This window comes from Rutidosis leptorrhynchoides, chromosome 10 (assembly GCF_046630445.1).
Source record: "Rutidosis leptorrhynchoides isolate AG116_Rl617_1_P2 chromosome 10, CSIRO_AGI_Rlap_v1, whole genome shotgun sequence".
NCBI lineage: Eukaryota > Viridiplantae > Streptophyta > Magnoliopsida > Asterales > Asteraceae > Rutidosis > Rutidosis leptorrhynchoides.
This window is the reverse complement of record NC_092342.1, coordinates 29,977,278-30,121,456: the sequence shown is the minus strand read 5'-3', so window position 1 is coordinate 30,121,456 and position 144,179 is coordinate 29,977,278. Positions and strand designations below refer to the sequence as shown.

The 144,179-nt window shown below is 33.2% G+C and overlaps 1 pseudogene; it reads right to left on the bottom strand.

The window, feature by feature from the left end:
• Window positions 1-58,687: 58,687 nt before the first annotated feature.
• LOC139870162 (ARS-binding protein 1-like) lies at window positions 58,688-135,807 on the bottom strand (annotated as a pseudogene).
• Window positions 135,808-144,179: the final 8,372 nt, after the last annotated feature.

The following is a 144,179-nucleotide window of genomic DNA, read 5'->3' as shown; positions in this document are numbered from 1 at the left end:
TAAAAGAAATAATGACATACCACCAAGTGAAATAGTATCAGTAATCAGAGAAAGAATGGACGGAGTTAGAAAAGAATCCAGATGCGAAGATAATAAGTTACAATTTGGTAAAGGAAAATCAAAATCCGCAGCGAAAAGAAGAGCACGACACCTAGAAAGATGTCACAAATGCGGAAAATGGTCACATGGAGGTAAATGTTCAAATAATCAAACCTATTCAAATACCGAATTTGTTACTTTATGCAGAGATGGACCGTTCATATGTTTAGAAGAAAAGACACTGAATGCTCGAGGTTACGCCTATGTAGCCATGGAAAACCAATTAAACCGACTATCTTATGAATGAGATAGATCATATAACTAAGAAATCTATCTCACAGGTATGTCTGTACAGTTTTTATTTTTATTTTTATTTTTAACCTTTTGATAATAAACGCTAATTTGTTCGCTAAAAAGTATTAAATTGGTATTGAATAAAATTAGGTTTGGCGACCGAAATTATTGATATCATTCAAAAATTTATTACATCACTGCGAAATTTAACGTTTATTCTTAAGGTATAAATATCTTTAATCAATCAACCCAAAATATTTCAAAAATTCGTCATGAGTTAAATTAGGTCTTGGAACCGAAATTACTTTACCGAAAAGAGGGGCGCATATTTTTGATAATATTTGATTGATTAAAGTGGGATAAAAAGACAAAAAGATTTTTAATTTTATTTTTACCATGTTTTTAAAATTAATATTTAAATCTTAAATTAATATTGTAAACTTTGTAAAAACAATATATTTAAAATTGTAAATATTTGAAAAATTAATATAAGTTTGGTGTGAATTTTTAAAGTATGAATTTTTAATTTTATGCATTTTAAGTTTGGTGTGAATTTTTAATATTAATTTTGAATTTTATATTTAAGTTGTGTGAATTTAAAAACAAAAATTTACTTTATCTCATTAAGTTAAAAATATGTTTTTTAAAATTCGTCGTAAGTTGAAGACTAGGTCTTTGAACCGAAATTGCTTTACCCGAGGGAGGGACGAGAACTTTTATTATCATTATTTTTAATCTTATTGAATTAAAGTATGCCAAAAACATTAAAAAACCCAAAAATCTTAGCTTTTAAAACAATCGCTACAAAAAGACAAATTTTAAAATTTTGTCGAGGGACGGACTAGGACATCGATCTGAAACGACCTCGTCTTAAATAACAAAGGAAACAAAATTTTAAAATTAAGTAATTAATTGTTTTATAAATTAATGATTATAAAAAAAAATATATATATATATATATATATCAAACTCCGCGACTCGCGGAGTTTGAAGTGTCCAAACACCGCGAATCGCGGAGGGATCAAAATACAGAAAAAAATATAAACGCATAACAGATCAGTCCCAACCCAAAACAAAAACATACTGCGAATTCTGCACGAAAATACCCGAGAAAAAACCCCCAAAATCACAATTTTTAACCGTTAATCACCAAATCTTTTACTAAAATCATGTTGAGAAGGATGCTATCTAAGAATTACTCAAGAAAAACGGTAAATTTCTACACCTAAACACCATTTAATCCGAAATTTGGTGTTCTTGAGTCATTTTTTTTCCAATTTGATTTTGATGCTTTTTAGTGTAATTAGGCTTAAATTGTTTATGTATTATGCTTGTATAACCTAGATTGATGCTATTTAACATGATTAGAAGCCTTAAACTTCAAATTTTGAATAATCTAGGGTTTGTGTTCTTGAGCAATTTGAGGCTTTTTGATATAAACAGGTTATGGCCAATTTTTGTCATGAATTGTTGCTAAATTGAGTAGTGTAACATGTCTAGGTAGTTAAATGATCCAAACTTTGAGCCTAAACATGATTTTGAGAATTAAAGTGGACTTTTTCAAGTCTAAAATTCATGAACTTGATTTTTGAAAGATAATGCCATTTGAGACTTGTTTAATTGCTAGTAATGATTATTTTGACATGTTATTTGAGTTGAATGCTTATGAACTTGGCGAACATTTTCGTATATGCTTATTTGAAAAAGTGTAGATTTGATAAAAATGTGAAAATAAGCTTAAGTTTAATATAAATTGATAATGTCATTATAATTATTTTGATTGATGATTTTGCTGACACTAATGCATATTTGGATGCACAAAAATTGTGTTTGATGTGTTTTGCAGACTGAAAGGGGTGAATCTTCATCCCAAGCCCGCAATGCTCCTGCTGAGAATATGGAACAACAGGAGGTGGATAACTACTACAAGCAGGATATACCTCATCCAGTCATGACCTTTTCTGATATGCACTTGGAAGAGTTGCACCCGAACCTGAGATTTGACAGACTTTGGATAGATTATCCAAAATATCAAAGGGGTTTGCATACTCTTCATTCTAAGGTTGTTGAGGTACCGAGGGTCATAGAATGGGGACCCTTAGAAGCTGTAGAATTGGCCGGGCCAATTAGGGAATTACTTGTACAGAGGTATGGTAATTCTTCTTTTAATGACTGAGTACGTTTATTCACCATGCATAGACCTGTATATAAAGTATGGTGTGAAGAATTGTTATGTAGTATAGAGTTGAATGATCGGGTAGCTAGTTTAACCGATCGTTCTTTTATTAGATTTTTGTTAGGCGGTTCGATGCGCCACATGTCTTTACTGGACATGGCTCAGGCTTTACGTATATATACGCCTGAGGAGTTAGCGTCTGCCGATTGTAGAGGATTGATACTAAACGGTAGAAAGATAGATGAAAATTTTGATACACACGGTGTGTGGAGTCAAATGACAAGCCATCACTGTTTCAAAGGGGGAAATTACTCTTATTTGGATATAGATAGAGCCGAATTAAGAGTGATACATAGGTTTTTAGCTAATTCGATTACACAAAGGGGTAAGAACAAGGAAAAAGTAAATGAACAGGATTTGTTTTACCATATGTGTATTCGAGACCCACAAAGCGCTGTAAGTATACCATATTGTGTGGGTTATTATTTATCAGCTATGGTTCGAGGGATGCGACCGCATAGCATAATAGGAGGTGGTATTTTTATTACTTTGATTGGTGAATATCTCGGTGTGGATATAAGTCGGGGGGGATTATTAGTAGAAGAACCAGAACCCCGCGATACTATAGGTTTAAATGTATACCATGGTGCGAAAGTTTTGAAGCGGCGAAATAACGCCGCAGTACGATACCATGGTAGACATCCACAGGTGGAGAGAAACCAACAGCAAGGTAATGTAGGAGGGGGGAATGAGATGCAAGAAATGCAAAGGTTTATAGCTTCTCAGGAATACAAAAATACTAGACAGAGAGCATTTGAAGATTGGCAAGTTCATCAGAACCAAATCATAGCTCATTGCCAACATATAGGTAGAAACTATATTCCTACACCGAAACCCATATTCCCTCCCTGGTCTATAGAGATGCAGCCACCATATCCTACGTATAACCCTGCCGAAGCATTCTATAGCACCTATGGTTATGCCTGGAACCCCTATTGGTACCAGTATCATCCCTAGTATACTTAGTTTTATTTATTTTGTAATTTGTAATTATTGATACGTTTAATACTTTTGTTAATATTGTAATCATTTTTATAATTATCTAACTTTTATTCTTAGATTATAATAATTTTTGAATGTGGGGTAATATACCAAACTTCAAAAATATATATATATGTTTGCAGTTTATCTTATGTACACAACAGGGTAAAACAGCGCATTTTCAAAGACTGGCATTAAGTTCAGCAAAAGCAACTAATTTTGACGACAAGATGCAAAATATATGTGAAATAACAACAAGACGGAATGAACAAATGATGTGCACCATTTATCATTCAGCAAACAAACGCCAATATATTTGGAAACTTTGGTAAAAATTTAATCATTTTCACACAAATCACCCTCAATAATTTAAATTGTTACTGATTTCTTGCAAATGAGGGCATTGCAAGATCTTAAGTGTGGGAAGGGGTTAAATTCTTTCGGATTTTAAATTTTTTTTTACTTTATACACTTGGTTACCATTAAAAATACTAGTAAAGTAGTAGTTGTATTAGAATCTAGTGCTCTCTGATAAAAAAGAACAGCCCTAGTCTTATATACTAACTACCCAATTCTAGTAAAATTTTTCAAAATTTTCAATTAAATGAACTAAAAATCATGTTTATACATATTTATGAACGATAAAACTAGGTTTTAACACCGAAATTATTGTTACCTCAAAAAGGACATAAATTGAGAAACAAACCAAAATGTTAAAATTCATTTAAAATGGAATAGAGGACAATAAAAAGGAAAATAAAAGCCAAGTGTGGGAAAATTTACCAAGTTATCTTAAACATATGTCACATATATCTGTAACAAATAACCGAAAATACTTTTGCTTTGGACTAAACTAAACTGTTTTACCCGATGAAAGAAAAGAAGAGATGGATCTACACGATGAATCAATTCCATCATTAAAAGGAAGTAAAGTCTTCCGAAAAAGAAACGCGCTTCTTGATTTAGGTCATGAAGTTGTCGTCCAGACCAGCTGTAGGTTGACAAAAAAAATCTAGAAAAGTCATCACTAAAATCAGCAGGAAATCCACGGACCTCAGCATCAAACAGGGTCGCCAAGTGGTCAGATTTATCCTAACCATGAGAAGGATTTATCTCGTACAATGGGGGGGGCACCGTGCAAATTAGCTTGATAAGACTAATGAATCAGATCCCCGGAAAGGATAATCTCCTTAAAGATTAAAAATCAGCTTTTAAGTCTGATATTACTCAATCCTTGAGATTGACCTTAAAGATTGAGAATTCAAACTCATGGAATTCGATGATATCTAAACTCGAGCTTGAACGAGAAAATATTTTGATCAAAAATACAAACCGATTTGTTTTCTGAAACCCATTTTCAATGCGTTCATTACCATTGAACGTAAAATCCTAGGAATTCACCTGGAATTCATTAGGTCACCTGAACCAAATCGGGTGTCAACCGTAAGAACGGTGGTTGCATAGTGGTCAAAGACAGGACCTTGTGCCATACCGAAAAATCATAAGGGTGAGCTTTACTATTGCTCCTACCAAGGATAGTAATTGCGTCCGACACGTTATAGACCATAATTAAAAGCATGTCAGGGGACATTGCCTTAACAGTTGCTTGTTCAAACGCTTTCCTTTACAACCGGACGGTAGTTTACCGAAAGGTAATATACGGGACAAGTAAACTGGACGTGTTGCTTTCCAAATACAAGGTTAGCAAGTGGGTGACACAAAACCATAAGTTTTGAGCTAAAATTTTCAAATCTGAAACCCACCAAATCCACAAAAATATTTTGCAAACACCGGTAAAGGGTTATTCCGGAAAACTTATCTAGGGTAAAAACTAGATTTAATTTTTAAAAGATCAAATGTTTTCATAAAGATCCAATTTTCTTAATGGATCTAAATTTTTATAGTCATGTGGGACTGTAAACCATATCGTTACTACCATTGTTTATACCGCCGTATAAAAAAATCACTGATGTACAAAGTGTGAAGAATAAAGAAGTGATTCTAGTATTTCAAGACGATATTGCTTGAGGACAAGCAACGCTCAAGTGTGGGAATATTTGATAATGCTAAAAACGAACATATATTTCATAGCATTATTCCTCAAGAAAGACAAGCTTTTAGTTGCAATTGTTCTATTTACAAGTGATATTCGTTTAAATAATAAAAGGTGAAGACAAAAGACAGATTCGACGAATTGAAGATGCAAACGACCAAAAAGCTCAAAAGAACAAAAGACAATCAAAGAGGTTCCAATTATTGATAAGAAACGTCTCGAAATTACAAGAGTACAAGATTCAAAACGCAAAGTACAAAATATAAAATTGTACGCAAGGACGTTCGAAAATCCGGAACCGGGACCAGAGTCAACTCTTAACGCTCGACGCAACGGACTAAAAATTACAAGTTAACTATGTATATAAATATAATATAATATATAATTAATTATATTAATTATATATATATTATATTTATAAATAAAAACCGTCGGCAGAGAAAGACTCCAAGGGACTGAGCTGTAATTTCATTCTCCGCGACTCGCGGAGTTTGAAGGCAAAAATGCCGCGAGTCGCGGAGCCCCAAAAGTCGACTTTTCCTATAAAAGCAACCGAATTCTGATCGCAAATGATAATCTTTTTCTTCTTCTTCTCATACGTAAATTATATATATATATTTATAATTTATATTTTAATTTTAATTATAATTCTAATAATAAGGGTATGTTAGCGAATATTGTAAGGGTGTAAGTCGAAATTCTGTCCGTGTAACGCTACGCTATTTTTAATCATTGTAAGTTATGTTCAACCTTTTTACATTAATGTCTCGTAGCTAAGTTATTATTATGCTTATTTAAAACGAAGTAATCATGATGTTGGGCTAATTACTAAAATTGGGTAATTGGACTTTGTACCATAATTGGGGTTTGGACAAAAGAACGACACTTGTGGAAATTAGACTATGAGCTATTAATGGGATTTATATTTGTTTAACTAAATGATAGTTTGTTAATATTAATATAAAGATTTACAATTGGGCGTCCCTATAAATTACCATATACACTCGATCGGACACGATGGGCGGGGTATTTATATGTACGAATAATCGTTCATTTAACCGGACACGGGAATGGATTAATAGCCACTAGAATAATTAAAACAGGGGTGAAATTATGTACAAAGGACACTTGGTATAATTGATTACAAAATATTAAAACCTTAGGTTACACTCAGTCGACATCCTGGTGTAATTATTAAACAAAGTATTAAAATCTTGTTACAGTTTAAATCCCCAATTAGTTGGAATATTTAACTTCGGGTATAAGGATAATTTGACGAGGGCACTCGCATTTTATATTTATGACTGATGGACTGTTATGGACAAAAACCAGACGGACATATTAAATAATCCAGGACAAAGGACAATTAACCCATGGGCATAAAACTAAAATCAACACGTCAAACATCATGATTACGGAAGTTTAAATAAGCATAATTCTTTTATTTCATATTTAATTTCTTTTATTTTATATTTAATTGCACTTCTAATTATCGCATTTTTATTTATTGTTATTTAATCGCACTTTTAATTATCGTACTTTTTAATTATCGCAATTTTATTTTATCGCACTTTTATTGCAATTTCATTATCGTTATTTATTTTACGCTTTAAATTAAGTCTTTTATTTATTTAATATTTTACATTAGGTTTTAACTGCGACTAAAGTTTTAAAATCGACAAACCGGTCATTAAACGGTAAAAACCCCCCTTTATAATAATAATATTACTTATATATATATATATTTGTATTTTTATAAAAGTAAACTAATATAGCGTTAAGCTTTGTTTAAAGATTTCCCTGTGGAACGAACCGGACTTACTAAAAACTACACTACTGTACGATTAGGTACACTGCCTATAAGTGTTGTAGCAAGGTTTAAGTATATCCATTCTCTAAATAAATAAATATCTTGTGTAAAAATGTATCGTATTTAATAGTATTTCCTGCAAAAATTTAATACTATTTTGTATACACCCCCTACGACATCACTCCCACTCAAATCAGAATTATTCTCATTCGCAATAGTTTGAGGAATCTTGCATAGATAAACAAATTCTCTAACATTATTCCTCAAATTTCTCCCACTCGAATGTGATAATTTTGTGGCATCAAATAAAGACGAATCTTTATTTGTATCTAGAGATTTTGGAAGCTCAATTCTCAAGTTTTAAATTGAGTTAGACTCGCACTGATGTGTTCATGTATGAACATATAACCTCTGATTGTTAACGTACTTGGTGAAAACAAATTTCCACCTCTTGGACCTATTTTCCAAACTTTATTTGATAAATTTAATATATACGTTTTACAACCTTAATGTCATATGACATTGTAATTGTGGTCATAATCTTTCCATAACTTATATGGTGTGGAAGTTACTAATTTTCAAGGACATTCAATTAGGTACGATTGCAGGATTTCACATTACCCCATCATCGCCCTAACCAATTCGAGGAGCGTTTATTCCAACTTTCTAAAACATCGTTTTGCTGTGGAGTTATTGGAATAAAGAAAATGACGTTTGAATACTTTTAGCATCACACAGTGCTATGAACTAATCACAAGATATTCACATCCTCGATTGCACCTATATACGGAGTATATGTTTTAATAATTTGTTCCCTTAAGTTAATTCTCAACAAAATTCACATAATTTTGAAATTTAATCCAACGCTTTGGATTTTCGAAAAATCAATTAACACGAGGAAATTATTAACAATATGTCCTTTGTCTTTCTCTAACGTTCATAAGATCACATAATTCAAACGAGTCAAGTGCAGTGGAATAAACAATTTAGTTTACTTTCTACATGATAGGCGATGCTTAAAAGTGCACATTTTCACTTTATCACTATCTAGCCAATAAAATATGGTAGACTAAGCTAGAAGTATTGTTAGTCAATATGACTAAACCAGCATGCCACACTTACTTCATTCTAACATATTAAAGTTGTAAGTGAGGAAATTTTATTTAGCTATCACTTAGATAACGATAAAATCATTTAGAACAAAACTAATATTAAATGAGCTTGTACTTAAAGAGAATTCAACCGCATTTCGTGAAACCAATAATGAAAAACAATATCACGTAGATATTTGTTTTGATGAACAATCATGTATGGATAAAAATTCAATCATCATTCAAGACTAACTTGTATGGACCGTTCTTAACAACTCCATCTAAAGAGTTATTTTCCCACATATATCCACTTTACTTTTAAAAAAAATGAAATTCATCAAAACTCTACAAATATATCGTTATCCTTTGATAAATGGTTTCCCATGTTCAAACCTACTATCCACATAGGACAAGATGCAAACACGAAGTTTACCAACCATGGTAACCATATGCAATCCAAAGCAAAACTTGATGTTTTCATTATAAGTAAGGTACAACGTCATATGCTCCAAACTTTGAGGTAAGAAAATAATTAAATCTTGAATCAATGTTCATGCGTAAGACTTTAATCATCATATATCAACTGATATTGATAATATATATTTAATCGTTAAAGTCAAAACATTACTCAACGACATGATGTGAGTGAAAATTTAATTTGTGTAAAGTGTCGCACACTTCACACTCCCACTTAATTAGGGATTTATTTTCTTTCTCATATACATTTCTTAAATACGGTAAGAGCCTCTTGAGCCTCTTGCTCTTCCAAACGCATTGAGTATTCATGCTTCTCAAATTTCAAAAATTGTTTATATATAACTTAGAATCCTCGTTAAGTTATACAACGTTGTTGGATGTAAAAACCATGATAGAACACAAAGTTCAAATGAGACAGTTTTAAATTTGAATCAACGTTCAATACATAGAAAATTATGCAAGACTAATTAATATCCATCAATATATACAAAACACTTTGTCAATAATAAAATTATGCCAAATAATAGTCCACGGTAGGTCGTGAAGAAAAAGTTCACTATGTTCCCAATTATCGTCCACAAAGCCTACCATGAAACTACAATTAACATAATCAATCATGCAAAGTTATCTAATTATAGCACATATGATAATTTCATAAAGATTCTAATTTCACTATGAAATTAGTCTCTAACGCAAAAGATTTTTAATTTTAATCATTACACTTAGTAATAATGCACATGATCAATATTTCACAAAGAAATATAATTTGGTCTCCTATAAACTTTTCTTTCTTTTCCTCAATAATTTCTATAACAAATATAGAATAAAAGGATAATATTAAATTGAATACATAACTTACTTCATGTTAAAACAAAAATAACATGAATCGATTTAACAAATCAAATTGTGAAAATGTTATTTATACCAAAAAATGGTTAATATATTCAATATTTCACATAGAAATATTTCTTCCAAACAGTAGAATGTATAATATTAACTTTCAAACGAAAAGAAAGTTTACCATAGTTATTACTAAAATAATTAATTGTTATGATCACAATTTCATTACGAAAGAACAAATTTAAAAAGATATAAATCTATAGTCATTACAAAATTAATCATGTTTTGTCCTCGATACAAAACTTTCTTTAATATAATATCTATAACGTGAGTTGTAATCACTTGAATCCATAAATTTGCTTGAAAACAAAGGGACCAATGAAAACGCGACATGTGGCGCGAAAAATCACATGTGATTGGAAAAAAAAATTCGAAATTTTTTTTTTTTTGAAATTTTTTTTTTAAAATTTTTTTTTCGAATTTTTTTTCCGAAATTTTTTTTCGAAATTTTTTAAAAAAATCATATGTGATTATGCATGTCAATCACATGTGATTATGCATGGCAAATTCAATCACATGTGATTGTACAATTCAATCACATGTGATTGTGCAGGTAAATCACATGTGATTGTAAAAAAAAAAAATTTAAAATTTTTTTTTTAAATTTTAAAAAAAAATTAATTTTTTTTTTTCAATCACATGTGACTGTAAAAAAAAATTAAAAAAATTTTTTTTTTAAAAAATTTTGAAACAAAATTAATTTTTTTTTTTTCAATCACATGTGATTTTCGCGACACATGTCACGCTCTCATTGGTCCCTTGAATCTCAACTTAATTTATGGACTCAAATGAATATTCCTCTCTATAACGTATATAAAAAAAACGTTTATAACAATTATCACAAAGATAATATGACCAAACATAAATCTTTGAACTACTCCAAGTTCATTTAATGATTCATCGATAATACAAATTAGTTATTACAAAAATAACTGTATAACTCTGTCGTCCAAAACATAAGAGTCACGAAACTACACTAATTGTGTATTTATTTAGATTCATCATACATAATGAATTAATTTTAATGTAACTAATATATTGGTGAATTTGATTATATTAATAGAATATAAATGAGAGTTACAAAACTCTAATTGTAACACATACATCATTATGATATTTTGTATGACTTATATATACAACTACTTGTAACATAATTTATCATTATAGCTAATCTGGAACGTATTATCAATTCATATCATGTCACACCAAATATATTAGTCAATTTCCAGTTAAAATCTTCATATCAGATATATATATATATATATATGAATATTTACTCTAAGGAAAAATTAACTATTCAATAATTACAAAATGCATTCGTAACTTTTCTAAAGGATCTTAAAGAGACAAATTTCTTATTAATGAATCATGTTCATTTTGATGAGCATGTATGTACAAAATAAAAAGTTCCAAGTATATAAATATATATACGTACACATATATATTATATCATATCGAGGTGCATGTAAGAATATTTTAACTTCGGTAAAATGATAAGCATAAGTTATAAATTTTAAATGCATTAGTGGAGTACAATAAACAAGGAAACATGACCAACTAACACTAAAAATCGATGGAACGGCAAATCTTTTACTATCTTTCGAATTTCTTTTAATTCGACATGATCGTTAGCGTTATGTGTACAGAATAACACATAAATAAAAGAAATCCATTCATGTTCCGTGATTTTTTTTTAAAGGCAACAAGCAAGAATAATTGTTATAAATGAAGATTTTATTCCTATCATTGAATTTACTCTTATTCACAGATGAATAATAAACAGAAAAAAAAAATCATTTCTTGTTTGTTTCCTTTACTTATTATACAAACGCATAGATGACAAGGTGGTTATGAATATTTAGAGTATACACTCATTAATCTTTTAACACCTTTAAAATATTAAAAACATAATTCACGATCATCATATAAAATATATATTGCAACAAAACTAGTTTTGATCATCAAATGAAGGAAATTCATATGACCAGGAAATAAACATCACGGCTCTTGTACCAATGTTGAAGAAATCTATAGTTTCTAGACATACCCGAAACTGTAGCGGAAACGAATAGGATCGAGGTTTAGATCACCGGTCGGGAAAGCGATCACCAAAGGGAAAGCTTTCATGGTTCACGGCCTAAGTTCCTTCGACGATTTGCAATGTTCCACTTGAACAAGAAAACACTCACGATTTCTCTCAATACTTGTTGTATTCTTTTTTCTATCAATTGTGTTTTTATAAATAATGAGTTGGAGACATTTATTGTATAGGTTACAACCACTCCCATCAACTTTTAGAATATGTTACAACCACTCAACTTGAATGGATAATTCAACCACTCCCACTCAAAAGGTTTGTGGGTGAAAGTGGCAATTAATTTCCAACATCTCCCACTCGCACACAAACAATTTTGATATACTCATATCTCTTGAAAAACATACCGTGTAGTACGCAAACCATTCATAATAGGAACTAGGCTGTGCGACCGGCATACTTTGAGAGCACAAGTGCTATACATCTGTTAGGAATATATAGTGTCTCAAAATAAAATGACAAGAGTAGATTTAGTATGCAATATCCTAGATGATTAATCACATTAATAACTCACATGATCTCAGTTTTGCTAATAAAACTATATTGCATTCCCAATTATCATTTATCACTAAGATTTGTCACTGAGACAAGATAATTGGTCGGCCGGTGCATACAAATCAATGCGAACTTCAAATGATCTTCCTTTCTCTTAGAATCCTTCGACCTTAACTCGACTTGATTTTCTAAGAACGTCCCTGAAATGTCCCGTTCATATTGATTATAAACGTTCCATATTAATTGATTTCGTCGCGAGGTTTTGACCTCTATATGAGACGTTTTTCAAAGACTTCATTCATTTTTAAAACAACCATAACCTTTATTTTATCGATAAAGGTTTAAAAAGCATTACGTAGATTATCAAATAATGATAATCTAAAATATACCGTTTACACACGACCATTACATAATGGTTTATAATAAGAATATATTACATCAAAAATAAGTTTCTTGAATGCAGTTTTTACATAATATCATACAAGCATGGACTCCAAATCTTGTCCTTATTTTAGTATGCAACAGCGGAAGCTCTTAATAATCACCTGAGAATAAACATGCTTAAAACGTCAACAAAAATGTTGGTGAGTTATAGGTTTAACCTATATATTATCAAATCATAATAATAGACCACAAGATTTCATATTTCAATATACATCCCATACATAGAGATAAAATTCATTCATATGGTGAACACCTGGTAACCGACATTAACAAGATGCATATAAGAATATCCCCTATCATTCCGGGAAATCCTTCGGACATGATATAAACGAATTCGAAGTACTAAAGCATCCGGTACTTTGGATGGGGTTCGTTAGGCCCAATAGATCTATCTTTAGGATTCGCGTCAATTAGTAGATCGGTTTACTAATTCTTAGGCTACCAAGCAAAAGGGGCATATTCGGCTTCGATCATTCACCCATATAATGTAGTTTCATTTACTTGTGTCTATTTCGTAAAACATTTATAAAACTGCATGTATTCTCATCCCAAAATATTAGATTTTAAAAGTGGGACTATAACTCACTTTCACAGATTTTTACTTCGTCGGAAAGTAAGACTTGGCCACTGGTCGATTCACGAACCTATAACAAATATGTACATATATATCAAAGTATGTTCAAAATATATTTACAACATTTTTAATACGTTTTACTGTTTTAAGTTTATTAAGTCAGCTGTCCTCGTTAGTAACCTACAACTAGTTGTCCACAGTTAGATGTACAGAAATAAACCGATATATATATATTATCTTGAATCAATCCACGACCCAGTGTATACACGTCTCAGGCTAGATCACAACTCAAAGTATATATATATTTTTGGAATCAACCTCAACCCTGTATAGCTAACTCCAATATTACTGCATATAGAGTATCTATGGTTGTTTCAAATAACATATATACATGGGTCGATATGATATGTCGAAACATTTGCATACGTGTCTATGGTATCCCAAGATTACATAATATATTAGAATACATGTATAATACAATATGAGTTAGCTAGGATAAGATTAATATAGATTTGTTACCAATTTTCACGTAGCTACAACAAGCAAAAATAACCAATCTTGTTTTACCCATAACTTCTTGGTTTTAAATCCGTTTTGAGTGAATCCAATTGCTATGGTTTCATATTGAACTTAAGTTTATGAATCTATATAGAAAAAGTATAATTTTATAGTCGAAAATATAAGTTACAAGTCATTTTTGTAAAGGTAGTCATTTCAGTCGAAAGAACGACGTCTAGATGACCAATTTGGAAAACATACTTCCACTTTGAGTTTAACCATGATTTTTGGATATAGTTTCATGTTCATAAGAAAAATCATTTTCCGAGAAGAACAACTTTTAAATCAATGTTTATCATAGTTTTTAATTAACTAACCCAAAACAGCCCGCTGTGTTACTACGACGGCGTATATCCGGTTTTACGGTGTTTTTTGTGTTTTCCGGTTTTAAATCATTAAGTTAGCATATCATATAGATATAGAACATGTGTTTAGTTGATTTTAAAAGTCAAGTTAGAAGGATTAACTTTTGTTTGCGAACAAGTTTAGAATTAACTAAACTATGTTCTAGTGATTACCTGTTCAAATCTTCGAATAAGATAGTTTTATATGTATGAATCGAATGATGTTATGAACATCATTACTACCTCAAGTTTAGTAGGTAAACCTACTGGAAGTGACAAGAAATGATCTAGCTTCAAAGGATCTTGGATGGCTTGAAAGTTCTTGAAGTAGAATCATGACACGAAAACAAGTTCAAGTAAGATTATCACTCGAATTAAGATAGTTATAGTTATAGGAATTGAATCAAAGTTTGTATATGAGTATTACCTTGATTTAGAATGATATCTTACTGTAAACAAAAAGGATTTCTTGAGGTTGGATGATCACTTTACAAGATCGGAAGTGAGCTAGTAAACTTGGAAGTATTCTTGATTTTATGAAACTAGAACTTGTAGAATTTATGAAGAACACTCGGAACTTGAAGATGGAACTTGAGATAGATCAATTAGATGAAGAAAATTGAAGAATGAAAGTGTTTGTAGGTGTTTTTGGTCGTTGGTTTATGGATTAGATATAAAGGATATGTAATTTTGTTTTCATGTAAATAAGTCATGAATGATTACTAATATTTTTGTAATTTTATGAGATATTTCATGCTAGTTGCCAAATGATGGTTCCCACATGTGTTAGGTGACTCACATGGGCTGCTAAGATCTGATCATTGGAGTGTATATACTAATAGTACATACATCTAAAAGCTGTGTATTGTACGAGTACGAATACGGGTGCATACGAGTAGAATTGTTGATGAAACTGAACGAGGATGTAATTGTAAGCATTTTTGTTAAGTAGAAGTATTTTGATAAGTGTCTTGAAGTCTTTTAAAAGTGTATGAATACATATTAAAACACTACATGTATATACATTTTAACTGAGTCGTTAAGTCATCGTTAGTCGTTACATGTAAATGTTGATTTGAAACCTTTAAGTTAACGATCTTGTTAAATGTTGTTAACCCAATGTTTATTATATCTAATGAGATGTTAAATTATTATATTATCATGATATTATGATATATTAATATATTAATATATCTTAATATGATATATATACATTTAAATGTCGTTACAACGATAATCGTTACATATATGTCTCGTTTCGAAATCCTTAAGTTAGTAGTCTTGTTTTTACATATGTGGTTTATTGTTAATATACATAATGATATGTTTACTTATCATTTATCTTGATTAAACATAGTGTAACAATATCTTAATGTGATTCATATATAATTAGTAAGATGTTGTTATAACGATAATCGTTATATATATCGTTTCAAGTTTCTTAATTCAATAAATTCAATTTTATGTATATAACTCATTGTTATAATACCTAATGAGATACTTACTTATCATAATATCATGTTAACTATATATATAATCATATATATGTCATCATATAGTTTTTACAAGTTTTAACGTTCGTGAATCACCGGTCAACTTGGGTGGTCAATTGTCTATATGAAACTTATTTAAATTAATCAAGTATTAACAAGTTTGATTGCTTAACATGTTGGAAACACTTAATCATGTAAATATCAATTTCATTTAATATATATAAACATGGAAAAGTTCGGGTCACTACAGTACCTACCCGTTAAATAAATTTCGTCCCGAAATTTTAAGCAGTTGGAGGTGTTGACGTATCTTCTGGAAATAAGTGCGGGTATTTCTTCTTCATCTGGTCTTCTCGTTTCCAGGTGAACTCGGGTCCTCTACGAGCATTCCATCGAACCTTAACAATTGGTATCTTGTTTTGTTTAAGTCTTTTAACCTCACGATCCATTATTTCGACGGGTTCTTCGATGAATTGAAGTTTTTTGTTAATTTGGATTTCGTCTAACGGAATAGTGAGTTCTTCTTTAGCAAAACATTTCTTCAAATTCGAGACGTGGAAAGTGTTATGTACAACCGCGAGTTGTTGAGGTAACTCAAGTCGGTAAGCTACTGGTCCGACACGATCAATAATCTTGAATGATCTAATATACCTTAGATTTAATTTCCCTCGTTTACCAAATCGAACAATGCCTTTCCAAGGTGCAACCTTAAGCATGACCATCTCTCCAATTTCAAATTCTATATCTTTTCTTTTAATGTCGGCGTAGCTCTTTTGTCGACTTTGGGCGGTTTTCAACCGTTGTTGAATTTGGATGATCTTCTCGGTAGTTTCTTGTATTATCTCTGGACCCGTAATCTTTCTATCCCCCACTTCACTCCAACAAATCGGAGACCTGCACTTTCTACCATAAAGTGCTTCAAACGACGCCATCTCAATGCTTGAATGGTAGCTGTTGTTGTAGGAAAATTCTGCTAACGGTAGATGTCGATCCCAACTGTTTCTGAAATTAATAACACATGCTCGTAGCATGTCTTCAAGTGTTTGTATCATCCTTTCGCTCTGCCCATCAGTTTGTGGATGATAGGCAGTACTCATGTCTAGACGAGTTTCGAATGCTTGCTGTAATGTCTGACAGAATCTTGAAATAAATCTGCCATCCCTATCAGAGATAATAGAGATTGGTATTCCATGTATGGAGACGACTTCCTTCAAATACAGTCGTGCTAACTTCTCCATCTTGTCATCTTCTCTTATTGGCAGGAAGTGTGCTGATTTGGTGAGACGATCAACTATTACCCAAATAGTATCAAAACCACTTGCAGTCCTTGGCAATTTAGTGATGAAATCTATGGTAATGTTTTCTCATTTCCATTTCGGGATTTCGGGTTGTTGAAGTAGACCTGATAGTTTCTGATGCTCCGCTTTGACCTTAGAACACGTCAAACATTCCCCTACATATTTAGCAACATCGGCTTTCATACCTGGCCACCAAAAATGTTTCTTGAGATTCTTGTACATCTTCCCCGTTCTAGGATGTATTGAGTATCTGGTTTTATGAGCTTCTCTAAGCACCATATCTCTCATATCTCCAAATTTTGGTACCCAAATTCTTTCAGCCCTATACCGGGTTCCGTCTTCTCGAATATTAAGATGCTTCTCCGATTCTTTGGGTATTTCATCATTTAAATTTTCCTCTTTTAAAACTCCTTGTTGCGCCTCCTTTATTTGAGTAGTAAGGTTAGTGTGAATCATTATATTCATAGATTTTACTCGAATGGGTTCTCTGTCCTTTCTGCTCAAGGCGTCGGCTACCACATTTGCCTTCCCCGGGTGATAACGAATTTCAAAGTCGTAATCATTCAACAATTCAATCCACCTACGCTGCCTTATATTCAGTTATTTCTGATTAAATATGTGTTGAAGACTTTTGTGGTCGGTATATATAATACTTTTGACCCCATATAAGTAGTGCCTACAAGTCTTTAATGCAAAAACAACCGCGCCTAATTCCAAATCATGCATCGTATAATTCTGTTCGTGAATCTTCAATTGTCTAGACGCATAAGCAATTACTTTCATTCATTGCATTAATACACAACCGAGACCTTGCTTTGAGGCGTCACAATATATCACAAAATCATCATTCCCTTCAGTTAATGACAATATAGGTGCCGTAGTTAACCTTTTTTTTTAACAATTGAAACGCTTTCTCTTGTTCATCTTTCCATTCAAATTTCTTCCCTTTATGCGTTAATGCAGTCAAGGGTTTTGCTATTCTGGAAAAGTCTTGGATGAACCTTCTGTAGTAACCAGCTAGTCCTAAAAACTGGCGTATGTGTTTCGGAGTTTTCGGAGTTTCCCACTTTTCAACGGTTTCAATCTTTGCTGGATCCCCCTGAATACCTTCTTTGTTCACTATGTGACCGAGGAATTGAACTTCTTCCAACCAAAATGCACACTTTGAAAACTTAGCGTAAAGTTTTTCTTTTCTCAGCAACTCTAGCACTTTTCTCAAATGTTCTTCGTGCTCTTGATCATTCTTCGAGTAAATAAGTATGTCATCGATGAAAACAATGACAAACTTGTCAAGATATGGCCCACACACTCGGTTTATAAGGTCCATGAACACAGCTAGTGCGTTAGTCAATCCAAACGGCATAACCATAAACTCGTAATGACCGTAACGCGTCCTAAAAGCAGTCTTTGGAATATCATCCTCCTTCACCCGCATTTGATGATATCCAGAACGTAAATCGATCTTCGAATAAACAGACGAGCCTTATAGTTGATCAAATAAGTCGTCGATTCTCGGTAGTGGGTAGCGGTTCTTGATGGTAAGTTTGTTCAACTCTCGGTAGTCGATACACAACCTGAATGTACCATCTTTCTTCTTGACAAACAAAACAGGAGCTCCCTATGGTGATGTACTTGGTCGAATGAAAACACGCTCTAAAAGTTCCTGTAACTGACTTTGTAATTCTTTCATTTCGCTGGGTGCGAGTCTGTATGGAGCACGAGCTATTGGTGCAACTCCTGGTACAAGGTCTATTTGAAATTCAACGAATCGATGTGGGGGTAATCTCGGTAATTCTTTCGGAAATACATCGGGAAATTCTTTTGCGACGGGAACATCACTGATGTTCTTTTCTTCAGGTTTAACTTCCTCGATGTGTGCTAAAATGACGTAACAACCTTTTCTTATTAGTTTTTGCGCCTTCAAACTACTAATAAGATTTAATTTCGCGTTGTTCTTTTCTCCGTACACCATTAAAGGTTTTCCTTTTTCACGAATAATGCGAATCTCATTTTTGTAACAAACAACCTCTGTGCTTACCTTCTTCAACCAGTCCATGTCAATTATTACATCAAAACTCCCTAACTCGACTGGTATTAAATCAATCTTAAACGTTTCATCACCCAGTTTAATTTCTCTATCCCGACATATATTATCTGCTGAAATTAATTTACCGTTTGCTAATTCGAGTAAAAATTTACTATCCAAAGGCGTCAATGGGCAACTTAATTTAGCACAAAATTCTCTACTCATATAGCTTCTATCCGCACCCGAATCAAATAAAACATAAGCAGATTTATCGTCAATAAGAAACGTACCCGTAACAAGCTCCGGGTCTTCCTGTGCTTCTGCCGTATTAATATTGAAAACTCTTCCACGGCCCTGCCCATTAGTATTCCCCTGATTCGGGCAATTTCTAATAATGTGGCCCGGTTTTCCACATTTATAACAAACAGCGTTGGTATTACTTGCTCCGACACTATTCGTTTCGGCATTACTTGTTCCGACATTATTTGTTCCTTCAGTTCTGTTAAACTTTGGTCCGTAGACCTCACACTTTGTCGCGCTATAACCATTTATTTTACACCTATTGCAAAATGTCGTGCAAAACCCCTGATGATTTTCTTCACACCTATGACATGGCTGTTTTTGATTTTCGTTGCCGTTGTTGTTATTGAGGTTATTGTTCGGATTGTTATTGTTGTTGAAACGGTTGTTGTAGTTGTTGTTGTTGTTGGGATGTTTGTTGTAGTTATTGTTAGGATTGCGGTTATTGTTGCGATTATTGTTGCGGTTGTTGGGATAGTTGTTGCGATTGTGGTTGTAATTGTTGTTGTTGTTGTACTGGTGACTCTTGTCACCGTTTTCCTCCCACTTCCTCTTGAGTTATTTCGTGTTGGCTTCTTCGGACGCCTGCTCTTTAATTCTTCCCTCAATCCGATTTATGAGTTTATGAGCCATTCGACTTGCCTTCTGTATAGAAGCGGGCTCGTGTGAACTCACATCTTCTTGAATCCTTACTGGTAACCCTTTTACAAACGCGTCGATCTTCTCTTCTTCATCTTCGAATGCTCCCGGACATAATAGGCACAACTCTGTGAATCGTCATTCATATGTGGTAACGTCGAACCCTTGTGTTCGTAACTCTCTAAGTTCTGCCTTGAGTTTATTGACTTCGTTTCTAGGACGGTACTGCTCGTCCATCAATTGCTTGAATGCCGACCACGGTAGTGCGTAAGCAGCATTTTGTCCTACCTGTTCAAGATTGGTGTTCCACCACGTTAACGCAGCACCTGTGAAGGTATGTGTAGCGTACTTAACTTTGTCCTCTTCAGTACACTTACTTATGGCAAACACCAATTCGACTTTCTCAGTCCACCGTTTCAATCCAATTGGTCTTTCGGTTCCATCAAATTCCAAAGGTTTGCAGGCAGTGAATTCTTTGTAGGAGCATCCTACACGATTTCTTGTGCCGTTAGATGCATTGCTAGATTCAGAGTTATTGTTGGTATGTAGCGCAGCCTGTACTGCGGCTATGTTTGCAGCAAGAAAGGTACGAAATTCCTCTTCGCTCATATTCATGGTGTGTCGAGTAGTCGGTGCCATTTCCTTCAAAATAGCCAGCTGAATCGAGTTAATCATACAGAATATTAAGAGTAGTCAATAGTATTTCGTAGCATAATATGAACTCATTTATAAAAGCTTTTTCTTCATATTAGCGTTTTATAAGTTTAAATTCGGGTACTACCTACCCGTTAAGTTCATACTTAGTAGCTAATATACAATTCAACTACTACAATTCCATATGAAAAACTGATTATAATAATATATCACATACAAATATTCTTCAAACTTACAACTTCGCTATATTACATATAACATGAAATATAGTACACTATGATACAGGACAGTTTTGAAGATAAACCTAGTTAATACGCAAGTTGTTCAGCAAAGGAAATAAAGACACGTAATTCATAAGTCCAGAAACAAGTCATGCATTCTGGTTTTACTAAGACGACTTCCCATCCTTGGTCTTGTGGAAAATAACCGTTATGACCATTGGCTAGGCAGCATGTTGTAATGTCGTCAAAAGGACGAGGGTTTCGTAATGTCCAACAGCCCCGTAATAATCTAAAAACCTTGTTTCTCACCCCAACTACTGAATCCGTCACTTGTGGGAAGGTTTTATTTAAAAGCTGCAATCCAATGTTCTTTTTCTCACTTTGGTAAGAAGCGAACATCACTAACCCGTAAGCATAACATGCTTCTTTATGTTGCATGTTAGAAGCTCTTTCTAATTCATGAAATCCTATGTTGGGATATGTTGAGTCAAAATAGGTTCTTAACCCGTAGCGTAAAATTGCATTTGGGTTCCCCGCATTTAATGCTTTAAAGAAAACACAGCGTAACTTACGGTCTCCCCAATGTGATATACCCCACCTATCAAAGGAAAGCCTTTTATAAACTAAGGCATTTCTGGAAAGTCTTTCAAATGTTTGACAAGTTAATTTCGTCATAACTAAATGTGCTGATGAATTCTGACCGACTCTAGACAAGATTTCCTCAATCATATCCTCTGGTAGGTCTTCTAAGATATTCGGTTGTCTACCCTTAACGTCCATTTTTTTTATACTGTAAAATAGACAAGGATTAGATTCGTAATAACAAACAATACAAGCAATTTTTACATAGAGCATAAAAGTACAAGCACACTACAATACATATAATACACAACATGATTACAACCCTCTAATCTGAATCACTGGTTTCTTCTTCTTCGGACTTGGTTTGTTTTCCTAATTTTCTAGGAATATATGGTGTTCCTCTAATACGAGCCGTCATTTTCCATAATGGTTTAGAAAAACCTGGTGGTTTAGAGGTTCCCGGGTCATTGTTATATTTTAGGAAATACGGATGTTGCCGATACATATAAAGTTCATCGGGGTTGGAATCGGGTTTCTCTATTTTTATACCTTTTCCCTTATTATTTTCTTTCGCTTTATTAAATTGGGTCGAGGTAATTTCTATAACATCATCGGAATCCTCATCGGGATCCGATTCATCAAAAAATTGGTAATCTTCCCAATATTTTGTTTCCTCGGTGGAAACACCATTGACCATTATTAACTTTGGTCCGCTGGTTGAGGATTTTCTTTTATTTAATCGATTTACTATAGGTATCAATATTTCTTCCTCCGGAACCTCTTCTTCTTCTGGTTCCTCCTCTTCCGGTTCCTCCTCTTCCGGTTCCTCTTCTTCCGGTTCCTCCTCTTCCAGTTCCTCCTCTTCCGGTTCCTCTTCGGGAATTTGTGAATCTTCTTAAAATATATTCGACTCTTCATTATTATTAGATGAATCAATGGGATTTGTACTAGAGGTAGACATCTATCACACAATATCAAACACGTTAAGAGATTAATATATCACATAATATTTACATGTTAATAATATATAGTTTCCAACAACAAAAATGTTAAGCAATCGTTTTTGAAGAAAAACACGGTCGAAGTCCAGACTCACTAATGCATCCTAACAAACTCGGTAAGACACACTAATGCAATTTTCTGGTTCTCTAAGACCAACGCTCTGATACCAACTGAAATGTCCCGTTCATATTGATTATAAACGTTCCATATTAATTGATTTCGTCGCGAGGTTTTGACCTCTATATGAGACGTTTTTCAAAGACTGCATTCATTTTTAAAACAACCATAACCTTTATTTTATCGATAAAGGTTTAAAAAGCATTACGTAGATTATCAAATAATGATAATCTAAAATATACCGTTTACACACGACCATTACATAATGGTTTACAATAAGAATATATTACATCAAAAATAAGTTTCTTGAATGCAGTTTTTACATAATATCATTCAAGCATGGACTCCAAATCTTGTCCTCATTTTAGTATGCAACAGCGGAAGCTCTTAATAATCACCTGAGAATAAACATGCTTAAAACGTCAACAAAAATGTTGGTGAGTTATAGGTTTAACCTATATATTATCAAATCATAATAATAGACCACAAGATTTCATATTTCAATATACATCCCATACATAGAGATAAAATTCATTCATATGGTGAACACCTGGTAACCGACATTAACAAGATGCATATAAGAATATCCTCTATCATTCCGGGAAATCCTTCGGACATGATATAAACGAATTCGAAGTACTAAAGCATCCGGTACTTTGGATGGGGTTCGTTAGGCCAAATAGATCTATCTTTAGGATTCGCATCAATTAGTAGATCGGTTTACTAATTCTTAGGCTACCAAGCAAAAGGGGCATATTCGGCTTCGATCATTCACCCATATAATGTAGTTTCATTTACTTGTGTCTATTTCATAAAACATTTATAAAACTGCATGTATTCTCATCCCAAAATATTAGATTTTAAAAGTGGGACTATAACTCACTTTCACAGATTTTTACTTCGTCGAAAAGTAAGACTTGGCCACTGGTCGATTCACGAACCTATAACAAATATGTACATATATATCAAAGTATGTTCAAAATATATTTACAACATTTTTAATACATTTTACTGTTTTAAGTTTATTAAGTCAGCTGTCCTCGTTAGTAACCTACAACTAGTTGTCCACAGTTAGATGTACAGATATAAATCGATATATATTATCTTGAATCAATCTACGACCCAGTGTATACACGTCTCAGGCTAGATCACAACTCAAAGTATATATATTTTTGGAATCAACCTCAACCATGTATAGCTAACTCCAACATTACTGCATATAGAGTGTCTATGGTTGTTCCAAATAAAATATATACATGAGTCGATATGATATGTCAAAACATTTGCATACGTGTCTATAGTATCCCAAGATTACATAATATATTAGAATACATGTATAATACAATATGAGTTAGCTAGGATAAGATTAATATAGATTTGTTACCAATTTTCACGTAGCTACAACAAGCAAAAATAACCAATCTTGTTTTACCCATAACTTCTTCGTTTTAAATCCGTTTTGAGTGAATCCAATTTCTATGATTTCATATTGAACTTAAGTTTACGAATCTATACAGAAAAAGTGTAAGTTTATAGTCAAAAATATAAGTTACAAGTCGTTTTTGTAAAAGTAGTCATTTCAGTCGAAAGAACGACGTCTAGATGACCAATTTGGAAAACATACTTCCACTTTGAGTTTAACCATGATTTTTGGATATAGTTTCATGTTCATAAGAAAAATCATTTTCCCAGAAGAACAACTTTTAAATCAAAGTTTATTATAGTTTTTAATTAACTAACCCAAAACAGCCCGCGGTGTTACTACGACGGCATATATCCGGTTTTACAGTGTTTTTCGTGTTTTTCGGTTTTAAATCATTAAGTTAGCATATCATATAGATATAGAACATGTGTTTAGTTGATTTTAAAATTCAAGTTAGAAGGATTAACTTTTGTTTGCGAACAAGTTTAGAATTAACTAAACTATGTTCTAGTGATTACATGTTCAAATCTTCAAATAAGATAGTTTTATATGTATGAATCGAATGATGTTATGAACATCATTAATACCTCAAGTTTAGTAGGTAAACGTACTGGAAGTGACAAGAAATGATCTAGCTTCAAAGGATCTTGGATGGCTTGAAAGTTCTTGAAGTAGAATCATGACACAAAAACAAGTTCAGAAAGGACCCGTTCATATACATTATAAACCATTCAAAATAGTTGATTACATTACGAGGTATTTGACCTCTATATGATACATTTTACAAACATTGCATTCATTTTTAAAAGACAAACTTTCTTTACATCGAAAATTGACAGGCATGCATACCATTTCATAATATCCACTATCCAACTATAAATTGATTTAATAATAATCTTTGATGAACTCAATAACTCGAATGCAACGTTCTTAAAAATATACGATGAAAGACTCCAAGTAATATCTTTAAAATGAGCAAATGCACAGTGGAAGATTTCTTTAACACCTGAGAATAAACATGCTTTAAAGTGTCAACCAAAAGGTTGGTGAGTTCATTAGTTTATCATAATCATTTATTTCCATCATTTTAATAGACCACAAGAATTTCATTTCCAGTTCTCATAAATATACGTCCCATGCATAGAGACAAAAATAATCATTCATATGGTGAACACCTGGTAACCGACATTAACTAGATACATATAAGAATATCCCCTATCATTCCGGGATCCTCCTTCGGACATGATATAAATTTCGAAGTACTAAAGCATCCGGTACTTTGGATGGGTTTGTTAGGCCCAATAGATCTATCTTTAGGATTCGCGTCAATTAGGGTGTCTGTTCCCTAATTTTTAGATTACCAGACTTTAATAAAAAGGGGCATATTCGATTTCGATAATTCAACCATAGAATGTAGTTTCAATTACTTGTGTCTATTTCGTCAAACATTTATAAGAGCGCATGTATTCTCAGTCCCAAAAATATAAAGGGTAAAAAGGCAAATGAAACTCACGCATATAAATATTGTAAAACAGTTAATAAAGCATTTGCATGTATTCTCAGCCCAAAAATGTAATGAGTAAAAAGGGGTAAATGAAACTCACCATACTGTATTTCGTAGTAAAAATACATATAACGTCATTGAACAAGTGCAAGGTTGGTCTCGGATTCACGAACCTAAATTAATTATATATTTATGTGTTGGTCAATATTTGTCTAACAAATTAGGTCAAGTCATAGTGTACCACAATCCTAATGCTCGAGACTAATATGCAAAAGTCAACAAAAGTAAATTTGACTCAAAATAATTTCCAAAAATCTATACATGATTAATATATAGTTTAAATATCGTCATTTTATATTTTTAAATATTTTTAAAAGATTTATTAGAGTAAATAATATAATTTATTTATTAATAAATAAATAAAATTTTATATTAAATTTATATAATAAAATATACTTTTATATATATTAAGTAATAAAATTTATAGAGTTCATTTAATATCATAAAGATAATATGATAGGTATTATTAAAGTAAGCTATTACACGTAGTAAAATATGTTTGTATTACATATTTATTTGATAAAATAATATCTATAATGATAGTAAGTAAAAGTTGTATTATTTTGTAATAATAATTATTATTATAAAAATATCAATATTTATAATTACTAAGATGACATTATGATAAAACGATAATTCTAATTATGATAACTTTAATATTTACGATAATTTTTAATATTATCTTTAAAATAATAATCCTATTTAAAATAATAATAATAATGATATTTTATAGTAACAATGACATTTCTATTAAAATGATAATTTTTGTTAAAATGATAGTTTTAATACTAACGATACTTTTAATAATAATAGTAATGATAAAAATAATAAGAACGATAATTTTATCTAAATCAATATCTTATAATATTTTAATTTCATCATGATACTCTTACTCATTATTTCCTAATCGTTTCGTTTAATAGCTTTTAATCATCTTTTATATCGTGTTCATAATAATGATAATAATAGTAATCAAAATAATTAGGTGTTACAAATATTTGTTTTAATTACACTAATATTAATAATGATAGTTACTATAACATTATTAACGATAATACTAATAATTATCTTATGATAATATAGTAATAATAATAATAACAATAACAATAACCATTTTTAAATAATGATATATATATTAATAATGATAATAATAATAATAATAATAATAATAATAATAATAATAATACTAATAATAATAATAATAATAATAATAATAATAATTGGATAATAATAATAATACTAATTATAACTGTAACGATAATAACGATAGTAATAATAAAAAAAATAACAATTTTTAATGATAAATCTCTTTTATTGATAAAGATAATAATAATGATAATAATAAGATAAAACTAGAACAACGATAAAAACGACGATAATAATAATCATTTTTAATAAAAATATCGAAAATTTAATTGATTATAACTTCTAATCCGTTCATCGAAACTATTCGATATCTAAAGGAAAAGTTCTTAATTTTTCGCTAGCTTTCCAAGGACATGCATATCTTATACCTTATCTCAACCGCAAGTGTAAATAATTCAAGATTCAACCTAACCTGTCTAAGGGCAATATCAAAAGTACAAGCATGCATAATCCTAAATACTCGAGCACTAGTCAGGGATACACTATTAGTATGTAAAAGTTAAATTATGAGTACTCACGTATCAATATTGAGATTCAATATTGCAGGAAAGGTACGTAGACACAACGAAAATGATAAACACTATATTGACCTCATGCGCATACCCATGAACCATACTCAATCACCTCCATAGCTATAACCCATAATTTCCTTAATCTTATCCCACTCGAAAAACAATTTCAAAATCACTCGGACAGCACTCCGTCGTAATATTTTATGTATACTAATAATATCTTGAAATAATACGGAGTAAATATATATATGTAAATCGATTGAGAGAGTTTAGAGAAAAATATTTTCAAGTTTCTATGAAATAATGAAACCTATTGAATTCTATTTATAATAGATTTTTGAATTATTAAAGTGAATTATTAAAGTATGAATTATTAAAGTGAATTATTAAAGTATGAATTATTAAAGTGAATTATTAAAGTATGAATTATTAAAGTATGAATTATTAAAGTTAATTATTAAAGTATGAATTATTAAAGTGAATTATTAAAGTTAAAGTAAAGTAAAAATAAAGTAAAGGTAAAGTTTAAGTATAGTAAAAGTATAAAACTATGTACGTATAATACGCGTATAAATATATATAATATTAATTTAAATCGTTATATATATTTAATAAAATAAAATATAAATATCGTTATCTTTATCATACTAGTTAAGTAATGAGTTGTCAAAAGTGGTTGTAGATATTTATAAAAGTTATATACGTTTTAATAATAAAGTTCTTTTTAAACTGAAAACGTTTTTGTACGTTTGAAACTAAATAGATCAATCGAGTCTTTATGAGATTCAATCTTCCACTATCCTTTGTCTAGTTCTCGATGATTGACAATTTGTTCTTATTTATAAATCACTTTACCATTTTCCGAATATTGTTAAAATGGAAAGATTTCTCAAATCAACGTGGGCCTTTCAACAGAGACTTGTAATCATAATTTACTATATCTGATAATTCAATCATTTGATCTTATCTTCTAATTCCATTGATAAACATTTTGAAACAGATACAATCATATAAAGTATTTAATCTAATATTTTATTTACGTTTCAAGTTATAATATATATACACATATACATATATAATCATATTCGTTTAATGGTTCGTGAATCGTTGGAACTTGGTCGAGGTTGAATGAATGTATGAACATAGTTTAAAATTCTTGAAATTTAACTTAACAAATATTGCTTATCGTGTCGGAAACATATAAAGATTAAAGTTTAAATTTGGTTGGAAATTTCCGGGTTGTCACAGTACCTACCCGTTAAAGAAATTTCGTCCCGAAATTTGAGTGGAAAGGTCGTGAATGATAATAAGTATGTTTTCATGATGCATACGGGCTGAAAATTAGAGTTTTATCATTAGCGAATAATTTGGATAAACAATCCATTTATATGAAGAGTACGAATGAAGCTAACATAGAAGAGTGCAATGAGTAAGTGTAGATTCATCTTATCATTTGACGTAGATATGATTGATTTCCAGATTTCAAGGGATTTGAAGAAAATATTCTTAATAAGATTTGACTCTCCGGTAATCAATGGAATTAGGATCCGCTTTAAATGCGATCGTCCATTTTAATTATTCTGTCAGAGATTTTTTTATAAATTCACCTCCTTCGTTTCCTTACAACTCACACCTTCTGTTGATGCATTTTATGCAAGTCTCTAGACATCTACCCACGTCCATTACAGGTACAACAGTTTACAGGCCACCATGATTACTTGTTATTATCCTATCCGTGTTTGTATGTGGTTACAGGAACTGCAGGAACGAGATTTAGATGTTTGACTATGTTAGACTTAGTCAGACGTACGAGTGAAGCCTCACTAGTACGGCTGACAGGCTCATACGCACGGTTGATGCTGAGCTAAGTCACAATTACAACCTAAATGAGAAGTCACTAGTGAGTGATCACCCGTACGGCTGACGAAGCCAACTCGTACGTGTGATGAATGAATCGTATGGGTGAGTCAACAGCAGGGGTATATAAAGTCTTATGTTCTTCATTTTAGGTTAAGCCTCTCATTTGTTATACACACTCAGATCTAGTGAGCTCCTCCGATTCTCTCTCAGTCCAAATCACCCAGGTGGTGAATAATAGCTCTAGGTGTTGATCTAATCACACTTGATTTAGTTGTGGTTTGACTAAATTAATAATAAAAAAAAACTTAACCTATTCACTAGAGGGTTTGATTCACTTATTACGCCATTGTGTGAGTTAAATCTGTTGATTTCTAAGTTCCTAGTCATGTTTCATCACCTTCTATTCTTTCCCCATCAACTCATATTTTAAAGTATTCATCAATATGCTCCATCCAGTTCTGATTGTCGATATATTTCTAACTTTCATATCGGTCATTCTTCTTTTTCATCTACCGCCGGAAGAATCTATTTACTTCTACTATACTCTTAGGTTTATAGTGTTTCTAGTTCTCCCGTGTCTTTATATTGTTATATGCATCGATATATATGGTTTATAATTTCTGATTTGTCGTTGGGCTTTATATGTTCCCTTATATTTCAAAGTCTCTGCTTCTGTCTTCTATAATCATTATCATTTACAGTTAATGCTCTCTTTTATTTGCTGCAATTTATACCCCAATTTCTATTTCGGAGTTTTGTCCTTTCGTTTCTTCTTCTTGCGATTAAGCACTGCTTGTAATGGTCCAGAATTCACAGATATGAATTTCAGAATGAACATTGTTAATGTTCTAGGAAGGAAATTGTGATGGCACGATCTTGACTTGTCAAATTACTAGAATACCTTGGAAAAGGCCGAATCATCAAGAAATATTTTCTTTATATTTTAGAGGTTAAATAGAATACAAGAGTCGTATAACATGGTACATGATGATGTTATGATCTGTGAATCATCACGTTCCATTTAGAAACTCAGCATGACTTACTGTAATATAATCACATTGATCAAGTGTCATTATATTATACTAATTCATGCTTCAGTTCCCAACACTACTTCAAAATATTCCTATTTTAAACTTGAATGTTTCAGAATTTAGAAACTAAAATAGTTTCTTTTATGATGTAATACAGATAGCCCGAAGAGGTAAATGATTTTAAATAAGAAAAATTAAGAAAATATCTTCAGAAACATGGAGGATATTTATAATGAAAGATATGATGATATTTTAGAATTTCTAATATCAGAGGATGATGAAGAATATTGTCCGCAGGGGTTTAGAGTCAGGAGAAAGGTATTCGTTAATGACTTCAGTAGGTACTAAATCATTTGGATCCTTTGAAGTCAGGTTCAGTCTTTGTAATTTGTCCACAACCTCCTTCCTACTTTGCTCAATCCGTTTTCCAGTTCCAAAACTTCTCTTTTTCTGCGCTTTGCCAGCACACTTCATCATTATCATCCAGCTTTTACCGTTTAAAGTCGTTTATAGTTTTTGCTGCTTCATCAGCATTTTTCCATTTTCGGAGAACCAATTCGTAGTTCGGAGTGTTTTTCAAAAACTTCACATTCAAATTAAGTCCAGAAGATACACGTTATGTATACACATATAACTGTTGGCGTAGACATGCTGCGAGATTTAAAAATACTGATTGCTAATTCCCAATGATTCGTATGGCAATTCTCATTACAAGATGCGAATGAGTAAATGATGGGGTTTCAATGAATAATTATAATGACTTTTTGGAGAGGCCAAAGTCAAAGGGTAATGAAGTTGTTGGTACATCTGATAATAATGTGGTGGAATGTAAAAGGTTCCCTGGTAACGACGGTGTATATCTCAAGGTTATAATAAGGTTAGTCTGACAGAAAAGTCGAAGTTGACTTGCTGGAGTTGTGACAAAACTGGCTACTTTGAATAGGAGTTGCAAAGTTATTTTTGCTAATAAATGCCAAAAAATCTGACGCGAATACGTTGTTTAAACTTTTACTTTGGTTTCAAGAGTTTTTCAGGTACATAACTGTGGGTAACATGTGGTTGGATCATCATCTCGATTGCTTATCATTCGAAGTGTCTTCAGAAATTTTCAAAGGGTTTGAACACAAATTGTAATCGTTAACATACATTTGATGTTCTAACACCGCTTTGAAGTTAAAATATAGCTTGTGAAAGATGTAAGGATCTAAGAGTGATGATTTTGGTCATATCTCAAGTTGAATTTTGAGATTTCAAAATCAGAATATGTAATTAAATTTTGAATGAGTATGATTGTTTTGATTTCTATAAAAGAATGTATATTATTGTGAAAGTAGGGAGTATAATGGATGATTTGCTGAATCAAATTCGAAGAATGTAACATATTAATTGTGAATTTATATATCTATCGGGTATTACCTACCCGTTAAAAAAAATTTCACAATTAATATTTTGTACAAAAGAATTTTATTACTGTCTTTATGAAAATATATATATGTATATTTTCTTCAGATGTAACATAAATTTAATGAGTTAATGTTAAATTAAACTCATTTGATTTACGGTTGAAACTAGAATTGAATAATCCCTAAAGGCTTTAAAAAGTACATAACTTTTACGCAGTATTTCTTTAATGACATTGAAATTATGAATCAATACTTCGTTATTTGTTGATGTATGATGTTCGGTTCGTGGAATTCTTGTGAATTTCGCAAAGTACGAATGATGTTATCTGAAAAGTTTCGGGTACATCGATGATGAAAGTGTAAAATCAAATATATACTTGATTTATTATGAATTGGAATTTGTTGAATTGCGACAGAGATTGTAGTTAACGCTGGTTAAGTTGCGGCCGAAGGACGTACATTATTGCATATTTATAATATGAATTAACCGAGTAGTTAAGATTCACACACAATAGCTTAGCACGGAAAGATTTATTTCAAAAAAAAATATATATATATATATATATATATATATATATATATATATATATATATATATATATATATATATATATATATATATATATATATAATATACATATAATTTCTTCAGAGGGAATGAGTTAATTCTTCATAACTCGTTGATACAATATACGCGTTATTGATTCGTAATGATGTCCACAGTGATTCTTGAACTGACGGAGTTTGTGATGTTATCGGTGTTGTTGATTCGGATGTTGACTGTACTGACGATGCTGGTAACGCTGACAGTACTGTTGATGCGGTTGGTAAAGCAAGTTTAGCTTGTTAATCACACACCATTTTTGTCAAGGTTTCTACTCTTCCTTCTATCATTTTGGTTCACTTAACTGATTTATGGTTAGGGCTAGATTAGATAATCTCTAAGACTTTAGAGATTACATAATCGCCGCGGAATGTTTCTCCAATGAAGTTATGAATTAATACTTCGTCAGTTATTGTTGTTGGTACTCCTTGGTATCTATGGTGCGTATAACGTTGATGCTCGTGGGACAGATTGTGAAGTTGAGGTTTACGACGCGGTTGTGGTTGGAGGTGGTAATGGTACTGTTGGCGTTGATGATGGTGGTACTGGTTATGCTGCTGATGCTGCTGCTGGTGTTTGTAATCTCTGCACCATATTCTCCAAAGCCACTACCCGAGCGCGAAGCTCGTTGATTTCTTCTATTACACCGGGGTTATTGTCGGTTCGGACGAGCGGATAAATAAAATCTAAAATTTGATGTAATATATAATCGTGACGAGATACTCTGGAAATGAGCGAGAACATGGTGTTTCGGACAGGTTCGCCTGTAAGTGCTTCAGGTTCTTCGTCAAGAGGGCAATGTGGTGGATGGAAGGGATCACCTTCTTCTTGTCTCCAATGATTGAGGAGGCTACGAACTCATCCCTAATTCATCCAGAATAGGTGATGACTGATTGGTTGATCTATTTCGGTCACACTATTTTCGGAGCTTGAATGGGATTCCATTTCGGAATCTGAGTGACTTGAACTGATGACGAATTCCATTTCGTACGATTGGATAAAGGATTTTTTTTTCCGATATGAAATGATTTTGGCTAACGGATGGTATTCTAATTACACAGAATATATATATATATATATATAGATATATATATATATATATATATATATATATATATATATATATATATATATATATATATATATATATATATATATATATATATATATATATATATATATATATAGATCAAAAGATTTCGTAGATTACGGAGGACTTTGCGGGATATGTCAGGCAAAGTTTAAAGTAACAGATACGATAAGATATGATTTAGCAGATATGCTAAGATATGAATTTTTGTCTATACACTATTCATGCAATCAATGCAGCAAGACGTGTCTTAGACTAAAAATGATAAGCAGGTAATTTCCCGAGGATGATAAGTAGTTAATTTTTGACACAAAATGATAAGCAAAACTTTTGACATGTAGACACGGTCGAAGTCCAGACTCACTAATGCATCCTATCGACTTATCAGTTAGACACACTAATGTAGACCTGGTTCGCTAAGACCACCGCTCTGATACCAACTGAAAGGACCCGTTCATATACATTATAAACGATTCACAATAGTTGATTACATTGCGAGGTATTTGACCTCTATATGATACATTTTACAAACATTTCATTCATTTTTAAAAGACAAACTTTCTTTACATCGAAAATTGAAAGGCATGCATACCATTTCATAATATCCACTATCCAACTATAAATTGATTTAATAATAATCTTTGATGAACTCAATAACTCGAATGCAACGTTCTTCGAAATATACGATGAAAGATTCCAAGTAATATCTTTAAAATGAGCAAATGCACAGCGGAAGATTTCTTTAACACCTGAGAATAAACATGCTTTAAAGTGTCAACCAAAAGGTTGGTGAGTTCATTAGTTTATCATAATCATTTATTTCCATCATTTTAATAGACCACAAGAATTTCATTTCCAGTTCTCATAAATATACGTCCCATGCATAGAGACAAAAATAATCATTCATATGGTGAACACATGGTAACCGACATTAACTAGATACATATATGAATATCCCCTATCATTCAGGGATCCTCCTTCGGACATGATATAAATTTCGAAGTACTAAAGCATCCGGTACTTTGGATGGGGTTTGTTAGGCCCAATAGATCTATCTTTAGGATTCGCGTCAATTAGGGTGTCTGTTCCCTAATTTTTAGATTACCAGACTTTAATAAAAAGGGGCATATTCGATTTTGATAATTCAACCATAGAATGTAGTTTCAATTACTTGTGTCTATTTCGTCAAACATTTATAAGAGCGCATGTATTCTCAGTCCCAAAAATATAAAGGGTAAAAAGGTAAATGAAACTCACGCATATAAATATTGTAAAACAGTTAATAAAGCATTTGCATGTATTCTCAGCCCAAAAATGTAATGAGTAAAAAGGGGTAAATGAAACTCACCATACTGTATTTCGTAGTAAAAATACATATAACGTCATTGAACAAGTGCAAGGTTGGCCTCGGATTCACGAACCTAAATTAATTATATATTTATGTGTTGGTCAATATTTGTCTAACAAATTAGGTCAAGTCATAGTGTACCACAATCCTAATGCTCGAGACTAATATGCAAAAGTCAACAAAAGTAAATTTGACTCAAAATAATTTCCAAAAATCTATACATGATTAATATATAGTTTAAATATCGTCATTTTATATTTTTAAATATTTTTAAAAGATTTATTAGAGTAAATAATATAATTTATTTATTAATAAATAAATAAAATTTTATATTAAATTTATATAATAAAATATACTTTTATATATATTAAGTAATAAAATTTATAGGGTTCATTTAATATCATAAAGATAATATGATAGGTATTATTAAAGTAAGTTATTACACGTAGTAAAATATGTTTGTATCACATATTTATTTGATAAAATAATATCTATAATGATAGTAAGTAAAAGTTGTATTATTTTGTAATAATAATTATTATTATAAAAATATCAATATTTATAATTACTAAGATGACATTATGATAAAACGATAATTCTAATTATGATAACTTTAATATTTACGATAATTTTTAATATTATCTTTAAAATAATAATTCTATTTAAAATAATAATAATAATGATATTTTATAGTAACAATGACATTTCTATTAAAATGATAATTTTTGTTAAAATGATAGTTTTAATACTAACGATACTTTTAATAATAATAGTAATGATAAAAATAATAAGAACGATAATTTTATCTAAATCAATATCTTATAATATTTTAATTTCATCATGATACTCTTACTCATTATTTCCTAATCGTTTCGTTTAATAGCTTTTAATCATCTTTTATATCGTGTTCATAATAATGATAATAATAGTAATCAAAATAATTAGGTGTTATAAATATTTGTTTTAATTACACTAATATTAATAATGATAGTTACTATAACATTATTAACAATAATACTAATAATTATCTTATGATAATATAGTAATAATAATAATAACAATAACAATAACCATTTTTAAATAATGATATATATATTAATAATGATAATAATAATAATAATAATAATAATAATAATAATAATAATAATAATAATAATAATAATAATACTAATAATAATAATAATAATAATAATAATAATAATAATAATTGGATAATAATAATAATACTAATTATAACTTTAACGATAATAACGATAGTAATAATAAAAAAATAACAATTTTTAATGATAAATCCCTTTTATTGATAAAGATAATAATAATGATAATAATAAGATAAAACTAGAACAACGATAAAAACGACGATAATAATAATCATTTTTAATAAAAATATCGAAATTTTAATTGATTATAACTTCTAATCAGTTCATCGAAACTATTCGATATCTAAAGGAAAAGTTCTTAATTTTTCGCTAGCTTTCCAAGGACATGCATATCTTATACCTTATCTCAACCGCAAGTGTAACTAATTCAAGATTCAACCTAACCTGTCTAAGGGCAATATCAAAAGTACAAGCATGCATAATCCTAAATACTCGAGCACTAGTCAGGGATACACTATTAGTATGTAAAAGTTAAATTATGAGTACTCACGTATCAATATTGAGATTCAATATTGCAGGAAAGGTACGTAGACACAACGGAAATGATAAACACTATATTGACCTCATGCGCATACCCATTAACCATACTCAATCACCTCCATAGCTATAACCCATAATTTCCTTAATCTTATCCCACTCGAAAAACAATTTCGAAATCACTCGGACAGCACTCTGTCGTAATATTTTATGTATACTAATAATATCTTGAAATAATACGGAGTAAATATATATATGTAAATCGATTGAGAGAGTTTAGAGAATAATATTTTCAAGTTTCTAGAAATAATGAAACCTATTGAATTCTATTTATAATAGATTTTTGAATTATTAAAGTGAATTATTAAAGTGAATTATTAAAGTATGAATTATTAAAGTGAATTATTAAAGTATGAATTATTAAAGTATGAATTATTAAAGTTAATTATTAAAGTATGAATTATTAAAGTGAATTATTAAAGTTAAAGTAAAGTAAAGGTAAAGTTTAAGTATAGTAAAAGTATAAAACTATGTACGTATAATACGCGTATAAATATATATAATATTAATTTAAATCGTTATATATATTTAATAAAATAAAATATAAATATCGTTATCTTTATCATACTAGTTAAGTAATGAGTTGTCAAAAGTGGTTGTAGATATTTATAAAAGTTATATACGTTTTAATAATAAAGTTCTTTTTAAACTGAAAGCGTTTTTGTACGTTTGAAACTAAATAGATCAATCGAGTCTTTATGAGATTCAATCTTCCACTATCCTTTGTCTAGTTCTCGATGATTGACAATTTGTTCTTATTTATAAATCACTTTACCATTTTCCGAATATTGTTAAAATGGAAAGATTTCTCAAATCAACGTGGGCCTTTAAACAGAGACTTGTAATCATAATTTACTATATCTGATAATTCAATCATTTGATCTTATCTTCTAATTCCATTGATAAACATTTTGAAACAGATACAATCATATAAAGTATTTAATCTAATATTTTACTTACGTTTCAAGTTATAATATATATACACATATACATATATAATCATATTCGTTTAATGGTTCGTGAATCGTTGGAACTTGGTCGAGGTTGAATTAATGTATGAACATAGTTTAAAATTCTTGAAATTTAACTTAACAAATATTGCTTATCGTGTCGAAAACATATAAATAAAGATTAAAGTTTAAATTTGGTTGGAAATTTTCGGGTTGTCACAAGTTCAAGTAAGATTATCACTCGAATTAAGATAGTTATAGTTATAGGAATTGAATCAAAGTTTGTATATGAGTATTACCTTGATTTAGAATGATATCTTACTGTAAACAACAAGGATTTCTTGAGGTTGGATGATCACTTTACAAGATCGGAAGTGAGCTAGTAAACTTGGAAGTATTCTTGATTTTATGAAACTAGAACTTGTAGAATTTATAAAGAACACTTAGAACTTGAAGATGGAACTTGAGAGAGATCAATTAGATGAATAAAATTGAAGAATGAAAGTGTTTGTAGGTGTTTTTGGTCGTTGGTATATGGATTAGATATAAAGGATATGTAATTTTATTTTCATGTAAATAAGTCATGAATGATTACTAATATTTTTGTAATTTTATGAGATATTTCATGCTAGTTGCCAAATGATGATTCCCACATGTGTTAGGTGACTCACATGGGCTGCTAAGAGCTGATCATTGGAGTGTATATACCAATAGTACATACATCTAAAAGCTGTGTATTGTACGAGTACGAATACGGGTGCATACGAGTAGAATTGTTGATGAAACTGAACGAGGATGTAATTGTAATCATTTTTGTAAATTAGAAGTATTTTTATAAGTGTCTTGAAGTCTTTCAAAAGTGTATGAATACATATTAAAACACTACATGTATATACATTTTAACTGAGTCGTTAAGTCATCGTTAGTCGTTACATGTAAATGTTGATTTGAAACCTTTAAGTTAACGATCTTGTTAAATGTTGTTAACCCAATATTTATTATATCTAATGAGATGTTAAATTATTATATTATCATGATATTATGATATATTAATATATCTTAATATGATATATATACATTTAAATGTCGTTACAACGATAATCGTTACATATATGTCTCGTTTCGAAATCCTTAAGTTAGTAGTCTTGTTTTTACATATGTAGTTTATTGTTAATATACCTAATGATATGTTTACTTATCATTTATCATGATTAAACATAGTGTAACAATATCTTAATATGATTCATATATAATAATAAGACGTTGTTATAACGATAATCGTTATATATATCGTTTCGAGTTTCTTAATTCAATAAACTCAATTTTATGTATATAACTCATTGTTAAAATACCTAATGAGATACTTACTTATCATAATATCATGTTAACTATATATATAATCATATATATGTCATCATATAGTTTTTACAAGTTTTAACGTTCGTAAATCACCGGTCAACTTGGGTGGTCAATTGTCTATATGAAACTTATTTAAATTAATCAAGTCTTAACAAATTTGATTGCTTAACATATTGGAAACATGTAATCATGTAAATATCAATTTCATTTAATATATATAAACATGGAAAAGTTCGGGTCACTACAGTCCCGCCAGGTCGAATCGCTCATAACCCTTAAGCAACGCCTTAAGATAGCAAACATCAAACTAATCTATCTATACCCTATAATAATACGTATAGATATGACACGTGTATACCTCAAACCTATTCCCTACCCCCTATTCCACTAATTGCTCACAGCATGACATGTGTCAAAAATTCATTGGCCACAATTTAACAATTTAAAAAAAAAAAATCATGGTTCAAACGTCAATTGCTTCTTCCCCATTCATTCTTTCCTTCCAGACAATCCATCCCTAAAAATCAATTAGGGTTTTCATATAATAACCACTAAACCGTCTACCCAAATAACACCATCTGCCACCAAATAATCCCGTATTGACTTACGGGTTGCAGAATTAGGGTTTTCGCATACGACCTGATTCAAATACTTATTTGAATAATTTAGCTTATCCTTATAATTTATATATTGTTTATATACTGTTTATAATTTAGCTTATCCTTATAATTTATATATTGTTTATAATTTAGCTGATATTAGTGTAGATTATGGTTTTGGTTGCTTTGCTAATCAAGGTAAAGGTTGTGAAGATGTGGGTCCAAAAGGGTATTTGTTGGGTTAAACATGTGAACCATGTTGTGTAAAGTGTATTTGCAGGTTTTGTTCTTTTGAAAATGAGTCTTGAACTTATATTGGTTAAAGTGGGAAATCATGATCCATTTGGGTCATAATTGTCCATTCCGACCCGTTTACGTTATTATTATTTTCTTAATTTGAAGTTGCCAGCAGGTTTATAAAGTCATTTTAGAGTTGTGGAGTGATTTTAGGTCACACGTGTACATTCGATAAAAATTTGGGTCGTTAACTAAATTTGATGTCAATTTGGATAAAAGTGTTAAAATCACTCTCAGACCTACTTTGCGGGTTCGTAAGTTGAAATTGGTTAAGTTTGGATGAAAACTAAAGATTGGGGCAGAAAGTTTCTCCGAAAAGCTTTCAAACGGTATATGATATGTTTGGGTTTGTCGAGTCTAAAGAGGTTTTAAACGTGTGTCAAAATGGGAGGCGGGAGCTGCTGCAGGGCTGTTATACTTGTCCATTCTGACCCGTTTACGTTATTTTCTTTCTTAAATTTAAAGTTGCCAACAGGTTTATAAAGTCACTTTAGAGTTGTGGAGTGATTTTGGGTCACCTGTGTACGTTCGATAAGAATTTGGGTCGTTAAGTAAATTTGATAAGAAATTGTGGAGTGATTATGAATAAAATCATTTGGTTTTGATGTTGATAGCAGTTCCTTAAATGATAATTATACTTTGAAAACTGATTGTACGGTTTGATTTGGTTGTGACAACTTCTGACCCATTTGACTTGGTATCTCATTGATAATGCTAAAAACGAACATATATTTCATAGCATTATTCCTCAAGAAAGACAAGCTTTTAGTTTCAATTGTTCTATTTAAAAGTGATATTCGTTTAAATAATAAAAGGTGAAGACAAAAGACAGATTCGACGAATTGAAGACGCAAACGACCAAAAAGCTCAAAAGTACAAAATACAATCAAAGAGGTTCCAATTATTGATAAGAAACGTCTCGAAATTACAAGAGTACAAGATTCAAAACGTAAAGTACAAGATATTAAATTGTACGCAAGGACGTTCGAAAATCCGGAACCGGAACCAGAGTCAACTCTCAACGCTCGACGCAACGGACTAAAAATTACAAGTCAACTATGCACATAAATATAATATAATATTTAAATAATTCTTATAATTATTTATATATTATATAAATAAATAAAAAATCCGTCGGCAAGAAAGACTCCAAAGTTGGTGAGCTGTAATTTCAAACTCCGCGACTCGTGGAGTTTGAAGGCAAAAGTTGCCGCGAGTTGCGGAGACCCAAATTCTGAAACTCCCTATAAAAGCAAACGAATTCTGATCGCAAAAACAACATATATATCCATCCTCTCTATATCTATACGTAAATATTTATATTTATATTTTAATTTTAATTTTAATTTTAATTTTAATCCTAATAATAAGGGTATGTTAGCGAATATTGTAAAGGTGTAAGTCGAAATTCTGTCCGTGTAACGCTATGCTATTTTTAATCATTGTAAGTTATGTTCAACCTTTTTAATTTAATGTCTCGTAGCTAAGTTATTATTATGCTTATTTAATCCGAAGTAATCATGATGTTGGGCTAATTACTAAAATTGGGTAATTGGGCTTTGTACCATAATTGGGGTTTGGATAAAAGAACGACACTTGTGGAAATTAGACTATGGGCTATTAATGGGCTTTATATTTGTTTAACTAAATGATAGTTTGTTAATGTTAATATAAAGATTTACAATTGGGCGTCCCTATAAATTACCATATACACTCGATCGGACACGATGGGCGGGGTATTTATATGTACGAATAATCGTTCATTTAACCGGACACGGGAATGGATTAATAGCCACTAGAATTGTTGAAACAGGGGTGAATTACATTCAAGGGTAATTGGTGTAATTGTTAACAAAGTAGTAAAACCTTGGTTTACACGCAGTCGATAACCTGGTGTATTCATTAAACAAAGTATTAAAACCTTGTTACAATTCGAATCCCCAATTAGTTGGAATATTTAACTTCGGGTATAAGGATAATTTGAAGAGGACACTCGCACTTTATATTTATGACTGATGGACTGTTATGGACAAAAACCAGACGGACATATTAAATAATCCAGGACAAAGGACAATTAACCCATGGGCATAAAACTAAAATCAACATGTCAAACATCATGATTACGGAAGTTTAAATAAGCATAATTCTTTTATTTCATATTTAATTTCCTTTATTTTATATTTAATTGCACTTCTAATTATCACATTTTTATTGTTATTGTATTTAATTGCACTTTGAATTATCGTACTTTTAATTATCGCAAGTTTATTTTATCGCACTTTTATTATTCGCAATTTCATTATCGTTATTTACTTTACGCTTTAAATTAAGTCTTGTATTTATTTATTATTTTACATTTGGTTTTAACTGCGACTAAAGTTTTAAAATCGACAAACCGGTCATTAAACGGTAAAATCCCCCCTTTATAATAATAATATTACTTATATATATATATATATTTGTATTTTTATAAAAGTAAACTAATATAGCGTTAAGCTTTGTTTAAAGATTTTCCCTGTGGAACGAACCGGACTTACTAAAAACTACACTACTGTACGATTAGGTACACTGCCTATAAGTGTTGTAGCAAGGTTTAAGTATATCCATTCTCTAAATAAATAAATATCTTGTGTAAAATTGTGTCGTATTTAATAGTATTTCCTGCTAAAAATTAAAGCTATTTTATATACACCTCGCAAAACATCAAGTATTTTTGGCGCCGCTGCCGGGGAACAATCTAGCTTAAAAGCCGGAAGCGCAACGCTAATTAAAAAAAAAATTTAGTTTACTTTTATTAAAATTCGTTTTTATAAAAATACGTTTTAAATATTCGAAAATATAAAAAGAAAAACAAAAATTTATATATTTTTAAGATTTTGTTAAATATTTAAGTTTTATAAAGTTTCTTTATTTTTATATAAGTTTTATTTAAGTATTTTGTTTTTAATTAAAAAAAAACGTCGAATTTCAAAACTGTACCAGAGTTGAATTTTGGAACCCCGCGACTCGCGGAGTTTGCTGCTTGGAATACCGCGACTCGCGGAGACACTCTGACACCGACAGAACCCTAATTTAGCATTTATTACGAGTAATTATTAATTATTATTATTATTAACCCTAATTAATATTTATTATTATAATTAGTTTTACTTTTTATTTAATTTATATTTTAGTTAAATTAGTTTAATTAAATTGTAAAATTAATAGTTTTAATAAATAAATAATATAAAAATAATATTTTTATAAAAATTGTACTTTTTACAACTTTTTGTATATTTTTATATTTTGTCCCTTTTTAATTGTTTTAGCGTAATATTTGTATTTTTAGCTTATATTTAGTTTTAAACTTAGTTTTTGCCATAGTTATTTTTACTTTTAGATTTTTAGGCTTAGCCGTAGAATTCCTTAAGTGCTTTTTCTTTAGACTAAGATTTAGGTACTTTAGAATTTTGCGACGCCTTTTTAAGTTTTAGTTTCTTTTTAAGTTATTTCCATTTGGGATATAGTTTTTCCTGTAAGCTTTAATATTTTTAGACGACTTTTACCTATGTATTAATTATCATTTCAATTAGTAATCTCAATTTGCGATTATAATTTTAAGTTAGTTGTAGTAATAAGGTTAGGTTAGTCAAGTGTTTTTAAGTTTTATAAGTTTCTTTTATTTTTCCGTCACCTTTTATTTTTCAACCATTTTTCTTTTTCGACACACTTTTTTTTTCTTTCTTATTTATCGCTATTCTAGTTTTAGGACATAGATTTTTATTCTACTTCTTATCTAAATTTCTTAAAATTACGAAAATTTATTTTAAGTGGTTAAATTGATAGACATCAAAATTTTCTGGTTCGTAGTAATAGTTGGATTTGTACGTGGACCGGGTTATTGGAGCCAAACAGTCCTCAATTATATTGAGACCAAACGAATCCTGCCCCTCTGCTGCATCTTTTGGCTATTCGAAACGTGGGCAAAATCAGAAAAGTCTATTGATTGGATAACTTATTATAATTTTTCTTTCCTTTTAAAAACTAATAGGATATTCAGTGAATGCACCGAGCAAAACGTTCACCACCTTTTGTACGTTCACCACCTGTAACTAGATCAAGACATTTAGCAAATATTACCGCCGTTGATTTTTCTTTAGAATCGTCATCCAGTCGACCAAGTACTCCAGTTCAAATTTCCGATAATCCATTTTTTGAACCCAACCTCACAATTGAGAATCCGGAGAATATTCAGGGACGATTCATAGATCCTGAACCACTAAATTTTCCTCCGGAACCACCAATCATTCAAACAGAGATTGTTGAGGAACGAACCATTAAATCAGAATCCTCTAGTGATTCCGATTCAACAAATTCAATTATGGAGAATCTGGAACCTTTAAGTATGGAAGACCGAATGAGAGCTAAACGCACTGGCCAAGGTCACGCAATTACTCATCCAGACATTAATGCGCCAGATTATGAAATCAAAGGACAAATTCTACACATGGTGACTAATCAATGCCAATTTAGTGGTGCGCCGAAGGAAGATCCAAATGAACATCTACGTACCTTTAATAGGATCTGCACACTATTTAAAATCCGAGAAGTGGAGGATGAACAGATATATCTCATGTTATTTCCCTGGACTTTAAAGGGAGAAGCCAAAGATTGGTTGGAATCGTTACCTGAAGGGGCGATTGATACATGGGACGTATTAGTTGAAAAATTTCTTAAACAATTCTTTCCTGCATCTAAAGCCGTAAGACTTCAAGGAGAAATTGTTACATTCACACAGAAGTCGAATGAAACTCTATATGAGGCGTGGACTAGATTTGGAAAGTTGTTAAGAGGATGTCCGCAACATGGTTTAGACACCTGTCAAATAGTACAAATATTTTACCAAGGATGCGACATCACTACAAGGAAAGACATAGATATAGCAGCTGGTGGTTCTATTATGAAGAAAACCGAAACTGATGCTTACAAAATTATTGATAACACTGCTTCCCACTCACATGAGTGGCACCAAGAAAAAGATATCGTTAGATCATCTAAAGCAGCTAGAGCCGATTCTAGCCATGACTTAGATTCCATTTCCGCAAAGATAGATGTTGTCGAAAGACGAATGGAAAAGATGACTAAAGATATTCACTCAATACGAATTAGTTGTGAGCAGTGTGGAGGACCACATTTGACAAAAGATTGTCTCAGTATTGAATTAACAATGGAACAAAGAGAGAATATTTCATACATAAACCAAAGGCCTGGAAATAATTATCAGAATAATTATCAACCGCCAAGACCTATTTACAATCAAAACCAGAATTATAACCGAAATATTCCATACAACAACCAACAAGGTCCTACCAATCAACAAGTATCCAATAATACTTACAACCAGCAAAGACCTAATTTTCAAAACAAACCACCACAACAAACCGATGATAAAAATCCGAATTTAGAAGATATGATGACAAAGCTAGTTGAAACTCAACCGCAGTTTTTCACATCTCAGAAACAAACTAATGAACAAAATGCTCAAGCATTTAGAAATCAACAAGCTTCTACTCAAAACTTGGAACAAGAAGTAAGTAACCTAGCAAAATTAATAGGTGAAAGAAAACCGGGAAGTCTACCTAGTGATACAAATACTAACCCCCGGAATGAAACAGCTAAAGCCATTACCACAAGAAGTGGTATAACACTTAAACCACCTGAAATACCTGTAACTTCTGATGAAGCTATTCCTACTCCACAAGAACCACAACCTAATCAAGATAAGGAAAAAGAACCGGTAGTTGAGAAGGTTAATGAAGATAACAAAGTTAAGGCTAAACCTTATGTTAAACCATACCAACCACCACTTTCTTACCCGAGTAAAATGAAGAAAGAGAAACTTGAAGCCGAGCAATCCAAATTCTTGGATATGTTTAAACAGATAAATGTAAATCTTCCTTTCATTGATGTGATTTCAGGAATGCCTAGATATGCTAAATTCTTGAAAGATCTAATCTCAAATAGAAAGAAAATGGAAGAACTCTCAGCTGTTACTATGAATGTTAATTGTTCAGCAGTGCTGTTGAATAAGATACCAGAAAAATTATCTGATCCAGGAAGTTTTACAATTCCATGTTTTCTGGGTAGTCTTAGTTCAATAGAAGCATTGGCAGACTTAGGTGCCAGTATAAATCTAATGCCATATTCACTATACGTTAAACTAGACCTTGGAGAATTGAAACCAACCAGAATAAGCATACAACTAGCCGATAGATCAATAAAATATCCTAGAGGGATAATGGAGAATATGCTAGTTAAAGTTGGTACTTTAGTATTTCCAGTAGATTTTGTTGTTCTGGACATGGAAGAAGATTCTCAAGTTCCTCTCATATTAGGAAGACCATTCTTAAACACGGCTAAAGCAATGATAGACGTGTTCGGTAAGAAATTGACCCTAAGTATAGAAGACGAGAGTGTTACCTTTTCAGTTGATAGAGCAATGCAACAACCGCAATCTGCAGATGATACATGTTATTATATTCAAACTATAGATGCACATGCAGAATTATTAGAAGAATTTCCAGAATTACAAGGAACATGAGAATGTTCTTTAGGAGAAAGTAATGAACCAATTGATGAAGCTGAAATGTTAGCTACACTTATAGCTAATGGATATGAACCAACAACAGAAGAAATTCAAATGCTAAAAGAAGAAGACAGATATCGATACAAATCATCGATAGAAGAACCTCCGAAATTAGAGTTAAAGCCACTTCCAAACCATTTGGAATACGCTTATTTACATGGTGAATCTGAATTACCTGTAATAATATCGTCTTCTCTTACTGAAAATGAGACATCACAACTCATTTCTGTGTTGAAAGCTCATAAACCAGCCATTGCATGGAAGATTCATGATATTAAAGGAATAAGTCCTTCGTATTGCACACATAAAATCCTTATGGAAGAAGGTCATAAAACGTATATGCAACGCCAACGAAGACTAAATCCTAATATGCAAGATGTAGTTAAAAAAGAAATTATTAAACTGCTAGATGCAGGTCTAATTTATCCAATTTCTGATAGTCCATGGGTAAGCCCAGTTCAATGCGTGCCTAAGAAGGGTCGCATGACTGTCATTACAAATGAGAAAAATGAGCTTATTCCTACTAGGACTGTAACAGGATGACGTGTATGTATTGATTATAGAAAATTAAATGACGTCACCAGAAAAGATCACTTTCCCTTACCTTTTATTGATCAAATGTTAGAAAGATTAGCCGGAAATAGTTATTATTGTTTTCTTGATGGATTTTCCGGATATTTTCAAATTCCAATAGCACCCGAGGACCAAGAGAAAACCACATTCACGTGCCCTTATGGTACTTTTGCTTACAAACGCATGCCATTTGGACTTTGTAACGCCCCTGCAACCTTTCAAAGGTGTATGATGGCGATTTTTCACGACATGATAGAAGAATGCATGGAAGTTTTCATGGATGACTTTTCAGTCTTCGGTGATACATTTGAATCATGTCTAGTTAATCTGGAACGAATGCTTATTAGATGCGAACAATCAAATCTAGTTCTTAATTGGGAGAAATGCCATTTTATGGTTAAAGAAGGCATCGTTCTTGGACATAAAATTTCAAAAGAAGGAATTGAAGTGGATAGAGCTAAAGTAGATGTAATTGCTAAACTTCCACATCCCACCAATGTTAGAGGAGTTAGGAGTTTTCTAGGGCATGCCAGTTTTTACCGATGTTTCATAAAAGATTTTTCTAAAATTGCCACTCCTATGAATAAACTCCTAGAAAAAGATGCTCCATTCATCTTTTCAGATGAGTGTATCAAATCTTTTAATATTCTTAAAGAGAAACTCACTAATGCGCCGATCATGATAACACCAAATTGGAATCTACCATTTGAACTAATGTACGATGCAAGTGATTTTGCAATGGGAGCCGTTTTAGGACAAAGGATTGAAAAACGATTTCAACCTATATATTATGCTAGTAAGACGTTACAAGGAGCACAAACGAACTATACAACTACTGAAAAAGAACTCCTTGCTATTGTCTTTGCTTTTGACAAATTTCGATCATATCTCGTTCTAGCAAAAACGGTGGTCTATACCAACCATTCTGCTCTTAGATACCTATTTTCAAAACAAGATGCTAAACCAAGATTAATCCGTTGGATCTTACTCTTACAAGAGTTTGATATTGAAATCCGAGATAAAAGAGGAGCCGAAAATCTCGCCACTGATCATCTTTCTCGTCTTGAAAATCCCAAATTAGAAGTTCTAAATGAATCGGCCATACAAGACAACTTTCCTGATGAATATCTATTGAAGATAGATTATAAAGAAATTCCATGGTTTGCAGACTATGCAAACTACTTAGTTTGTGGATTCCTTGAAAAAGGATTATCGTACCAAAGACGAAAGAAATTCTTCAGTGATATAAAACACTATTTTTGGGAAGATCCACATCTGTTTAAAAGTTGTCCCGATGGAATAATACGCCGATGTATGTTTGGAGATGAAGCTAGTAAAATATTAAACCATTGTCACACAGGACCAACAGGAGGGCATTATGGACCTCAACTAACAGCTAGAAAAGTTTATGAAGCTGGATTCTATTGGCCTACAATTTACAAAGACGCACACCTTCTTTGCAAATCCTGTGATGCTTGTCAAAGGGCCGGAAAAATAAGTCAACGTGATGAAATGCCACAAAATGTCATCCAAGTATGTGAAGTATTTGACATTTGGGGTATTGACTTTATGGGTCCATTTCCAAAATCTCATAATAATCTATATATACTCGTAGCCATTGATTATGTATCTAAATGGGCGGAAGCACAAGCTCTCCCAACTAACGATGCACGAGTTGTAGTCAACTTTTTAAAACGTCTTTTTGCAAGGTTTGGAACACCGAAAGCTTTAATAAGTGATCGGGGTACTCATTTCTGTAATAATCAACTTGAAAAAGTTCTTAAAAGATATGGAGTAACTCATAAAATCTCCACCGCATATCATCCACAAACAAGTGGACAAGTTGAAAATACCAACCGAGCTTTAAAACGTATTCTAGAGAAAACCGTAGGATCAAATCCGAAGGAATGGTCCATTAAATTGGAGGATGCACTCTGGGCTTTTAGAACAGCCTACAAAACTCCAATTGGAACCACACCTTTTAGACTTGTTTATGGAAAAGCATGTCATCTTCCAGTAGAAATTGAACACAAAGCATTTTGGACTTTGAAGACATGTAATCTTGATTTACATGAAGCCGGACGTCTACGATTAAGTGAACTAAATGAATTAGAAGAATTAAGACATGAAGCATACGATAATTCGTTAATCTATAAGGAAAGAACGAAGAAATGGCATGATAAAAGAATTAGAAGTTTAAAAGAATTTAAAGAAGGAGACAGAGTTCTTCTTTTCAATTCACGATTCAAGCTATTTCCTGGAAAATTGAAATCAAGATGGTCTGGACCATTCATAGTCAAAAGAGTTTTTCCATACGGAACGATAGAATTAATAAATTCAAATGGGATTGAATTTAAAGTTAATGGTCACAGAGTTAAACATTACATACATGGTCCGATGGAAGAAGACAATGAAGTTAATCACAATTTCGATACCACAGCTAACTAAGTGTGGGGAGAATCAAGTCTTTAAAGGATAATATGTATTTCTGTTAGAGTTAGATTGTCTGTTTTCGTGTAGTTCTCGAAAATAGAACCCGAATGGTCTTTCCCTAGCAGACCCTAAAGAACTAGTCTTCTCCCCCCATTCTGAATTTTTATTTTTTTTAGGAAATGAAGACTGCCTGTGAACTAAACCATGGTCTAATGCTACACGCTTTGATCACTAAACGTAATAATGACACACTACCAAGTGAAATAGTATCAGTAATCAGAGAAAGATTGGACGGAGTTAGAAAAGAATCCAGATGAGAAGATAATAAGTTACAATTTGGTAAAGGAAAATCAAAATCCGCAGCGAAAAGAAGAGCACGACACCTAGAAAGATGTCACAAATGCGGAAAATGGTCACATGGAGGTAAATGTTCAAATAATCAAACCTATTCAAACACCGAATTTGTTACTTTATGCAGAGACGGACCGTTCGTATGTTTAGAAGAAAAAACACTGAATGCTCGAGGTTACGCCTATGTAGCCATGGAAAACCAATTAAACCAACTATCTTATGAATGGGATAGATCATATAACTAAGAAATCTATTTCACAGGTATGTTTTTACAGTTTTTATTTTTTTTTATTTTTATTTTTAACCTTTTGATAATAAACGCTAATTTGTTCGCTATAAAGTATTAAATTGGTATTAAATAAAATTAGGTTTGGCGACCGAAATTGTTGATATCATACAAAAATTTATTACATCACTGCGAAATTTAACGTTTATTCTTAAGGTATAAATATCTTTAATCAATCAACCCAAAATATTTCAAAAATTCGTCATGAGTTAAATTAGGTCATGGAACCGAAATTACTTTACCGAAAAGAGGGGCGCATATTTTTGATAATATTTGATTGATTAAAGTGGGATAAAAAGCCAAAAAGATTTTTAATTTTATTTTTACCATGTTTTTAAAATTAATAAATAAATCTTAAATTAATATTGTAAACTTTGTAAAAACAATATACTTAAAATTGTAAATATTTGAAAAATTAATATAAGTTTGGTGTGAATTTATAATATGAATTTTTAAATTAAGTTTGGTGTGAATTTTTAATTTTTAAAATATGAATTTTATTTTTATGCATTTTAAATTTTAAGTTTGGTGTGAATTTTTAATATTAATTTTAAATTTTATGTATTTTTATTTTAAGTTTGGTGTGAATTTAAAAACAAAAATTTACTTTATCTCATTAAGTTAAAAATATGATTTTTAAACTTCGTCGTAAGTTGAAGACTAGGTCTTTGAACCGAAATTGCTTTACCCGAGGGAGGGACGAGAACTTTTATTATCATTATTTTTAATCTTATTGAATTAAAGTATGCCAAAAACATTAAAAAACCTAAAAATCTTAGCTTTTAAAACAATCGCTACAAAAAGACAAATTTTAAAATTTTGTCGAAGGACGGACTAGGACATCGATCCGAAACGACCTCGTCCTAAATAACAAGGGAAACAAAATTTTAAAATTAATTACTTAATTGTTTTAATTAGTATAAGATGTTATTAAAAAAAAAAAAATACAAACTCCGCGACTCGCGGAGTTTGAAGGTTTAAACCCCGCGACTCGCGGGAGGACCAAAATACAGAAAAAAATAAAATCGAGCTGAACTGATCAGTCCACACCACAACTCAAACATACAGCGAAAATACTCCGAAAAAACTCGAAAAAACCCCCAAAATCACAATTTTTAACCGTTAATCATCAAATCTTTTACTAAAATCATGTTAAGAAGGATGCTATCAAGGAATTACTCAAGAAAAATGGTAAATTTCTACACCTAAACACCATTTAATCCGAAAATTAGTGTTCTTGAGCAATTTTATACCCAATTTTATTTTGATGTTTTTTAGTGTAATTATGCTTAAATTGTTTATGTATTATGCTTGTATAACCTAGATTGATGCTATTTAACATGATTAGAAGCCTTAAACTTCAAATTTTGAGTAATCTAGGGTTTGTGTTCTTGAGCAAATTTGGGGCTTTTTGATATAAACATGTTATGGCCGATTTTTGTCATGAATTATTGCTAAATTAAGTAGTGTAACATGTTTAGGTAGTTAAATGATCCAAACTTTGAGCCTAAACATGATTTTGAGAATTAAAGTGGACTTTTTCAAGTCTAAAATTCATGAACTTGATTTTTGAAAGATAATGCCATTTGAAACTTGTTTAATTGCTAGTAATGATTATTTTGACATGTTATTTGAGTTAAATGCTTATGAACTTGGCGAACATTTTCGTATATGCTTATTTGAAAAAGTGTAGATTTGATGAAAATATGAAAATGAGCTTAAGTTTGATATAAATTGATCATGTCATTGTAATTATTTTGATTGATGATTTTGCTGACACTAATGCATATTTGGATGCACAAAAATTGTGTTTGATGTGTTTTGCAGACTGAAAGGGGTGAATCTTCATCCCAAGCTCGCAATGCTCCTGCTGAGAATGCGGAACAACAGGAGGTGGATAACTACTACAAACAAGATATACCTCATCCAGTCATGACATTTTCTGATATGCACTTGGAAGATTTGCACCCGAACCTGAGATTTGACAGACTTTGGATAGAGTATCCAAAATACCAAAGGGGTTTGCATACTCTTCATTCTAAAGTTGTTGAGGTACCTAGGGTCATAGAATGGGGACCATTAGAAGCTGTAGAATTGGCCGGGCCAATTAGGGAATTACTTGCACAGAGGTATGGTAATTCTACTTTTAACGACTGGGTATGTTTATTCCCCATGCGTAGACCCTGTATATAAAGTATGGTATGAAGAATTGTTGTGTAGTATAGAATTAAATGATCGAGTAGCTAGTTTAACCGATCGATCTTTTATTAGATTTTTGTTAGGAGGTTCGATGCGACACATGTCTTTACTAGACATGGCTCAGGCTTTACGCATATATACGCCTGAGGAGTTAGCATCTGCCGATTGTAGAGGGTTGATACTAAATGGTAGAAAGATAGATGAAAATTTTGATACACATGGTGTATGGAGTCAAATGACAAGCCATCACCGATTCAAAGGGGGAAATTACTCTTATTTGAATATAGATAGAGCTGAATTAAGAGTAATTCATAGGTTTTTAGCTAATTCGATTACACAAAGAGGTAAGAACAAGGAAAAGGTAAATGAACAGGATTTGTTTTACCATATGTGTATTCGAGACCCACAAAGCGCTGTAAGTATACCTTATTGTGTGAGTTATTATTTATCAGCTATGGTTAGGGGGATGAGATCGCATAGCATAATAGGAGGTGGTATATTTATTACTTTGATTGCTGAATATCTCGGTGTGGATATAAGTCAGGGGGGATTATTAGTCGAAGAACCAGAATCCCGCGATACAATAGGTTTAAATGTATACCATGGTGCGAAAGTTTTGAAGAGGCGAAATAACGCCGCAGTACAATACCATGGTAGACATCCACAGGTTGAGAGAAACCAACAGCAAGGTAATGTAGGAGGGGGAAATGAAATGCAAGAAATGCAAAGGTTTATAGCTTCACAGGAGTACGAAAATGCTAGACAAAGAGCATTTGAAGATTGGAAAGTTCATCAAAACCAAATCATAGCTTATTGCCAACATATAGGTAGAAACTATATTCCTACTCCAAAGCCCATATTCCCTCCCTGGTCTATAGAGATTCAACCACTGTATCCTACGTATAACCCAGCCGAAGCATTTTATAGCACCTATGGTTATGCATGGAAACCCTACTGGTATCAGTATCATCCCTAGTCTACTTAGTTTTATTTATTTTGTAATTTGTAATGTTGATACGTTTAATACTTATGTTAATATTGTAATAGTTTTTATAATTTTCTAACTTTTATTCTTAGATTTTAATAATTTTTGAATGTGGGGTAATATACAAAACTTCAAAAATATGTATATATGTTTGCAGTTTATCTTATGTACACAACAGGGTAAAACAACGCATTTTCAAAGACTGGCATTAAGTTCAGCAAAAGCAACTAATTTTGACGACAAGATGCAAAATATATGTGAAATAACAACAAGACGGAATGAACAAATGATATGCACCATTTATCATTCAGCAAGCAAACACAAATATGTTTGGAAACTTTGGTAAAATTTAATCATTTTCACACAAATCACCCTCAATAATTTAAATTGTTACTGATTTCTTGCAAATGAGGGCATTGCAAGATCTTAAGTGTGGGAAGGGGTCAAATTCTTTCGGATTTCTAAAAATTTTTATCATAAACACTTGGTTACCATTAAAAATACTAGTAAAGTAGTAGTTGTATTAGAATCTAGTGCTCTCTGATAATAAAGAACAGCCCTAGTCTTATATACTGACTACCCAATTCTAGTAAAATTTTTCAAAATTTTCAACTAAATGAACTCAAAATCATGTTTATACATATTTATGAATGATAAAACTAGGTGTTAACACCGAAATTATTGTTACCTTGAAAAGGACATAAATTGATAAACAAACCAAAATGTTAAAATTCATTTAAAATGGAATAGAGGACAATAAAAAGGAAAATAAAAGCCAAGTGTGGGAAAATTCTCCAAGTTATTCAAAACATATATCATATATTTTTGTAGAAATAACTGAAAATACTTTTGCTTTGGACTAAACTAAAAAGTTTTACCTGATTTACTGTAAGAAAGATGGATCTACACGATGAATCAATTCCATCATTAAAAGGAAGTAAGTCTTCCGAAAAAGAAACGCGCTTATTGATTTAGGTCAGGAAGTTGTCGTCCAGACCAGCTGTAGGTTGACGAAAAATCTAGAAAAGTCATCACTAAAATCAGCAGGAAATCCACGGACCTCAGCATTAAACAGGGTCGCCAAGTGGTTAGATTTATCCTAACCATGAGAAGGATTTATCTCGTACAATGGGGGGACACCATGCAAATTAGCAGGATAAGACTAATGAATCAAATCCCCAGAAAGGATAATCTCCTTAAAAGATCAAAAATCAGCTTTTAAGACTGATATTACTCAATCCTTGAGATTGACCTTAAATATTGAGAATTCAAACTCATGGAATTCAATGATATCTAAACTCGAGCTTGAACGAGAAAATATTTTGATCAAATTATAAACCGATTTGTTTTCTGAAAACCCATTTTCAATGCGTTCATTACCATTGAACGTAAAATTCTAGAAATTCACCTGGAATTCATTAGGTCACCTGAACCAAATCGGGTGTCAACCGTAAGAACGGTGGTTGCATAGTGGTCAAAGACAGGACCTTGTGCCAAACCTACAAATTATAAGGATGAGCTTTACTATTGCTCCTACCAAGGATAGTAATTGCGTCTGACACGTTATAGACCATAATTAAAAGCATGTCGGGGGACATTGCCTTAACAGTTGCTTGTTCAAATGCTTTCCTTTACAACCGGACGGTAGTTTACCGAAAGGTAATATACGGGACAAGTAAACTGGACGTGTTGCTTTCCAAATACAAGGTTAGCAAGTGGGTGACACAAAACCATAAGTTTTGAGCTAAAATTTTCAAATCTGAAACCCACCAAACCCACAAAAATATTTTGCAAACACCGGTGAAGGGTTATTCCGAAAAACTTATCTAGGGTAAAAGCTAGATTTAATTTTCAAAAGATCAAATGTTTTCATAAAGATCCAATTTCCTTAATGGATCTAAATTTTTATAGTCATGTGGGACTGTAAACCATATCGTTACTACCATTGTTTATACCGCCGTATAGAAATCACTGATGTACAAAGTGTGAAGAATAAAGAAGTGATTCTAGTATTTCAAGACGATATTGCTTGAGGACAAGCAACGCTCAAGTGTGGGAATATTTGATAATGCTAAAAACGAACATATATTTCATAGCATTATTCCTCAAGAAAGACAAGCTTTTAGTTGCAATTGTTCTATTTAAAAGTGATATTCGTTTAAATAATAAAAGGTGAAGACAAAAGACAGATTCGACGAATTGAAGACGCAAACGACCAAAAAGCTCAAAAGTACAAAATACAATCAAAGAGGTTCCAATTATTGATAAGAAACGTCTCGAAATTACAAGAGTACAAGATTCAAAACGCAAAGTACAAGATATTAAATTGTACGCAAGGACGTTCGAAAATCCGGAACAGGGACCAGAGTCAACTCTCAACGCTCGACGCAACGGACTAAAAATTACAAGTCAACAATACACATAAATATAATATAATATTTAAATAATTCTTATAATTATTTATATATTATATAAATAAATAAAAATCCGTCGGCAAGAAAGACTCCAAAGTTGGTGAGCTGTAATTTCAAACTCCGCGACTCGCGGAGTTTGAAGGCAAAAGTTGCCGCGAGTCGCGGAGACCCAAATTCTGAAACTCCCTATAAAAGCAAACGAATTCTGATCGCAAAAACAACATATATATCCATCCTCTCTATATCTATACGTAAATATTTATATTTATATTTTAATTTTAATTTTAATTTTAATCCTAATAATAAGGGTATGTTAGCGAATATTGTAAAGGTGTAAGTCGAAATTCTGTCCGTGTAACGCTACGCTATTTTTAATCATTGTAAGTTATGTTCAACCTTTTTAATTTAATGTCTCGTAGCTAAGTTATTATTATGCTTATTTAATCCGAAGTAATCATGATGTTGGGCTAATTACTAAAATTGGGTAATTGGGCTTTGTACCATAATTGGGGTTTGGATAAAAGAACGACACTTGTGGAAATTAGACTATGGGCTATTAATGGGCTTTATATTTGTTTAACTAAATGATAGTTTGTTAATGTTAATATAAAGATTTACAATTGGGCGTCCCTATAAATTACCATATACACTCGATCGGACACGATGGGCGGGGTATTTATATGTACGAATAATCGTTCATTTAACCGGACACGGGAATGGATTAATAGCCACTAGAATTGTTGAAACAGGGGTGAATTACATTCAAGGGTAATTGGTGTAATTGTTAACAAAGTAGTAAAACCTTGGTTTACACGCAGTCGATAACCTGGTGTATTCATTAAACAAAGTATTAAAACCTTGTTACAATTCAAACCCCAATTAGTTGGAATATTTAACTTCGGGTATAAGGATAATTTGACGAGGACACTCGCACTTTATATTTATGACTGATGGACTGTTATGGACAAAAACCAGACGGACATATTAAATAATCCAGGACAAAGGACAATTAACCCATGGGCATAAAACTAAAATCAACACGTCAAACATCATGATTACGGAAGTTTAAATAAGCATAATTCTTTTATTTCATATTTAATTTCCTTTATTTTATTTTTAATTGCACTTCTAATTATCGCATTTTTATTGTTATTGTATTTAATTGCACTTTTAATTATCGTACTTTTAATTATCGTAAGTTTATTTTATCGCACTTTTATTATTCGCAATTACATTATCGTTATTTACTTTACGCTTTAAATTAAGTCTTGTATTTATTTATTATTTTACATTTGGTTTTAACTGCGACTAAAGTTTTAAAATCGACAAACCGGTCATTAAATGGTAAAATCCCCCCTTTATAATAATAATATTACTTATATATATATTTGTATTTTTATAAAAGTAAACTAATATAGCGTTAAGCTTTGTTTAAAGATTTTCCCTGTGGAACGAACCGGACTTACTAAAAACTACACTACTGTACGATTAGGTACACTGCCTATAAGTGTTGTAGCAAGGTTTAAGTATATCCATTCTCTAAATAAATAAATATCTTGTGTAAAATTGTATCGTATTTAATAGTATTTCCTGCTAAAAATTAAAGCTATTTTATATACACCTCGCAAAACATCACTCATTATCCCATATCGTTTTTATACTATTTTATTTGCGCACAACTGTTATATGTTTTGAATAAAATCATTTGGTTTTTATGTTGATAGTAGTTCCTTAAATGATAGTTGTACTTTGAAAACTGATTGTACGGTTTGATTTGGTTGTGACAACTTTTGACCCATTTGATTTGGTTGTGACAACTCCGGACCCATTTGACTTGGTATCTCATTGTCCCATATCGTTTTTATGAACAGATAAACTAAAGCATTTAACACAAAATATTTGTGCAAATTTGAAATTAGTTGTGATAATAGCAGATCCCAATGCTATTTTACTTAACAAATAGACAATATAACTAATATTGTTTTGACTTAGACTCTGCATATTTATAGAACACTTATTGTTTTGACTATCACAAGTGATCCAAATCTAAGGCAAATGGGGCTCAAGGAATTCAATGTGAAGTCTATTGCTTAGGGGTCAATTCCTCACCGAAACACACACACACACACACCCAAAAATTGAGCAAAAAACTATAAGTGAACTTGGTTGCTTTTGAAACAGGTAATAGCAGGCTCTTGACAAGTTCTGCAAAAACTGTTGGTATGCTTTTAAACTTCTCTATGATGATTTCTCTGGATTTGATGATAGTTAATTAGTGACACTTTATTGTAGACTTCTCTGTAGAACTTTTCGTGCTTCATACGTAGTTAATTACGACTCCAACTTCTACTAGATCGTGAAGCACTCTTTTAATTGTGCAGGTCCTTTCATGTGTATATTGTAATAGCAGATATTGGCTAATCTGCCGCTGGTGAACCTTTTGTCTATGAAGGAAACCCAAATCCATCATACATATACGAGTATATGACACCTACCATGGTGAGAATTTTAATATCAAGCATTTACTACCAGATTTCTAATTTTTGACTAGATTATATTAGATTCATTCCCTCCAGCTATGTATTAAAAGGTATTCCGTTGGTTAACACATTTGCTGCCTAACATTAATTGTTACATTATGTACATGCTATATGATATTCATCATTCAATGCATAGAACTAAAATAGCTTGCTGTTGTGTTACTACTAGGTTCACAACAAGCATACAAAACAAACATTCGTGTTGTATGATATATTAAAGTTATAACATCCGTGTGCAAGGTAACGATTTTGTAAGACAACTTTAGTTCAAAAATACACACTTTTTTGCTTAATTCAATTTACAAGTGTGTCAAATGATTGACTTTTACGCATCAAAAGATTAACATAAAGCCAATAATATACATTGTATGTTAGTAGAAAGTGATATGGGTAGGCTTATAATGATATTACTTTGTATGCATCAATATGCAGTAGTAAACTTGTATGAAGCGAAATTGCTTTAAACATACATTAGAAACTCGATAAATTAATACTCGATTATTTAATAAACTCTCTAAGATAATATTTTTTGCCGGTTCCGACTCGGGGATAGGGTGCTAAATTAATAATTCGCTAAAATTATAAGATAATACAATTTTGATAATTTCTGTAGACCCCATATAAAATATAAATTATTAATTTCTTATACAGTATATAGCATATTACATGAATGATTTATGAATGTTTCTTGAAAAGTGACTCAATTGTCTTTTGTTTTTTGTTGAAATCAATTTCCCCTTGAATCTCGTCTCTAATTTTCATTAGCATGGTAAGAACTGCTGGTGTTGTTTTCTCATAGCTCAACAAGAAATTATTCAATGTGATTGCCGCTTTAATAGCTTCGTTTCGCGAAGGGGGCTCCATTGTAGAACTTTCATCATCTTCTTTATCGATATCATCTTTATTAATTTCAATTACGCTTTCAATAATTTCTTCATCAGTCAACAACTGTGCAACTGTTATGATATATGGAGTAAAAGTCAAATATGGATGATAATTCTGTTTACAAACGCATGCAGAGGAATAGTTATTTGCATAGTAAAATTATGAATTATTGATTACTATTTCACCTACTCTATAATTGAAGATGAAAACGAGTAATGTACAGTTAAGTTTTAGTATTATAAATACTCACTCAATTGTAAGGATATGTACACCATTCTTCAATAAGAATCTACTCTTCTTTCTTCTTTCATATTAGTAGAATATATGCCATTATAAGAAGATATAAATTATTAAATTACAACACGTTATCAGCACGAAGAGCTCCGTATAATCAAGGTTTATACAAGCAATCACAAGTCACTAATTAAAGAACTGAAGGTGAAGAATATATAATGATATCATCTTCATCATACACTGAATCGTAAGCTTCAGAGGTATAACTTCCACTTTATATATTTATATATGTATTGATATATTGATTCAAACAGTTCTATAGTAAAACTAATCGTACTATATAATAGAGTATTTCTTTTATAAAATTTGAAAGTACCAATTACCAAATTATATATTTTAAGACTTAAAATGTTTGGATATAACCACTGTAACGATGAGTTTTATGATCGGGTTTGATTTCATTTTATTTCTAAAACCGTTAACAAAACCGTTTGGTTAATATATATGCATATATATATATATATATATATATATATATATATATATATATATATATATATATATATATATATATATATATATATATATATATATATATATATTCAAGCTTGAATAAGAGTTAAGAAATACCTTTTACGAAACTAAATTAACATCGCAAAGACTGATCAGTAAAAGCCTCCTATTTGATGTACGTCGTAATCGTCTATATGTATTTGTTTACTCTACTACTACAATGATTTGAACTAAAGTTAGGAAATAGAAATAAGACGGAGAATGATTGTGAGAGAATTCTTACGTGTGTCAAAGAATATTAATTCTCTCCTTGTGTGTGTAACTATCAAATTTTTTTTTTTGAGAGTCGGAATTCCTCCTCAACTTGGTCTATATAATGTAGAATGTATGAGATGATTGGTGTCTGACACTGTTCTTAATTATCTCTACGTCATCATGTTCCATCACTACTTTACCTTTTATTTTTTTTATTTTTTTCCCTTTTACTTTACTCGATGCTAATGAACAACAAATGTCACAACTTTCACTATATTTTATTAATTCACGTCAAACGTGGACTAATAGTATTCATTATTATAATATAATTTTATTGTACATAATATTATTATTTTTATTAATAAAGTTTTTGTTCTTTAAAAGAGTAAAATAAAAGAAAGTATGATTTTCAGTGTACGGAGCAGTTTTTACATAAAAATAATAATAATAATAATTAGAATAAAAAAAATTACGTAATATCAACCAGTAGTAGTATAGATAAGCATGAAAAGTTTTAACTAGAAAAAAAAACTTAAATTTGCTCCTTTAGAATCAAGTGAAAACAACTACTTACCATGGGTTGTGAATATGGAAAAACATCTTGAATCAATGGGTATTTTAGATATCCTGAATAAAAAATAAAAATTATTCTGAACAAGATAAAGCAGTAACAAGTATTTTTCTTAGCAAACATATTGACTAGTCCTTAGAATCTACATATTATATGCAGAGGCGGAACCAGAAATTCAAGATAAGGGGGCTCGATTTTTTTATAAACCTTAAATTGTAACAAAGGAATGTGTTTTGAACGATACTACCAATATATATTGTATGTTACTGAATAAAAAAAACAAAGTCATCACAATTACGGAGTATTTCTCTAACATTGAATCATCTCAAAGGAATATAACTTGAACTAATATTACTGAATAATAATGGCCAAACTTGGGTTGTTGAGGGTGGCTGAGCACCACCCTATCCCCCCTGTCTCCGCCACTGATTATATGATCGAAGATCCAAGTGTATTGTAGCGACGCGACAAAATCGTCATTGACGGCGTCGTCTACTTAGGTCCCGTTACGTGGTCATAAGTCTTTAAAATGACGTTTGACCAAAATATGTTGCATTCATTTCAAATGTAAAAGTGTTTCAAGTTTACAAAGGTAGTTCCACGACTGGTTACATTACAATGTTTAACGTACAAATGAAACCTATGTGACACAATTTTGAAAGTAATCCAAAAGATGCTCCATGTATGCATATATACTCGACATCCAAGCAAGTATCAAAAAGAGTGAGGAAGCATGTATCACATAGCGTTTAAGGACCTGAGAAAACATATAGAAAACTGTCAACGAAAAATGTTGGTGAAATCATAGGTGTATTAGTAACGTTGTTTTTGAACCACAAGATTTAATATAGTTGATTATCCAAATCGTTTATATTCCAAAAGTATGTTCGCGAGCACCCAATTATCAAGACTTAACTGTTTTGTACCCTGTTACGTAGTGTTAGAACATACACTATACTCGAAAATATATTTCATCCGCTAACGGTAGCGAACCATCCGAATGAGGCTCATCAAGCCCATGTGATCACATAATATAAGTTTTCGTTTACACCCTGCAAGTGTAACTAATGATAATTGAATTGAGGATTTTTGTTCAAACTCACACGTGGAATGTTTGTTTTGGTACTTGTGTTCAAAGCATAAAAGTATGATACGTATATGTTTCTCATCCCATAGTTTAAAGTAAAAGTTATTGAAAAGGTTGGACTATGATCTCACCTTAAGTGCACGAGTAAAATAAGGTACTTCACAAAGTAACGTGTGCAAGAACGAATGCTAGTCTTGACCTAAACAAATAGGTTGTATCAATAACAGTAAACACGATTGGTCAAAGTGTGCAATTAGTCCTATGGCTCGTTACGACTCGATTATAATAGCATGTGAATCAAATTGTCATGTTTCATGCAAGGTACAAGTATAAAATCATGTTAGAATGATTACATAAGTATTTAATTAAGTTTGGACAAAAGTCAACTTTGGTCAAGTCAAAGTCAACGAAAAAGTCAACACGTTCGGGTCGGGTCCCGAACTATTTTTCTGAGGTTTTTATTCATATATAAGCATGTTAGAACAAGTTACATGTGAATCGAAGGTGCGTAGCATAGCAAACATTTTTCAAAATTTGACAATGTAGGTCAGAAGCCAAACACGGCAAATGCCGCGCCGCGACACTTAACATGGTCTGGTGCCTGGTCAGTTTCAATTGTTGAAGTCTAAATCCAATCTTCAATTTAGCACAATTCACAAACCGTAAACACTTACGACACGTATCTTATATCGTGGGAAATGTAATTTGACAAGGAACACAACTAAACACGTTTCATCAATCAAAAACATCATTTGCAATAATCATAATTCCAAATTAAATGATCAATTAATGCTCATCATTAATGCTTCAATTTCATAAATGCATAATTATGATTCGGGAAATAAATGCACACATATGATACGCCGTTTCATAGATAATTACGCATACAATGCAACTAAACACTTACAAACAACATCGCAAAGCATTCAATGCATCAAAGGTTCATTTTACTCCTATCAAACCCTAACCCAAATTCACAAATTTAATAATTTTACTTATGAAGCTAATCCATGTCAACCTACATGTCAATTTGAAGCTAGTGATGTTAGGAACACATTTAATACATGCACTTTCAACATTTAACAACATTTAATCATCCAAAACCCAAGATTAAACACACCCATTTGATAAGTTCATGCTAGTTATCCAAAACAACAAATTGAGCAAACCAAACACATATTCATGTTAGACTTGAGCCATAGATACTAATTAACACTTTTATAAGTAAAAACATCAAGAACAAAGAATATAGTGATTTTAGAAAGTTACCCAAATGTAATGAAATCGGTATGGAATCGAAGAGGAAGATGCAAGGATTCCAAATATGTAATTTGTTTGGATTGATGCTTGCTCGATTTGAAATAGATGATGTGTGACGATCGCTCTAAATCCATATGGACGAACACGTCATTCATTGATTTCATTGCGAGGTATTTGACCTCTATATGATACGTTTTGTAAATATTGCATTCTTTTGAAAAGGCACACCATAAATGAATATTTAAATCAAAGGTTTTCGACATCTGATGATTTCTACATATAGAAAATCACCATAAATAATAGTTTACAACAGTACTTTCGTTGACAATGCAGTCAAAATAAGATACATGGTGATGATTTGGTGAATGCAACGTTTCCTTGAAAAATATGTCATGTAAGACTCCATGCACATAGCTTGTCTAACATCTAAGCAAACAGCGGAAGACTTCTAGGAAACCTGAGAATAAACATGCTAACAAGTATCAACACAAAGGTTGGTGAGTCAATAGTTTTAATGTTTCGTATAATCTGTATATAAAGGTGGATCACAAGATTTCAGTTGTTTCATCCAGAAACGTTTATCAAAATATTGTACAAGATTGAGCACCCTGGTAACTAAACTTAACGTATATATAATTTGTACCCTTTGTATAATCATCTTAATAATACACGCAAACCAATGTGTACGCTTCTCAAATAGCATACGTCCGTTAAAAGGCTAGTGGTCTAGCTCGGACGGGGATATCAAGCCCTATGGATCCATATACTACTACTCGCACCCACCAATTCTTATAACTGGCAGTTACTAGTTACCAAAGCTAAGGGATTTTCGGTTCAAACTCAGTGTAGAATTAAGTATGTACTTGTATCCATTGCGTTTAAAATAAAGTGCATGTATTCTCAGCCCAAAAATATATTGCAAAAGCAATTAAAAAGGGATCAATGAAACTCACCTTAGCAGCATATAAAGTCGTTCGCCAAAATGTGACCGAAACACGGATTACCAAATAACCGTAGATCTCAACCTAGAGAACATATGTTGGTCATTAAATGTCTATCAAGTTAGGTCAGGTCATAGTGTATCACAATCCTAATGCTCGAGATCGACATACAAAAGTTATCCAAAGTTGTTTCAAAAAGTCAATTTTGACAATAGTTCAACAAAACGAGACGTATCTTATATAAGGATTCATTTACTTGGTTGGTAATACTCAAAAATTCAATTTATCAATCTTACAACCAAGTTGTTTAAATATTAATTGCAGATTCAAAAGCAATTCCAATTAACGTCAATTATAATTCAGTTGATCATATCTTTTAATCCGTTCATCGAAACTATTCGATATCTAAATGAAAAGTTATTGATTTTTCACCAGCTTTCCAAAAACATGTATATCATATACCTTTTACCAGTAATATATGTATTTAATTCGTGATCTATTATAAACTGTTTAACGACGAAATTTAGCATACACGTATGTATAAATATATATACTTGAACACTAGACATGGATACACAATTAATATATAAAAGATAAAATATGAGTGCTTACGTATCAATATTGAGATTCAATATTGTAGGATAGTACGTAGAAGTAACAGAGATGATAAACACTAGGTTTGATTCACAAATATACCCCCGAACATTACCCATAACCTCCTTGGCAATAACCCATAATTTCCTTAGTTCTATCCCGCTTGAAAACCATTTTGAAAGTGACACGCTCAAGACCTCGTCGTAGTATTTTATGTATAATATTACTAATAACACTAATATTACTAATAATATTAGGAATAATAATAATAATAATAATAATAATAATAATAATAATAATAATAATAATAATAATAATAATAATAATAATAATAATAATAATAATAATAATAATAATAATAATAATAATAAGATTAATAATAAGATTAATAATAATAATAATAATAATAATAATAATAATAATAATAATAATAATAATAATAATAATAATAATAATAATAATAATATAAATAAAATAAATACTTACGGAGTAATTTAAATGAATTCAGAACCAGAAATGATCGGCTTTTATAGATGTGGCTTGTCCAGGGTTGCCATGCGATCGCATGGCTGGACAGTGTAATTGCCATGCGATCGCATGGGAAGCTTTTCCAGCTCACATATGATTTTGTCATGACTCTTGTCGACATATTTATTTATATTATATTTATAATATATAATTTATATAATTAATTATATATTATATTAAATTCACGTGCATAGTTGACTTGTAATTTTTATTCCGATAAGTCGTACGTCATCACTTGACTTATGTCCCGGTTCCGGTTTTTCGAACGTCCTATCGTATACTGAGAAAACTTATACTTTACGTTTCGTAAATCGTACCTTTGTCAAAATATAGTCTTAAATCATCCATAAACTATACCACTCGAGGTATAACTTATACATTTGAGTGTTTTGGTCATTTACTTCTATAAATCATCGTCTCGCTATTTGTTAACATATAATACATACATTTTCATTTTGAAATAGTGTTTACTGTAGCAAAGTTACTGTAGCAATTCAATTTCACTGTAGCAAATAGTGATTTTCAAAAACACTATAGCATTTTGGGTACTGTAGCAATTTGAAAATACTGTAGCAAATTAGTGTTTTACTGGTTCATCTTAAACGCTTTAGTTAACTTATCTAAATATCAATCGAATCAATAAACGAATGTTACTATTGTTTACTAAATAACTTGAAATTATATATATGTATATATCTTTTTAATATACATAAATCAGTTTTTAAATACACATTGCAAGTTATTTATGAATAATTAATATTCCAATTTATATATATATATATATATATATATATATATATATATATATATATATATATATATATATATATATATATATATATATATATATTTTCAAATAGATGTTCATGAATCGTTGGTCAATAGTCAAAGGTTAACTGAATATATAACATTAGTTCAAAAATTTTGAGAATCAATATTACAGACTTTGCTTATCGTGTCGGAAATGTTAATCATACAAAGATTAACTTTAAATTTGGTCAGAAATTTCCGGGTCATCACATGATGATTCTTTGCTTGAGAGTTGAGAGAATTTGAAAGTATCAAAAGTAGAAAAAGGGAGGATGAATGAGTGGATGGAGGAGAAGGGTTGACTAGTTGACCTAGTCACTAGTTTGACCCTTTGGCGACTTTAGTCCTTCGAGTTTAAATCGGGTGCGTGAATTACCTAAACGAAATATTTTTAAAACGCGTATTAACGGAGAATGTTATAATTATATAACAGACTTTAAAATAGTTAAACGGAAAGTAAACGGAAAAAGGCGGGATGTTACATTACCTACTCCTTAAAAGAAATTTCGTCCCGAAATTTAAGTAGGTGTAGTAGTCGTTGTTTCTTCCTCGAAATCTTGCATTTCCGAGTCCACGAATAAATGAGGGTATTTCCTTTGCATTTGATCTTGCCTTTCCCAAGTAAATTCGGGTCCTCTTTTGGCGTTCCAACGGACCTTAACAATCGGGATTCGGCTTTGTTTTAGCGTTTTGACGGAGGTGTCTACAATTTCAACCGGTTCTTCTATGAAATGAAGTTTGTCATCAATAGTAAGTTCCTCAAGGGGAATGATGACATCGGGTTCGGCAAGGCACTTTTTCAAGTTTGACACATGGAAAGTAGGATGAACGGAGCTCAATTGAGGCGGAAGATCTAAATGATAAGCAACGGTTCCAACATGCTCTAAGATTTCGAAAGGACCAATATACCGCGGATTTAGCTTCCCACGTTTCCCAAAATGGATTACACCTTTCCAAGGCGCGACTTTTAACATTACGCGGTCACCGACTTGAAATTTGAGGTCGTTGCGTCTTTTGTCGGTATAGCTCTTTTGACGACTTCGGGCCATCTTCTCGGTTGTTTCATGAATGAGTTCAGGTTCGGTGATTTGTGTGTCGCCTACTTCGGCCCAACAAAGAGGAGAACGACATTTTCGGCCATATAACGCTTCAAAAGGTGCGGCTTTAATACTCGCATGATAACTATTATTGTAGGAGAATTCGGCGAGAGGTAAGTGCTTATCCCAAGCTTTTCCGAAATCGATAACGCAAGCTCGTAGCATGTCTTCCAAAGTTTGAATTGTGCGTTCGCTTTGTTCGTCAGTTTGTGGATGATATGCGGTGCTCATGTCTAAACGCGTTCCCAACGCTTCTTGTAAAGTACGCCAAAATCTAGAAACAAAACGGCCATCTCGGTCAAAAATAATCGATAAGGGTACACCGTGACGGGCGACGATCTCTTTAATGTAAAGTTGTGCAAGTTTCTCCATTTTGTCGGTTTCCTTCATGGCTAGGAAGTGCGCGAATTTGGTGAGACGGTCAACAATAACCCAAATAGTATCATAACTGCCCACCGTCTTTGGTAGTTTGGTGATAAAATCTGTAACGTCCTCCCAATAGGGTCTGGAAGAAACGTTACTAATATCAAATAAACCAACATATTATAATACGAGAACAATACTAAATGAGAAAATTTAACTTTATTGAGTACGCAGCAGAAAATGAAATGTCGTTACAATAATGGAAATAACGATAAAGTAATTGTTCATATGCAGAAGTAATAAATGCGATATCTCTTGATCCTAAGTCCAAGTAGCATCACATAAGTAGTAGATAAGAAAGCTTGAATCAAACAGCACCTGAGACAAAAAATGCTAAAGTGTCAACTAAAAAGATTGAGTGAAGTTCATAGGTTTAACAAAAGTAGTTATCGTTGTTTTTAGACCACAAGATTTAGTTGTAAAGTTGATCTCCCGCAGGATCAAAAAGTAGATCTCGCAGATCCAAAAGTAGTACTGATTCGTGATATTTTAGACTAAACGTTTATTTTGTTGCCCCGATGATAAGTTGGCAGTACCTTATCACCATGTTTAAATCATTATTAAGTAATACAAACACATCACGGTCAAATGTATCGGGGACGTTACTCCCGATAGGCCTACCCCCAATAATTAAGAATGCCTTATCCTGAAAGCAATTAAAAAATATCACTGTGGGGTCTTAGTAGCATAAGCTAGTCATAGTACAGTTTAGGTTCGTACTTGTGTCTAAGTTGTTTAAAGTATAAAAGCAGCATGTGTCTCACCCCAGTAAGTATAAAAAGTGCTATAGCAATAAGAGTGGGGCTATGAAAGTCACCTTAGTAAGTAGAGAGAGAGTTATTCCTCGGAATAAAGAGTTGAACGAGTGAGCAGGAAAGTCAACCTATTGACATTTAAGAGTAGTTAAGTGTTTTGCCCATGTTTAAGTTTAAGTATGTGTTTAAGTATAGTTTGTTTTACTAAGTTTCTATTCCTAGTAAGTTACTATTTTTATAAAGTTTCCATTTTTAGAAAGTTTCTTATTTTACTAAGTTTCTATGACTAGAGAGTTTCTACTTTTATGAGTGTTTTTCATTTTAGGATACCTGTCGTATTAGATAAGCTTCCAATCACCCCTTTCCCTTCGAATGGCTAATTTAGATCTAGGGGCTTGAGCCATAGGACCCTTTAAATTGGAAATCCAAACCCTCTGCCTAGAATCTCGTAGAAACCATTCGTCAAGAAAGTTCGAAGATCTATACATCTCTAATACATATCCCAAAATGTTTTTGTGCTACAATATAAGTAGCAGGTTATAGGTGCTAGTAATAGTAATAGTGTATACATGTTAAGTACTAGTATAAGTAGTATTAGGGTTTAAGGTTTTAATATGTATATGTATATATAATTCGTATATATACATAAAAAAAAAAATTTTTTTACCATGTATATATGTATATATAAATCTAGGAGTGTTTATGTATATACTTATGAATAACAAGTTTATAATATGAATATGAATTAACAAAGATTAAAGTTTATGTAAATAGTTTAGGGTTTATGTTATACCTTTGAAGATTCAAGATAATTAACAAAGAAAAGATGAGCACGATGAAGATGGAAGATCAAAGCCTTAAAAATCTTGAAGAACTCCTTGAAGATTCTTGAAGAACACGAAGAACAAGCTCGAAGATCCGAATACCACAAGAGATGGAGAGGGAGAGATTGTTTTTGAGAGAGGATTTTGGTGTGATTTGTGAATGAGAAACTAGGAGTCTAGGAGTGTTTATATAGTGCAAGTATTAGAGTGTTAGTCAACATAAGGATGTTCTAATTAATGATTTTATTTTGTTTTATAATTTTTAGTCAACAAAAGGTGGTACTAGTTTATAATTAGTCAACATAAGGATGTACTAGTTTATACTTTATTTTTAGTCAACATAAGGATGTAATTGTTTAAGATTCTCTAGTCTCATTATTATAACTATTATTATTATTATTATTATGTTTATTATTATTTTTAAATTTACTACATGATAAGTATTATTTTCTTTTTACTAATTCATGACTTGTATTTATTTTTATTTAGTTCCCAATTGTTTTATTATTTATATAAATGTCACTTTTTATTTATTACTTATAGATTAATAGTTATAAATAATATTATTGAAATGCATAAATTTTAATTAGTAGTGAGTGTCGAATAAAAGTTTATTATTTGGTCAACGTTAAATTGATTGTGTATATAACAACCCTTAAATAATTAATACGTATAGTCAGACAGTAAACCCTAGGGTCATTTCAGTAATTTCAGAAGTCAAAAAGTGAGGGTTGTTATAGTACCTCCCCGTTAATAAAAACTTCGTCCCGAAGTTTTAGGTAGACTTCTCGGATGCATCAGCAGTTGAGAAGAGATGGGGATATTTCCGTTTCATATGGTCTTTGCGTTCCCAGGTATATTCGGGGCCTCTACGCGAATTCCAACAGACTTTAATGATAGGTATGTTGCTTTTACGCGTTTGTTTGACCTCTCCTTCCATGATTTCTATAGGTTCTTCAACGAAGTGCATTTTATCATTAATGCGAAGATCATTCAAAATGATGATGTTATACAAGTCATTTCAGTAAATTGGATACATGAAATGTGTTATGAATGGTATTGAGCTCATTTAAAACCTTGAGCATTTTATGCCACAATATTAGGGCAGACAAACAGAGAGGAGTTCGTGAAAATCACAGTCATGAAATTTGATAGAGATCTTCATTGTTTACAACAAGAATATTTTAATGATGAATATAAGTTGAAAAATAAAGTTTTATCACTATTGAATAATATGGATAAAACGATTCGTTTATAGGAAGAGTATAAACGAAGCTATCATAAAAGAGTGAAATGAGAAAATTAAATGTTCGCCTTAACTTTTGACGTAGTCACGATTGATTTCCGGAATTCAAGGAATTAAAGGAAATCTTCGTAATCTATAAGATTTGATTCTCCGGTATTTACGAAATTTTGAGATTTGTTTGATTAAATGCGGTGATTTGCCTCGATTGATGTGTTTGGAATTTTGCTATAAATTAGCTTCTTCCGTTTCATTATCTTCACCACTTCTATACTTTCTTTCTCAATTCAAACTTCCAAAAGATTAAGAAAATGCTAAATCCAGTTCTGATCCTGGTTATTATATTGACCATCTATGCAGTCATTCTTCTTTTTCTTTTACCGCCAGAGGAATCTGTTTACTTCTTCTATGCTCTTGGGGTTATAGTGTTTTTAATTATCCCGTGTCTTTATATTGCTATACGCATTGATATACACGGTTTGTAATTTCGGAGTCGTTATCGGGCTTTATATTTTCCCTTATATGTCGGAGCTTTATGTTTTTGTTTCTTCTTCCCGACTTCAAGTCAAGCGAGTAATGGTCCAGAATTCATAGGTATGAAGTTTTGAATGATCATAATATATAAAGTAGAAAGGAAAGGTAATAGCACGATTTGATTTGTCATATTACCAGAATATCCGAAAAAGACCGAATCATCAAGAAAAATATTTTCTTGATATGTTTAGAGGTTAAATAGAATGTAAGAGTCGTGTAACATGGCAAATGATGATTATAAAATCTATGAATCATCATCTTCCATTAAAAACTGAGCATGACTTACTGTAATATAATCACGTTGGCCTGACGTCATTATATTATATTAACTCATGCTTCAATTCCCAATCACTTCTTCAAAGCATTTATAATTTAAACTCGAATTTTACAGAATATAGAAACTAAAACAGTTTCCTTTATAAAGATATCGCAAAGAGATACTTAATTGCGGACATGAATCGTTATGAAGATATCTTCCGAAATATAGAGGATATATATGATGATATTTTGGAATTTCTAAGTTCGAAAGTTGATGAAGAAAAATTTTCCGCAAGCTTTTAACATGACTTTGGAGCAAGATATTCTCTAAAGATTTCACCGGATTCAGAATTTCCTGGATTCTTTGAATATAGGGTTTGGCCCTTATGTTTTTCCTTGGTCTCCTCCATGGTTAGCTCAATCCGTTTTTCAGTTCCAAATTTTCTTTTGGGCTTTTCCAACGTACCATTCTTTATTATCAAACTGTTAGCCCTTAAGAACATCTATAGCATTTGCTGCTTCGTCAGCATTCTCAAGGTTAACGAATCTGAATCATTGATTGAAAACCCGAGATGGTTTCAAGAAATTTTATTTTTAGATGATTAACCGCTGATTGTAATCGTCAATGGATCTAATGGTTGACGAATAGGCGTTGTTGATTTCAAAAGTAATGAATGATAATTTTGGTGGTTTGATGTGATAATTCATCATAGAATACGAATGAATATAATTCATGAATGTAGTGATCTTTAGGAAGATAACATCTGCTATAGCTTTACTTGAATTCTGATATGTCAAATTCAGAATATGTAATTTGATTTGAATGAAAATGGTTGTTCTTTGGTGCGCGGATACATATGTGGATGTAAGTAGTATAGTTACTGATTATTGAATCAGAATTTGAAGAATGTACAATGTAACATATTAATGTGAGATATAAATATTTCTCGGGTATTACCTATCCATTAAAATATTTTCACAATTAACAGTTTGTACAAAAGAGAAGATATACGTTCATATATGTATTCTTCAGATATAATATAGATTTAATGAGTTAATATAATATTAAACTCATTTGATTTGCGGTTGAAACGAGAATAAATAATCTCCAAAACCTTAGAGATTTCATAATTGTCGCGAAATATTTCGCTAATGAAGTTATGAATCAATACTTCATCGTTCATTATTATTGATATACCTCAGTATATGATGTTGGTGCTCGTGGAATTCTTGTGAAATTCATAAGGCACGAATGATGTTTTCTAGAAAGTTTCGAGTACATCGAAAATGAAAGTATACAATCAATCATGTATTTGAGTAATATACTTGGTTTATTATGAAATGGAGTTTATTGTGTTGAAGCAGTGATTAACGATTGTTAAGTCATTAACGAAGGATGTACATCATAGCATATTAATGATATGAATTAATCAAGTAGTACATACTAGTTAAGATTTACACGTAATAGCTTAGTATGAAAAGATTTATTATTGTTCCAATCCATATATATAAAGTATACATATGTAATTCTTCAGGAAGAATGAGTCAATACATCTTAACTCATTATTACTAATATTCCTTGGTATCTATGGGGCGTATGATGTTGATGTTTGAGGTACTGAGTGTGATGTTGAGGCGTGGAATGCGGATGTTTTCGTTGGTGAAGCTGGTGATGTTGGTGGTGATGCCGATGGTACTGGTGGTACTGGTTATGCTGCTGGTGCTGGTGCTGGTGTTCGTAAGTTTCGCACCATATTCTCCAGAGCCACTACTCGAGCGCGAAGCTCGTTGACTTCTTCTATTATTCCAGGATGATTGGCGGTTCGGACAAGTGGATGAATAAGATCTAAAATTTTAGATATTATATATTCGTGACTGGATATCCTGGAAATGAGGGTGAAAATAGTGTTCCGAATGGGTTCGCCAGTAAGTGCTTCAGGTTCTTCACCAAGAGGTGAATTCGGTTGGTGGAAGGGATCACCTTCTTCTTGTCTCCATTGATTAAGTTTACTACGAACCCATCCCCAATTCATCCAAAATAGATGATGGCTGATTGGTTGGTTCATTCCGGTTACGCTGCCATTAGAGCTCAAAGAGTTCGAGGAATCCATATTATGTGTTTGGAATTAGGGTTTTTGATATGAGATTAGTTTTGAATACTGGATGATATATTCGTCTCCTCGAATACGTGTATATAGCAAAAAGATTTCCGTAATTTATGGAGGGAATTTAGGAAAAGTGTTAGACAAAATCTATTAGGATAGATACGATAAGATATAATAAGATATGATGTGTCTTTACTTTAATAATGGCAGTATGACGTGTCGAGATCATAAAGTGATAAGCATGTAATCTAATAATCTTTTGATTAAAGACTTTCAATTCGTATACTGTGATAACCCAATGACATTTTTCAATTCGTAAACCGATGCATAAAGGCATAAGGAATATAGGTACGTGATATAACAGAGAGTTATATACGTTTGAGTGTGAGTAGTAACAATTATAAGAATTTCAAAATCATGGATAATATTTCATGTAATACATATGTAATACACATAACCATGATAGATGACTTATGAATGTCAAGAATTTCTGAAATTATTTTGTCGTATTTAGATGCGGTGGTGTAATTGGATAGTACTCAGGAAAGTGAGCAGAGTTCTTAGATTAGCTTGGCATTCCAAGATAAGTAAAGTTTCTAAAGTATAGTGTAGCATTTAACAGTTAAAGGCAACAATTAAAGGCACTATGGTCAAGGAAAGTTGTAGTCCTACATTAGGAAAGAGACTTTGATTAGAATCTTTAAGTCAAGTTTGGTAAAGCATGATTGTTAAGATTATAAGGCAATTCTAAATGCTTTAAGTCTAAGGCAGGAAAGGTTATAGTTTCCTAGATTGCTAAGGCACCCTAGCTAGCAAGTAAGGCACACATAAAAATGCAATCCTGGTTCTCTATAACAGCCTGGTTATGCTCTGATACCAATCTGTAACGTCCACCCAATAGGGTCTGGAAGAAACGTTACTAATATCAAATAAACCAACATATTATAATACGAGAACAATACTAAATGAGAAAATTTAACTTTATTGAGTACTTAGCGGAAAATGAAATGTCGTTACAATAATGGAAATAACGATAAAGTAATTGTTCATATGCCGAAGTAATAAATGCGATACCTCTTGATCCTAAGTCCAAGTAGCATCACATAAGTAGTAGATAAGAAAGCTTGAATCAAACAGCACCTGAGACAAAACATGCTAAAGTGTCAACCAAAAAGATTGAGTGAAGTTCATAGGTTTAACATGAAATGTCCCGTTCTTATTGATTAAAAACATTCCATATTAATTGATTTCATTGCGAGGATTTGACCTCTATATGAGACGTTTTTCAAAGACTGCATTCATTTTTAAAACAAACCATAACCTTTATTTCATAGATAAAGGTTTTAAAAAGCTTTACGTAGATTATCAAATAATGATAATCTAAAATATCCTGTTTACACACGACCATTACATAATGGTTTACAATACAAATATGTTACAACAAAATAAGTTTCTTGAATGCAGTTTTTACATAATATCATACAAGCATGGACTCCAAATCTTGTCCTTATTTAAGTATGCGACAGCGGAAGCTCTTAATAATCACCTGAGAATAAACATGCTTAAAACGTCAACAAAAATGTTGGTGAGTTATAGGTTTAACCTATATATATCAAATCATAATAATAGACCACAAGATTTCATATTTCAATACACATCCCATACATAGAGATAAAAATCATTCATATGGTGAACACCTGGTAACCGACATTAACAAGATGTATATATAAGAATATCCCCATCATTCCGGGACACCCTTCGGATATGATATAAATTTCGAAGTACTAAAGCATCCGGTACTTTGGATGGGGTTTGTTAGGCCCAATAGATCTATCTTTAGGATTCGCGTCAATTAGGGTGTCTGTTCCCTAATTCTTAGATTACCAGACTTAATAAAAAGGGGCATATTCGATTTCGATAATTCAACCATAGAATGTAGTTTCACGTACTTGTGTCTATTTTGTAAATCAATTATAAAACCTGCATGTATTCTCATCCCAAAAATATTAGCTTTTAAAAGTGGGACTATAACTCACTTTCACAGATTTTTACTTCGTCGGGAAGTAAGACTTGGCCATTGGTTGATTCACGAACCTATAACAATATATACATATATATCAAAGTATGTTCAAAATATATTTACAACACTCTTAATATATTTTGATGTTTTAAGTTTATTAAGTCAGCTGTCCTCGTTAGTAACCTACAACTAGTTGTCCACAGTTAGTTGTACAGAAATAAATCGATAAATATTATCTTGAATCAATCCATGACCCAGTGCATACGTATCTCAGTATTGATCACAACTCAAACTATATATATTTTGGAATCAACCTCAACCCTGTATAGCTAACTCCAACATTCACATATAGAGTGTCTATGGTTGTTCCGAAATATATATAGATGTGTCGACATGATAGGTCGAAACATTGTATACGTGTCTATGGTATCTCAAGATTACATAATATACAATACAAGTTGATTAAGTTATGGTTGGAATAGATTTGTTACCAATTTTCACGTAGCTAAAATGAGAAAAATTATCCAATCTTGTTTTACCCATAACTTCTTCATTTTAAATCCGTTTTGAGTGAATCAAATTGCTATGGTTTTATATTGAACTCTATTTTATGAATCTAAACAGAAAAAGTATAGGTTTATAGTCGGAAAAATAAGTTACAAGTCGTTTTTGTAAAGGTAGTCATTTCAGTCGAAAGAACGACATCTAGATGACCATTTTAGAAAACATACTTCCACTTTGAGTTTAACCATAATTTTTGGATATAGTTTCATGTTCATAATAAAAATCATTTTCTCAGAATAAAAACTTTTAAATCAAAGTTTATCATAGTTTTTAATTAACTAACCCAAAACAGCCCGCGGTGTTACTACGACGGCGTAAATCCGGTTTTACGGTGTTTTTCGTGTTTCCAGGTTTTAAATCATTAAGTTAGCATATCATATAGATATATAACATGTGTTTAGTTGATTTTAAAAGTCAATTTAGAAGGATTAACTTTTGTTTGCGAACAAGTTTAGAATTAACTAAACTATGTTCTAGTGATTACAAGTTTAAACCTTCGAATAAGATAGCTTTATATGTATGAATCGAATGATGTTATGAACATCATTACTACCTTAAGTTCCTTGGATAAACCTACTGGAAAAGAGAAAAATGGATCTAGCTTCAACGGATCCTTGGATGGCTCGAAGTTCTTGAAGCAGAATCATGACACGAAAACAAGTTCAAGTAAGATCATCACTTGAAATAAGATTGTTATAGTTATAGAAATTGAACCAAAGTTTGAATATGATTATTACCTTGTATTAGAATGATAACCTACTGTAAGAAACAAAGATTTCTTGAGGTTGGATGATCACCTTACAAGATTGGAAGTGAGCTAGCAAACTTGAAAGTATTCTTGATTTTATGTAACTAGAACTTGTAGAATTTATGAAGAACACTTAGAACTTGAAGATAGAACTTGAGAGAGATCAATTAGATGAAGAAAATTGAAGAATGAAAGTGTTTGTAGGTGTTTTTGGTCGTTGGTGTATGGATTAGATATAAAGGATATGAAATTTTGTTTTCATGTAAATAAGTCATGAATGATTACTCATATTTTTGTAATTTTATGAGATATTTTATACTAGTTGCCAAATGATGGTTCCCACATGTGTTAGGTGACTCACATGGGCTGCTAAGAGCTTATCATTGGAGTGTATATACCAATAGTACATACATCTAAAAGCTGTGTATTGTACGAGTACGAATACGGGTGCATACGAGTAGAATTGTTGATGAAACTGAACGAGGATGTAATTGTAAGCATTTTTGTTAAGTAGAAGTATTTTGATAAGTGTATTGAATTCTTTCAAAAGTGTATAAATACATATTAAAACACTACATGTATATACATTTTAACTGAGTCGTTAAGTCATCGTTAGTCGTTACATGTAAGTGTTGTTTTGAAACCTTTAGGTTAACGATCTTGTTAAATGTTGTTAACCCAATGTTTATAATATCAAATGAGATTTTAAATTATTATATTATCATGATATTATCATGTATGAATATCTCTTAATATGATATATATACATTAAATGTCTTTACAACGATAATCGTTACATATATGTCTCGTTTAAAAATCATTAAGTTAGTAGTCTTGTTTTTACATATGTAGTTCATTGTTAATATACTTAATGATATGTTTACTTATCAAAGTATCATGTTAACTATATATATATATATCCATATATATGTCATCATATAGTTTTTACAAGTTTTAACGTTCGTGAATCACCGGTCAACTTGGGTGGTCAATTGTCTATATGAAACATATTTCAATTAATCAAGTCTTAAAAAGTTTGATTTCTTAACATGTTGGAAACATTTAATCATGTAAATATCAATCTCAATTAATATATACAAACATGGAAAAGTTCGGGTCACTACAGTACCTACCCGTTAAATAAATTTCGTCCCGAAATTTTAACCTGTTGAAGGTGTTGACGAATCTTCTGGAAATAGATGCGGGTATTTCTTCTTCATCTGATCTTCACGCTCCCAGGTGAACTCGGGTCCTCTACGAGCATTCCATCAAACCTTAACAATTGGTATCTTGTTTTGCTTAAGTCTTTTAACCTCACGATCCATTATTTCGACGGGTTCTTCGATGAATTGAAGTTTTTCGTTGATTTGGATTTCATCTAACGGAATAGTGAGATCTTCTTTAGCAAAACATTTCTTCAAATTCGAGACGTGGAAAGTGTTATGTACAGCCGCGAGTTGTTGAGGTAACTCAAGTCGGTAAGCTACTGGTCCGACACGATCAATAATCTTGAATGGTCCAATATACCTTGGATTTAATTTCCCTCGTTTACCAAATCGAACAACGCCTTTCCAAGGTGCAACTTTAAGCATGACCATCTCTCCAATTTCAAATTCTATATCTTTTCTTTTAATGTCAGCGTAGCTCTTTTGTCGACTTTGGGCGGTTTTCAACCGTTGTTGAATTTGGATGATCTTCTCGGTAGTTTCTTGTATAATCTCTGGACCCGTAATCTGTCTATCCCCCACTACACTCCAAAAAATCGGAGACCTGCACTTTCTACCATAAAGTGCTTCAAACGGCGCCATCTCAATGCTTGAATGGTAGCTGTTGTTGTAGGAAAATTCTGCTAACGGTAGATGTCGATCCCAACTGTTTCCGAAATCAATAACACATGCTCGTAGCATATCTTCAAGCATTTGTATTGTCCTTTCGCTCTGCCCATCAGTTTGTGGATGATAGGCAGTATTCATGTCTAGACGAGTTCCTAATGCTTGCTGTAATGTCTGCCAGAATCTTGAAATAAATCTGCCATCCCTATCAGAGATAATAGAGATTGGTATTCCATGTCTGGAGACGACTTCCTTCAAATACAGTCGTGCTAACTTCTCCATCTTGTCATCTTCTCTTATTGGCAGGAAGTGTGCTGATTTGGTGAGATGATCAACTATTACCCAAATAGTATCAAAACCACTTGCAGTCCTTGGCAATTTAGTGATGAAATCTATGGTAATGTTTTCCCATTTCCATTCCGGGATTTCGGGTTGTTGAAGTAGACCTGATGGTTTCTGATGCTCAGCTTTAACCTTAGAACACGTCAAACATTCTCCTACGTATTTAGCAACATCAGCTTTCATACCCGGCCACCAAAAATGTTTCTTGAGATCCTTGTACATCTTCCCCGTTCCAGGATGTATTGAGTATCTGGTTTTATGAGCTTCTCTAAGTACCATTTCTCTCATATCTCCAAATTTTGGTACCCAAATCCTTTCAGCCCTATACCGGGTTCCGTCTTCCCGAATATTAAGATGCTTCTCCGATCCTTTGGGTATTTCATCCTTTAAATTTCCCTTTTTTAAAACTCCTTGTTGCACCTCCTTTATTTGAGTAGTAAGGTTATTATCAATCATTATATTCATAGATTTTACTCGAATGGGTTCTCTGTCCTTCCTGCTCAAGGCATCGGCTACCACATTTGCCTTCCCCGGGTGGTAACGAATCTCAAAGTCGTAATCATTCAATAATTCAATCCACCTACGCTGCCTCATATTCAGTTGTTTCTGATTAAATATGTGTTGAAGACTTTTGTGGTCGGTATATATAATACTTTTGACCCCATATAAGTAGTGCCTCCAAGTCTTTAATGCAAAAACAACCGCGCCTAATTCCAAATCATGCGTCGTATAATTTTGTTCGTGAATCTTCAATTGTCTAGACGCATAAGCAATCACCTTCGTTCGTTGCATTAATACACAACCGAGACCTTGCTTTGATGCGTCACAATAAATCACAAAATCATCATTCCCTTCAGGCAATGACAATATCGGTGCCGTAGTTAGCTTTTTCTTCAATAACTGAAACGCTTTCTCTTGTTCATCATTCCATTCAAATTTCTTCCCTTTATGCGTTAATGCAGTCAAGGGTTTTGCTATTCTGGAAAAGTCTTGGATGAACCTTCTGTAGTAACCAGCTAGTCCTAAAAAATGGCGTATGTATTTCGGAGTTTTCGGGGATTCCCACTTTTCAACAGTTTCTATCTTTGCCGGATCCACCTTAATACCTTCTTTTTTCACTATGTGACCGAGAAATTGAACTTCTTCCAACCAAAATGCACACTTTGAAAACCAAGCGTACAATTCTTCCTTCCTCAATACTTCTAATACCTTTCTCAAATGTTCACCGTGTTCTTGGTCATTCTTTGAGTAAATAAGTATGTCATCAATGAAAACAATGACAAACTTGTCAAGGTATGGTCCACACACTCGGTTCATAAGGTCCATGAACACAGCTGGTGTATTAGTTAAACCAAACGGCATGACCATAAACTCGTAATGATCGTAACGTGTTCTGAAAGCAGTCTTTGGAATATCATCTTCTTTCACCCGCATTTGATGATAGCCGGAACGTAAGTCAATCTTTGAATAAACAGACGAGCCTTGTAGTTGATCAAATAAGTCGTCGATTCTTGGTAGTGGGTAGCGGTTCTTGATGGTAAGTTTGTTCAACTCTCGGTAGTCGATACACAACCTGAATGTACCATCTTTCTTCTTGACAAACAAAACAGGAGCTCCCCACGGTGATGTGCTTGGTCGAATGAAACCACGCTCTAAAAGTTCTTGTAATTGGCTTTGCAGTTCTTTCATCTCGCTGGGTGCGAGTCTGTAAGGAGCACGAGCTATTGGTGCAGCTCCTGGTACAAGATCTATTTGAAATTCAACGGATCGATGTGGGGGTAATCCCGGTAATTCTTTCGGAAATACATCGGGAATTTCTTTTGCAATGGGAACATCATTGATGCTCTTTTCTTCAGTTTGTACTTTCTCGACATGTGCTAGGACAGCATAGCAACCTTTTCTTATTAGTTTTTGTGCCTTCAAATTACTAATAAGATGTAGCTTCGTGTTGCCCTTTTCTCCGTACACCATTAAGGGTTTTCCTTTTTCTCGTATAATGCGAATTGCATTTTTGTAACAAACGATCTCTGCTTTCACTTCTTTCAACCAGTCCATACCGATTATCACATCAAAACTCCCTAACTCTACTGGTATCAAGTCAATCTTAAATGTTTCGCTAACCAGTTTAATTTCTCGATTCCGACATATATTATCTGCTGAAATTAATTTACCATTTGCTAATTCGAGTAAACATTTACTATCCAAAGGCGTCAATGGACAACTTAATTTAGCACAAAAATCTCTACTCATATAGCTTCTATCCGCACCCGAATCAAATAAAACGTAAGCAGATTTATTGTCAATAAGAAACGTACCCGTAACAAGCTCCAGGTCTTCCTGTGCCTCTGCCGCATTAATATTGAAAACTCTTCCGCGGCCTTGTCCATTCGTGTTCTCCTGGTTCGGGAAATTTCTAATAATGTGGCCCGGTTTTCCACATTTATAACAAACTACATTGGCATAACTTGCTCCGACACTACTTGCTCCGCCATTACTCGTTCCGACACCATTTGTTCCTTTCGTCCTATTAACCCCTGGTCCGTAGACCTCACACTTCGCCGCGCTATGACCATTTCTTTTACACTTGTTGCAAAATTTGGTGCAGAACCCCGAGTGATACTTTTCACACTGATGATGTAGCGTGAGGGTATGAAATAGTATTATTTTTAATACAAAATACTACAAAATATGACACAAGTTTTATTAATTTACGGATGGGATATACCTAAACCTTGCTACAACACTATAGGCAGTGTACCTAATCGTAGAGTAGTGTAGTTTTTAGTAAGTCCGGTTCGTTCCACAGGGAGCTGGTGATACTTACTATATTTTTAACTATATTTATATAAAATATATATAATTATATAAGTAGTAATATTATTATAAAATGGGGGTTTTACCGTTTAATGACCGGTTTGTCGATTCTATATTTTAAGCGTAAAGATAAATGACGATAATTAAAGTGCGTAAAATAATGACAATAAATAAAATGACAGTAAATAAAATTGCGAGTAATAAAATGACAGTAAATAAAGATACGATGAGAAATATAATAAAAGAATTATGCTTATTTAAACTTCCGTAATCATGATGTTTGACGTGTTGATTTTAATTTATTACCATGGGTTAATTGTCCTTTGTCCTGGTTTATTTGATACGTCTATCTGGTTTTTGTCCATAATAGTCCATCGGTCATAAATATAAAGTGCGAGTATCCTCGTCAAATTACCCTTATACCCGAAGTCAAATATTCCAACTGATTAAGGATTTAAACTGTGACGCAGTTATCACTTCTGTCAACAATTACACCAGTTATCACTGTATGTAATCCACCCCTGTTTTAATTAGTTTATGAATATTAATTCATCCACTTGATCAGAATGAATAATCAATTACCCAACCCAATTGATTAATTAAATGATTATAACAGATTCCATATGAACATCACTAAATAGGACAACCATAATCATTATTAATTATTAGGTTAATTAATTTGAAGATAGGTTCGACAGACTCCAATGAGTTGTCACTCAATTAGACAATACCCCCCATCTATTAATAGTCAATAGTTTAATTTCCACAAGTGTCGGTCTTTTGCCCAAACCTTAATTATGGTCCAAAGTTCAATAACCCCTTCTTAATATTTTAGCCCAACATCACGATTACTTCGGCTCAAATAAGCATAATAATAACTTAGTTACGATACATTAATGTAAAAAGGTTGAACATAACTTACAATGATTAAAAATAGCGTAGCGTTACACGGACAGAATTTCGACTTACACACTCAAACGATCTCTATCATAAATCTTATTATTATCATAATTTAAAATTAAAATTAAGATTATTGTTATATCTTATTAAGTTAACATTATGATAGAGATATAGAATATAGATATTGATAATTGATATTGATAAATAAGAAAAAGATAGAAAAAGGTGTGCGTTAATTGATCGTAATACGTTGCCTTTTATAGGCAAAATGTTAAATTGAATTTTCGCTTACGACCCCTGAACTATGCTCAATTAACAACTTTTTATTATTTAATATTATTCTTATTATGAATTATTTAAATATTATATTTTATTCTTGTGCATAGTTGACTTGTAATTTTTACACCGTTGCGTCGAGCGTTGAAAGTTGGTTCATGTCTTGGTTCCGGATTTTCGAACGTCCTTGCGTACTATTTTATATCGTGTACTTTGCGTTTTGTAACTTGTACTCTTGTCATTTTTAGACGTTCTTCATCAATAATTTGAACCTTTTTAATTGTATCTTGTACTTTTGAGCTTTTTGGACCTTTTTGTCTTCAATTTGTCGAATCTGCCTTTTGTCTTCGCACTTATTTAATATAAACGAATATCACTTGAAAATGGAACAATTGCAACTAAAATCTTGTCTTTCTTGGGGGATAATGCTATGAAATATATGTTCCTTTTTAGCCTTATCAATATCCCCACACTTGAGGGTTGCTTGTCCTCAAGCAATATAGTCTTGAAATACTAGAATCACTTCTTTATTCTTCACACTTTGTACATCAGTGATTTTGATATGGTGATATAAACAATGGTAGTAACGATATGGTTTACAGTCCCACATGACTATAAAAATTTAGATCCATTAAGGAAATTGGATCTTTATGAAAACATTTGATCTTTTGAAAATTCATTCTAGCTTTTACCCTAGATAAGTTTTCTGATTTGATCCATCATCGGTGTTGCAAAATATATTTGTGGATCAATATTTTGGCTAAAACTTTTAGGTTCGTGTAATCCACTGCTATCCCGGTATCGGAAAGCACACATCCAGTTTACTTGTTCCGTATATTACCTTTCGGTAAACTACCGTCCGGTTGTAAAGGAAAGCGATGAACAAGAAACTGTTAAGGCAATGTCCCGTGACATGCAGATGATTATGGTCTTTATTAACGTGTCGGATGCTAGAACTATCCTTGGTAGGAACGATAGTAAAGATCATCCTATAATTTTTCAGTCTGGCACAAGGTCCTGTCTCCGACCATGCTATGCAACCACCGTTTCTTACGGTTGACACCCGATTTGGTTCAGGTGACCTAATGAATTCTGATGAATTCTCAGGATTTTACGTTCAATGGTAATGAACGCATTGAAAATAGATTTTCAGAAAACAAATCGGTTTTATTTTTGATCAAAATATTTTCTCGTTCAAGCTCGAGTTTAGATATCATTGAATTCCATGAGTTTGTAATTCTCAATCTTTAAGGTCAATCTCTAGGATTGAGTAATATCAGTCTTAAAAGCTGATTTTTGATCTTTAAGGAGATTATCCTTTATGGGGATTTGATTCATTAGTCTTATCAAGCTAATTTGCACGGTGCCCCCCCATTGTACGAGATAAATCCTTCTCATGGTTAGGATAAATCTGACCACATGGCGACCCTGTTTGATGCTGAGGTCCGTGGATTTCCAGCCGATTTTAGTGATGACTTTTCTAGATTTTTCGTCAACCTACAGCTGGTCTGGACGACAACTTCTTGACCTAAATCAAGAAGCGTGTGTCTTTTTCGGAAGACTTTACTTCCTTCAAATGATGGAATTGATTCATCGTGTAGATCCATCTTTCTTTCAAATGTATTACAGTAAACCGGGTAAAACTGATTAGTATCGTCCAAAGCAAAAGTACCTGCAATAATCTTGTACAAAAATATGTGATATATGTTTTAAATTGAATAACTTGGTACATTCTTCCCACACTTAGTTTCTTTCTTTGCCTTTTTATTTTCTTCTATTTCATTTTAAATGAATTCAAGCGTTTTAGGGTGTTTCTCAATTTATGTCCTTTTCGAGGTAACGATAATTTCGGTATTATCACCTAGTTTTCATCGTTCATAAATATGTATAAACATGATTTTGAGTTCATTTAATTGAAAATTTTTCAAATTTTCACAAAATTTGGCAAATAAACTAAGTGTAAACCCGAGAGAATTTATAACCCTTCCCCACACTTAAGATCATGCAATGCCCTCATTTGCATGAAATCAGACTATAATTATAAATTCATGAGGGTGATTAGTGTAGAAAAGTGATTAAAAATACCCAGTTTGTAAGCATATTATTTTACATCACATTTGATATTTTGCGCCTTGTCATCAAAATTAGTAGCTTTTTGTTGAACTTAATGACAGTCTTTGAAAGTGCGCTGTTTTACCCTGTTGTGTACATAACATAAAATACAAACATATATACATATTTTTGAAGTTTGGTATATAACCCCTACGTTCAAAAATTAATATAATATTTTTTTTTTTTTGCATACTTTAGATCAATAAAATTAAATGATAACAAAATTTGTCGCCCCGCCCTCGGGTAAAGCAATTTCGGCTCAACGACCTAGTCTTTAACTCACGACGAATTTTAGAAATCATTTTTTAAACTTAATGAATTAAAGTAAATTTTGTTTTTAAAAACTTAAATTAAAATGCATATTAATTTCATAAAAAAACCTACAAAACAAAAATTCAGAATGGAGGGAGAAAACTAGTTCTTTAGTGTCTGCTAGCGGAAAAGACCAATCGGGTTCCATTCTCGGAACTACACGAGAGCAGAACAACTAACTCTAGATAGCATTTTCTTTTTAGAACATTTGAATCTCCCCACACTTAGGTAGCCGTGGTGTCAAAATTGTGATTAACTTCATCGTTAATTTCTCTTGGTCCATAATCAACTTGCATATCCGTGACTTTTTCTTTAAGCCATTGGTCGGATTCCTGTGTAATATCCACAATTTCAACTAGTTTCTCCTTTTCTTTAGGTGATAGATTGGATACTAACCGGTTACATAACTTAAAGTTCCCCTTGGTTCTAGCATCGCGAATCCGTTTAATAAGTTTCTTCATTGAACTATTAATAACGGGATCATTTAATTTCGTATCAACAACGGGGTTCTTTGTTATCATGTCATCATTAGGTGTTACTTCATTTTCCCCATACTTAGGCGTTTCATTATTGCTAAGTATTACCGTTGGAGTTGGTAAAAGCACATGGTTCTTACCAATTGTTTTTACTGGTTCAACGGTTTTGGCTGGTGGAGATTTAGACTTTCGAATCATAAAGGTGATCGATTTGTCACCACTTTTAAGTGTCATTCTTCCATTTCCTACATCAAATAACGCCTTGGTGGACGCTAAGAATGGCCGACCTAAAATTAGAGGAATGTTTGGGTCCTCTTCTATGTCAATGACAATAAATTCGACTAGAAAGGTTAAATTGCCTACTTGAACGGGTAGGTTGTCAGTAATTCCAACTGGGTGCTTAATGGTTTGATCAAAGAGTCGAACACTCATATCCGTTGGACTTAACTTACCTACACCTAATCTCTTATATAAGGAAAGAGGCATAACACTTACACTTGCACCTAAATCTGCTAGTGCATCATACATGACACAATCACTAAGTAGACAAGGAACAATAAATTCACCCGGATCACCTACCCTAGGTGGAGGTTTTGGTGGAACTGTATTCACCGGGTTTACTTCTACGGCTTTTGTTTCTTGTACTTTCTTATTCTTTTTCTTCTTCTTCTTTCCAGAAGTATCACAATCTTTATTACTTATTACTTGCTCATACTCAACTCCTTTTCTTGGAAACGGGATGGGTGGTTTGTATGGTGACACCACTGGCTTTACATACTCGGGTGGTGGTGGTGGTGTAAATTCTTCATTGTTACTCTCATCTAAAACCTTCCCATCTTCTGGAGCTGGTTTTTCAGAATTTGTTGAAACCATATTAACATTCTCATTCCGAGGATTTACTTCAGTATTACTCGGTAGCTTTCCTTGTTCCCTCTCACTCATCATGCTAGCAAGAGTACCTACGTGTTTTTCTAGATTCAAAATGGAAGCTTGTTGAGTTCTTAATGACTGATCAAATCTCTCGTTCGTTTGGGTTTGAGTTTCAATAAATTGTGTTTGAGATTCAACTAGCTTGAATACCACGTCTTCCATATTTGACTTTTTCTCTTCGGTTTGTTGTTGTGGTTTATATAAGCCAGGTCTTTGTTGATTGAAAGTGTTGTTTTGAGTTGGTTGGTTATTCGGACCTTGTTGGTTATACCAGTTATTTTCGGGTCCTTTTGGATTGTAAAGAATGTTTTGATTTCGATTGAAGTTTAGCTTTGGCGGTTGATAATTATTTTGATAATTATTTCCAGGCCTTTGGTTCATATAGGAAACATTCTCTCGTTGTTCCAATGTTGGTTCAATGTGACAATCTTTCAATAAGTGTGGTCCACCGCATAGCTCACAACTGATTCGTATTGCGTGAATATCTTTATTCATCTTTTCCATTCGTCTTTCGAAAGCATCTATTTTTGCTGAAACGGAATCAAAGTCATGGCTAGAATCGGCTCTAGTCACTTTAGATGAACGAAAAATATCTTTTTCTTGGTGCCACTCATGCGAGTGGGAGGCTGTGTTATCAATAATTTTGTAAGCTTCAGTTGCGGTTTTCTTCATAATGGAACCACCAGCTGTTATGTCGATGTCTTTTCGTGTAGCAACGTTGACACCTTGGTAGAATATTTGTACTATTTGGTAAGTGTCTAAACCGTGTTGAGGACATCCTCTCAACATCCTTCCGAATCTTGTCCACGCCTCATATAATGTTTCATTTGGCTTTTGCGCGAACGTAACAATTTCTCCTTGAAGTCTCACGGCTTTAGATGCCGGAAAGAATTGTTTAAGAAATTTTTCAACTAAAACATCCCATGTGTCAATCGCCCCTTCAGGTAACGATTCTAACCAATCTTTGGCTTCTCCCTTTAAAGTCCAGGGAAACAACATGAGATAGATCTGCTCATCTTCCACTTCTCGGATTTTGAATAGTGTACAAATTCTTTTAAACGTACGAAGGTGTTCGTTAGGATCTTCATTCGGTGCACCACTGAATTGGCATTGGTTAGTTACCATGTGTAGAATTTGTCCTTTGATTTCATAATCTGGCGCATTAACTTCTGGCTTAATAATGGCGTGACCTTGGCCCGTGCGTGTGGCTCTCATTCGATCTTCCATACTTAGAGGTTCCGTTACTTCCATAATTGAATTTGTTGAATACGAATCACTAGAGGATTCTGATTTAATGGTTTGTGGCTCAGGAGGAATAATTAGTGGTTCAAGATCTTGGAATTGTCCTTGAATATGCTCCGGGTTCTTAATTGTGAAGTCGGGTTCAAAAGATGGATTATCGGAAATTTGAGTTGGAGTTCTTGTTCGACTAGATGACGATTCTAAAGAAAAATCAACGGCGACAATATTTGCTAGATGTCTTGATCGAGTTACAGGTGGTGAACGTATGAAAGGTGGTGAACGTTTTGCTCGGTGCATTCACAGAATATCCTATTAGTTATAAAAATAAGAAAAACTTATATAAGTTGTCCAATTAATAGACTTTTCTGATTTTGCCCACGTTTCGAATAGCCAAAAGATGTAGCAGGTAGCCAGGACCCTTTAAATCGGAAGCCCACAACTAGCCACTAACAAATCCAACTATTACTACGAACCAGAAAAATGTCAACGTCTATTAATTTAACCGCTTAAATAATTTTTCTTTCCGTTTTAAGATTTAGATAAGAAGTCCTAAAAACTAGAGTATCGAGAAATAAGGAAGAAATAGATTGCGCGTCGAAAAATGTTGAAAAATAAAAAGGTCGAAAAATAGGCGTCGAAAAATAAAAATAAGAAAGTAGTGCGAAATACGGCGTCGTAAAATTCTAAAGCACCTAAAACTTAGTCTAAGGAATAAGCACTTAAGGGATTTTACGGCAAAGCCTAAAAATTCTAGAAGTAAAAATAACTATGGCAAAACTAAACTTAATACTAAAAATTGCGACTATAGTCTAAAAATCTAAAGGTAATAAAACTAAAAAAAAACATTTTTTTTATAGACAAAATCTTAAAAAAATATATATTTTTTTTTAATAATTTTTTTTTTTTTTTACGTTTTTTTTTTTACGTTTTTGTTTTTTTTTTTTTACGTTTTTGTTTTTGTTTTTTTTTTTTTTTTAAAAACGATTTTTTTTTTACAAATTAATAATTTTTTTTATAATTATTATTTTTTTTCAAAACTTTTTTTTTAATTCATTTACTATTCATGAATAGTAAATGAAAAGAAATTAATTAATTTACTATTCACATGAAAGCGATATGATAGAAATTATTAATTACAAGTTACATAATATACCCCTGAAGTATTTAATAAATACGACTTTTTAAAACTTTACGTATCAAATTTTGATTCTAAAATATTATTATATTATTATATTCTATTTCAATATTATTATATTATTATATTCTATTTCAATATTATTATAATTAAAAATATAGCGTTTTAGCGCTCCCCGGCAGCGGCGCCAAAAACTTGATGTGTGCAGCGGGGTGTACGAAATAGTATTATTTTTAATACAAAATACTACAAAATATGACACAAGTTTTATTAATTTACGGATGGGATATACCTAAACCTTGCTACAACACTATAGGCAGTGTACCTAATCGTAGAGTAGTGTAGTTTTTAGTAAGTCCGGTTCGTTCCACAGGGAGCTGGTGATACTTACTATATTTTTAACTATATTTATATAAAATATATATAATTATATAAGTAGTAATATTATTATAAAAGGGGGGTTTTACCGTTTAATGACCGGTTTGTCGATTCTATATTTTAAGCGTAAAGATAAATGACGATAATTAAAGTGCGTAAAATAATGACAATAAATAAAATGACAGTAAATAAAATTGCGAGTAATAAAATGACAGTAAATAAAGATACGATGAGAAATATAATAAAAGAATTATGCTTATTTAAACTTCCGTAATCATGATGTTTGACGTGTTGATTTTAATTTATTACCATGGGTTAATTGTCCTTTGTCCTGGTTTATTTGATACGTCTATCTGGTTTTTGTCCATAATAGTCCATCGGTCATAAATATAAAGTGCGAGTATCCTCGTCAAATTACCCTTATACCCGAAGTCAAATATTCCAACTGATTAAGGATTTAAACTGTGACGCAGTTATCACTTCTGTCAACAATTACACCAGTTATCACTGTATGTAATCCACCCCTGTTTTAATTAGTTTATGAATATTAATTCATCCACTTGATCAGAATGAATAATCAATTACCCAACCCAATTGATTAATTAAATGATTATAACAGATTCCATATGAACATCACTAAATAGGACAACCATAATCATTATTAATTATTAGGTTAATTAATTTGAAGATAGGTCGACAGACTCCAATGAGTTGTCACTCAATTAGACAATACCCCCCATCTATTAATAGTCAATAGTTCAATTTCCACAAGTGTCGGTCTTTTGCCCAAACCTTAATTATGGTCCAAAGTTCAATAACCCCTTCTTAATATTTTAGCCCAACATCACGATTACTTCGGCTCAAATAAGCATAATAATAACTTAGTTACGATACATTAATGTAAAAAGGTTGAACATAACTTACAATGATTAAAAATAGCGTAGCGTTACACGGACAGAATTTCGACTTACACACTCAAACGATCTCTATCATAAATCTTATTATTATCATAATTTAAAATTAAAATTAAGATTATTTTTATATCTTATTAAGTTAACATTATGATAGAGATATAGAATATAGATATTGATAATTGATATTGATAAATAAGAAAAAGATAGAAAAAGGTGTGCGTTAATTGATCGTAATACGTTGCCTTTTATAGGCAAAATGTTAAATTGAATTTTCGCTTACGACCCCTGAACTATGCTCAATTAACAACTTTTTATTATTTAATATTATTCTTATTATGAATTATTTAAATATTATATTTTATTCTTGTGCATAGTTGACTTGTAATTTTTACACCGTTGCGTCGAGCGTTGAAAGTTGGTTCATGTCTTGGTTCCGGATTTTCGAACGTCCTTGCGTACTATTTTATATCGTGTACTTTGCGTTTTGTAACTTGTAATCTTGTCATTTTTAGACGTTCTTCATCAATAATTTGAACCTTTTTAATTGTATCTTGTACTTTTGAGCTTTTTGGACCTTTTTGTCTTCAATTTGTCGAATCTGCCTTTTGTCTTCGCACTTATTTAATATAAACGAATATCACTTGAAAATGGAACAATTGCAACTAAAATCTTGTCTTTCTTGGGGGATAATGCTATGAAATATATGTTCCTTTTTAGCCTTATCACACACCTTTGGCATAGCTGCTTCTGATTGTTGTTGTTGTTGCAGTTATTATTATTGTTGGGATGATTGTTGTAGTTGCTGTTGTTATTGTTGTTGTTGTTGTTGTTGTTGTTGTTGGGCCGTTTGTTGTAGTTGCGATTGATGTTGCGATTATTGGGATAATTATTGCGATTATTGTTGTAATTGCTGTTGTTGTTGTATTGGTGATTCTTATCACCGTTTTCCTCCCACTTTCTTTTGACTTGCTTCACATTGGCCTCTTCAGCAGTCTGTTCTTTAATTCTTTCTTCAATCTGGTTCACTAGTTTGTGAGCCATTTTACATGCCTGTTGTATGGAGGCGGGCTCGTGTGAACTTATATCTTCTTGGATTCTTTCCGGTAATCCTTTCACAAACGCGTCGATCTTCTCTTCCTCATCTTCGAATGCTCCCGGACACAATAGGCACAATTCTGTGAATCGTCTTTTGTACGTGGTAATATCAAATCCTTGGGTTCGTAACCCTCTAAGTTCTATCTTGAGCTTATTGACCTCGGTTCTGGGACGGTACTTCTCGTTCATCAAGTGCTTAAATGCTGACCACGGTAGTGCGTACGCATCGTCTTGTCCCACTTGCTCTAGATAGGTATTCCACCATGTTAACGCAGAACCTGTGAAGGTATGCGTAGCGTACTTCACTTTGTCCTCTTCAGTACACTTACTTATGGCAAACACCGATTCGACCTTCTCGGTCCACCGTTTCAATCCGATCGGTCCTTCGGTTCCATCAAATTCCAAAGGTTTGCAGGCAGTGAATTCTTTGTAGGTGCATCCTACACGATTTCCTGTACTGCTAGATCCAAGGTTATTATTGGTATGTCGCGCAGCCTGTACTGCGGCTATGTTTGAAGCTAGAAAAGTACGGAATTCCTCTTCATTCATATTCACGGTGTGTCGAGTAGTCGGTGCCATTTCCTTCAAAATAGTCAAATGGAACAAGTTAATCATACAGAATATTAAGAGTAGTTAATAGTATTTCGTAGCATAATATGAACTCATTTATAAAAGCTTTTTCTTCATATTAGCATTTTATAAGTTTAAATTCTGGTAGTACCTACCCGTTAAGTTCATACTTAGTAGCTAATATACAATTCAACTACTACAATTCTATATGAAAAACTGATTATAATAATATTTCGCGTTCAAACTTTTACACAATATTTTACAAACTTACAATACCGCTTATTTTACATATAGCATGAAATATAGCACACAATAAATTTGATACAAGATGGTTGTGAAGATAATTCTAGCTAGTACACAAGTCGTTCAGCAAAGGCAATAAATACACGTAATTCATACGTCCAGAAACAAGTCATGCATTCTGGTTTTACTAGGATTACTTCCCATCCTTGGTCTTGTGGAACATAACCGTTATGGCCGTTGATAAGACAGCGTGTTGTAACGTCGTCAAAGGGACGAGGGTTACGTAATGTCCAACAGTCCCGTAACAATCTAAAAACCTCATTTCTTACCCCAATTACCGACTCCGTCACTTGTGGGAACGTTTTGTTTAATAGTTGTAGCCCGATGTTCTTGTTCTCACTTTGGTGAGAAGCGAACATTACTAATCCGTAAGCATAACATGCTTCTTTATGTTGCATGTTAGCCGCTTTTTCTAAAACACGAAGTCCAATATTCGGATATATTGAGTCAAAATAATTTCTTAACCCATTGCGTAAAATAGCATTTGGGTTCCCCGCAATATATGCGTCAAAGTAAACACATCGTAACTTATGGATTTCCCAATGTGATATCCCCCATCTTTCGAACGAAAGCCTTTTATAAACCAAGGCATTCTTGGAACGTTCTTCGAATGTCTTACAAACTGATCTCGCCTTAAATAGTTGTGCCGAAGAATTCTGACCGACTCTAGACAAGATTTCATCAATCATGTCTCCGGGTAGGTCTCTTAAAATATTGGGTTGTCTATCCATTTTGTGTTTTTATACTGTAAAATAGACAAGAGTTAGATTCATAAAAAAAAATACTTATTAATACAAGCAATTTTTACATATATCATAAAGCATAAGCACACTATATTACATATATTACACCACACGAATACAACTATCTTATTCTGACTCGCTTGTTTCTTCTTCTTCGGTTTTGGTTCGTTTTGCCAAGTTTCTAGGGATGTATGATGTTCCCCTAATACGAGCCGTCGTTTTCCACATTGGTTTAGAAAAACCTGGTGGTTTAGAGGTTCCCGAGTCATTGTTACAACTTAAGGACTTCGGGGGTTGACGATACATATAAAGTTCATCGGGGTTGGAATTAGATTTCTCTATTTTTATGCCCTTTCCCTTATTATTTTCTTTTGCCTTTTTAAATTCATTTGGGGTAATTTCTATAACATCATCGGAATTCTCGTCGGAATCCGATTCATCGGAGAATTGGTAATCCTCCCAATATTTTGCTTCCTTGGCGGAAACACCATTGACCATAATTAACCTTGGTCGGTTGGTTGAGGATTTTCTTTTACTTAACCGTTTTATTATTTCCCCCACCGGTTCTATTTCTTCATCCGGTTCCGATTCTTCTTCCGGTTCCGATTCTTCTTCCGGTTCCGACTCTTCTTCCGGTTCCTCTTCGGGAACTTGTGAATCAGTCCACGAATCATTCCAATTTACATTTGACTCTTCATTATTATTAGGTGAGTTAATGGGACTTGTTCTAGAGGTAGACATCTATCACATAATATCAAACGCGTTAAGAGATTAATATATCACATAATATTCACATGTTAAAAATATATAGTTTCCAACAAAATTTGTTAAGTAATCATTTTTCAAGTAAACACAGTCGAAGTCCAGACTCACTAATGCATCCTAACAAACTCGATAAGACACACTAATGCAAAATTCTGGTTCTCTAAGACCAACGCTCTGATACCAACTGAAATGTCCTGTTCTTATTGATTAATAACGTTCCATGTTAATTGATTTCGTTGCGAGGTTTTGACCTCTATATGAGACGTTTTTCAAAGACTGCATTTATTTTTAAAACAAACCATAACCTTTATTTCATAGATAAAGGTTTTAAAAAGCTTTACGTAGATTATCAAATAATGATAATCTAAAATATCCTGTTTACACACGACCATTACATAATGGTTTACAATACAAATATGTTACAACAAAATAAGTTTCTTGAATGCAGTTTTTACATAATATCATACAAGCATGGACTCCAAATCTCGTCCTTATTTAAGTATGCGACAGCGGAAGCTCTTAATAATCACCTGAGAATAAACATGCTTAAAACGTCAACAAAAATGTTGGTGAGTTATAGGTTTAACCTATATATATCAAATCATAATAATAGACCACAAGATTTCATATTTCAATACACATCCCATACATAGAGATAAAAATCATTCATATGGTGAACACCTGGTAACCGACATTAACAAGATGCATATATAAGAATATCCCCATCATTCCGGGACACCCTTCGGATATGATATAAATTTCGAAGTACTAAAGCATCCGGTACTTTGGATGGGGTTTGTTAGGCCCAATAGATCTATCTTTAGGATTCGCGTCAATTAGGGTGTTTGTTCCCTAATTCTTAGATTACCAGAATTAATAAAAAGGGGCATATTCGATTTCGATAATTCAACCATAGAATGTAGTTTCACGTACTTGTGTCTATTTTGTAAATCATTTATAAAACCTGCATGTATTCTCATCCCAAAAATATTAGCTTTTAAAAGTGGGACTATAACTCACTTTCACAGATTTTTACTTCGTCGAGAAGTAAGACTTGGCCACTGGTTGATTCACGAACCTATAACAATATATACATATATATCAAAGTATGTTCAAAATATATTTACAACACTCTTAATATATTTTAATGTTTTAAGTTTATTAAGTTAGCTGTCCTCGTTAGTAACCTACAACTAGTTGTCCACAGTTAGATGTACAGAAATAAATTGATAAATATTATCTTGAATCAATCCACGACCAAGTGTATACGTATCTCAGTATTGATCACAACTCAAACTATATATATTTTGGAATCAACCTCAACCCTGTATAGCTAACTCCAACATTCACATATAGAGTGTCTATGGTTGTTTCGAAATATATATAGATGTGTCGACATGATAGGTCGAAACATTTTATACGTGTCTATGGTATCTCAAGATTACATAATATACAATACAAGTTGATTAAGTTATGGTTGGAATAGATTTGTTACCAATTTTCACGTAGCTAAAATGAGAAAAATTATCCAATCTTGTTTTACCCATAACTTCTTCATTTTAAATCCGTTTTGAGTGAATCAAATTGCTATGGTTTTATATTGAACTCTATTTTATGAATCTAAACAGAAAAAGTATAGGTTTATAGTCGGAAAAATAAGTTACAAGTCATTTTTGTAAAGGTAGTCATTTCAGTCGAAAGAACGACGTCTAGATGACCATTTTAGAAAACATACTTCCACTTTGAGTTTAACCATAATTTTTGGATATAGTTTCATGTTCATAATAAAAATCATTTTCTCATAATAACAACTTTTAAATCAAAGTTTATCATAGTTTTTAATTAACTAACCCAAAACAGCCCGCGGTGTTACTACGACGGCGTAAATCCGGTTTTACGGTGTTTTTCGTGTTTCCAGGTTTTAAATCATTAAGTTAGCATATCATATAGATATAGAACATGTGTTTAGTTGATTTTAAAAGTCAAGTTAGAAGGATTAACTTTTGTTTGCGAACAAGTTTAGAATTAACTAAACTATGTTCTAGTGATTACAAGTTTAAACCTTCGAATAAGATAGCTTTATATGTATGAATCGAATGATGTTATGAACATCATTACTACCTTAAGTTCCTTGTATAAACCTACTGGAAAAGAGAAAAATGGATCTAGCTTCAACGGATCCTTGGATGGATCGAAGTTCTTGAAGCAGAATCATGACACGAAAACAAGTTCAAGTAAGATCATCACTTGAAATAAGATTGTTATAGTTATAGAAATTGAACCAAAGTTTGAATATGATTATTACCTTGTATTAGAATGATAACCTACTGTAAGAAACAAAGATTTCTTGAGGTTGGATGATCACCTTACAAGATTGGAAGTGAGCTAGCAAACTTGAAAGTATTCTTGATTTTATGTAACTAGAACTTGTAGAATTTATGAAGAACACTTAGAACTTGAAGATAGAACTTGAGAGAGATCAATTAGATGAAGAAGATTGAAGAATGAAAGTGTTTGTAGGTGTTTTTGGTCGTTGGTGTATGGATTAGATATAAAGGATATGAAATTTTGTTTTCATGTAAATAAGTCATGAATGATTACTCATATTTTTGTAATTTTATGAGATATTTTATGCTAGTTGCCAAATGATGGTTCCCACATGTGTTAGGTGACTCACATGGGCTGCTAAGAGCTGATCATTGGAGTGTATATACCAATAGTACATACATCTAAAAGTTGTGTATTGTACGAGTACGAATACGGGTGCATACGAGTAGAATTGTTGATGAAACTGAACGAGGATGTAATTGTAAGCATTTTTGTTAAGTAGAAGTATTTTGATAAGTGTATTGAAGTCTTTCAAAAGTATATAAATACATATTAAAACACTACATGTATATACATTTTAACTGAGTCGTTAAGTCATCGTTAGTCGTTATATGTAAGTGTTGTTTTGAAACCTTTAGGTTAACGATCTTGTTAAATGTTGTTAACCCAATGTTTATAATATCAAATGAGATTTTAAATTATTATATTATCATGATATTATCATGTATGAATATCTCTTAATATGATATATATACATTAAATGTCTTTACAACGATAATCGTTACATATATGTCTCGTTTAAAAATCATTAAGTTAGTAGTCTTGTTTTTACATATGTAGTTCATTGTTAATATACTTAATGATATGTTTACTTATCATAGTATCATGTTAACTATATATATATCCATATATATGTCATCATATAGTTTTTACAAGTTTTAACGTTCGTGAATCACCGGTCAACTTGGGTGGTCAATTGTCTATATGAAACATATTTCAATTAATCAAGTCTTAATAAGTTTGATTGCTTAACATGTTAGAAACATTTAATCATGTAAATATCAATCTCAACTAATATATATAAACATGGAAAAGTTCGGGTCACTACATAACAAAAGTAGTTATCGTTGTTTTTAGACCACAAGATTTAGTTGTAAAGTTGATCTCCCGCAGGATCAAAAAGTAGATCTCGCAGATCCAAAAGTAGTACTGATTCGTGATATTTTAGACTAAACGTTTGTTTTGTTGCCCCGATGATAAGTTGGCAGTACCTTATCACCATGTTTAAATCATTATTAAGTAATACAAAGACATCACGGTCAAATGTATCGGGGACGTTACTCCCGATAGGCCTACCCCCAATAATTAAGAATGCCTTATCCTGAAAGCAATTAAAAAATATCACTGTGGGGTCTTAGTAGCATAAGCTAGTCATAGTACAGTTTAGGTTCGTACTTGTGTCTAAGTTGTTTAAAGTATAAAAGCAGCATGTGTCTCACCCCAGTAAGTATAAAAAGTGCTATAGAAATAAGAGTGGGGCTATGAAAGTCACCTTAGTAAGTAGAGAGAGAGTTATTCCTCGGAATAAAGAGTTGAACGAGTGAGCAGGAAAGTCAACCTATTGACATTTAAGAGTAGTTAAGTGTTTTGCCCATGTTTAAGTTTAAGTATGTGTTTAAGTATAGTTTGTTTTACTAAGTTTCTATTCCTAGTAAGTTACTATTTTTATAAAGTTTCTATTTTTAGAAAGTTTCTTATTTTACTAAGTTTCTATGACTAGAGAGTTTCTACTTTTATGAGTGTTTTTCATTTTAGGATACCTGCCGTATTAGATAAGCTTCCAATCACCCCTTTCCCTTCGAATGGCTAATTTAGATCTAGGGGCTTGAGCCATAGGACCCTTTAAATCGGAAATCCAAACCCTCTGCCTAGAATCTCGTAGAAACCATTCGTCAAGAAAGTTCGAAGATCTATACATCTCTAATACATATCCCAAAATGTTTTTGTGCTACAATATAAGTAGTAGGTTATAGGTGCTAGTAATAGTAATAGTGTATACATGTTAAGTACTAGTATAAGTAGTATTAGGGTTTAAGGTTTTAATATATATATATATGTATATATAATTCGTATATATACATAAAAATATTTTTTTTTTACATGTATATATGTATATATAAATCTAGGAGTGTTTATGTATATACTTATGAATAACAAGTTTATAATATGAATATGAATTAACAAAGATTAAAGTTTATGTAAATAGTTTAGGGTTTATGTTATACCTTTGAAGATTCAAGATAATTAACAAAGAAAAGATGAACACGATGAAGATGGAAGATCAAAGCCTTAAAAATCTTGAAGAACTCCTTGAAGATTCTTGAAGAACACGAAGAACAAGCTCGAAGATCCGAATACCACAAGAGAGGGAGAGGGAGAGATTGTTTTTGAGAGAGGATTTTGGTGTGATTTGTGAATGAGAAACTAGGAGTCTAGGAGTGTTTATATAGTGCAAGTATTAGAGTGTTAGTCAACATAATGATGTTCTAATTAATGATTTTATTTTGTTTTATAATTTTTAGTCAACAAAAGGTGGTACTAGTTTATAATTAGTCAACATAAGGATGTACTAGTTTATACTTTATTTTTAGTCAACATAAGGATGTAATTGTTTAAGATTCTTTAGTCTCATTATTATTACTATTATTATTATTATTATGTTTATTATTATTTTTACATTTACTACATGATAAGTATTATTTTCTTTTTACTAATTCATGACTTGTATTTATTTTTATTTAGTTTCCAATTGTTTTATTATTTATATAAATGTCACTTTTTATTTATTACTTATAGATTAATAGTTATAAATAATATTATTGAAATGCATAAATTTTAATTAGCAGTGAGTGTCGAATAAAAGTTTATTATTTGGTCAACGTTAAATTGATTGTGTATATAACAACCCTTAAATAATTAATACGTATAGTCAGACAGTAAACCCTAGGGTCATTTCAGTAATTTCAGAAGTCAAAAAGTGAGGGTTGTTATAAAATCCATCGTTATCCTTTCCCACTTCCATTGCGGAATTTCGGGTTGTTAAAGTAGTCCGGACGGTCTTTGATGTTCATCTTTGACTTTGGAGCAAGTTAGGCATTTTCCAACATAAGTAGCGACGTCCCTTTTAATGTTCGGCCACCAATATTGTTCCTTAAGGTCGTGGTACATCTTATTGGCACCGGGGTGAATCGAATATCTTGACTTATGGGCTTCGTCTAAAATAAGGCTTCGTAGGTCCCCATAACTAGGTACTCAAATTCTTCCAGCGAAATATCGGAGCCCAGTTTCTTTAACTTCGAATCGAGAGGTGTGGACGTTTAAGTGTTCGAGAGAAATGTTTTCATCCTTGAGAGCCTCGTCTTGGGCTACACGAATTTGACTATTGAGGTTGGTGTGAATGGTGATGTTTAAAGCTCGGACACGAAGAGGCACCGCTCTTTCCTTTCGACTAAGGCATCGGCTACTTCGTTTGCCTTCCCGGGATGGTAACGAAGCTTGCAATCATAATCGTTTAAAGTTTCAATCCACCGGCGTTGTCGCATGTTTAATTGCTTTTGGTCGAAGATGTGTTGGAGGCTTTTGTGATCGGTGAAGATAGTACTCTTGGTTCCATAAAGATAGTGTCTCCACATTTTAAGTGCAAAGACAACGGCTCTAAGTTCGAGATCATGTGTCGTGTAGTTCCGTTCATGAATTTTTAGTTGTCGAGAGGCATAAGCAATGACTTTCTTTCGTTGCATCAATACACACCCAAAACCATGTTTCGAGGCATCGCAATATACAACAAAATCATCATTGCCTTCGGGAAGAGACAAGATAGGAGCGGTGGTTAGCTTTGTCTTCAAGACTTGAAACGTGGATTCTTGCTCGGTCGCCCAAATGAATTTCTTTCCCTTGTGAGTTAACGCGGTTAGAGGACGTGCAACCAAAGAGAAGTTTTCGATGAATCTACGATAGTACCCAGCGAGACCCAAGAATTAACGTATGTGAGTAGGAGTAGTAGGAGTCTCCCATTTTCTAATGGCTTCGATTTTTGAGGGATCGACCTTAATACCTTGATCGCTTACAACATGACCAAGAAATTGAACTTCCTTCAATCAAAATTCACACTTGGAGAACTTGGCGTAGAGTCGTTCTTGTCTAAGGAGTTCGAGTACGAGTCGGAGGTGTTGTTCGTGTTCTTCTTCGCTTTTAGAATAGACCAAGATGTCATCGATGAACACAATAATGAATTTATCGAGATACGGTTTGCACACGCAGTTTATAAGGTCCATGAACACCACCAGTGCGTTAGTGAGACTAAATGGCATTACAAGAAATTCATAACTACCATAACGAGTCCAGAAAACGGTTTTGGAGACATCTTCCCCCTTAACCCCTAATTGATGATAACCCGAGCGGAGATCGATTTTCGAATATACATGAGATCCTTGTAATTGATCAAAGAGGTCATCGATGCTTGGAAGAGGGTATCGGTTCTTAACCGTCAATTTGTTTAGTTCACGATAGTCGATACACATTCGTAGGGATCCATCTTTCTTCTTAACGAATAAAATCGAAGCGCCCCATAGTGAATGGCTAGGTTGGATAAAACCACGGTCAAGTAGTTCTTGAATTTGACTTTGCAATTCTTGCATTTTAGATGGAGCAAGTCTATACGGTGCACGTGCTACGGGTGTGGCTCTCGGAATAAGATCGATTTGGAATTCAACCGGTCGATGAGGTGGAAGACCCGGCAATTCATCGGGAAATACACCGGAAAAGTCACTAACAATTGGCACATCATCGATATGCTTCTCATCGGACTCGACTTTCTTAACGTGGGCAAGGATTGCAAAACAACCCTTACGGAGTAGTTTTCTAACTTTAAGGCACGAGACGAGGTTGAGTCCAGTGCAACTCTTATCGCCATAGACAATCAAGGGTTCACCGTTCTCGATAGGAATCCAGATTGCATTAAGATCGCAAAGAATGTGAGATTTCGTTTTGACCATCCAATTCATACCGATTATTACATCGAAACTTCCTAGTTCTATGGGGTATCAAGTCAATTTCAAACTCATTACCCAAAATATTTAACGTAAACCCCCGGTAATATATGTCGGCACTCAATAGGTTTCCGTTGGCCACCTCAATGGCATAAGTAGTATCTAGGGGGAGTGATGGAGTGCTAAGAGTATGAACCAAAGTCTTGGATATAAAACATTTATCGGCACCCGAATCGAATAAGCAAGAAACATAAGTTTTGTTGAGAAGAAACATACCCGTGACTAGTTCATTGTCATCTCGGGCCTCTTGGGCGTTAATGTTGAAAGCTCGCCCGTGTGTATTGGGGTTAGCTTTCTTCTTCAGACATGCATTTCTAAAATGACCCGTTTGGCCACATTCAAAACAAGCACCCGATTTTGGTGCATTGGGCCCCTTTTGAGCGACGGGGGCGGCACTTCTACAATCGTTGGCCACATGACCACTCCTTTGGCACCGGTGGCAAAATGATTTGTCACATTCACCATAGTGATGTTTGTGGCATTTGTTGCAAAAAGGTTTATTTCCGCCATAACTTTTCTTGGCGTTGGAGGTGAAAGGCTTTTTGGTGAAGTTGTTGTTGTAGTTGATTGATGGAGTGGCTTCCCATTTTCTTTTGTTGCTACCCGACTTATCCTCGGCTTTAGGTGCCGGTACTTCGATTTCGTCCACTGTTTCTATCAATTTGCAGGCCATATTCAAAGCTTCTTGATGATTGGTGGGTTTGGATGACATTACTCCGTGTTTGATGCTCTTTGGAAGACCATCCATGTAAAGTTCAACCCTTGAAGACTCGAGGTTCACAAGGTTTGGGCACATCAAGGCTAATTCAGAAAATCGTTGATTATAAGCCTTGAGATCGTTTCCGACCGCTTTTAAAGTTCTTAGCTCTTGTTCGAGCTTTCGGGTTTGTTCACGAGGTAAATATTCGATGATCATCTTTTCCCTTAAATCGGCCCAAGAGAGGGCGTGGGCTTCATTGGTACCCACCGATTGTACATAGGTGTTCCACCATGTGAGGGCGACACCGGTGAAATTGTGAGTGGAGTATTTGACCTTATCTTGGTCCCGACAACCGCTTATGCTAAAAACGGCCTCTGTTTGTTCGAACCATCGAGTGAGAGTAACCGGTCCCCCGGTCCCATCAAAAGTATGAGGTTTACACATCATGAAGGCTTTGTAGGAGCACCCTTCGCTTGAGTTATCGGCCCCTTGATTGTTGTTGTGGTTGTTGTTATTGTTGTTGTTGTTGTTGGATGAGTGTCCGAACATGGCCGCATCCACGGCGGTGGCTATCATTCATTGTAGAGCTTGTTCGGGTGTTTCATGGCGTGGCACACGGCGAGGAGGCATTGTTCCTTCAGAACACAAGAATATCGTTGATTAGTATTCTCAATAATACTAACCGTGATATGGAACGAGGATAAAGAGAAAATTTTTCCTTGACTCGCCTTAAATTCTTTATGTCATAATGTCGGAACGTTCATATGAGTCACCGTAATATAATCCCGGAAATTATATTACCCTGATTCATATGTGCATTCGACATTATTTCATATAGTTAAGGTGGCGCATTAATCAAATTAAACAACGTGAGATTAAGATGGAATATAAGTTACATATGAATCGAAGAGTTCAAGTATAAATGCACAAGTAGTCATGTAATTCCTACTTCAAGTCTATATGCCGGTTGTAGTCTAGACTCACCAATGTACCCTATGACTCGGGGTTGACACCAATGAACTCTAAATCCCTACAACCAACGCTCTGATACCATCTGTAGCGACCCGACAAAATTGTCATTGATGACACCGTCTACTTAGGTCCCGTTACGTGGTCATAAGTCTTTAAAATGACGTTTGACCAAAATATGTCGCATTCATTTCAAATGTAAAAGTGTTTCAAGTTTACAAAGGTAGTTCCACGACTTGTTACATTACAATGTTTAACGTACAAATGAAACCTATGCGACACAATTTTGAAAGTAATCCAAAATATGCTCCATGTATGCATATATACTCGACATCCAAGCAAGTATCAAAAAGAGTGCGGAAGCATGTATCACATAGCATTTAAGGACCTGAGAAAACATATAGAAAACTGTCAACGAAAAACGTTGGTGAAATCATAGGTGTATTAGTAACGTTGTTTTTGAACCACAAGATTTAATATAGTTGATTATCAAAATAGTTTGTATTCCAAAAGTATGTTCGCGAGCACCCAATTATCAAGACTTAACTGTTTTGTACCCTGTTACGTAGTGTTAGAACATACACTATACTCGAAAATATATTTCATCCGCTAACGGTAGCGAACCGTCCGAATGAGGCTCGTCAAGCCCATGTGATCGCATAATATAAGTTCTCATTTACACCCTGCAAGTGTAACTAATGATAATTGAATTGAGGCTTTTTGTTCAAACTCGCACGTGGAATGTTTGTTTTCGTACTTGTGTTCAAAGCATAAAAGTATGATACGTATATCTTTCTCATCCCATAGTTTAAAAGTAAAAGTTGTTGAAAAGGTGGGACTATGATCTCACCTTGAGTGCACGAGTAAAATAAGGTACTTCACAAAGTAACGTATGTAAGACCGAATGCTAGTCTTGACCTAAACAAATAGGTTGTATCAATAACAGTAAACACGATTGGTCAAAGTGTGCAATTAGTCCTATGGCTCGTTACGACTCGATTATAATAGCATGTGAATCAAATTGTCATGTTTCATGCAAGGTACAAGTATAAAAGCATGTTAGAATGCTTGCATAAGTATTTGATTAAGTTTGGACAAAAGTCAACTTTGGTCAAGTCAAAGTCAACGAAAAAGTCAACACGTTCGGGTCGGGTCCCGAACTATTTTTCTGAGGTTTTTATTCATATATAAGCATGTTAGAACAAGTTACATGTGAATCGGAGGTGCGTAGCATAGCAAACATTTTTCGAAATTTGACAATGTAGGTCAGAAGCCAAACACGGCAAATGCCGCGTCGCGACCAAGGAAGGCCGCGCCGTGACACTTAATGTGGTCTGGTGCCTGGTCAGTTTCAGTTGTTCAAGTCTAAATCCAATCTTCAATTTAGCACAATTCACAAACCGTAAACACTTACGACACGTATCTTATATCGTGGGAAAGGTAATTTAACAAGGAACACAACTAAACACGTTTCATCAATCAAAAACATCATTTGCAATAATCGAAATTCCAAATTAAATGATCAATTAATGCTCATCATTAATGCTTCAATTTCATAAATGCATAATTATGATTTGGGAAATAAATGCACACATATGATATGCCGTTTCGTAGATAATTACGCATACAATGCAACTAAACACTTACAAACAACATCGCAAAGCATTCATTGCATCAAAGGTTCATTTTACTCCTATCAAACCCTAACCCAAATTCACAAATTTAACAATTTTACTTATGAAGCTAATCCATGTCAACCTACATGTCAATTTGAAGCTATTGATGTTAGAAACACATTTAATACATGCACTTTCAACATTTAACAATATTTAATCATCCAAAACCCAAGATTAAACACACCCATTTGATAAGTTCATGCTAGTTACCCAAAACAACAAATTGAGCAAACCAAACACATATTCATGTTAGAGTTGAGTCATAGACACTAATTAACACTTTTATAAGTTAAAAACATCAAGAACAAAGAATATAGTGATTTTAGAAAGTTACCCAAATGTAATGAAATCGGTATGGAATCGAAGAGGAATATGCGAGGATTCCAAATATGTAATTTGTTTGGATTGATGCTTGCTCGATTTGAAATAGATGATGATTCTTTGCTTGAGAGTTGAGAGAATTTGAAAGTATCAAAAGTAGAAAAAGGGAGGATGAATGAGTGGATGGAGGAGAAGGGTTGACTAGTTGACCTAGTCACTAGTTTGATCCTTTGGCGACTTTAGTCCTTCGAGTTTAAATCGGGTGCGTGAATTACCTAAACGAAATATTTTTAAAACGCGTATTAACAGAGGATGTTATAATTATATAACGAACTTTAAAATAGTTAAACGGAAAGTAAACAAAAAAAGGCGGGATGTTACATGTATTATGGAAAATACTCAAAGGTAGATATGATATTATCAAGAAATAACGCTGACCATAAAAAAAATTGAAGATATTAGTAGATACTCTTATAAGAATCCCAGAGATTCTTATTATTGATCTGATAACATGGATCATCAATCTAGTATTTCTTGAATATCTCAACATCTTGTTTAATCATACAAAGAATTCACAAAAGAAAAGGAAATAAGAGTTATTTTTTTTTTTTTGAAAGCATTGATTAAGTAAACCCTAAGCAACCTTAGACTTAAATGATCTGAATCTTCTAAGATGTCTGGCTTGTTATGTGTCACTCCTAAATAAATGATTTTAGACCATAACACATATATGTTTATTAGGTGTTTTTATGTACTACAGATTGTAACTTGTTTGCAGGTAATATATTTTAATCATCTTACTGAAATTTTAATATGAATACTGATAAAGTACAAAATCAATCACATGGTGGAAATATTTGTATTGCATATAGTGGTACCACACACACACTATACTTAAATCTAAGAAATATTTCATTAATTTGAAATCAACTGAAGGAATTATAAAATCTATATCAGGTCATGGAAACTTGATAAAAAGAACGAGAAAAGCAAAATTCATGATACCAAATGGTACGAATTTTCTGATAAATAATTTCTTGTTTTCTCCCAAATCAAAGAGAAATTTGTTAAATTTCTCTGATATATATCATAATGGATATGATTATCAGTAAATGATAACAGAAAATGAGAAATATCTATGTAGCACCGAAAAGCACATATGATGAAAAACGTAGCGCATATGATGAAAAGCGCATATGATTAAAAGCGCATATGATAAAAAGTGCATATGATTAAAAGCGTATATGATTAAAAGCGCATATGATGAAAAGTGCATATGATGAAAAGCGCAGCGCATATGATTAAAAGCGCATATGATGAAAAGCGCATATGATTAAAATCGAATATGATAAAAAGCGCATATGATGAAAAGTGCAGTGCATATGATTAAAAGTGCATATGGTAAAAAGGATATATAATGAAAAAGCACATATGGTGATTAATGAAAAGCACATATGGTGATTAATGAAAAGTATATTGTGAAAAGGAATCACAAATGTTTCTTGAAAGAATTCAATGTGAAATATTGGGATAAATTCATCCACCTTGTTGACCATTTAGACATTTCATGGTTCTAATAGACGCATCTAGCAGATGGTCTCATATTTGTCTATTATCAAATTGAAATGTGGCATTTGCAAAGTTTATTGCTCAAATTATTAAATAAAGAACACATTTTTCGATTACACCATTAAAAGGGTGAGACCTGATAATGCTGGAGAATTAACATCTCAAGCATTTAATGATTATTATATGTCTATAAGGATTATTGTTGAACATCCAGTTGCTTATGTGCATTCAAAAAATTGGTTTAGCTGAATCAATAGATAAACGCTTGCAGCTAATAACTAGACAATTGGCAATGAGTACAAAACTCTCAATATTTATACGGGGACATGTAAATTTACATGATGCGACATTAATTCGCATTAAACCAAGTGCAAGTCATAAATATTCTCCCCTACCAACTTAATTTTGGTCGAGAGCCAAATATTTTCCACCTTAGAACATTTGGTTGTGCAGTGTATTTTCAATTGCACCACCACAACGCACTAAAATGGTTCCTCAAAGAATGATGGAAATATATGTTGGATATGAAACTTCAATCATAAGATATATTAAACCCATGACGGGTGATGTTTGTCATTTAAAAAAAATGTATTCCCTATATTAGGGGGAGAAATGAAAAATAAAGAAAAGATGCTTCATGATGTGAACATCAATTAAGGTATATAGAACTCGCATAAAAGAATGCGAAACGAAAGTTCAAAAATAATCCATATGCAAGAACTTGCAAATTGATTACTTTATGCATTTAAAGATACAAAAAGAATGACTAAATCATATATAATAGCAGGAAATGCTCCAGCTCGAATTGAAATTCCAAAAGCTGACAATAATGTGACTTATGAATCTTTGCCACGTCTGAAACGTGGAAGACCAATTGGTTCCAAAGATAAGAATCCTCGAAAAGAAAAATTAGCTGATAATGAGGTAAAAGAAAATGTTCAAGAAGAACTACAAATCAATATTCCTTCTGCAGATGATATTGATAAATGTAAATACATAAATTGCGATAAATTATGCAATATTATGGAACCGAAATGAAATGAAAAATCTTGATGAGATATTTTCATATAATGTTACAATGACATCATGAATAAAGATGATGATCTAGAACCAAAATCTGTCATTGAATATCAAAATAGACATGATTGAGCTAAATGAAAATGAGCAATACGAGCTGAATTAGAATCGCTCAATAAAAGAAAAAAATTCGGATCAATCGTTATCACTTTTAAATATGTGAAACATATGGGATACAAATGAATTTTTATCCGAAAAAGAAATGTGCAAACGAAGTTACAAGGCAAAACAAGACTTGTAACTCAAGATTTCCCACAAAGACCAGAATTGAATTATGAGGAAAACTTATTATCCTGTAATGGATACAATTACTTATTAGATACTTAATCAACCTGGTAGTTACTTAAATGCATCTCATGAATATTGTTACTACTTATCTGTATGGATCACTTGATAGTGATATATATGAATATACTTGAAGGGTTTAAGGTATCATAAACATCTAATGCAAAACCCAAGGGAATGTATTCCATTAAATCATAAAGATTTTAAAATGGGTATATACAATCGGGACGTATTTGGTATAACCAATTAAATGACTACTTGATAAGAAAAGGCTATACATATAAACTTATTTGCACGTGTGTTTTTATTATAAAAACAATGTCCAAATATGTAATCGTAGTTGTTGATGTCAATGATCATAATGTCATAGGGACAAATAACAAGATCAAATGAAGTCATTCTATTTTTAAGGAAAGAATTTGAAATGAAAGATCTCGGAAAACCCAAGTATTGTTTTGGTTTACAAATTGAGCATATACCTAATGGTTTACTTGTACATCAAACAACTTAAACTGTAAAGATTTTAACACATTTAATTATGGACTGACAGAACCATTAAGTACTCATATGGTTGTTAGATTACTCAATATTGACACTGATCCATTTCGTCCCCGTGAAGATCATGAAGATCTTATTGGATCAGAAGTTTCATAACTTAGTGAATTGGGGCTCTTATGTATCTTACAAATTATACAAAAACTGACATTTCTTTTGCAGTTAATTTGTTGAAAAGGTTCAACTCAGCCCCTACTAAAATACATTGGAATGGGATCAAATATATATTTTGATACCTTCGGGGAACTACTGATTTATAATTATTTTATTCTAACAACTCGAAACAAGATTTGTTTGGTTATATAGATGCGGATTATTTGTCTGATCCACATAAAGCTAAATCTCAAACTAGATATGAATTCCTAAATGGGGGCACTCAATATCATGGCGTTCTCAAAAACAAACACTTGTTGCAACATCATCAAATCATGCCGAAGTGATTGCATTACATGAAGCCACTTCGGAATGTTTTTGGTTGAGATCAATGACACAACTCATTACTAATTCTTGTGGACTAGAACGCGATAAAAGTTCAACAACTATCTATGAAGATAATGCAGCTTGCATAGCACAGATGAAAGAAGGGTATATCAAAAGTGGCCGAACAAAACACATACCTCCTAGATTCTTCTCATACACTCAAGATCTCATCAAGGACAACCAGATTGAAATGAGATATGTTCAATCCAGTAAAACTCTGCGATCTTTTAACCAAAAGCACTTCCAACTGCTGTTTTCATAACACACGTTCACAATATTGGCATGAGACAAGTTCAAAAGATGTGACGACTCAACGATGTCTACTTGAGGGGGAGTCAACTCTATGCTGCACTCTTTTTCCCTTGGCTAAAGTTTTTATCCCACTGGGTTTTTCTTTAACAAGGTTTTTAACGTAGCAGTACTAGTTGATCTGTAACGAAATAAAATTATCATCCAAGGGGGAGTGTTATGATATATGGAGTAACAGTCAAATATGGATGATAATTCTGTTTACATACGCATGCAGAGGAATAGTTATTTGCATAGTAAAATTATGAATTATTGATTACTATTTCACCTACTCTATAATTGAAGATGAAAACGAGTAATGTACAGTTAAGTTTTAGTATTATAAATATTCACTCAATTGTAAGGATATGTACACCATTCTTCAATAAGAATCTACTCTTCTTTCTCCTTCCATATTAGTAGAATATATGCCATTATAAGTAGATATAAATTATTAAATTACAACAGCAACTACATTTTCTTCTGGGTGAGTCAGAACATCTTCGACATCCATTGCATTGCAATAACCCAACTCTTTGATCAAATTCTGGAGTTCTTGAGTGCTTTCACCACCTTCATCTGAGTTCTCAAAAGTCATGTTATCTGTTGATCGAAGTTTACAATGACGAAAGCAGTTTGCAATTGTATTTGCACGAACATCCATAGTCCATGCTGAAATTGCAAGATTCATTGCATCTAATACATTTATTTTTGCTAGATTTGGAACCCCTAATTCATAACCCTCCAAAAGGCTTCTATAAAATCGATGACGATAATGCATCTTAAAAGCTGGTATGATCCCCGCGTCACAAGGTTGAATTTTTGAAGTTGTGTTTGGTGGCAAAAAAAATAACTCAACATTTCATAATCCTTCAATAAATTTTGGATGAGCAGGGCAATTGAAATGTCCCGTTCTTATTGATTAAAAATGTTCCATATTAATTGATTTCGTTGCGAGGTTTTGACCTCTATATGAGACCTTTTTCAAAGACTGCATTCATTTTAAAACAAACCATAACCTTTATTTCATCAATAAAGGTTTAAAAAGCTTTACGCAGATTATCAAATAATGATAATCTAAAATATCCTGTTTACACACGACCATTACATAATGGTTTACAATACAAATATGTTACAACGAAATAAGTTTCTTGAATGCAGTTTTTATACAATATCATACAAGCATGGACTCCAAATCTCGTCCTTATTTAAGTATGCGACAGCGGAAGCTCTTAATAATCACCTGAGAATAAACATGCTTAAAACGTCAACAAAAATGTTGGTGAGTTATAGGTTTAACCTATATATTATCAAATCATAATAATAGACCACAAGATTTCATAGTTCAATATGCATCCCATACATAGAGATAAAAATCATTCATATGGTGAACACCTGGTAACCGACATTAACAAGATGCATATAAGAATATCCCCTATCATTCCGGGAAATCCTTCGGACATGATAAAAATGAATTCGAAGTACTAAAGCATTCGGTACTTTGGATGGGGTTCGTTAGGCCCAATAGATCTATCTTTAGGATTCGCGTCAATTAGTAGATCGGTTTACTAATTCTTAGGCTACCAAGCAAAAGGGGCATATTCGGCTTCGATCATTCACCCATATAATGTAGTTTCATTTACTTGTGTCTATTTCGTAAAACATTTATAAAACTGCATGTATTCTCATCCCAAAATATTAGATTTTAAAAGTGGGACTATAACTCACTTTCACATATTTTTACTTCGTCGGGAAGTAAGACTTGGCCACTGGTTGATTCATGAACCTATAACAATATATACATATATATCAAAGTATGTTCAAAATATATTTACAACACTTTTAATATATTTTGATGTTTTAACTTTATTAAGTCAGCTGTCCTCGTTAGTAACCTGCAACTAGTTGTCCACAGTTAGATGTACAGAAATAAATCGATAAATATTATCTTGAATCAATCCACGACCCAGTGTATACGTATCTCAGTATTGATCACAACTCAAACTATATATATTTTGGAATCAACCTCAACCCTGTATAGCTAACTCCAACATTCACATATAGAGTGTCTATGGTTGTTCCGAAATATATATAGATGTGTCGACATGATAGGTCGAAACATTGTATACGTATCTATGGTATCTCAAGATTACATAATATACAATACAAGTTGATTAAGTTATGGTTGGAATAGATTTGTTACCAATTTTCACGTAGCTAAAATGAGAAAAATTATCCAATCTTGTTTTACCCATAACTTCTTCATTTTAAATCCGTTTTGATTGAATCAAATTGCTATGGTTTCATATTGAACTCTATTTTATGAATCTAAACAGAAAAAGTATAGGCTTATAGTCGGAAAAATAAGTTACAAGTCATTTTTGTAAAGGTAGTCATTTCAGTCGAAAGAACGACGTCTAGATGACCATTTTAGAAAACATACTTCCACTTTGAGTTTAACCATAATTTTTGGATGTAGTTTCATGTTCATAATAAAAATCATTTTCTCAGAATAACAACTTTTAAATCAAATTTTATCATAGTTTTTAATTAACTAACCCAAAACAGCCCGCGGTGTTACTACGACGGCGTAAATCCGGTTTTACGGTGTTTTTCGTGTTTCCAGGTTTTAAATCATTAAGTTAGCATATCATATAGATATAGAACATGTGTTTAGTTGATTTTAAAAGTCAAGTTAGAAGGATTAACTTTTGTTTGCGAACAAGTTTAGAATTAACTAAACTATGTTCTAGTGATTACAAGTTTAAACCTTCGAATAAGATAGCTTTATATGTATGAATTGAATGATGTTATGAACATCATTACTACCTTAAGTTCCTTGGATAAACCTACTGGAAAAGAGAAAAATGGATCTAGCTTCAACGGATCCTTGGATGGCTCGAAGTTCTTGAAGCAGAATCATGACACGAAAACAAGTTCAAGTAAGATCATCACTTGAAATAAGATTGTTATAGTTATAGAAATTGAACCAAAGTTTGAATATGATTATTACCTTGTATTAGAATGATAACCTACTGTAAGAAACAAAGATTTCTTGAGGTTGGATGATCACCTTACAAGATTGGAAGTGAGCTAGCAAACTTGAAAGTATTCTTGATTTTATGTAACTAGAACTTGTAGAATTTATGAAGAACACTTAGAACTTGAAGATAGAACTTGAGATAGATCAATTAGATGAATAAAATTGAAGAATGAAAGTGTTTGTAGGTGTTTTTGGTCGTTGGTGTATGGATTAGATATAAAGGATATGTAATTTTGTTTTCATGTAAATAAGTCATGAATGATTACTCATATTTTTGTAATTTTATGAGATATTTCATGCTAGTTGCCAAATGATGGTTCCCACATGTGTTACGTGACTCACATGGGCTGCTAAGAGCTGATAATTGGAGTGTATATACCAATAGTACATATATCTAAAAGCTGTGTATTGTACGAGTACGAATACGGGTGCATACAAGTAGAATTGTTGATGAAACTGAACGAGGATGTAATTGTAAGCATTTTTGTTAAGTAGAAGTATTTTGATAAGTGTCTTGAAGTCTTTCAAAAGTGTATGAATACATATTAAAACACTACATGTATATACATTTTAACTGAGTCGTTAAGTCATCGTTAGTCGTTACATGTAAATGTTGTTTTGAAACCTTTAGGTTAACGATCTTGTTGAATGTTGTTAACCCATTGTTTATTATAACAAATGAGATGTTAAATTGTTATATTATCATGATATTATGATATATAATATATCTTAGTGTGATATATATACAGTTAAATGTCGTTACAACGATAATCGTTACATATATGTCTCGTTTCGAAATCATTAAGTTAGTAGTCTTATTTGTACATATGTATTTCATTGTTAATACACTTAATAATATATTTACTTATCATTTAACATAATTAACCAATTGTATCAATATCTTAATATGATTCATTTGTACATAGTAAGACGTTGTTATAACGATAATCGTTATATATATCGTTTTCGAGTTTCTTAAATTAATAGTCTCATTTTTATGTATATAACTCATTGTTAAAATACCTAATGAGATACATACTTATAATAAAATCATGTTAACTATATATATAACCATATATATGTCATCGTATAGTTTTTACAAGTTTTATCGTTCGTGAATCACCGGTCAACTTGGGTGGTCAATTGTCTATATGAAACCTATTTCAATTAATCAAGTTTTAACAAGTTTGATTGCTTAACATGTTGGAAACACTTAATCATGTAAATAACAATTTCATTTAATATATATATAAACAAGGAAAAATTCGGGTCACTACAGTACCTACCCGTTAAATAAATTTCGTCCCGAAATTTTAAGCAGTTGGAGGTGTTGACGTATCTTCTGGAAATAAATGCGGGTATTTCTTCTTCATATGATCTTCTCATTCCCAGGTGAACTCGGGTCCTCTACGAGGATTCCATCAAACCTTAACAATTGGTATCTTGTTTTGCTTAAGTCTTTTAACCTCACGATCCATTATTTCGACGGGTTCTTCGATAAATTGAAATTTTTCGTTGATTTGGATTTCATCTAATGGAATAGTGAGATCTTCTTTAGCAAAACATTTCTTCAAATTCGAGACGTGGAAAGTGTTATGTACAGCCGCGAGTTGTTGAGGTAACTCAAGTCGGTAAGTGTAATGACCCGGACTTTTTTCGATCAATCTATACTTATAAGATTAATATTTACATAAATTAAACCTTACCAACATGATAAGCAATCCAAATTGTTGAGATTTATGTTTTTGAAATGAGTTTTACACAACGTTTGACCGTCTAGTTTGACCGATGATATCACGAACTATATAATATATGATAATTATACGTTTGTGTATATATATGTATATATACATATTTAACATGAATTATGGATGTTTTAATATCTCATTTTGTATTAATAACAATAGGTTATAAGTATATTTTGAAACTACTAACTTAAGTTTTCAAAACGATAACCATACGTAACGTTATTTGACATAAATACTTATGACCTATAATGTTTATACATATATCGTATATATAATGTATTTAATCACTTTTTAAGGACTTAAATACATAAAACCATATAAGTATATTCACAAAAGATAGCTATATTTGAATTCTCATTCCGTTTTCACAAGAATTCTATACGTATATCTAGAGTATATGTACCCGTATCATACCTAGCTTCTATACATATTTACTATTGGTATATACACATCAAATCACCACCAACCAGCCCTTGTTCATGCCTTATGTATAAGGTAACTCTCTTGTTCATGCCCTAGGTATAAGGTAATTGAATTTGGAAGCAAGTATGACAAATTGCACAAAATTACAACATAAATTTTGTCCATGTCTACCTTAGATCACGTTTTTAAGGAGTCTCCATGTATCATCATTTTGATTCAACTTCTAACATCATTTCTTAACTAAACACACACATCTTCATAACCCTTAAACACCATAAGCAATTCAGCAAGTTACCATGAAGATCTAGCCATAAAAACATCACTTAATCACCATAAGAAAACCCTTACAAAAACACTTCAAGAATCCTTCCAAGAACACAAGTTTACTTCCAATATTTCATTCAACTCCATCACTCTTTTGGTTCTAGGTTTTTACTTCTCTTTTACAGCAATCTTGTCCAAGTAACTTGAGGTAGTAACTTTGTTCATAACCTTATTCGATTCATATATATATAGCTATCTTATTTTATGGTATACAATTTTAACAACAAGAACATAGTTTGAATGATTTCAAACTTGTTTGCAAACTAAATAGATTCTTCTAACTTAACTTTTAAAATACTTCAAGACCTGTAATATATCATAAATATATGCTAATTTAACAAGGTATAACTTGGTTTTTCAAAGAACACCTTAAAAACTGTTTTTACGACGTCGGAGTGCAACCGGGGGCTGTTTTGGGTTGGATAATTAAAAACTATTTTGAACCTTGAATTGGAGGTTTATTTTATGGAAAAATGATATTTACTATGAATATGATAACACATAAAAATTTCATGATTTAACTCAAAGTATAAGTATTTTTAGAAAAATAATCATTTAAGGTTGTTTACATGATGGAAAATGATCAACTTCATAAGTTTCACCAAAGTTTGACCTGTGACCTGTGATTTCGAATACAAACTAAGGTATTTACAGTTCATATTCTTAAAGAAGGACTCGATCCAAGGAAGTGGCAAGTTGAACCAACGAAAACGGAGTTGTAACGAAGAAACTATGACCAAAACAAGATCGGATATCCAAAACTAGTTTAGCCACGAAAATAATTGGAGAAAAATTAAATAAATCACATCTTTCTAAAATAACATGATATTTTATATATATGTACTCATAATTTAATTTTATATATTTCAGGATCACCCGTAAACAATACGAGAAGATTAATCATAAGATCCCATGATTGTACGCAACACGTCATTTGACAACACCGGTACTTTATGTACGCAACACGTCATTTGACAACACCGGTACCGTGGGTCAAGATTAATCCCGACCAATACAAATACGATGGGGTTTTATTTATTTCGATGGGGGTTTTATTTATTTATTAAACACCTAAATATGAACCATTAAAATTGAATTACTAACATCGGACTGCTAACTACGGACTAAGAAGACATTAAAAGTATTATAAGTATATATATATGTGACGATTGTTTTAAATGAAAATATATTGATAAATTATATATGGATAGGTTCGTGATATCAACCGGAGACCAAGTCAAAATATATATATCTTCAAGGCAAAAGTGAGTATATAGTCCCACTTTTAAACTCTAAATATTTCGGGATGAGAATACATGTATTTTATGTTTTACGATATGGACACAAGTAACTGAAAAATATATTCTACGTTGAGTTGTACCACTGGCATACTTCCCTGTAGCTTGGTAACTATTATTTACAGCGGTATTGTAAACGCGAATCCTGTTGATAGATCTATCGGGCCTGACAACCCCAACCGGACTGGACGACCAGTATTCAACGGTTGCACAGTACTTCGTTTCGTGACTACACTTGGTACGGTGTAGTAAGATTTCATAATAAAGGGAATATGCGACGTGATTAAATGTTAAGTATGGTTACCAAGTGCTCAACCACTTAGAATATTTTTATTAAAATGTTTACATATGAAATCTTGTGGTCTATATTTATATCGCTGCCGGCATTAAACCTATATCTCACCAACTTTATGTTGACGTTTTAAACATGTCTATTCTCAGGTGATAACTAAAAGCTTCCGCTGCAACATGTTGAATTTAAGCAAGATCTTGAGTATGCATATTTGTGTCAAAAATAAAACTGCATATCCGAGGAATTGTAATGTAAAATATTCTAGAAATCGTATTGTTATCATCACATGTAAAGTTTGTAAGTCTAAGATTATCGCTAAACGATAATCATCTTTATATTGTCTAAAGCTTGTATTAACATAAGAGTTATGGTTTGTAATGTAAAATACATGCAGTTGTTCTTTTAAAAATGTCGCATATAGAGGTCAATACCTCGCAATGAAATCATACGTTATCTAACTCGTTCTTATGGTTAAGGACGGGTTATGACATGTGGTATCAGAGCGGTGGTCTTAGCGAACCAGGTTTGCATTAGTGTGTCTAACTGATAAGTCATTAGGATACATTAGTAAGTCTGGACTTTGACCGGGTCTGATTTAAAAACCATTGCTTATCATTGTTGGTTAAAATTTATATGTAAATATTATGTAGTACTAATGGGTTAGTTGTTGTGTGATAGATGTCGGGCTCAAAACTTGTTATCACATTCAGCGACTCCGAACCAGAATCTTCAGATGGCGTTCCAGTCATTAACCTATCCGATGACGAAAATAATATCTTTGGGGAAGACTCACAAATTCCGGATGAACCGACTATAGAGAACCCGGAAAGTGAACCCGAGGAGGAAAGTGAACCCGAGGAGGAAAGTGAACCCGTGGAGGAAAGTGAACCCGAGGAAGAAATACAGGAAATTACAAAAGACAAGTTCGAACTAGGAAAGAAACGAAAGGCTAATGAATTAGAAAATTCAAATCCCGAGTTTAGTAAGGATGATGTGGCACCAACTCCACTAGACACTACCACCCCTATTCCCGCTATTCCTATTCGTTCTATCCCGGCATCTAGTTCTTCAGCCCCACAGCCAAAATATAGGCAGACAGCTAGGATAAGCGTTAGGCCATTCCTTGAACCTAAACGTCCTAGAAAATAGACCAAACGATGCGCTGCCGTATTAAACCATGGGATCATATAATGTTTTGTATAATATTATTAGTGTGGTTTGCTTAATGTTCGATGTAAGATAAGCTTATGTAAAATAGTGAAGTATGAAATGCAATAATTTTCCATGGTTAAGTATTATTTAGATTGTAGTAATTGGTTCTGTACTAAGCTATTAAGTATGAACATTAACGGGTAGGTACTACCCTAGATATAATTATAAAATGCTAATAAGAAGAAAAGGCTTTTATAATAATACCTGGTTCATATTGTTAACAAGCTATAATGTACTATAAATACACACTACATCTATAATATTCCATGTGAATAATTATTTTCTTTCATTAGGAAATGGCGCGATTGAATCGAATGACGGAACAAGAAGTCGAGGAATTCATCAACCAGCGAGTGAACGACAGAATGTTATGGGTCGAAGCTGCAAGAGCTGCTGCAGTTAACCCAAATCCTCGTGTAGGATGCACCTACAAGACTTTTCAAGCTTGCAAGCCCTCATCATTCAGTGGAACAGAAGGACCGATCGGTTTAACCCAGTGGATAGAAAAGATGGAGACTGTGTTTAAAATCAGTGGTTGTGTTGAAAAGGACATGACCAAGTATGCATCGTGCACTTTACAAGATAGTGCACTCACTTGGTGGAAAAATTATGTGAAGGCTGTAGGAGGAGATGTAGCTTATGATACCCCATGGGAAGAATTCAAAATAATGTTAATCAACGAGTATTGTCCAAGGAACGAGGTTAGGAAGTTGGAAGATGAATTACGAAGTCTGAAGGTTATTGGTACTGAAATCACCAACTACAATCAGCGATTCATGGAATTAGTTTTGTTATGTCCTGAATTGGTTCCAACCGAAGAACGGAAGATTGAAATGTACAAAGATGGTTTGCCCAAAAAGGTCAAGGCAAATGTTACAGCATCGAAACCTAAGACAATTCATGAAGCTATAACCATGGCAAACGAGCTAATGGATCAGGTCATCATGGATAAGAAAGCATCCAATACTGATGTGAAGGTATCAGGTAACAAAAGAAAGTGGAATGGAAATTATGATCGAGGTAACCAACAACAATCTTTTAAGAAACAAGAAATCACGCAAGGTGCGGGTAGTGGTTTAAGCTTTGGTTACAAAGGACAAAATCCTTTATGCAACCGATGCCACAAACATCACTCTGGCTACTGTAATGTGGTATGCAACAAATGTAATCGAAAGGGTCATCTTGCTGAAGATTGTAGGGCTCTCGTTACAAATACAAATGGTACCAAGACTCCTGCCACCAATGCAAATAGAACTGCTTTGGCTAACATTACTTGTTATGGGTGTGGAAAACAAGGTCACTATAAGAGCCAGTGTCCGAATCCAGAGAAGAATAATGGATCTGCACGTGGAAGAGCATTTGTTATTAATGCTAGAGAGGCGTGTGAAGACCCGGAGCTTGTTACGGGTACGTTTACCATTAATAACTTATCCGCATCTATTATATTTGATACTGGTGCCGATAGAAGTTACGTGAGTAGAGGCTTTTACGCTAAATTGGATTGTTCATCATTACCTCTAGATGCTAAGTACATGATTGAGTTAGCTAATGGTAAACTAATTAAAGCCGATAAAATTTGCCGTGATTGTAAAATAAATTTAGCCGGAGAAACATTTAAAATTGACTTAATACCCGTAGAATTAGGAAGTTTTGATGTAATAGTCGGCATGGACTGGATGTCCAAAGTAGGAGCTGAATTTGTGTGTGCCAAGAAGGCAATTCGCATTCCTTGTAAGGATAAAATGACGGTGATGATTTATGGAGAGAAGGGTAACTCAAAGCTAAAACTCATTAGCTATTTGAAAGCCAAGAAGTGTTTAGAAAAGGGATGTTATGCTATTCTAGCACATGTTAATAAAGTCGAAAAGAAAGAAAAAGAGAAGTGCATCAACGACGTGCCTGTGGCAAGAGATTTTCCTGAAGTTTTTCCAGAAGAGTTGCCGGGATTACCTCCATTTAGATCTGTAGAATTTCAAATAGATTTAGTACCAGGAGCTGCACCAGTTGCCCGTGCTCCATATAGACTTGCACCGTCCGAGTTAAAAGAACTTCAGAGTCAGTTAAAAGAATTACTGGACCGTGGATTCATACGACCAAGTACTTCACCGTGGGGAGCTCCGATTCTATTTGTTAAAAAGAAAGATGGATCTTTTAGGATGTGTATAGATTATCGTGAATTAAATAAGTTAACTATCAAGAATCGGTATCCACTACCGAGAATTGACGACTTATTTGATCAACTCCAAGGATCATGTGTGTACTCGAAAATTGACCTAAGATCGGGCTATCATCAATTACGCGTCAAAGAAGAAGATATACCGAAAACTGCTTTTCGGACACGTTATGGTCATTACGAATTTTTGGTCATGCCGTTTGGGTTGACAAATGCGCCAGCTGTATTCATGGACCTCATGAATCGAGTTTGTAGTCCGTATTTAGATAAGTTTGTTATCGTTTTCATTGATGATATTCTTATCTATTCCAAGAGTGAGCAAGAGCATGAGCAGCATTTAAGGTTGATATTAGAGTTGTTGAGAAAAGAACAGCTATATGCTAAATTTTCTAAATGTGCTTTCTGGTTGAAAGAAGTGCAATTTCTTGGCCACGTTGTTAGTAGCAAAGGAATTCAGGTTGATCCAGCAAAAATTGAAGCCATTGAAAAATGGGAGACTCCTAAGACACCAATGCAGATACGCCAATTTTTGGGTTTAGCCGGTTATTATAGAAGGTTTATTCAAGATTTTTCCCGAATAGCTAAGCCGTTGACAGCGTTAACGCAAAAAGGGAAGAAATATGAATGGACCTCTGAGCAGGAGAGTGCATTTCAATTACTGAAAAAGAAGTTGACCACGGCACCTATTTTATCGTTACCTGAAGGGAACGATGATTTTGAGATATATTGTGAAGCCTCGCGACAAGGCTTTGGTTGCGTTCTTATGCAACGGAAGAAAGTTATTGCATACGCATCCCGACAATTGAAGATTCACGAGCGGAATTATACGACGCATGATCTAGAACTGGGAGCAGTCATGTTTGCATTGAAGATATGGAGACACTACTTGTATGGGGTTAAATGCACTGTGTTTACTGATCATAAAAGCCTTCAACATATTTTTAATCAGAAACAGCTGAACATGAGGCAACGTAGGTGGGTCGAGTTAATAAACAACTATGATTGTGAAATTCGTTATCATCCCAGGAAAGCGAATGTGGTGGCTGACGCACTAAGCAGAAAGGAACGAGAACCAATTCGAGTACGAGCGATGAACATAAAAATTCGCATGAATCTCAACTCACAAATCAAAGAAGTTCAACGAGAAGCACTTACTAAAGAAAATATAGGAAATGAAATAATGAAGAAGTATGAGAAGCAACTCGTTATGCGGGAAGATGGAATTCGATATTTTGCAAATCGTATTTGGGTACCGAAGTTGGGTGGATTAAGGAAGTTGATATTGAACGAGGCACATAAGACAAGATATTCGATACATCCTGGAGTTGGAAAGATGTACCAAGATCTTAAGACACATTATTGGTGGCCTAATTTAAAGACAGACGTTGCAACATATGTTGGGGAGTGTTTAACTTGTTCCAAAGTCAAAGCAGAACACCAGAAGCCGTCAGGATTACTTCAACAACCAGAAATCCCAGAATGGAAATGGGACGGTATTACCATGGATTTCATCACGAAGTTACCAAAGACTGCCTGGGGATACGACACCATTTGGGTAATTATTGATCGTCTTACCAAATCTGCACATTTCTTGCCTATAAAGGAAACGGATAGAATGGAGAAATTATTACGATTATATATAAAGGAAATAGTTTCAAGGCATGGAATACCTATTTCCATTATATCTGATCGTGATAGTAGATTTACCTCAAAGTTCTGGCAATCACTACAGGAGGCACTAGGAACTCGTTTGGATATGAGTACCGCATATCATCCGCAAACTGACGGGCAGAGTGAAAGAACAATTCAGACTCTTGAAGACATGCTCAGGGCATGTGTGATCGATTTTGGAAACGGATGGGATAAATATCTACCATTAGCAGAATTCTCGTATAATAATAGTTATCATGCGAGCATTAAAGTTGCGCCATTCGAAGCATTGTACGGAAGGAAGTGTAGATCTCCTATTTGTTGGAATGAAGTAGGAGATCGACAATTAACTGGTCCCGAGATCATACACGAAACGACTGAGAAGATAGTACAAATCAAGGAGAGATTGAAAACAGCCCGTAGTCGCCAAAAGAGCTACGCCGATGTCCGAAGGAAACCATTAGAGTTTCAGATCGGTGACATGGTTATGCTAAAGGTGTCACCTTGGAAAGGTGTAATACGTTTCGGTAAAAGAGGTAAACTGAACCCAAGATATGTAGGCCCGTTCAAGATCATCGAACGCATTGGACCGGTAGCTTATCGACTCGAGTTACCGCAACAACTCGCCGGAGTACATAATACATTTCACGTCTCGAACCTTAAAAAGTGTCTTGCAAAGGAAGACCTCACCATTCCTCTTGAAGAAATCCAAGTTGACGAGAAACTACAATTCGTCGAAGAACCAATCGAAATCATGGATCGTGAAATTAAACGGCTCAAGCAGAGCAATATACCGATCGTTAAAGTTCGTTGGAATGCTCGAAGAGGTCCCGAGTTTACTTGGGAACGAGAGGATCAGATGAAACAAAAGTATCCACACTTGTTTCTCGATGACGCAAAATAGGTACAATTTTAAAATTTCGGGACGAAATTTATTTAACGGGTAGGTACTGTAATGACCCGGACTTTTTTCGATCAATCTATACTTATAAGATTAATATTTACATAAATTAAACCTTACCAACATGATAAGCAATCCAAATTGTTGAGATTTATGTTTTTGAAATGAGTTTTACACAACGTTTGACCGTCTAGTTTGACCGATGATATCACGAACTATATAATATATGATAATTATACGTTTGTGTATATATATGTATATATACATATTTAACATGATTTATGGATGTTTTAATATCTCATTTTGTATTAATAACAATAAGTTATAAGTATATTTTGAAACTACTAACTTAAGTTTTCAAAACGATAACCATACGTAACGTTATTTGACATAAATACTTATGACCTATAATGGTTATACATATATCGTATATATAATGTATTTAATCACTTTTTAAGGACTTAAATACATAAAACCATATAAGTATATTCACAAAAGATAGCTATATTTGAATTCTCATTCCGTTTTCACAAGAATTCTATACGTATATCTAGAGTATATGTACCCGTATCATACCTAGCTTCTATACATATTTACTATTGGTATATACACATCAAATCACCACCAACCAACCCTTGTTCATGCCTTATGTATAAGGTAACTCTCTTGTTCATGCCCTAGGTATAAGGTAATTGAATTTGGAAGCAAGTATGACAAATTGCACAAAATTACAACATAAATTTTGTCCATGTCTACCTTAGATCACGTTTTTAAGGAGTCTCCATGTATCATCATTTTGATTCAACTTCTAACATCATTTCTTAACTAAACACACACATCTTCATAACCCTTAAACACCATAAGCAATTCAGCAAGTTACCATGAAGATCTAGCCATAAAAACATCACTTAATCACCATAAGAAAACCCTTACAAAAACACTTCAAGAATCCTTCCAAGAACACAAGTTTACTTCCAATCTTTCATTCAACTCCATCACTCTTTTGGTTCTAGGTTTTTACTTCTCTTTTACAGCAATCTTGTCCAAGTAACTTGAGGTAGTAACTTTGTTCATAACCTTATTCGATTCATATATATATAGCTATCTTATTTTATGGTATACAATTTTAACAACAAGAACATAGTTTGAATGATTTCAAACTTATTTGCAAACTAAATAGATTCTTCTAACTTAACTTTTAAAATACTTCAAGACCTGTAATATATCATAAATATATGCTAATTTAACAAGGTATAACTTGGTTTTTCAAAGAACACCTTAAAAACTGTTTTTACGACGTCGGAGTGCAACCGGGGGCTGTTTTGGGTTGGATAATTAAAAACTATTTTGAACCTTGAATTGGAGGTTTATTTTCTGGAAAAATGATATTTACTATGAATATGATAACACATAAAAATTTCATGATTTAACTCAAAGTATAAGTATTTTTAGAAAAATAATCATTTAAGGTTGTTTACATGATGGAAAATGATCAACTTCATAAGTTTCACCAAAGTTTGACCTATGACCTGTGATTTCGAATACAAACTAAGGTATTTACAGTTCATATTCTTAAAGAAGGACTCGATCCAAGGAAGTGGCAAGTTGAACCAACGAAAACGGAGTTGTAACGAAGAAACTATGACCAAAACAAGATCGGATATCCAAAACTAGTTTAGCCACGAAAATAATTGGAGAAAAATTAAATAAATCACATCTTTCTAAAATAACATGATATTTTATATATATGTACTCATAATTTAATTTTATATATTTCAGGATCACCCGTAAACAATACGAGAAGATTAATCATAAGATCCCATGATTGTACGCAACACGTCATTTGACAACACCGGTACTTTATGTACGCAACACGTCATTTGACAACACCGGTACCGTGAGTCAAGATTAATCCCGACCAATACAAATACGATGGGGTTTTATTTATTTCGATGGGGGTTTTATTTATTTATTAAACACCTAAATATGAACCATTAAAATTGAATTACTAACATCGGACTGCTAACTACGGACTAAGAAGACATTAAAAGTATTATAAGTATATATATATGTGACGATTGTTTTAAATGAAAATATATTGATAAATTATATATGGATAGGTTTGTGATATCAACCGGAGACCAAGTCAAAATATATATATCTTCAAGGCAAAAGTGAGTATATAGTCCCACTTTTAAACTCTAAATATTTCGGGATGAGAATACATGTATTTTATGTTTTACGATATGGACACAAGTAACTGAAAAATATATTCTACGTTGAGTTGTACCACTGGCATACTTCCTGTAGCTTGGTAACTATTATTTACAGCGGTATTGTAAACGCGAATCCTGTTGATAGATCTATCGGGCCTGACAACCCCAACCGGACTGGACGACCAGTATTCAACGGTTGCACAGTACTTCGTTTCGTGACTACACTTGGTACGGTGTAGTAAGATTTCATAATAAAGGGAATATGCGACGTGATTAAATGTTAAGTATGGTTACCAAGTGCTCAACCACTTAGAATATTTTTATTAAAATGTTTACATATGAAATCTTGTGGTCTATATTTATATCGCTGCCGGCATTAAACCTATATCTCACCAACTTTATGTTGACGTTTTAAACATGTCTATTCTCAGGTGATAACTAAAAGCTTCCGCTGCAACATGTTGAATTTAAGCAAGATCTTGAGTATGCATATTTGTGTCAAAAATAAAACTGCATATCCGAGGAATTGTAATGTAAAATATGCTAGAAATCGTATTGTTATCATCACATGTAAAGTTTGTAAGTCTAAGATTATCGCTAAACGATAATCATCTTTATATTGTCTAAAGCTTGTATTAACATAAGAGTTATGGTTTGTAATGTAAAATAAATGCAGTTGTTCTTTTAAAAATGTCGCATATAGAGGTTAATACCTCGCAATGAAATCATACGTTATCTAACTCGTTCTTATGGTTAAGGACGGGTTATGACAGTAAGCTACTGGTCCGACACGATCAATAATCTTGAATGGTCCAATATACCTTGGATTTAATTTCCCTCGTTTACCAAATCGAACAACGCCTTTCCAAGGTGCAACTTTAAGCATGTCCATCTCTCCAATTTCAAATTCTATATCTTTTCTTTTAATGTCAGCGTAGCTCTTTTATCGACTTTGGGCGGTTTTCAACCGTTGTTGAATTTGGATGATCTTCTCGGTAGTTTCTTGTATTATCTCCGGACCCGTAATCTGTCTATCCCCCACTTCACTCCAACAAATTGGGGACCTGCACTTTCTACCATAAAGTGCTTCAAACGGCGCCATCTCAATGCTTGAATGGTAGTTGTTGTTGTAGGAAAATTCTGCTAACGGTAGATGTCGATCCCAACTGTTTCCGAAATCAATAACACATGCTCGTAGCATATCTTCAAGCATTTGTATCGTCCTTTCGCTCAGCCCATCAGTTTGTGGATGATAGCCAGTACTCATGTCTAGACGAGTTCCTAATGCTTCCTGTAATGTCTGCCAGAATCTTGAAATAAATCTGTCATCCCTATCAGAGATAATAGAGATTGGTATTCCATGTCTGGAGACTACTTCCTTCAAATACAGTCGTGCTAACTTCTCCATCTTGTCATCTTCTCTTATTGGCAGGAAGTGTGCTGATTTGGTGAGACGATCAACTATTACCCAAATAGTATCAAAACCACTTGCAGTCCTTGGCAATTTAGTGATGAAATCCATGGAAATGTTTTCCCATTTCCATTCCGGGATTCGGGTTGTTGAAGTAGACCTGATGGTTTCTGATGCTCAGCTTTGACCTTAGAACACATCAAACATTCTCCTACGTATTTAGCAACATCGGCTTTCATACCCGGCCACCAAAACTGTTTCTTGAGATCCTTGTACATCTTCCCCGTTCCAGGATGTATTGAGTATCTGGTTTTATGAGCTTCTCTAAGTACCATTTCTCTCATATCTCCAAATTTTGGTACCCAAATCCTTTCAGCCCTATACCGGGTTCCGTCTTCCCGAATATTAAGATGCTTCTCCGATCCTTTGGGTATTTCATCCTTTAAATTTCCCTCTTTTAAAACTCCTTGTTGCGCCTCCTTTATTTGAGTAGTAAGGTTATTGTGAATCATTATATTCATAGATTTTACTCGAATGGGTTCTCTGTCCTTCCTGCTCAAGGCTTCGGCTACCACATTTGCCTTCCCCGGGTGGTAACGAATCTCAAAGTCGTAATCATTCAACAATTCAATCCACCTACGCTGCCTCATATTCAGTTGTTTCTGATTAAATATGTGTTGAAGACTTTTGTGGTCGGTATATATAATACTTTTGACCCCATATAAGTAGTGCCTCCAAGTCTTTAATGCAAAAACAACCGCGCCTAATTCCAAATCATGCGTCGTATAATTTTGCTCGTGAATCTTCAATTGTCTAGATGCATAAGCAATCACCTTCGTTCGTTGCATTAATACACAACCGAGACCTTGCTTTGATGCGTCACAATAAATCACAAAATCATCATTCCCTTCAGGCAATGACAATATAGGTGCCGTAGGTAGCCTTTTCTTCAATAACTGAAACGCTTTCTCTTATTCATCCTTCCATTCAAATTTCTTCCCTTTATGCGTTAATGCAGTCAAGGGTTTTGCTATTCTGGAAAAGTCTTGGATGAACCTTCTGTAGTAACCAGCTAGTCCTAAAAACTGACGTATGTGTTTCGGAGTTTTCGGGGTTTCCCACTTTTCAACGGTTTCGATCTTTGCTGGGTCCACCTGGATACCTTCTTTGTTCACTATGTGACCGAGGAATTGAACTTCTTCCAACCAAAATGCACACTTTGAAAACTTAGCGTACAATTTTTCTTTCCTCAATACTTCTAGCACTTTTCTCAAATATTTTTCGTGCTCTTGATCATTCTTTGAGTAAATAAGTATGTCATCAATAAAAACAATGACAAACTTGTCAAGGTGTGGTCCACACACTCGGTTCATAAGGTCCATGAACACAGCTGGTGCGTTAGTCAATCCAAACGGCATAACCATAAACTCGTAATGACCATAACGCGTCCTAAAAGCAGTTTTTGGAATATCATCCTCCTTTACTCGCATTTGATGATATCCAGAACGTAAATCAATCTTCGAATAAACCGACGAGCCTTGTAGTTGATCAAATAAGTCGTCAATTCTAGGCAGTGGATAACGGTTTTTGATGGTAAGTTTGTTCAACTCTCTGTAGTCAATACACAACCTAAATGTACCATCCTTCTTCTTGACAAACAAAACAGGAGCTCCCTATGGTGATGTGCTTGGTCAAATGAAACCACGCTCTAAAAGTTCTTGTAATTGGCTTTGTAGTTCTTTCATCTCGCTGGGTGCGAGTCTGTAAGGAGCACGGGCTATTGGTGCAGCTCCTGGTACAAGATCTATTTGAAATTCAACGGATCGATGTGGGGGTAATCCCGGTAATTCTTTCGGAAATACATCTGGAAATTCTTTTGCAATGGGAACATCATTGATGCTCTTTTCTTCAGTTTGTACTTTCTCGACGTGTGCTAGAACAGCATAGCAACCTTTTCTTATTAGTTTTGTGCCTTCAAATTACTAATAAGATGTAGCTTCGTGTTGCCATTTTCTCCGTACACCATTAAGGGTTTTCCTTTTTCTCGTATAATGCGAATTGCATTTTTGTAACAAACGATCTCTGCTTTCACTTCTTTCAACCAGTCCATACCGATTATCACATCAAAACTCCCTAACTCCACTGGTATCAAATCAATCTTAAATGTTTCGCTAACCAGTTTAATTTCTCGATTCCGACATATATTATCTGCTGAAATTAGTTTACCATTTGCTAATTCGAGTAAAAATTTACTATCCAAAGGCGTCAATGGACAACTTAATTTAGCACAAAAATCTCTACTCATATAGCTTCTATCCGCACCCGAATCAAATAAAACGTAAGCAGATTTATTGTCAATAAGAAACGTACCCGTAACAAGCTCCGGTTCTTCTTGTGCCTCTGCCGCATTAATATTGAAAACTCTTCTGCGGCCTTGTCCATTCGTGTTCTCCTGGTTCGGGCAATTTCTAATAATGTGGCACGGTTTTCCAAATTTATAACAAACTACATTGGCATAACTTACTCCGACACTACTTGCTCCGCCATTACTCGTTCCGACACCATTTGTTCCTTTCGTTCTATTAACCCCTGGTCCGTAGACCTCACACTTCGTCGCGCTATGACCATTTCTTTTACACTTGTTGCAAAATTTGGTGCAGAACCCCGAGTGATACTTTTCACACCTTTGGCATAGCTGCTTCTGATTGTTGTTGTTGTTGCGGTTATTATTGTTGTTGGGATGATTGTTGTAGTTACTGTTGTTGTTGTTGTTGTTGTTGTTGTTGTTGTTGTTGTTGTTGTTGTTGTTGTTGTTGTTGTTGGGCCGTTTGTTGTAGTTGCGATTGATGTTGCGATTGTTGGGATAATTGTTGCCTTTATTATTGTAATTGCTGTTGTTGTTGTATTGGTGATTCTTATCACCGTTTTCCTCCCACTTTCTTTTGACTTGCTTCACATTGGCCTCTTCAGCCGTCTGTTCTTTAATTCTTTCCTCAATCTGGTTCACTAGTTTGTGAGCCATTCTACATGCCTGTTGTATGGAGGCGGGCTCGTGTGAACTTATATCTTCTTGGATTCTTTCCGGTAATCCTTTCACAAACGCGTCAATCTTCTCTTCCTCATCTTCGAACGCTCCCGGACACAATAGGCACAATTCTGTGAATCGTCTTTCGTACGTGGTAATATCAAATCCTTGGGTTCGTAACCCTCTAAGTTCTGTCTTGAGCTTATTGACCTCGGTTCTAGGACGGTACTTCTCGTTCATCAAGTGCTTGAATGCTGACCACGGTAGTGCGTACGCATCATCTTGTCCCACTTGCTCTAGATAGGTATTCCACCATGTTAACGCAGAACTTGTGAAGGTATGCGTAGCGTACTTCACTTTGTCCTCTTCAGTACACTTACTTATGGCAAACACCGATTCGACCTTCTCGGTCCACCGTTTCAATCCGATCGGTCCTTCGGTTCCATCAAATTCCAAAGGTTTGCAGGCAGTGAATTCTTTGTAGGTGCATCCTACACGATTTCCTGTACTGCTAGATCCAAGGTTATTGTTGGTATGTAGCGCAGCCTGTACTGCGGCTATGTTTGAAGCTAGAAAAGTACGGAATTCCTCTTCATTCATATTCAAGGTGTGTCGAGTAGTCGGTGCCATTTCCTTCAAAATAGTCAAATGGAACAAGTTAATCATACAGAATATTAAGAGTAGTTAATAGTATTTCGTAGCATAATATGAACTCATTTATAAAAGCTTTTTCTTCATATTAGCGTTTTATAAGTTTAAATTCGGGTAGTACCTACCCGTTAAGTTCATACTTAGTAGCTAATATACAATTCAACTACTACAATTCTATATGAAAAACTGATTATAATAATATTTCGCGTTCAAACTTTTATACAATATTTTACAAACTTACAATACCGCTTATTTTACATAAAGCATGAAATATAGCACACAATAACTTTGATACAAGATAGTTGTGAAGATAATTCTAGCTAGTACACAAGTCGTTCAGCAAAGGCAATAAAGACACGTAATTCATACGTCCAGAAACAAGTCATGCATTCTGGTTTTACTAGGACTACTTCCCATCCTTGGTCTTGTGGAACATAACCGTTATGGCCGTTGATAAGACAGCGTGTTGTAACGTCGTCAAAGGGACGAGGGTTACGTAATGACCAACAGTCTCGTAATAACCTAAAAACCTCATTTCTTACCCCAATTACCGACTCCGTCACTTGTGGGAACGTTTTATTTAATAGTTGTAGCCCGATGTTCTTTTTCTCACTTTGGTGAGAAGCGAACATTACTAACCTGTAAGCATAGCATGCTTCTTTATGTTGCATGTTAGCCGCTTTTTCTAAATCATGAAGTCCTATATTCGGATACATTGAGTCAAAATAATTTCTTAACCCGTTGCGTAAAATAGCATTTGAGTTCCCCGCAATATATGCGTCAAAGTAAACACATCGTAACTTATGGGTTTCCCAATGTGATATCCCCCATCTTTCAAACGAAAGTCTCTTATAAACCAAGACATTCTTGGAACGTTCTTCGAATGTCTTACAAACTGATTTCGCCGTAAATAGTTGTGCCGAAGAATTCTGACCGACTCTAGACAAGATTTCATCAATCATGTCTCCTGGTAGGTCTCTTAAAATATTAGGTTGTCTATCCATTTTGTATTTTTATACTGTAAAATAGACAAGAGTTAGATTCATAAAAAAAATACTTATTAATACAAGCAATTTTTACATATATCATAAAGCATAAGCACACTATATTACATATATTATACCACGCGAATACAACTATCTTATTCCGACTCGCTTGTTTCTTCTTCTTCGGTTTTGGTTCGTTTTGCCAAGTTTCTAGGGATATATGATGTTCCCCTAATACGAGCCGTCGTTTTCCACATTGGTTTAGAAAAACCTGGTGGTTTAGAGGTTCCCGGGTCATTGTTACAACTTAAGGGCTTCGGAGGTTGACGATACATATAAAGTTCATCGGGGTTGGAATTAGATTTCTCTATTTTTATGCCCTTTCCCTTATTATTTTCTTTTGCCTTTTTAAATTCAGTTGGGGTAATTTCTATAACATCATCAGAATTCTCGTCGGAATCCGATTCATCGGAGAATTGGTAATCCTCCCAATATTTTGCTTCCTTGGCGGAAACACCATTGACCATAATTAACCTTGGTCGGTTGGTTGAGGATTTTCTTTTACTTAACCGTTTTATTATTTCCCCCACCAGTTCTATTTCTTCATCCGGTTCCGATTCTTCTTCCGGTTCCGATTCTTCTTCCGGTTCCGACTCTTCTTCCGGTTCCTCTTCGGGAACTTGTGAATCAGTCCACGAATCATTCCAATTTACATTTGACTCTTCATTATTATTAGGTGAGTTAATGGGACTTGTTCTAGAGGTAGACATCTATCACATAATATCAAACGCGTTAAGAGATTAATATATCACATAATATTCACATGTTAAAAATATATAGTTTCCAACAAAATTTGTTAAGCAATCATTTTTCAAGTAAACACGGTCGAAGTCCAGACTCACTAATGCATCCTAACAAACTCGATAAGACACACTAATGCAAAATTCTGGTTCTCTAAGACCAACGCTCGGATACCAACTGAAATGTCCCGTTCTTATTAATTAAAAACGTTCTATATTAATTGATTTCATTGCGAGGTTTTGACCTCTATATGAGACGTTTTTCAAAGACTGCATTCATTTTAAAACAAACCATAACCTTTATTTCATCAATAAAGGTTTAAAAAGCTTTACGTAGATTATCAAATAATGATAATCTAAAATATCCTGTTTACACACGACCATTACATAATGGTTTACAATACAAATATGTTACAACGAAATAAGTTTCTTGAATGCAGTTTTTACACAATATCATACAAGCATGGACTCCAAATCTCGTCCTTATTTAAGTATGCGACAGCGGAAGCTCTTAATAATCACCTGAGAATAAACATGCTTAAAACGTCAACAAAAATGTTGGTGAGTTATAGGTTTAACCTATATATTATCAAATCATAATAATAGACCACAAGATTTCATATTTCAATATACATCCCATACATAGAGATAAAAATCATTCATATGGTGAACACCTGGTAACCGACATTAACAAGATGCATATAAGAATATCCCCTATCATTCCGGGAAATCCTTCGGACATGATAAAAACGAATTCGAAGTACTAAAGCATTCGGTACTTTGGATGGGGTTCGTTAGGCCCAATAGATCTATCTTTAGGATTCGCGTCAATTAGTAGATCGGTTTACTAATTCTTAGGCTACCAAGCAAAAGGGGCATATTCGGCTTCGATCATTCACCCATATAATGTAGTTTCATTTACTTGTGTCTATTTCGTAAAACATTTATAAAACTGCATGTATTCTCATCCCAAAATATTAGATTTTAAAAGTGGGACTATAACTCACTTTCACATATTTTTACTTCGTCGGGAAGTAAGACTTGGCCACTGGTTGATTCACGAACATATAACAATATATACATATATATCAAAGTATGTTCAAAATATATTTACAACACTTTTAATATATTTTGATGTTTTAACTTTATTAAGTCAGCTGTCCTCGTTAGTAACCTACAACTAGTTGTCCACAGTTAGATGTACAGAAATAAATAGATAAATATTATCTTGAATCAATTCACGACCCAGTGTATACGTATCTCAGTATTGATCACAACTCAAACTATATATATTTTGGAATCAACCTCAACCCTGTATAGCTAACTCCAACATTCACATATAGAGTGTCTATGGTTGTTCCGAAATATATATAGATGTGTCGACATGATAGGTCGAAACATTGTACACGTGTCTATGGTATCTCAAGATTACATAATATACAATACAAGTTGATTAAGTTATGGTTGGAATAGATTTGTTACCAATTTTCACGTAGCTAAAATGAGAAAAATTATCCAATCTTGTTTTACCCATAACTTCTTCATTTTAAATCCGTTTTGAGTGAATCAAATTGCTATGGTTTCATATTGAACTCTATTTTATGAATCTAAACAGAAAAAGTATAGGTTTATATTCGGAAAAATAAGTTACAAGTCATTTTTGTAAAGGTAGTCATTTCAGTCGAAAGAACGACGTCTAGATGACCATTTTAGAAAACATACTTCCACTTTGAGTTTAACCATAATTTTTGGATGTAGTTTCATGTTTATAATAAAAATCAATTTTTCAGAATAACAACTTTTAAATCAAAGTTTATCATAGTTTTTAATTAACTAACCCAAAACAGCCCGCGGTGTTACTACGACGGCGTAAATCCGGTTTTACTGTGTTTTTCGTGTTTCCAGGTTTTAAATCATTAAGTTAGCATATAATATAGATATAGAACATGTGTTTAGTTGATTTTAAAAGTCAAGTTAGAAGGATTAACTTTTGTTTGCGAACAAGTTTAGAATTAACTAAACTATGTTCTAGTGATTACAAGTTTAAACCTTCGAATAAGATAGCTTTATATGTATGAATTGAATGATGTTATGAACATCATTACTACCTTAAGTTCCTTGGATAAACCTACTGGAAAAGAAAAAAATTGATCTAGCTTCAACGGATCCTTGGATGGCTCGAAGTTCTTGAAGCAGAATCATGACACGAAAACAAGTTCAAGTAAGATCATCACTTGAAATAAGATTGTTATAGTTATAGAAATTGAACCAAAGTTTGAATATGATTATTACCTTGTATTAGAATGATAACCTACTGTAAGAAACAAAGATTTCTTGAGGTTGGATGATCACCTTACAAGATTAGAAGTGAGCTAGCAAACTTGAAAGTATTCTTGATTTTATGTAACTAGAACTTGTAGAATTTATGAAGAACACTTAGAACTTGAAGATAGAACTTGAGATAGATCAATTAGATGAATAAAATTGAAGAATGAAAGTGTTTGTAGGTGTTTTTGGTCGTTGGTGTATGGATTAGATATAAAGGATATGTAATTTTGTTTTCATGTAAATAAGTCATGAATGATTACTCATATTTTTGTAATTTTATGAGATATTTCATGCTAGTTGCCAAATGATGGTTCCCACATGTGTTAGGTGACTCACATGGGCTGCTAATAGCTGATAATTGGAGTGTATATACCAATAGTACATACATCTAAAAGCTATGTATTGTACGAGTACGAATACGGGTGCATACAAGTAGAATTGTTGATGAAACTGAACGAGGATGTAATTGTAAGCATTTTTGTTAAGTAGAAGTATTTTGATAAGTGTCTTGAAGTCTTTCAAAAGTGTATGAATACATATTAAAACACTACATGTATATACATTTTAACCGACTCGTTAAGTCATCGTTAGTCGTTACATGTAAATGTTGTTTTGAAACCTTTAGGTTAACGATCTTGTTGAATGTTGTTAACCCATTGTTTATTATAACAAATGAGATGTTAAATTGTTATATTATCATGATATTATGATATATAATATATCTTAGTGTGATATATATACAGTTAAATGTCGTTACAACGATAATCGTTACATATATGTCTCGTTTCGAAATCATTAAGTTGGTAGTCTTATTTTTACATATGTATTTCATTGTTAATACACTTAATAATATATTTAATTATCATTTAACATAATTAACCAAGTGTATCAATATCTTAATATGATTCATATGTACATAGTAAGACGTTGTTATAACGATAATCGTTATATATATCGTTTTCGAGTTTCTTAAATTAATAGTCTCATTTTTATGTATATAACTCATTGTTAAAATACCTAATGAGATACATACTTATAATAAAATCATGTTAACTATATATAACCATATATATGTCATCGTATAGTTTTTACAAGTTTTAACGTTCGTGAATCACCGGTCAACTTGGGTGGTCAATTGTCTATATGAAACCTATTTCAATTAATCAAGTCTTAACAAGTTTGATTGCTTAACATGTTGGAAACACTTAATCATGTAAATAACAATTTCATTTAATATATATATAAACATGGAAAAGTTCGGGTCACTACAGCAATTATCCACAATCAAGAGAATTTTTCTTCCAACCATTTTTTTATCAAGTTGGCTAACATATTCTTCAAATAACACACCAGTCATCCAAGCTCGTTTGTTAGCACGGTACTCACAGTTCAGACTGTTCAAGTTTACATTCTTGAAGCACCTTGGTTTAGCATATTTCCCAATAATCCATAAAGTGATACATTGAACACAAGAAGCATAATAAGGTGAGAGATTGAAGGTTTCTTTCAAATTGGGTCGTTCATTTGATATACATGCATTGTATACAATAATTAAGTGGAAGGTTGAAAGGTGTTTGTAAACTAAGTATTCTACTATAAATTAATAAAATATTAACTAATATATAAATTATTAATTATTAATTTATCGATTAATTAATAACTCTTTTAATTAATAAATTTTGATGGTCCCAAGTGTATTATTTTATAGAGTTTCTACTGTACTATTATGTTATTATTAAAGTTTTATTACTAAATAAAACTTCACTTACACTTATATTTTGTTTTTAGGTAAAAACACTTTTAGAGGAAATGGATGCTCAAGCTATGGTGTACATATAATAACTTTGAAGAAATGAACATCAAAATATGCAACTTAGCTTTTAAATTGTATTGTAACAGAGGACTTGGAAAGTTAGACGAAATCCACTATTTTCTGGTATTTGTATTTGTGTAAAAGATGTAAGCGGTAATACATGTAATACTCATATTTTGCATGTAGCCTTTTAACAATATGATAAAAACAAAGCAACGTTAAGTTAAGTACTTAATGTATAACACATACAATATATCTGAATATTGACATCTTCCTATACCAAGTTTTAAAGCCACCGTGCAACGCACAGCCTATAAAAGCTAGTGATATGGATAAAACTAATCAAGACCCTATTTAAAAATTGTTACCAATATTAAGTTAGTCAAAAAGTAGGCTTTCTTATGTCCCATTGTGTTGGTGCATGAATCCCCAGCCGTAGTTTATTCTTACGTTTAGTACATTCGATTATGTAATAATGTTATTTACTAGTGACTATTGATTACTATGGTGATTGTGCGTTCTTAGTTTATTAAATAATCAATATGTTAAACTGAACACAGTCGACCGAGTGTGTGTACACACTCGACCGACTGTGTAAGTCAGTCGACCGACTGACAGACACACTCGACCGAGTGTGTCTGACTTGCAGTATATATACGGGTTTAGACTTCTTTGATGAGGTTGCTCGTCCCATTTGTTCCAAATCGTTGTTTCTCATCTCCAGAAAACCCTAACACCTAATACCACCGAAATACATCGTCTAGGTGTCGATCTAATCTAGGTTTTGTACTAGGTTCGACCAATTCGATCCCGAAACGACCCGTATCTCGATTTACCTCTATTCTATTGTGTTCCGCCTTTAGTTTAGAGTTCAAACGACCTAAGATCCATAGATTTATCGTCTACAAAGTGGTATCAGAGCTGGAGTCTCTGGTTTTTGCTTGATCAAATCATTTTTTGGGTCAAAGTTTGTGTTTTTGGTGTTTTTTAGGTTTTTGGTCTATTAATCTGTGTTTACACATTATTGATAGTGTTTTTATTGTCAAAAGGTGTTTCTGGAGTGCTTATTTTCGTTATCTACGTGTTGTTTTTGAGTTTTCCATCCATAATCGATTGCAAAATCGATTTTTGTCTAGAAAATCCTAATAGTCGACCAGCTTCTGCCAAGAACACACTCGGCCGTGACAACCGACCGAGTGAGTCCTAAGATCGACCGTGTGTATTGTTCCACCGATCGTGTGAGTTTTACTAGAGCCGTGCCAGATTACCTAAGTCAGTCGGCCGTGTGAGTTTGTCACTCGACCGTGTGAGAGTTTCAATCGACCGTGAGAGTTAGACAATCGATCATGTGTGTTTGCAATACCCAAGGCTTATATAGTAACGAAGTGCTGCCAAAATTTTGTTAGACAACCGACCGTGTGATAAGTACAATCGATAGTGTGTCTTATACAGTCGACCGTGTGTCAGAGATAGTCGACCGTGTGACTTAATCAGAATCTTAATTAATCTTTTATTTTCAAACTTAATCAGTTAACATGTCGGACACTAATGAACAAGTGATAAATGAATATAGCGCGTTAGTAATTACACCTGGACTACAAAAACTGTTACTTAACGAAAGCGAATCTGGATCGACAAATAAAGTACCTCGACTTGACAATCTTAAAGACTTCTTGGACTGGAAAGTTAGGTTTGTTATTTACTTAAATGGTGTTGACTCTAGACTTTGGGAATGTATTGAGAATCCATTTGTTTGGCCTTGTGGAGGTGATGGTGAACCCAAAGAAACACAACAGTTTAGTCCTACAGAGCGTGAACAATATAATCTTGAGTGTAGATGTTATGCTCAGCTAACGCAAGCGTTGTCAAAGGACATTTTCCAGCAGTTCAAAAACCGTAACAAAACCGCGTATACTCTTTGGTTGGCCCTTCAATCTGCAACAGAGGGTACTGCTACTTATCGGGGAACAAAAGGTAAGGTATTGAAGGATGAATGGAGGGCATTTGCTGCTCTTCCATCAAAGTCACTGGGACAAACTTTGGAGAGATATCGTTTACTGGTAGCAGAGATGGCGGATTATGGGATTGATGTACTTGATGATAAGGCAGTCAGGGTGTTGAAAGATGGTCTTCCAGAAAAGTGGGACCATGAGATTGAAAAGATTCAGAACATGTACAGCACATCAGGTCGTACGTTAACATTGACAGCTTTTACTTCTAAGTTTATGGAGAAGGATATTCAGGTAGAAGCTAAGAGGAAGAGACTTGGTTCGGTAGTTGCTTCTGCATCCACTTTAGCTTCATCTTCTGGTCATGCTCCATTACAAACAGCCTATATTACAGCAAATGCTTCTCAAATGTCTGCTCCACAATCTCAGTCTGGCTACTTTAATGCTAAATCACAAGCTCAGACTCAGAATTCTCCTTCTCAACAGACTCAGACCCAGACTCCTGTGTTTCAAACTGAGAATATCAGGAAGAGACCCATCGAATCAATTCAGGAAGATATGGCTCTGGCAGCTATTGTTGTTAACTCATACAACGATATGATTAGTGGACAAGTGATTAATAGTCATCTTGAAAATGAAGACTATGATCAGATTGATGAGGACGATATCGAAAGGATGGATATACTTTATTGCATGGGTAGCATTGTTAGACGGGCTAGGAAGTACTTGAAGAAAACCGGACAGAGGTCTTTGAGTTTGAATCGAGATTTGAAGTTTGGTTTTGATATGTCAAAGGTTAGATGCTTCAATTGTGATGAGCTTGGTCATTTTAAGAAGACTTACACGAGGCCACCCAAGACTGGTTTTTCTGATCCTTTTCACAATACAACCATTTCAGTTACTCCACAACATGTTATTGTTGAGAAAGAATCTTCGGGGTCTATTCAATCTAAGGCCTTGACGACCACGTATGCTGATAAAGTGTGTGACTGGTCCATCACGGCAGATACACATCAAGCTAATGTTGTGTTTGTAGGTAGAACTGAAGCTGAAATTGAAGAAGAAAGAATTGCTAGGAGAAATGCAGGTTGTACTGGAAAAGATAATCCGAATTGCACCTGCTATGTGTGCAAATGTGATGCTAGAATGAAAAGAGCTGAGGAGATTATGAAGTTGTGCCTCAGAAAGAGGATTAAAGATCGACTGTATGATAAGTTTCGCCAAGCTCGAGACCTATCAGATTTTGAGTTTACGACTAATTCTTCCGATGAGGATGAAGAAAGAAGTTGTCATGTTGGTACTTGGTTCAGACAAGAGTTTGGACACTTGCTCAACTGTGATCTTAAGAGTGGTGACAAGAAGATTGTTACAGTTCGGAGTCCAGTGTGTTCAGACGAAAGCGAGAACAAAGGAGGTTATGAGGCTGACTACGCGGACAGTACGAGTTCAGAGTCTGAGTCAGAATCAGATGAAGACACTCAGGTTGGAAGAAATACCTATGCATTTATGGCCAACACATCCGGTAATGATAAGGTATGTAATGATTCAGTTTCTAAATGTTCTAGATGCGTTGATTATGAACGGGAAATTGAGAGGCTCGAGTGTGTAATTTCAAAGCTTAATGAGATATCTGTTGCATGTGAGACCTGTCCTAAGCTTTTAGTTGACCTTAAGGATCTTAGATTGGAGAATCAGACTAATAAAAAGAACTATGATGATGCACTTTACTACCTTAACAAACAAAAAGACTATGTTGATGTTATTAAGTCTTTAGAGAATCAGGTAGGTTACTTAAAATCAACTGTTATAGATGATGGAAAAGTGATTACTATGTATTTGGGACAGATAGAGACTCTTAAGGCTGAAAGGGATTCATTTAAGTTGAAATACGAGTCTGAAAAAGCTAGGATCGACAATTGGCAGAGGATGTCTTATGTGAAACAGACTTTGAATCCTCCTAAACAGCAGGGTTTAGGTTACAACCAGGTTGCCCCGCCACTTTTAGGTGAGTATATTAACAAACCAGTTGAGAAAAGTAAGGGTCCTGTTGTAGAACTAGAATATGGTAAGCCTAAAGAATCACCTGTTGAGAGTACTGTTAAGATAGTTGAGTTGAAAAAACCTTTAGATGTTGTCTATGAAACAGAGTCAGATACTGATATCGACACTGAGAAAGACAGCAAACCATTTGAGCTTGTCACTAAACCAGTTACCATTCTGAAAAATCCAGTTAATGCTAGTAAGATGACTGAGAGTCAAAAGGCTCAGCCTAAGAAAACTGTGACTCCCAAACAGAATAAGAAGAAGAACACCCAGGGAGTGTCACCTAAGTTTGTCAGTAAGGGCAGGATAGATAAATCAGGTCCTAAGGTAGAACAATCACCAACAGAGGCAAGTTCCAAATCTGAGGGTGTGTCCAAGTATGTTCTGCCTGGTCGTCGACAGACTGTTAAGCAACAAGTCTCGTCATCCCCTACGACCAGACAACATACTGAACCACCTAGGAGATAGTTTTCACCAATTAGACGCAAAGTGTTTAATTCACATGATTTTGATAATGTTAACTGCTTCAATTGTGGGAGGTTGGGACACAGGGCTATGAATTGTAGACCCATTCGACAGACACCGAGTAAGAAGGTTGATCTTAGTCCAAATCGGTTCTTTAATAGGAGATCACCTTCGACAGTGTTTAATTCTTTTTCAGTGCAAACAAATGATAAAAAGGTTTTTCAAACTAATGATTATTATAGAAAACCATTACCGAATAACACAGTTTGGAAACCTAAATCAGAAGTTAAGAGTGTTCATCGTCCTGAAGGTCCTTCTGGATCTAAAGGACAATGAGTGGAATTGCCAGTTATTGGTGTTGATGGGAAACCCACTGCCATTAGGGCATGGGTGGCCCTTTCTAACTAATCCTCTTACTTTAATGTGCAGGTCGCCTACAATCCACACTGCAGTACTTGGATTGTTGATAGTGGGGCGTCCAGGCACATGACAGGGAACTTGTCTTTGCTGTCTAATGTGAAAACAGTAGATGGAGGACCAGTTTCTTTTGCAGGTAGTGAAGGAGGATTTATTACTGCTCAGGGTGTTATTGCTAATGAGAATATCAGCTTTTATAAAGTTAACTATGTAGAGCAGATGTCGAACAATCTGCTTTCTGTTTCACAAGTTGCGGATAAGAAATATACTGTTGCTTTTGATGATAAGTTTTGTTATATTTTAAGAAAAGAGTTCGTAATTCTGGAGGACATGATTCTGATGACTGCTCCAAGGTGCAAGGATCTCTATATCCTTGATATGCGTAAGGCTCATGTTAAGGCAGCTACAGGCCATCAGGCTTTTGTCTCTAAAGCTACTGAACAGGAGTCGATTATTTGGCACAAGCGTATGGGTCATCTAAGTCTGAGGAAGATGAATAATCTAGTCCACAATGGATTAGTTGATGGTGTGAATGTTAAAAGTTTTTATATTCCTGAGGTTTGTCTTCCGTGTAAACAGGGGAAGCAGACTAGAAAGTCACATACTACCAAAAAGCATCATTCTGTCAATATTCCTTTGGAGCTGTTACACATGGATCTCTTTGGTCCAGTTAATTGTAAAACTCTCACTGGAGAATCATATTGCTTGGTAGTTACAGATGAGTATTCCCAGTTTTCATGGGTTGTGATGTTGAAACTCAAGTCAGACACGTTTGAGCATATTAAAGTGTTGATTCTGAAGCTCGAAAGTCTGTATAACTTGAAGGTAAGGAAGATTCGTACTGATAATGGTACAGAATTTAAGAACATTCAGATGCAGCTGTTTTGTAATGAGAAAGGGATACAACAACAGTTCAGTCCGGCTTATACACCTCAATCAAACGGTGTTGCTGAACGAAAGAATAGGACTCTAATCGAAACCACAAGAACTATGCTAGCTGATTCATGTCTTCCAATTGTTTTCTGGGGAGAAGCCGTGAGTACTGCGTGTTATGTGATGAACCGAGTTCTGGTGGTAAAGAGACATGGTAAAACGTGTTATGAGCTATTGCACAAGAGAAAGCCTAATATCAAACATTTCGAACCTTTTGGTGCTCCTTGTACTATTCTGGTACGAGATGCTGGAGGGAAATTCAATTCAAAGGTGATCTCTGGTATCTTCTTGGGATATGGGAATCCAAACAAACGAGTATATAACACTGAGTCTAGGCGTGTGGAGGAACGTTATGAGGTGGATATTCAGCGCAATGCTCCACCTCGTGTCAGTAAAGGGTTAGCTTGGCAATTTGAATATGATAAATTATTTGATTCCTTCAATCTTCCACCCGATGCTACAGAGGAGGAGATTTTAACTCAGGTTTTGTTTGATTCTCAAAACTCAACTGAGAATGTTGTTACTATTCCATCGCAGATTCAGAATTCGGTTTCTAGCTTGCAACCTAGTCCATAGAGAGTGACAGATGCTTTTGATTCAAATGCGGACGGGGTAGTATATACAGATGACGATAGTGATCTTGAAGATGATGAGGAAGTTAACCGATCACGATTGACAGAGGAACATCTTAATCCTCTATATAATCAACCACCAACTGTGACAGTGCCTGAACGGCCAACTGAAGCAGGAGGGGTGAGAAGATCCAATCGTGTTATTTTACCGCCTAAACGTCTACAGGATTATTATGTGGACGCACGTAGAATTCCTTATATTAATATTCCCCAGAGTACGACAACAGAGGCATCAACTTCTGAGGTTTCGACCACATCAGAGGTCCCTGTGATTAATAATAGTTCAACAGCAGCAGATGATGTTCAGACTGAAAGTGCAAATGTGGTAACAGCATTTTATTCTTCGCTGAATAAGACAGGTAGGATATTTGTGCATGCTCACTCATGCTATGTATGTCAAATTGAACCGAAAGATGCGTATGAGGCACTGAAGTATGATGAGTGGGTTAGTGCAATGCAAGAGGAGCTGTTACAGTTTAAACATTTGAAGGTTTGGAAACTAGTCAATCCACCACATGGTTGTGTGCCCTATTCGATAGGTTTTAAAGAACAAGAAGGATGAACAGGGTATAGTTATCAGAAACAAAGCTAGATTGGTGGTAAAGGGATATCAACAAATCCCTGAAATTGACTATGATAAGGTTTTTGCTCCGGTTGCACGACTGGAAGCAATCAGGATTTGCTTGGCATTTGCATCCTTCATGGGATTTAAAGTTTTTCAGATGGATGTTAAAAGCACGTTTTTGTACGGAGAGATCAATGAAAGGGTGTTTATTGAACAACCACCCGGTTTCGAAGACCCTCATTTCCCAGAAAAGGTTTATAGACTTGAAAAGGCACTTTATGGTCTTCACCAAGCTCCTCGAGCATGGTATGCAACGTTGTCCAATTACATGATTGAAAACGGTTTTCGAAGAGGTGTCATTGATCAGACACTTTTCATCAAAATGAAGGGACAACATCTTATGTTAGTGCAGGTTTATGTTGATGATATTATATTCGAGTCAACAGATCAGGGTATGGTTGATGAGTTTGAGAAGGTCATGCAGCAGAAGTTCAAGATGAGTTCAATGGGAACGATTAAGTTTTTCTTGGGTCTACAGGTAGCTCAGATAGATAAAGGCATCTTCTTGCATCAAACCAAGTATGTTGCTGATATTCTGAAAAGGTTTCAAATGGAAGCAGAAAGACCGGCTAAGACTCCGTTGTCTGTGAACCATGTTATTTCACCTGAGTGTGAGGGTACCGCAGTGGACCAAACGTTATACAGGGCTATCATAGGTTCTCTAATGTATCTTACAGCTTCTCGACCAGATATCATGTTTGCGGTTTGTCTGTGTGCTCGTTATCAGGCAAATCCTAATGTTCATCATATGTTAGTGGTTAAGAAGATTATGAGGTATTTGAAAGATACACCGAGTTTAGGGTTATGGTATCCATGTGAGGATGGGTTTGATCTCACAGCTTACAGTGATTCTGACTATGGAGGATGCAAGAAGGATTTCAAGTCAACATCAGGAGGTTGTCAGTTCCTTGGCAGCAAACTAGTTACATGGCAGTGTAAGAAGCAGACTGCAGTGGCTCAGTCCACTTGCGAAGCAGAGTACATTGCCGCGGCCAGCTGTACATCACAGGTCATCTGGATTCAACAGCAACTACGTGACTACGGTTTGCAAATTTCTAACACTCCTATTTATGTTGATAATACTGCTGCCATAGCTGTCACTAAAAATCTCGTAAATCATTCTAAAATGAAACACATAGGGATTAAATACCATTTCATTAGAGACTGCTATGAGAAAAAGTTGATAGATGTTGTGCAGATACACACTATGTTCCAAAGGGCTGATCTTTTCACAAAAGCTTTTGATAAACCATGTTTTAATTACTTATTAAACGAAATAGGTATTAAATTGCTTTCAGATGTGGTTCCTGAAAATGAGGTTCCTGACACAGAGGAACCTACACCTGAGACTGAGTTGTGATTTGTTAAGAAACTGCTTGTAGAGTATGTATAGTTTTGCATGATAGTTTGTAGATTGTTTGCATGTTTACTTTTCATTTGCATGATAGATTCGTTTTTCCTGATATTTCTGCATGTTTGCTTATATTTTTAGATAAATCTATACTATTGTACAGAGAAAATAGAAAAGCCATAAAAATCAGAAAAACCAGAAAAACAAATAAAAATGGAAAAATGAAAAATCTATAAAAATTGAAAAGCCTGAAAATGAGTTGCTTATTATATTTGTGGGGAAGTGATTGCAATACTGAACCGACATGTAAGTTGTATAAAACAAGTAATACAGGATGATTGATAATGTGTTAGTAGACTTTATTGACCTAACTCTAGATAGAGGTGATCACACGAACAAAGCGTAAATATCATGATAAGGAAATCATGGAAAGGTTTACAGTGGTTAAGGGTAGTCACCTACTTATCACTGAATATGTACTGAGAAATGGTTGTTCAGAAACTCAACAGACGGTTGAGGTCTCCCTTACTACGATTTATACTCGGTAGCAAAAGGATAATTTTGTGAGTCCCCAAGGTGAGCATACTTTGTCTAGGATGCATACTTGTTTCTATTTACCTTTATTACTTGGACCGAAATCCAACAACGTACATATCGGATACCCAAAGGGAGGTGTTTTATCTTGAAGGGTTGAGAAGTGCATTCTTGTATCAC